Source organism: Trichechus manatus, unplaced genomic scaffold (assembly GCF_000243295.1).
Source record: "Trichechus manatus latirostris isolate Lorelei unplaced genomic scaffold, TriManLat1.0 scaffold00001, whole genome shotgun sequence".
Taxonomy (NCBI): domain Eukaryota; kingdom Metazoa; phylum Chordata; class Mammalia; order Sirenia; family Trichechidae; genus Trichechus; species Trichechus manatus.
The window spans coordinates 27457099-27595683 of record NW_004443937.1 but is presented as its reverse complement, the minus strand read 5'-3'; the positions used below and the strand labels follow the sequence as shown (position 1 = coordinate 27595683).

The window sequence follows — 138585 nt, the reverse complement described above, 5'->3', positions numbered from 1 at the left end:
ACCAGTTGAGGCTAGAGGATTCCCTGAGACTATTGCCCTGAGACAGTCTTTAAACCTTGAACTGAAACTGTCCTCTGAAGTCACCTTTTAGTGAAACAACAGATTGGCACACAAAATAAAGGACATTACTCGTGAGTACGGTGCTCCATTAAAAAACCATCCATATGAGACCAAAAGGTCAACAATTACTCTAAAGCAAAGATGAGAGGATAAGAAGGTAGGGAAACTAGAGTACTGGAAAAGGAACAACCAGAACGCAATTAAAGAGAATGGTGACACATCATGAAAAATGTAACTGATGTCACTAAACAGTTTGTATAGAAATTGTCAAATGGGAACCTAATTTTGTTGTGTAAACTTTCACAGAAAACAACAAAATATTATTTTAAAAAAATGAAGCATAAGTATGAAAAAAATTAAACTGAACTAATGAAAAAATGTTGTTCTGAACATTTGAAAAAGGGACTTTCTAATAAAGAAGTAGCAGACAGAGAATGGTTGCAACTTGAATAATATAATCGATGTCACTGAATTGTATATGTAGCAATTGCTGAGATGGTGTATGTTTTGTTATACATATTTGCACCACAGTGAAAAATCAAAAACGTCTCCAAGGGAGGGGAGAAGTAGCAGGCAAAAATAATTCTCCCTGAAGAAGTTTCACCTAAAAGTCAATTTGCCCCACAGCCAAGATTAATTTGTTAATGATCCATTTTCATGGAATCAGGGTCACAGTATTCCACTCCTTGGAGGGATGCTCGCCCCTCTGGACTTGGAGGTTTCATGTGCCTTTCAGAAGTCTGGTGTTCACCATTTCAGACATTTCTCTCCCATTGGGATCTAGATAGAGCAGCTCTATTTTCATATTTCTGGAAAGCTCTTATCACTACTATGATATTCCACATGCTACACTCCAAGACATTTATTTTGTTTGACACTTGAACGTTTTCCATTCTGTCTCGTTCAAGGCATGCACTTGATCCCCTTACAAAGTAAATGAACACATCCAAATGTCTGTTCCTTTAAAGTGATGAATGAAAAAACCCCACCAAACCCACTACCATGGAGTCGATTCTGACTCTTAGCAACCCTATAGGCAGAGTACAACTGCCCCATAGGGTTTTATGTAAGCAGACTACCACATCTTTTCTCAGCAGCTGGTGGGTTCCAACCAGAGACCTTTTGGTTAGTGGCCAAACACTTTAACCACTGCGTCACAAGGACTCCTCAAGCAACGAATAATTGTGTTAAAAACACGTGTCACAGCCAAGATGCATCTAAGGAGACTTGACAATGAAATGTAGTATGTTATTCTGGATAGGATCCTGGAACAGAAAAAACACGTTAAATAAAAACTAAGGAAATCTGAATAAGCTATGGACTTTATTTAAAAATAATGTATCAGTACAGGTTCATTAATTGTCACAAATGTGCCATACTGATATAAACCCACTGCCAGTGAGTCAATTCCGGTTCATGGCGACCCCATGTGTCACAGAGTAGAAATGCTCCATAAAGTTTTCTTGGCTGTAATCTTTACAGGGAGAAAGATGTGGCAGCTGGCTTGTTTCCGCAAAGATCATACATAGCCTTGTAAACCCTATGGGGAAGTTCTACTCTGTCCTATAGGATCACCATGAGTTGGAATCCACTTAATAGCAATGGGTTTGGCTTTTTTTTTTTTTTTTTGCTTAATCTTTACAGAAGCAGATCGCCAGGGCTTTCTTCCCTGGCACCACTAGGTGGGTTTGAATCGCCAACGTTTAAGTTTGCGCCCCCCAGGGACCTATGCTAATATAAGATGGTTAATCATAGGGAAAGCTGTGGGGGGGGGGGACTCTCTGAGCTATCTACTCAATTTTCTGTTAATCTAAAACTATTGTGAAAAATAAAGTTAAAAAAAAAGGAAAGATGGACCGCTTAAATGGTTTTCTCTACCCCACTTTATTTTTCATGTCAAAATCATAACATAATTTAAGTTCACAAACTATTAATCAACACATGCATCTTTTGTCCATCTTTTTTGGGAGATCCCCAAAATAGATTAAAATTACATATACAGTACCTGTAAAAAGAAATAGAATTCAGAGGTATTCCTTGCCACTTCAAAAATAACACATTTTTTTGCAAAAATTAGCAATATACTAATAAACTTCCATGTCGACCGTCTGAATCTACTTCTTTCTTTTAAAGAGAAAACCGTGACTTTCAGCGGCTGCCTAACAGCTCCAGGACTCCCGCCGGTACTTTAGACCCCGGACTCGGACCCGCGGGCACTCTGTGGCTGCGACGCCGGCCTATCTCGCCCGCTCCGGCCACGCAAACAATCCGGGAGGCCGCGGTTCGTGAGAAACATCTCGCACTCTGCCTCCCACAGATGAGAGGAGTTGGACCGCGGGCGGGCCCGCGGCGGTCGATGTACAGGGGGGTGGACTAACTCATACAGGGACCCGACTCGCTGACGGACCAGCAGAACAGTCGCGGGTGGATACCCACAGCTTCCGCCAGAGGCCAGTCGAGCGCCGTATCAGCGGAACTGCGCCTGCGCTTCGGACGCCTCTGTTCCTGCTCCGCGCACGCGCGGCGCGGCTCGGCCCTGACGTGAGCAAGAAGATGGCAGCGTCCGCGGTCTGCCGGGCGGCTGGCGCCGGTGCGCGGGCCCTGTTGCACGCCCGTGGCTCGGTGAGGCTGTGGCCAGAGCGCGAGGATGCAGGACACGGGGATGCGGGGCGCGGGGTTTCAAAACACGGACGGGGATCTGCGGTTAGCGGCGGCAGATCGAGGTGGAGAGGTCGCGGGGTCAGGCCACGAGAAGGTCACCGCCGAGGGCGTGGACGGGGGTTTCGCGGCAGGCCTGGTGACGGGACGAGGGCCCTGTTGCGGGAGATGCCTGTCTGGGAGTTCCTCTGGGGAGCTTACCCTAGACTCGGCCTTCACTCGCGACCGCCCTCTTTCCACAGCCGGCCCTGCTGAGGGCGCCTGCCCTACGGGGCACGGCCACCTTCGCCCAGGCGCTCCAGAACGTGCCTGAGACGCAGGTCAGCCTGCTGGACAACGGGCTGCGCGTGGCTTCGGAGCAGTCTACCCAGCCCACCTGCACGGTGAGTGGGGGGCACTATCTGGGAGGGGTCCTCGGACTCCTCTTTGACTGGCGTTCTCCCGTCTGTGGTTTTGATTCAGACTCTGGCTTTCTCACCGCTGGATCGCCTCTTACAACCGAATCCCGAACCCAGCCATCCCTTAACTTCTTGGGGGCAATTCTAAGAACCACCGTTCATTTAACATATGATGCCTGCCAACCAGGAGACCAAGTTCTTTTCCAGCTTTTTCGTCACGATGGTCGTGTTTCTATTTTACAATAGGGAAAATGGGGATGAGAAAAGTTAAATGACTTTCAGGGGTCCAGGTCTCTCAACTTCACAGCCCGAGGTCATAAGCTCCAGGCTAGATCAGGAGCTTGCTGAAGAAATGCATTTGGAGATTCCAGTGAAATGGATGATTTTCCAAAAAATACAAATTCTTAAAATTGATTCAAGGATAGAAATCTTGAATAGATACTTGAATAGATGAGAAGTTCCCCAAGAATTAATCCTGGTCTCAAGAAGCTTCAGGGTCAGGTGGCTTCATTGGCAAAGTCTTTCAGTTTTCTAGGAACAAATAATGTGCTGCAATGTAAGTTACTGAACTATAGGACAAGATGGTAGACAACTTCCTTGTTATATGGCACCGTCATAAACCAATCCAAAGCCTGGTAAGAAGACTCAGTAGAGAATGCTACATCTCATGGAACCTAAGATGCTCTATATTATACCATTGTGCTCCAGTGCCAAAGAAACAAGGCTGCTAATTATAGTCAAAGGATACCATAGGTTGTAAAATGCATCTTTCTCTCCAAGATGTTAGGTGTGAAGTAAATGTACATCTAAGAATTTATGACATAAGATTTGTGTAGCAATATCTCTTAGGAAAGTAGATGTGAAAAACTTAAATCAGCTGTGTTGTTAGGTGCCACTGAGTCAGTCCGACTCATAGCGACCCTGTGTATAGCAGAACAAAACACTGCCTGGTCCTTCTCCATCCTCACAATCCTTGGTATGCCTGAGCCCATTGTTGCAGCCACTCTGTCAGTCCATCTTGTTGAGGGTCTTCCTCTTTTTCAGTGACCCTTTACCAACCATGATGTCCTTCTCCAGGGATTGGTCCCTCTTGATAACATGTCCAAAGTATGTGAGACATAGTCTTGCCATCCTTTTGAGGAGCATTCTGGCTGTATTTCCTCCAAGACAGATTTGTTTGTTCTTCTGGCAGTCCATGGTATGTTCAATATTGTTCACCAACACCATAATTCAAAGGCATCAGTTCTTCTTAGGTCTCCCTTATTCATTGTTCAGCTTTCACATGCATATGAGGCAATTGAAAACACCATGGCTTGGGTCGGGCAAACCTTAGTCTTCAAGGTGGCATCTTTGTTTTTTAACACTTTCAAGAGGTCTTTTGCAGCAGATTTGCCCATTGCAATGTGTCTTTTGATTTCTTGACTGCTCCTTCCATGGGTGTTGATTGTGGAACCGAGTAAAATGAAATCATTGACAACGTCGATCTTTTCTCCATTTATTGTAATGTTGCTTTTTATTTATCATAATGTCCAGTTGTGAACATTTTTGTTATCTTTATGTTGAGGTGTAATCTGTACTGAAGGCTGTAGTCTTTGATCTTTGTCAGTAAGTGCTTCCAAGTCCTCTTCACTTTCAGCAAGCAAGGTTGTGTCATCTGCATAACTCAGGGTGTTAATGAATCTTTCTCCAGTCCTGATGCTCTGTTCTTCTTCATATAGTCCAGCTTCTTGGATTATTTGCTCAGCATACAGATTGAATAAGTATGGTGAAAGGACACAACCCTGATGCAACCTTTCCTGACTTTAAACCATGCAGTATCCCTTGTTCTGTTCGAATGACTGCCTCTTGATCTATGTACAGGTTCCTCATGAGTACAATTAAGTGTTCTGGAATTCCCATTCTTTGCAGTGTTATCCATAATTTGTTATGATCCACACAGTTGAATGCCTTTGCATAGTCAATGAAACACAGGTACACATCTTTGTGGTATTCTCTGCTTTCAGCCAAGATCCATCTGACATCAGCAGTGATATCCCTCATTCCACATCCTCTTCTGAATCGGCTTGAATTTCTGGCAGTTCCCTCTCGATATACTGCTGCAGCTGCTTGTGAATGATCTTCAGCAAAATTTTACCTGCATGTGATATTCATGTTATTGTTTGATAATTTCCACATTTGGTTGGATCACCTTTCTTTGGAATAGGCACAAATGTGGATCTCTTCCTGTCAGTTGGCCAGGTAGCTGTCTTCCAAACTTCTTGGCATAGACAAATGAGCACTTCCAGCTCTGCATCCATTTGTTGAAATATCTCAATTGGTGTTCCGTCAATTCCTGGAGCCTTGTTTTTCCCCAGTGCCTTCACTGCAGCTTGGACGTCTTCCTTCCGTACCATCGGTTCCTGCTCATATGCTACTTTCTCAAATGGTTGAACGTCGACCGGTTCTTTTTGGTATAGTGAGTCTGTGTATTCCTTATCTTCTTTTGATGCTACCTGCATCTAATATTTTCCCCGTAGAGTCCTTCAATATTACAACTCAAGGCTTGAATTTTTTTCTTCAGTTCTTTCAGCTTGAGAAATGCTGGGTGTGTTTTTCCTTTTTGGTTTTCTAACTCCAGGGCTTTGCACATCTCATTATAATACTTTACTTTGTCTGCTCGAGCCACCCTTTGAAACCTTCTCTTCAGCCCTTTTACTTCATCATTTCTTTTGCTTTAGCTACCCGATGTTCAAGAGCAAGTTTCAGAGTCTCTTCTGACACCCATTTTGGTCTTTTCTTTCTTTCCTGTCTTTTTAATGACCTCTTGCTTGTTTCATGTATGATGTCCTTGATGTCATTTCACAACTCATCTGGTCTTCTATCATTAGTGTTCCATGTGTCAAATGTATTCTTGAGATGGTCTCCAAATTCAGGTGGGATGTACTCAAGGTCATACTTTGGCTCTTGTGGACTTCTAATTTTCTTTCAGCTTCAACTTGAAATTGCATATGAGCAATTGATGGTCTGTTCCACAGTCAGCCCCTGGCCTTGTTCTAGCTGATGATATTGAGTTTTTCCATCGTCTCTTTCCACAGATGTAGTCAGTTTGATTCCTGGGTATTCCATGTGGTGAGGTCTACATGTATAGTCACCGTTTATGTTGTCAAAAAAAGGTATTTGCAATGAAGAAGTCATAGGTCTTGCAAAATTCTATCATGTGATTTCTAGCATTGTTTCTGTCACCAAGGCCATATCTTCCAACTACTGATCCTCCTCCTTTGTTTCCAGCTTTCACATTCCAATCGCCAGTAATTATCAGTGCATCCTGATTGCATGTTTGGTCAATTTCAGACTGCAGAAGTTGGTAAAAATCATCAATTTCTTCATCTTTGGCCTTAGTGGTTGGTGCGTATATTAGAATAATAGTCATAGTAACTGGTCTTCCTTGTAGGCATGTGAATATTATCCTATCACTGACAGCGTTGTACTTCAGGATAGATCTTGAAATGTTCTTTTTGATCATGAATGCAACACCATTCCTCTTCGTCATTCCCAACATAGTACAGGTTCCTCATGAGTACAATTAAGTGTTCTGGAATTCCCATTCTTTGCAGTGTTATCCATAATTTGTTATGATCCACACAGTTGAATGCCTTTGCATAGTCAATGAAACACAGGTACACATCTTTGTGGTATTCTCTGCTTTCAGCCAAGATCCATCTGACATCAGCAGTGATATCCCTCATTCCACATCCTCTTCTTCACATAGACCATATGATTGTCTGATTCAGAAGGCCAATACCAGTCCATTTCAGCTCACTAACGCCTAGGATGTCAATGTTTATGTGTTCCATTTCATTTTAGATGATTTCCAGTTTTCCTAGATTCATACTTCATACATTCCACATTCCTATTAATGGATATTTGCAGCTGTTTCTTCTCATTTTGAGTCGTCCCAGATTAGCAAATGAAGGTCTTGAAAGTTTGACTCCATCCACATCATTAAGGTCGACTCTACTTTGAGGAGGCGACTCTTCCCCAGTTGTCTTTTGAGTGCTTCCAGTGTGAGGGGCTCATCTTCCAGCACTGTATCAGACAGTGTTCCGCTGCTATTCGTAAGGTTTTCACTGGCTAATTTTTTTCAGAAGTAGACCGCCAGGTCCTTCTTCCTAGTCTGTCTTAGTCTGGAAGCTCAGCTGAAACTTGTCCACCATGGGTGACCCTGCTGGTATTTGAATGCCAGTGGCATAGCTTCCACCATCACAGCAACATGCAAGCCCCCACAGTGCAACATACTGACGGACGTGTGGGGGAAATTAACTATGAACAAAGAGTAAATTAAAAGGCTAGATCATTGTGATCATGTGGGTCACAAGAATCTCACTGTGTGCCAAGTAGACATTTGGCAATATTCGGTGTTCAGATCTGATTAAAAACTTAAAAAAAAAAAAATGTGAATGGGATGTGACAAAATGTACAGCATCTAAATTAGTAGTCTCTTTTCTTATAAGTCAATCAACTTGATGGCAACGGGTTTGATTTTTTGGTGTTTTCTTAATGATAAAGGATAAAAACCAAAATAAAGGCAGGGTCTAAGTTTTGGAACGGAGAAAAATAAAATTTTTTTTTGTACAAATGATGTGTTGCATACCAAGAAAAGCCCAAAGAATCAACTGAAAGGAGGCTGAATCTAAGAATTTTGTATGGTGGTGGGACCAGGAGAGCATGCAAAGTTAGAGACTTCCCTGGATGTCCTCAGTAAATAGTCAGGGCAGGAGGGAGAGGTGATGCCATGTGACCAGTCACTCAGCTGGTGCCCAGTGCCCAGGGCGCTGCTGCCCCTCTGAGCTCAGAGGTCCTGCCTGAGCAGCCCTCCCTACCCCAACTCTGGGACCCATGATCTGGAACCCATGAGCCCCTACCTGGGGCTTGTGTTGAGGTAGTCAGGCTGAGGCGTAAGTGGAAGCTGGGTTGGTTGGTTTGTTACCTTTGTTGGTGGCTTCTTGTCTAGGTGGGAGTGTGGATTGATGCTGGCAGCCGGTACGAGACTGAGAAGAACAATGGGGCAGGCTACTTTGTGGAGCATCTGGCGTTCAAGGTGAGACTTTAGAAGCTCTGTGTCTTCCTTGGGCTTGGGATTGCCTGTTGTTCCTCTTGAGGGTGCAGGCCAGAAAAGTCAGCCCCTCAATTATGAATCTCAGCTGGGGAGAGAGAACTCTTACTGGCCTTTCTGGAAGGAGTCACACAGGCTCAGCCTCTCATGAGTACCTTTCTGGTGAGCCCCAGCACCAGGCCCCACAGCCCAGAGAGACCCAGGGAGCCACAGAAGCCTCACATTTCACAAGAGAGGCCAGGCCTGTGTGTGACATGTGTGCTTGTGAAATGTCTTGCTCCCTGGCCGTCTCTTGGTGATAGAAGTGAGCACTGAGCTTTCTTGAAGGTGATGACTGTCACCACTCTAGTATCTCAGCCAGCCCATGCTGGCACAGAGTAGAGACTGAGTATTTTAAACGAATGAAAAGGATGGAGGAAGGAGGTATGGGTTAGGGTTGCGAGGGTATAGGGCAGGAGCATTCTACCCAACCAGCTGCAGGATCACAGGTGTGAGTATCAATCTTAAGATGTGTCATGAGACAAAGCCACCCTGCCGCACACCCTGACATGGGGCTGTGATTGAGTCCCACAGAGGTGGCCACTAGCGCATACACACAGAGCCATGTGAATGACAGGGGTGGTGGGTAGAATCAGCTTACCTGACCATGGTTGTCAGTAAGGGGAGGGGCACCTGGCATAGCCAGACTGTTAGGGGAACACTGGACTTCTGGCAACACCTACTCTCACCATGGCCTTTTGTCCTGGCCCCTAGCTGTGTCCATCCTGTTGGCCCATGATGCCTCAGCCTCAGTCAGCCACCTTAGCACTTGGTGAGCACAGACTCTGGGCCTCACACCCCCAGAGCTCTTGTGGCTGAGGGAGGTAACTGTGGATCAGTGGTCCTTTTGGGACCTTATCCTGTGAGGACAGGGTGGGCTCGTACATAGCTCTTGATTGGTCCCGTTGATGTCTGGTTGCAGGGAACAAAGAATCGCCCTGGCAGTGCTCTGGAGAAGGAGGTGGAGAGCATGGGGGCCCACCTTAATGCCTACAGCACTCGGGAGCACACAGCTTACTACATCAAGGCGCTGTCCAAGGACCTGCCGAAAGGTAACAGCCTGGAGACTGGGGTGGGGGCAGGGAGGGGAAGGACTCCAGCAGAGCGGAGGATAGGCTCCCCAGAGCCCCTGGCCTGGCCGCGGAGTCAAGTTACCTGTAGGGTATGGCCTGTCAGTGCAAGAGGTGCCAGGCTGGGAGTTTTGTGCTGTCACTGGTCTCCAGGGCCTTCCCCTGGCCCACCTGGCACCCCAGACATGTCCCTGTTGTGTCTAGCTGTGGAGCTGCTGGCTGACATCGTGCAGAACTGTAGCCTGGAAGACTCGCAGATCGAGAAGGAGCGTGACGTGATCCTGCGGGAGCTGCAGGAGAACGATGCGTCCCAGCGGGATGTGGTCTTTGACTACTTGCATGCCACTGCGTTCCAGGGCACGCCCCTGGCCCAAGCTGTGGAGGGTCCCAGTGAGAACGTCAGGTGAGGGTCAGCTGGGCCTGTGGTGAATGTGTCCCTTCATGTAGGCCTGGGCCAGATCCCTTCCAGGCCATGTATGTCTATGTGAGTTTGTGTATGTTGGCTGGCTTGTACTGTCTATTTGGCTAATTCGCATTATTAGAGACTTTTTCTATGTTGTTGTGTGGTCTTTGTGAGTCTTTCAATGGGTGTGTGGTCTTCCCTCAAGTTTCAGGTTTATTGTAGGATATGTTTCCGTACGTGTTCTGACAACCTAAGAAAGGGGGGGTCTGGGTATCCTACTCATATGGCTTCTTGTCCCCTGGCAGTCGGTGGACTGTGAGTCCTCCTGAGAGGACTGTGAGCCTGTCCTGAGGTCGGGTGTGAGGCAGGGCTAGGTGAGGGTTGCCCTCTGGGCCCTGGAGAAGTGGGTAGCAGAGATGGGGGGAGGGGATTGAAGAGTGTGCCAGGGTATGGCCTGCTCTCCAGAGAAGCCATGCCTCTTCTCATCTGCTCCTCAACCCATTTTGTGCGACCCAACTTGCTCTGGTTTGAGAGAAATGTCGACCCGCTGGCATATGTCTTACAGGAAGCTGTCGCGTGCAGACCTGACAGAGTACCTCAGCAGGCATTACAAGGCCCCTCGAATGGTGCTGGCAGCAGCTGGAGGTAAAGCCCTGTGGTAATGGGCGGGTGGGCACAGGTCTTGGTTATCAGGGCCCAGGGCTCCTGGTTTTAACCCCCTTCCGCTCCTGGGGACCTCGTTTCCACCCTGCCCATGAGGGGAACACCTCTCCCACGTTCTCCGAGGCATGGTAGGGTTCTCTTCTGCCACCCCCACTGGGACCAGCCTCTTTAGCACTGGCCTCACTTGGGCCGCTGGCCCCTCCCTGGGCCTCAGGACCTTTCCAGCCCTGCCTGGTCCCAGGAGAGACTATACCCTGTATGTGGGCTAAGGGAGACAAGCCCCTAGGCTTGTTCCTCATGGCCTTGCCAGTGGGTGAGCCAGACATTGGATCTGTGATGATGCACACTTGATAACAAGCTGGGAAGTGCCCTGAAAGGGGACTCACTTAGAATCAGAGGTTGGGTTGAAGCATGTTTGAACAGAGGCCTAAAGGATGGTGTGTTAGTTAGCTGGGGCATGAGGGACCTACGCAGAGGGGAGGGGCAGTGCTATGGTCTGATGTGTCCTTTAAGGTTTGCTCTGCTGCCATGTGGGGACCAGAGTGGAGGCAGGCAGACCAAGGAAGGGCTGGGACAGATACCCGGTGGGGGACAGCAGGAGCAAGGGAGAGAAGTGGATGCACTCAAGATGGTTTTATAGATGGAAACTTGACAGGGGTCTGGACATGGTGGGGGGCGGAGGGAGCAGGGTCAAGGATGCTTCCTTGTTTATGGCCTTGGCGGCTGGGTGGGTGAAAAAGACTGATAGGAAGAGCATGACTGCGGGCCTTGGAGCTGGGGAACCTGGCAACTGAGAGCAGTTTGAGCTACTGACGTGTCAGACTTTATTGAGTCAGAGCAGGGCCTGAGCTTGGCAGGTGAAACTAGAAGGCCGAGACAGCTGGCAGGCTGTTGCTCCGGGGCCAGCTGCCTGCTGCCCCAGTGTTCCCCAGTCAGGGTGCTGGGGCAGCAGAGGCCGCCTCTTGTGGAGGTGAGGTCCTGCAAGGGGTCCTGAGGATGTGGGTTTGTAATGTGATTTGTTAAGTCCCCAGCTCTCAGGGGACCCCAGAGCTAATCACAGCCCTGCAGTGGCACCTCTTTGTGCCCTTGCACTCACTACCCCCCACCCCCACGGGCAGCAGCCAGGACCTACTTGGGAAGGGCTGGAGGGACAGGACAGGGCAGGTGGCCTTGTGCCAAGGGAGCACCGTCTCACCCTTGATGGAGATGAGATGCCTCTTCTAGGGTGAGAATCAGCACTGTGTCAGCTGGGAACCTGTTGTTGAAGCTCACCACACTGCTTCTCTCCTGTGGCTAAGGCAAGGAGAGCTGTTCAGCCCAGAGGTGCCTGCCTTGCCCACAGGGCAGGGTGTGTTGGTGGAGAATCCTCTTCCCTCGATCTGTCCTGATGTCCTGTCTTCCTTTTGGTGTCTCTCACTGAGACAGGACACGAGGGTCCTCTGCCTGTTCCATGGACCCTGGCCGACCAGTAACACCACTCTCTGTCTCGGCAGGGGTGGAGCACCGTCAGCTGCTTGACCTTGCCCAGAAGCACTTCAGCAGTGTTTCTGGGACGTACGCGGAGGACACCGTGCCCACTGTTGAGCCGTGCCGCTTCACTGGCAGTGAGGTGTGGTGTCTGATGGGTGGGGTAGTGCTCTCAGCCGGGGGCCTCTGGGAGGACCCTAGTGTGCATGGTTATCCACGTGACCTCCAGAGGTGCCTCAGGAGTTGGGAAGGGGCCTTGTGGCCACTGCCTCGAAAACATGCATGTTCACACATGCTTGCACATGCTCCACCCAGACTAGTGTGGTCACCTGGGCAGTGTGACTGTCCCCCAGCCTCACCATACATTGTTTCAGATCCGCCACCGCGATGATGCCCTGCCCCTGGCCCATGTGGCCATTGCAGTGGAGGGGCCTGGCTGGGCCAACCCGGACAACGTGGCCCTCCAAGTGGCCAATGCCATCATCGGCCACTATGATTGCACCTATGGTGGCGGCAAGGTGAGTGTTGGGGTGAGCCTGGGCCCTTGCCTTCAGAGAGGAGAGCGTGCTGAGCTCCTGTGCAGTGGGGCCGAGGTTGTGGGCCGCAGACAGGAGGTGGCTGCTGATCACCTTTGCCCCCTGGCAGCACCTGTCCAGCCCACTGGCTTCAGTTGCTGCGGCCAACAAGCTGTGCCAGAGCTTCCAGACCTTCAACATCTGCTACGCAGAAACGGGGCTGCTGGGTGCGCACTTTGTCTGCGACCGCATGACCATTGATGATATGATGTTCTTCCTGCAAGGCCAATGGTGAGTGCCAGCCCAGGACTGTGGGATGGGGGCCTGTGAGCAGGGTTGAGGGAGGCTAAGAGACACGCACAGTCTCTCAGAATTCACCCCCCGCCCCCGCCTTTAGGATGCGCCTATGTACCAGTGCCACAGAGAGTGAGGTGGCACGGGGCAAGAACATCCTCAGAAATGCGCTGGTATCTCATCTGGATGGTGAGCTCTGTAGTCTTACGGGGCAGGTGGGAGGGGTATGCTGGCGCTGACAGCCCCAGTATGGCCACATCCTAACCAAGGTTGGAAAGGAAAACACTGACCCTCCCCACGCCCCACCCCGCAAAGCTTGACCTCAGATGCACATGGGGGTGGGCCAGGTCAGCAGCCCATTGTTTCAATAACAGGTGGGTGCGAAGAGAGGGTTGTGGTGATTTGGGGTCAGAGCAGGATCCAGGGCTCAGCCTGGGGCTGGGGGTTCTGTGTGCACCCGCACTGGACTGGGTAGGCCCTGAGCCGCCTGCTGCCCCCGCAGGCACCACCCCTGTGTGTGAGGACATCGGACGCAGCCTTCTGACATACGGCCGCCGCATTCCCCTGTCTGAGTGGGAGAGCCGAATTTCGGTAACACAGGCCCCCTGGGAGAGGTTTTGGAGGCTTGGCCTGGCAGGCCCCTGCGGGGTGGGAAGTTGGGGCCTGACAAGGTAGAGACTGCTCCTGGAGGCATCCTTGGTGTCCTAGGCAGCCATCACCCCCAGGAGGGGCGTAGTTGGAGGGCGGGGTGGAGGTGCTGAAGACTGGGAATGGGTGGGGCCCTGGAACCCTACAGTAGGGAGAGCCCTGCTGCCTTTCCCCGTTTGGGTTGGGCAGCTCCCTGGTCTGGGTGGTAGGTAGATCTTGGTCAGCTGGGTGTTGGCTGGCTGAGGTGGTCCCCAGGTGCCTGTGGGTCAGCGTGCCCTCTGTTTTGTCATGCAGGAAGTGGATGCCAGGGTAGTACGTGACGTTTGCTCCAAGTACTTCTATGACCAGTGTCCAGCAGTGGCTGGATTTGGTGAGTGGCCTAAAGGGTCTGCTCTTTGTCCTCCTTGGGCTATTCTCTTGGCCTCTCGTTCCGCCTCTGCTCACCCTCCCCAGCCTGCACTGGGAACAGCAAATTGAAGCCTCCAAGAGGCTCTCCCCAGTAGCCTGGCTGCCAGGGAGTTCTTGCTCAGTAAATCTGTCCCGGCAGCTCCCTGACTCCTTGCCAAGGTGCTTCCATCAGTACTCCACACCCGCCTGGTAACGGGCACCTCTATGTGTGTGGGGTGGGGCTCTGAGGGCCAGAACGTGAAGGGACAGGCTCAGCACCCCTGGAGGAATGTTCTTTCCCTCTTTCCATTCAAAGCCTGTCCTGTGCTGCTCTGGGCAGCTCTGAGCTGGGTCTGGCACAGGGCCAGGTGTCCCTCTGCAAGCCAGACACCCCACCCTGATGCCCCACGCTCTCCCCACAGGCCCCATCGAGCAGCTCCCAGACTACAACCGGATCCGTAGTGGCATGTTCTGGCTGCGCTTCTAGGCAGGAAGCCTGTGCAGGCAAGAGGGCGGGGCCGAGGCGCATGGTCCCCCCCACCACACATGCCAGCCTGGCTCCTCATATCCTCACAAGAAGGGGGTGTGCTGCACGTTAGCACCAATAAAGTCCAGTGTTGAGAGCTGCGTTGTCCCTTTCTTGGCATTGGCATTGAGTCCATTTGGGAGCAGGGACTTCATCCGCGTTCTTCATCCCCTGAATCATTTTGCCTTTCCACAGGCTGATGTGTCCTCAGCCAGGGGCAAGCGTGGGGGCTACCGCATGGAGGCCGGAAGCCTTTGATGCCTGCTGGGAGCTGAGCCCAGATGTTCCCACTCAGCCACATGGGGGACTTTTCTCAGGCGGCCTGTCCCAAGAGGGACCGTGGGAGTCTAGGGGAACTGCAGACCCGGCCTTTGCTCTGGGAGGGGTCCCAGCCTGGAAACTCAGGGGGCTCATGTAGAAAGCTCCTCGCTGTGGAACCTGTAGAGTTGTTCTCTGGAGGTTGCCCGTTCCCTGGCATGGGCCAGGGGCTGTCTTTGAGGAAGCCTCTTCATTGTGTTTATTCTGGATTCTGGGAGGAAGATAGCCTGGGGCAGTGTTCCCATTTGCTTTCTAACTGCTGCCTGGACAGGCAGGGCAAGAATCTTTTGCCTCGATTTGCCACTGACTCAGGCTCCAAGAATAACCCTGAGCTCAGTGGGGCCCGAACCCCCTCCCTCAGCTAGGTCTGTCCCGGGCAAGTCCTGAGCTGCTGGCCCGATGATCCCCTACCCATCTCCCTGTGGTGGCCTGGACCTGGGAGCACACTCAGCTGTCTAGTCCCCCTGCCACCCCTTTGGTCCCTCGTCCCCAAGGCAGGTAGGCAGGTAGGCTCTTTTCCTATGCCCCCAGGTGCTTCCACAGTGAGGTTCTTTGGGAGCCCAGCGGGAGAGATGGGAGTGGCGGGGGGGCATTCTCTTGAGGAAGTTGCTGGCTGGCAAGGGGCCAAGAAAAGGATCCATTCAGAAGTCCCCCAAGCATCCCAGCCTGGAAGCAGCCAAAACAGCCCTGCTCACTCCTGGCCTGCTCCAGTGCCTTTTTTCACCCCCATTTGCTGTGGCTACCACCACCACCTGTTGCTGTGGAGTTGATCTGTGTCAGAGTAACTGTGGTCCATAGGGTTTTCAATGGCTGATTTTTTGAAGTATATTGCCAGGCCTTTCTGGGTGGACTCGAGCCTCCAACCTTTCAGTTAGCAGCTGAGTGTGTTAATCATTTGTACCACCCAAGGACTCCCATTTGCTGCCACAGATGTCAATCAGGAAACATTTGTCAAGTGGCTCTAGAGCCCAGAAACTGGCTGGCGGACTTGCTAGCTCATCTTTCTACTGTCTGACCAGCTGGAGAGAAGCTGCTGGACAGCGCAGAACCCTGACAGCCTGCCCCTGGGTACTTGTAGGTACATGGGAGGACAAGTAGATGCTGCACACCAGGCAGAGGGAACAGTAGGTGCCAAGTCTGCTGCCCCAAGTTTGAGTGCCCAGGTCTGACCCTCAAAGGCTACAGACATGCTGGGCACGTGAGAGAGCTCTGCCTGCTGGGCGTGATCTAGCCTCAACAGACCTTGAAAGCCAAGCCAGGTAGTTTGGTTTTACCCTGGAGGCACGTTGCGGGTGCGGCATCAGGTTACTAGGAACACGAGGGATGTGGTCACAACCGAGATTAGCGTGGGTGTCTGCGCCGGTGCTGGTGAGCCGCGCTGGCAGAGCAGAGGTCACTGGCGGAGGAGGAGAGCCAGAGGGGGACACAAGCAGGAGAGCACCCCCAGCAGAGCTAGGGAACTCTGGAGGAGGGGTAGGTTGTAGGAGGATGACCTGCCCAGCTTTGGCCACGGTTCTGGTGAGTTCAGGGGTGTCTGAGAGGCAGCAAAAATGTGTGGAAATGGAGTTCTGTAAAGCCCAGCTAGAGACAAATATGCCATCTTGCCCTGAAGCAAGGGAAGAGAATGTCTAGGGGAGTGTGGAGCATGCGGGGAGGACTGAGTTCTGGGAACTCGAAGGGAGCTAAGGGAGATGCTGACCTCTGGGGCTGTGCCCTAGGTTGTGTGCCTGCTGGGAGGCTGGAGCCAGTGGCCTTGGAGGGCCATGCCCTGCTCATATGCCTCACAGGGGCTCCAGGCTGGTACTTAACCCTAACCCTGTTCAACCTCCCAACAGCCTCCTCTCCCAGTGACACCCTCACAAAACCCCTTCTTTTCTTTTGTGGGTACCTCAGAGTTCTGTCTGAACACCCTCTCAGCTGAGCCTCTAGTCTCTCCCCCAAAGGCTGGACCCAACGTGCTGTCCACACAACAGCTCTGCCCTGCTCCCACCCACCCTTACTGTACCAGGGGCAGGGGCTGCCTCTGTAACAAGAGTATGTCTGGTTCCCTGACACCGTCTCCTGTGGGAGTCACAATAAGAGGGGCTGTCCCTGCAACTCTGGCCTTCCTGGGCAGCATGGATGGTCCTCACTGCCCTCAGCTCTGGCCATACCGGAGAGTCCTCAGGCCTGAGTTCAACAGGAACACTGTCCCTGTCTCTCCCCACTCAGCCTGTGGATCCCCATGTGGGAAGGGGCAGGTGGTAATGGTGAGTAGGTGTGCTTTCTGGCCTGCCCGGAATCACTCAGGACCAGTGGGAAAAGAAATGGGCAGGGCTGGTTGGGGACTTCCTCTTTTTAGGAATACCCCTCTGCCTTGGTGTCACCCCCCCCATGAAGGGACACATCCTCAGGATAGTGCCCCTGAACTAGACTAGAGAGGGAGGCATTGGGGAGACTGCAGTCACAGAAGCCAGTCAGGGAAGGGGAGATGGGAAGTCAGACTGGGTAAGGGGAGAGGGAGTGGGGCGGGGGGGGGTGGTTCTGAAACTACGGGTCTCATGACCATTAGCGTATGTGAAGTGAGGAAATGAGGGAGGGGCCCAGGGTGATCCCTCGGCCTGGTGGGGGTGATGAGTGGAAGGAGGTCTTCAAGAAGGGTTGACTGAAGGAGGGGAGTCTGACAAGCCAGAATGACAACGTGTAGCTCAGGGGGGGTAACCCAGCCTGGGGCTCAGACAGCCCACCAGTGGGTGTGGGCAGGAGAGCGTAGATTCCTGAGGGATGAGTTGTCTCCGGAAGTGGTCCCTCGCTCCGCATCTGGGCAGCCCCCTTCTCTGCAGGCACAGCTGGACGGCATGTGCCTGAGACTGGTTCAGGTCACGGTAGGGGGTGTGGGGCATTGGGATGAACACGTAGGCACAAGCATAACACAGGTTCTCTCTGCCTTCTGGCTCCCCCCTGCAAGTGGGGGTGGGGGGTGGGGCATTACCGAGACCCAGCCTAGTTGGGCCTGGGTTTCCCCGGGACGCTCTCAAACCGAAAACAAACAAACAAACGCGTTGCCATCAAGTCAATTCCAACCCACAGCAACCGTATAGGGCGGAGTAGAACTGCCCCGTAGGGTTTCCAAGGAGCGCTGATGGATTCGAACTGCCAGCCTTTTGGTTAGCATTCAAACGCTTAACCACTGCACCCCCAGAGCCCCGCAATTGCTGGGGCTGCTACAACCGGTAAGGGTATATGGGGTGAGCTGCAGGAGTTCTGATAGACAGACGGAGGGATGGCTGAATCACAGGATTGGCCGGCGGGACTCCTGGCCTGAGGGCTTGTCTGGGCCCCCTACAGGGTGGAGTGAGTCATCTCCAGCTGTTGCCGCCGCTATCCACCTCTGCTGCTGCCACTTCTGTTTACAGGAGTTAGTCTGCCTCCCAGTCTCCAGCAGTCGTTTCACCAGGCATTCTGTGATTGACCAAAAGCAGCCAAGTCCTCTAACCCTCCAGGGGTTGGGGAGGCTCCCTCAAGCATCGGTTCCGGTGGGAAACCTGTGGGGAATTCCCAGAGGCCACGGGAGGGGGCTTTACATTTAAGCAAAGTCAGATCATCTGCCTGGGCAGAGGTGGCAGGGGCTGGCGACCTGCGGGGCGGTGGGTGGGGGCGGGCCGCCTGGGTCCCCGCCCGCCGCTCCGCCCCCTGGGATCAGGGACTTTTCTCTGCCTTTGCGGCTGGACTGCGGCGGCGGCGGAGGCGGCAGCTGGTGCAGGCGGACGCGCAGGCAAGGCCGAGCCGGGCAGCTGGCTGGAGGAGGGTAGAGTGGTCGCTGGGCTCGGACCTTTTGAGGCTGCGGGGGGCGAGGGGCAGGGGCGAGGGTCCTGGCTAACCGTTTTCCTCACCCAGGATGAGGCTGCGACTCCTGGTGGCGGCTCTCTGCGCTGGGGTCCTGGCGGGGGCGCCCCGAGTGCGGGCCCAGCACGGGGAGAGAGGTGCGCGCGGCGCGGGAAGGGCCCTGTCCAGAGCATTGCACCCCGTCACCCGCAGCTCCACCCGGCCTCCATCCTGGTTCCCCCCCACCAACCCCACCTCCATGACCCGCGCGGATTCCTCCCAAGTGGTCCTGAACTCCCCAAGCCCCCCACAACCCGCACGGGGTCCCCCAAACCGCTAACCTCGTAAATCCCCAATTCTGGCTCCCCAAACGCGCTCTGAATGCCCTACCCTCCGCCACCCTGCTCCGGTCCCTCTTAGACCTGCACCCGTCCCCAGTGGTCGACCTCTGTCCCAGATTCACACCCGCGCCGACCGACCGCCCCTCCCCCACCCCGGCCTCGCAGGCCCCAACACTCCGCGACCGCGTCCGCTTCGGACCCGCCGCGGGTCCCTCCAAGCCTCCAGGGCCGGGTTTACATAAACAGATGAGGCCGCCCCCCAGTCCTCAAAGACCCCAGTGCTGGGAGGGGAGTAGTGGGTTCCCAGGAGAGGTTGTGACGCCTTCTCCCTGTCCCATCCCAGTGACCTGCACGCGTCTTTACGCGGCTGACATCGTGTTCCTACTCGACGGCTCCTCATCCATCGGCCGCAACAACTTTCGAGAAGTCCGCAGCTTCCTAGAAGGGCTGGTGCTGCCTTTCTCTGGGGCAGCGGGTGCTCAGGGCGTGCGCTTTTCAGTGGTGCAGTACAGCGACGACCCACGGTGAGTGGGGGCTGGCGACCCACAGACCCCACCACAATCCCTCCCCCAGACAGGGGCCAGAAGCCCAGAAACCCACAGGCCAGGCCACTCCAGAGATAGGCCTTGGGGAACCCAGAGACCTCCAGCCAGGACCCCCCTGTAGACAAAGGCAGAGGTTCTCGAGGTAGAGTCCTTGCCCCCTCAGACATCCCCCAGGCTAATGCCCTGCCAAAGACAGGGCTGTGTTTTCTGATCTGGAGGTGGAAACCCCCAGATGCCCCATGTCTGCTGGACACTCCATGTTCTAGCCCTCTGGCCCCTTCAGCCCCTCCATTCACCCAGAGAGCCTTCTTATCTGGCCACTGTCCACCACCCCACAGACTGGGCCCTTCCGTTGTAATTATTAAATTAACCAGACATCCGGCTTCTCCTCCCCTCAGGCTGTGAGCTCCAAGAGCTCCAGGCCTGCCCGGGCCCAGTGCCCAGCCACAGATGGGGACCAAAGGGATGCCTGTTAACTTGGGGGTTTCAGGAGGTGGGGAAAGGAACCATAGAACCAAGGGGACACTCAAGGGAGCCTGATACCCATGACCCTTGCCCTGGAGGCCTCCTGGAGGCCAGGGCCAGAAGAGGTCATGTCCCCTAAACTGTTGCCACCCCTTAACCCCACAGGACAGAGTTTGGCCTGGATGCACTTGGCTCAGGGGGCAATGTAATCCGTGCCATCCGTGAGCTCACCTACAAGGGGGGCAACACACGCACTGGAGCTGCGATTCTCCATGTGGCTGACCGCATCTTCCTGCCCCAGCTAGCCCGACCTGGCATCCCCAAGGTGATCCCTAATCTCACCATGCCTCCCAATGTGACCCAAATCAAGTGTCCCTGGCAGCCCTGACATGACCCCTGCGCCTGCCCCAGGTCTGCATCCTGATCACAGATGGGAAGTCCCAGGACATGGTGGACACAGCTGCCCAGAGGCTGAAGGGGCAGGGGGTGAAGCTCTTTGCTGTGGGTGAGTACCAACCCGGGCTGAGGGGTCACTTGGGGCAAGAACCAGTCAGAAGGCACATGGCAGCTGACCTCTGATTGGGCATCACTTCAGGGATCAAGAATGCTGACCCTGAGGAGCTGAAACGAGTTGCCTCACAGCCAACCAGTGATTTTTTCTTCTTCGTCAATGACTTCAGCATCTTAAGGACGCTACTACCCCTTGTTTCCCGCCAAGTGTGCACGATTGTGGGTGGTGTGCCTGTGACCCTGCCCCGTGAGTTCCTCCCCACACTGTGTGCCCTGATCTGGACCCTGACCCTGACCCTGACCTGGGAGTGCTTATTCCACCCCAGGTGCTCCTGGCCCTTGACTCCAAGCTGGGAGTGCCGCCCCCTGATCCTGACCTAGAGGTGCTGACCCCACACCATGTGCTCCTGACCTATGACCCTAACCCTGTCTCATGAGTACTGACCTTTGACTCTCCTGCCTTGGTGCCCCACAATTCCCTCCACTTCCAGCTGATGACGCGACCTCTGGCCCACGGGACTTGGTGTTGTCTAAGGCAGGCAGTCAATCCCTAAGAGTTCAATGGACAGCGGCCAGTGGCCCTGTGACTGGCTATAAAGTCCAGTACACTCCTCTGACAGGACTGGGGCAGCCGCTGCCGAACGAGCGGCGAGAGGTGAGGATGGCAGGAGTGGGAAGGAGGGGCTGGGGACTTGGCTGGACAAGGTGAGGTGACCTCTGACCCTGGGCAGGTGAGTGTTCCGGCTGGTGAGACCAGCATACGGCTGCAGGGCCTCCGGCCACTGACCGAGTACCAGGTGACTGTGGTTGCCCTCTACGCCAACAGCATCGGGGAGGCTGTGAGTGGGACAGCTCGGACCAGTAAGCAACGCTGCCCACCTCTGACCCCACTCACCTAACCACCCATCCCAATAACCCTTCCTACTCCTGACCCCCTAATCTCTGGTGGTCCCTTTCCCCAGCTGCCCTGGAGGGGCCAGAGCTGACCATCCAGAACACCACAACCCACAGCCTCCTGGTGGCCTGGCGGAGTGTGTCAGGTGCCACTGGCTACCGTGTGACATGGCGGGTCCTTAGTGGTGAGTGAGATGTGTAGGCTGGGGGGAGTCCCTGTGCCTCAGACAGAACTGTAGAGTCCTGAGTCTGCAAGGCCCACTAATCCTGCTCTGTCCCCTCACCCAGGTGGGGCTGCAGAGCAGCAGGAGCTGGGCGCTGGGCAGCGGTCAGTGTTGCTGCGTGGCCTGGAGCCTGGCACAGACTATGAGGTGACAGTGAGCACACTGCATGGCCATAGTGTGGGGCCTGCCACCACCCTGACTGCTCGTACCGGTGAGAAGCTGGGTACTTTCATTAGGCTGGGGTTGGGGGGTAGGCAGGGCAAGGTGACTGACACCCCATGTACCCTGGGCAGACACCTACATCGAGCAGACCCTGCGCCCAGTCATTCTGGGCCCCACATCCATTCTTCTGTCCTGGAACCTGGTGCCCAAGGCCCGAGGCTACCGACTGGAGTGGCGGCGTGAGAGTGGTCAGTGCAGGGGAGGTGGGCAGGCAGGGGGTGGCGCTGGGCCCCAGCTGGCCTGATCCCATCATCTTCCAGGCTTAGAGCCACCGAAGAAGGTGGAGCTTCCCTCTGATGTAATCCGCTACCAGTTGGAAGGGCTGCAGCCAGCCACTGAGTATCGTCTCACGCTCTACACCCTGCTGGAGGGCCGCGAGGTGGCCACGCCTGCAGCTGTGGTCCCCACTGGTAAGGGCTTTGTGGGCCTGGCCAGGTGACTGGGGAAGGTACAGGTGCTCCAGGCTGCCTCTCACGCTGTGCCCTCCAATAGGGCCAGAGCTGCCCGTGGGCCCTGTGATGGACCTGCAAGCGGTCGAGCTGCCTGGGCAGCGAGTGCGAGTGTCCTGGAGCCCAGTCCCCAGTGCCACTGAGTACCGTATCGCTGTGCGCAGCACCCAGGGTGAGGTGGACATGACCAGCACTGCCCCTTTCCATTAAAGGTCCAGCCCTCAGAGCCTGATTGCACCCTTGCCCCACCCCCTTCCACTCCCGGTCCCTACGACCTACTCCCATCTTCTTGTCCATCCACCTCCCAAGATGGCACTGAGCCCAGAACTGTCACGTGGCCTTCCTGTCCATGGTGGATCCTTGTCATCCGCACCCCAACCTGTCAACTCATGTTGCTGTCCACTGACCCGTGTCATCCAACATCTCATGTCTCTGTCCATTGACCCCTGCCATCCTGTGTCCCTATCCATCACTGAACCCTCTCATCCCCACACTCTGTCCATCACTAACCCCTATCATCCGTTCCTGCCCACCACTGACCTTTGTCATCCTGTTCCTGCCCATCACTGACCCCTTTCATCCCGTGTCCCCGTCTCTCATTCATTCATCTTGTGTCTCATTTCTCACTGACCCCCATCGTCCCCATATCCCCACCCCTCACTGGCCCTTTTCATCCCGCATCCCTGTCCATCACTGACCATCATCATCCCACATCCCTGTCTCTCACTGAGGCCTGTCATTCCATATCCCTGTCCATCACTGACCTCTGCCCGTCCACCCTCCCTTCTCCCTCAGGGGTCGAGAGGACCCTGGTGCTTCCCGGGAGTCAGACAACCTTCGACTTGGATGACATCCGGGCAGGGCTTAGCTACACTGTGCGGGTGTCTGCTCGAGTGGGCGCCCGAGAGGGTGATGCCAGCACCCTCACTGTCCGCCGTGGTGAGCACTGCAGGAGGGTTGTGGGGGGCAGCTGCCTGACACCTCTTGTCCTAGTCCTGACCCCTGACCTCCGTCTCTAAACCCCAGAGCTGGAAACTGCGCTTGACATCCCAGGGCTGCAGGTTGTGGCGTCAGATGCGACACGAGTGAGGGTGGCCTGGGGACCTGTTCCTGGAGCCAGTGGATTTCGAATCAGCTGGAGGACAGGCAGTGGTCAGTGTAGGGTGTGTGGGAGGGTTGCTGAGGGGAATCATCAGGGTGTAGGGACCGGGGGGGCAGGCAGGAGCCCAGGCCAACTCTTCCTTCTGACTGTAGGTCCAGAATCCAGCCAGACTTTGTCTCCAGACTCTACTGTCACAGACATCACGGGGCTGCAGCCTGGGACCGCCTACCAGGTGGCTGTGTCAGCACTGCGTGGAAGAGAGGAAGGTCCCCCTGTGGTCATTGCGGCTCGAACTGGTCAGGACCTGACCAAATGCCTTGGCTCTCTGCCTCCAGTGCCCCTTCAGACCCCATGCCTCCTGCTCAGACCTCTGCTTCTCTCCAGAACTCGAGTCTCCCCCTTCAGATTCCTACTGCCTCCTCCCTCAGAGCCCCTTTAATCCCCCTTGCCTCCTCTTAAGCCCCCTCTCTCTCCTTCAGATTCCCCTGCCTCTCTCCTAAGATCCCCACTATCTTTGCCCTCAGCATTCTACATCTCTCAGACCCCTACTACCTTTTCTGCTGGACCCCTGCCTCTCCTCTTAGACTTAAACTTTCTCCTTGGTCAGATGCCCTCACTGCCTCCTAATACTGCCATGAGATCCCCACTTACCTTCTCTGGCAGACCCTGTTGTCAGACCCCATCACCTGCCTCCTCAGATTCCCACTCCTTCCCTCATCTGAGCTCTTCACTATCAGATCCCTGCTTCCTGTTAGCCTCCTATAAACCCTTGTCAGACAGCCCCCACTACCTTCCCCTTCACACCCTCCCGCTTCCTCTCCCATTAGACCCCCCACTGCCTCTTCCATCAGACTCCTGCCTCCCCATTAGACCCCCACTGCCTCCCCCATTAGATCGCTTCTGCTTCCTCCGTCAGACCCCACTGTCAGGCTGTCACTGCCTCTCTCCCCAGACCCACTGGGCCCAGTGAGGAGAGTTGATGTGACTCAGTCTGGCAGCTCGTCTGTCACCATCACCTGGACCAGGGTTCCTGGAGCCACAGGATACAGAGTCTCCTGGCACTCAGGCCATGGTGGGGACTGTGGGCTCAGGGTGGGGGTGGGGGTCATGGGAGGCAGATCTGGCTGGAATGGGAACTGGGTGTCTCAGGGGTCCGGGTGGGACACTGGGAGCAGAGTCTGGCTGGTCCTGGAGCTGTCCCCATCCCTGCCCCCAGGCCCAGAGAAATCCCAGCTGGTCTCTGGGGAGGCCACAGTGGCCGAGCTGGATGGGCTGAAACCGGATACAGAGTACACAGTCCATGTGCGGGCCCATGCAGCTGGTACAGACGGGGCCCCCGCCTCTGTGGTTGTTAGGACCGGTGAGTAGATCCTGGCCAGCTGCTAGCCGTGCCTCATTGGTTACCCTGCCCTACTGTGTATATTCCTCACTGCTCCAGCTGCCCACTCCTGTGACTGCCCTGCCCACACTGACCCACCCCGCAATGACTAAATGTCCACTCACAATCACCTCCTGACTGCCCCACACTGCCCACTCCAAGGCGCTGACCCTCTCCCTCTCAGGGGCTGCCTACACTGACCTGTCCACACTAACCTCATGCTGACCTTCAGACAGCTCCTGGGTTGACCCGCCACACTGCCACCCTGTTCTCTTTCCGCCACCTAGTGGCCCCTGACCCCTTACCCTGCCTCTGCCTCCAGCCCCTGAGCTTGTGGGCAGAGTGTCAAAGCTGCAGATTCTCAACGCTTCCAGCGACGTTCTGCGAGTCACCTGGGTGGGCGTCGCTGGAGCCACGAACTACAGATTGTCCTGGGGCCGGAGAGAGGGTATGGCCCCCAGGTGCTGCCCTTGTCCTTCCAGGCCAGGATTGCCTCCTTCAGTCACCCACCCCCACCCCTGACTCTTGTCTTATGCTCGCCTGGCCAGGTGGCCCCACAAGAGACCAGATACTCCCAGGAAACACGGACTCCGCAGAGATCCGGGGCCTCGAAGGCGGTGTCAGCTACTCGGTGCGCGTGACTGCGCTTGTCGGAGATCGGGAGGGCGCGCCAGTCTCCATTGTCGTCACCACACGTAGGCGGAGTTTGGGCCAGGGCGAGCCTTGGATTGGTGGCCAGGACGGTTTGGGAACGGGGCTTATGTTTGGAATTAGAGGGATTGGTAGTAAACCTGTGGGGGCGGGGTCTGAGGAGGAGGGATGAAGCCTGGGATAGGCAGAGGGGCTGGTTGGGGGCGGGACGTGTGCCAGAATCTGTCTGGCATTGGCGCAGGGGCCAGTGAGGACAGAGCCTCTCTGATTCCCGCGTTTTCTCTTAAGCACCTGAGGCTCCGCCGTCCCTGAGGACCCTTCGAATAGCGCAACGCGGGGAGCACTCACTGAGGCTGCGCTGGGAGCCAGTGCCCGGGGCACACGGCTTCCATCTGCGCTGGCGACCCGAGGGTGAGAGGCGCCCCCGGTAGGGGATCAGGAACCAGTGGGGTCAGGGATGTGAGGGATCAGTCAGTGGGTGAGCGGGGTTGATGAAGTGATCAGGTCAATGAGGGTGGGCAGGGTCTGTCAGTGGAGGTCTGAGGGATCAGTGACGGTAGACAGGATCAGCAAGGTGGGTGGGATCAGTCAGTGAGGAGGGCAGGGTCAGTGAGGTGGGGAGGGTCACAGAGAATGGGCAGAATAGGTCAGGAGAGTGGACGGGGTGAGTAGGATCAGTCGATGAGGTGGGTGGGATCATTAGTGTGGTTGGTAGCATCTGTCCTCCCCTTGGCCTCACCCCCCTGCCCTTACTCTCACACCTGCCCCAGGTGGCCAGGAGCAGTTCCGGGAACTGGGCCCCGAAATCAGCAGCTACCACATGGATGGTTTGGAACCAGGGACCTTGTACCACGTGTGGCTGAGTGTCCTGGGTCCAGCTGGAGAAGGTCCCCCCACAGAGGTGACTGCGACCACTGGTGAGCAGACAGGGCCCATCCCCATCTTGGGGTGACCTCCCCTGCCTTGGAGTGACCTCCCCCACCTTGGGGTGGCCTCCTCAGCCTGGGTGTGACCTCCCCCACTGATGACCCACCCTGATTTTCTGGGCCCCATGACCCTGAGTGACTTCTGCTGTGCCCCCCTACCAACCCTGGTGCCAGGGTGACCCCAGCATGCCCTCCCATGACACTTCCTTCACTAAGACAATCCACCCCAGGTATCTCATCTCTCCAAATAACACCCAGGATATGGCCTCTGATCCCTGATCTTTGATTCTCCTTCAGAGTCATCTAGCGTCCCGAGCACTGACCTGCATGTGGTGGACACCTCGATAGACTCAGTGACTCTGGCCTGGACCCCAGTGTCTGGGGCATCTAGCTACATTTTGTCCTGGCGGCCACTCAGAGGTCCTGATCAGGGTGAGGAGGAGGCCAAGGTGAGGTGGGCTGGCATTTGGGGCCCCATGGAGGGCCTACTGTTTAACTGAGCTCTGTCCTCTGCAGAGCTACCTGGGACCCCACAGACACTTCCAGGGATCTCGAACTCCCAGCAGGTGACAGGGTTAGAGCCCGGTGTCTCTTACATCTTCTCCCTGATACCTGTCCAGGGAGGTGTGCGGGGCCCCGAGGCCTCTGTCACACAGAGCTCAGGTATGGTGGACATAGTGGGAGGGGCCTCAGCGGGTGGCTGGATGTGCTGACCACTTGAGTGACTCAGCCCCCTTCCTTCAGGGTGCCCCCATGGCCTGATAGATGTGGTGTTCCTGCTGCATGCCACTCGGGACAATGCTCACCGTTCGGAGGCCATGAGGAGGGTCCTCGAGCGTCTGGTGTCTGCACTTGGGCCCCTTGGGGCACAGGCAGTCCAGGTTTGGCCCCAGAGGCAGTCTAGACACCTGCCTGTCCCTGCTCAGACCCCACACCAGCTACCACCCTCCCATCCCGCCAGTGGTTCAGGCTTTCTCTCAGCTCTCCCCTAGACTCCAGATTTCACCTGCTGGTTGACTCCCTAGCTTACTGTCTTTACTGACCCCTAATAGTTGAGGTTTGCTCATACGCTCCCAGGCTCTGTGTCTCCGCTCCACCCTCCATGTTCCCCCACCCCTGCTCTATCATTCCTCTAGGCTCTGTGTCCCCCATCCCTGTTCTGTCATCCTTCCAGGCTGTGTGCCCCCACATCCCTGCTCTAACATCCCCCCAGGCTCTGTGTCCCCCATCCCTGCTCTATCATCCCCCAGGCTCTATGTCTCCCATCCCTGCTCTGTCACCACCCCCCCCCAAGGTTCTGTATCTCCCCCCTCCCCAGGTTGGCCTCCTATCCTACAGTCACCGGCCCTCCCCACTGTTCCCGCTGAATAGCTCCCATGACCTTGGCATCATCCTGCAGAAGATCCGTGACATCCCCTACACGGACCCAAGTGGGAACAACCTGGGTGAGGACTGCAGTAGGCATGAGCTCTTGGAACTTCCCCACTGGGAGCTCAATGCCCAGGGTTCTGACGTGTCCTTCCTCCCAGGCATCGCCGTGGTCACAACTCACAGGTACCTATTGGCGCCAGATGCTCCTGGGCGCCGCCAGCATGTCCCAGGTGTGATGGTTCTGTTCGTGGATGAGCCCTTGAGAGGTGACATCTTTGGCTCCATCCGCGAGGCCCAGGCTGCTGGTGAGGAGTGGGGGTGGTGGGAATAGGGTCTGGGGGTAGTGGTGGCCCCAGCGGAGTTATCATGCAGGCTGCTGGATCCCTTCCTTAGGGCTCAACGTGATGATATTGGGCCTGGCGGGAGCTGACCCAGAGCAGCTGCGTCGCTTGGTACCAGGCATGGACCCTGTCCAGACTTTCTTTGCCATGGATGATGGTCCAAGCCTGGACCGGGCAGTCACTGGTTTGGCAACAGCCTTGTGTCAGGCAGCCGCGGGCACCCAGGTTTGGAAGAGGCCTGTGGGGGGCTAGGTGGGGGAAAAGAAGGGGATCTGGGACCTCTTGGTAGAACTGTTTGGCCTCAATGAGACCCTATGTCCACAGCCACAGCCAGGGCCTTGCACAGTTCGTTGTCCAAAGGTAAGCGTCCAGGGCTGAGAGAGTGGGTGAGGGCCACACTGGGCCAGCCAGGTCTGACCCTCATCAACATGTCTTTCCTCAGGGCCAGAAGGGAGAACCTGGAGAGACGGTGAGTGGTCCTGGTGGGAGGTTAGAGAATGGGTTGGGGAGTCAATGGGGTTGGGGGAGATTTGCAGCACAGGGCTCATTGATCACTCTTCCTAGGGCCTAACAGGACAAGCTGGGCCCCCTGGGCCCCCCGGCCTCCCGGTAAGTGCCTCCCCACGCCTGTCCTCTGTGCCCTGACTGGCTTACTGCCTCGTCACCTGCTCTCTTCTCTCAGGGCAGGATCGGGGCTCCAGGCCCCCAAGGCCCCCCTGGAAGCACCATTGCAAAGGGCGAGAGGGTGAGTGTGGAGACCACTGAGGTTCCCCTACGGCCCTTTTCAAAGTTTTCTCAGAGTTTTTAGAAGAGGCAAGGGAAAAGCAGAGTTAGAATTATAGGGTATTCCCAGAAGCCTAAATGGAGATTATAAACCACATCAGACTTTAGGAGAGGCTCTGAAGTAGGGGGCCAGTGAGATTTTGTGGTGCCCTGGAGAGCCTGACTGGAAGTTCTAAGTCTCCGAGGAAGGGCAGGCTCTCTACCTCATCACTGTCCTTGTGCCTGGGATTGGGATCCATACAGTTCTGAAGGGCCACTTCTCTGCCCCACTATTTCACCCCTGACAATACTTGGGGGCCTGTGGGGTGAGGGATCCAGATGAAGAACCGCCTGGGCTTCCCCACCAAACCAGGGGCACTGTGGGAGGGTCCTTACTTGCCCTGACCTTTTTGCCTCCTTAGGGCTTCCCTGGAGCAGATGGGCCTCCAGGCAGCCCTGGCCGCCCCGGGACTTCTGGGAACCCTGGTCCAAAGGTGAGCAAGCCTTGCCCTTGTGGGTCACATGGTGGACTCATGACTTCATCCGAGGGACACTGTGCCTGAATAGGGTTGTGGGGGAAGAGGTGGTTCTAACTCTGACATCAATTTACAGGGCTCCCCAGGTTGGCCTGGCCCTCGTGGGGAAATGGTAAAGTGCTTTCCCCTCCTTGCTCTCCTGGTATCTCCCCAGGGTTCTTTCTGCAGGGTGGGGAGCCTCAGGGGTGGGGCATTATTGGCCCATTGGGGCTGCCCTGGGACTTCCCTGAGCCCAAGCACCACTCTCTGCTCTGTTTTGTCTCCAGGGAGAGCGAGGGCTTCGAGGTCCGAAAGGAGAGCCGGTAGGTGAAAGGGAAAGGGAGGGAAACCAGGGTGTTCTAGGGAGGCACAGGGCTGCCCCAGGCCAGACTCTGTGTGGCACCTAAGTCGTGATAAGGACCCAACCTCAATGCTCTTATGCCCTGAATCCTGCCCACTGCTCTCTGTCCCTGCAGGGAGAGCCTGGAAAAGTCATTGGAAGCGAGGTCCCAGGGCTTCCTGGACCGAAAGGAAACCCTGGGCCTTCGGTAAGTTCCAGGGTGTATAGTGGCGGGTGTTGTGTGGCTGGGGGAACCATCAGGATGAGGAAAGAGTGAAGCTCCCTGGGGTTGTATCTTATACCTTCTCTTTTCCATCAGGGCTCCCCTGGACCTCGTGGCCCCTTGGGGGACCCAGGACCCCGTGGTCCCCCAGGGCTTCCTGGGACATCCTTGAAGGTGACAGCATGACCCCTAGATGGTCTCATATCCTCCATGTGATCCAGTGACCAGACGACTCCATTGTAACCCCATACAAACCCTGCTGGTTGCTCTGAGCCCATGTAACCCTTTGACACCCCCCCCCCCCATGACTCCTCAGTTCTCTTAGGATATTGTAACCCAATTTGACCCTGTGACCTCTCATCCCTCCTGGTATCTTGGGGAGGTGTGATCCAGGATCACTGGGTCATGATCTGTCCTCCAGGGTGACAAAGGCGATCGTGGGGAACAGGTAAGTGGGACAAGGTAGGCTGGGGGTGGCTTGGGGTCTGATTCCCCTGTCAATCTCCTAATCTGGTATTCTCTTCCAGGGCCCCCCTGGACCAGGTTATGGTGGCACTATTACAGGGGAGCCAGGGCTGCCGGTGAGCGGGCCTTAAGTCTCTGCTGGGGAACCTGGGAGCTATGCTCAGGGGTGTGGGTAGAGAGGCTGGGGGCTTTGTCAGGGTGGTGGTTGGGTCCTGGGCCTCATAGTTCTGGGCTCACATTTTCACTCACTTCCTCTTAGGGCCTTCCTGGAAGCCCCGGACCTCAAGGCCCGGCTGGCCCCTCTGGAGAGAAAGGAGAGAAGGTAAAATGCCTGACCTCTTTGTGTTCCAGTACTGGGTTGGGGGGCTCTAGGTGCTGGAGGGCAGGACCTCCCCTGGGTCTTCCCACTCATATGTTTCTCCTTTAGGGTGACAGTCAGGATGGAGCCCCAGGCCTCCCAGGACTACCTGGGACCCCGGGTCAGCGGGTGAGTGTAGGGTCCAGGAGTTCTGAGTGTGATGGGCATAGCTCTAGCCCCTACCCTCAACTATCAACCCCCTACCCGATCTTTATGCCCAAACCCAACTCTGTGAACCCCCAAATTCATCCCTTGCAGGGCCTACGGGGACCTCCTGGAGATGTTGGCCCCAAAGTGAGTGCCAGTTGTGGGGGATCGGGCTTGGGGAGGCTGGAGGGTCAGGGTTTGGAGATGAGAGTTCTTTGCAGATCGAAGCTTGCAGTTTCAGAGTAGGGCGTGGTCAGAGTTTGAGACACTTTGTCTGGGGTTTGACCGTGTGACCCATCTCTCTTCAGGGTGACCGAGGGCTGCCAGGGAACATAGGTGAGCCTGCAGAAAAGGTGAGTGCAGCCCAGGGAGCCCTCAGGGACTTGGAGGGTCAGGACTGGACTCAGCTCTGACCCCTTTCGTTCCATTAGGGTGAACAGGGACCCCCTGGCCCAGCAGGGCCGCAGGTGAGTCCACTGACCCCAGTGTCAGCTTACCTGGGATCTGTGTCCCCTTCGGGTTCTGACTTCTTGCCTGTGACCCTCTCTGCCCCTGTGCTCCTCTGCCTCTCTTTACATGACTCCTGAACACTTCTGACCCTCAATCCCTGGGACCCAGCTTCTAACCTTCTGGCCCCTGCTCACCCAAGCCTGTTGAACGGACCTTGACTTCCACTGACCTGGTCTCTGTCCTACTGAGTTTGACGCCTGCTGACCTAAATTCTGATCTTCTGTGACCCCTCTCCAGCCCCACGCCCAACCTTCTGCTCATGTTTTCCCATAATCCCCCACCCCCACTCACCTGGATCAGCATTTTGGTTCCTCTTTCCCAGGGACTGCCAGGTGTTGCAGGGCGTCCTGGACTTGAGGGTCCTGAGGTGAGTCTGCAAATATGGTGGAACTAGGAGTGGGGCTTTCACGTATTCCTCCCCAACACTAACCCTTCTGGGCTTACCCTTTCTCCATGGGCAGGGGCCACCAGGACCCACTGGCCGCCGAGGAGAAAAGGTGGGTCATCATCTGGAGGGGTCAGTGCCCCTGGTGCCAGGGATGTGGCAGGTGGGACACTGGGTTCCTAGGTGGGTGTCTTAGTTATCTAGTGCTGCTATAACAGTAATACCACAAGTAGGTGGCTTTAATAAACAGAAATTTAGTTTAGGAGGCTAGAAGTCCAAATTTAGAACGCTGGCTCTCGGGGAAGGCTTTCTGTCTCTGTCAGCTCTGGAGGAAGGTTCTTGTCTCTTCTGAGCTTCTGTTCCTGGGCAGTCTTCATACGCCTGGCATCTCTATCCCCTATCTCTTCTTGCTAGCTTGCATTAAATCTTTTATAGATCAAAAGAGATTGACTTGAGATACATCCTTCACTAATCCTGCCTCATTAACATAACAGAGACAGCCCATTCCCAAATGGCATTATAACCACAGGCATAGAGGTTAGGATTTACAACACATATTTTTGGGAGACACAGTTTAATCCTTAACATTCCACCCTTTGACCCCCCAAAATTCATGTCCTTCCCACATGCAAACCACGTTCACCCCATCACATCAACCCAAAAGTCTTAAACCAACTCCAAGTCCAAAATCTCATCTTCTGAGTCTTCTAAATCAAATATGGGTGAGACTTTAGGCGTATTCCATCCGGGGGCAAAATCCCTCTTCATCTGCGAACCTGTGAAATCTAGACTACAAGTTATCTGTTTCCAAAATATGATGGTGGAATAGCACAAGGTAAACATTTCCATTACAAATGGGAGAAGTTGGAGGGAAAGAAGGGATAGTGGGCACCAAACAAGTCCACAACCCAGCAGAACAATTTACATTAGCTCTCAAGACCTGAACATAATCGTTTATTCTTTGGGGCCATCTGGACAATGCCCTCACCCTCCAGACTCTGGGTGTTGGTCATGTCCTCTGGATTCTGGGTGGAGGTCCCTCCACCCTGAGCTTCAGCTCCACCTTCCAGGCCTTCTGGGATGATAACTCTGCTCCCTTGGTTTTAGGCGGCCCCATTCTCCTAGTCCATCCGTGTGGTGACCTCACCCCCTCGGCCCTGGCAGGCCCCATTATTCTGCCCCTTTGTTATGGCAGCCCTGCCCCCTCAGCTTTGGGTGGTGGCCCCATCCCCATGGCACACCTTAATGGCAACCCCACACTCCGGAACTGAGTCAGGGAAGATCTGACTCTTCGAAACGCAGGAGGCCATGGCCCCACCCTTTGAAACCAAGATGACCCTGCTTCCTGTGCTCCTTCCAACAGTTTTGCTGATCTCCGAGCTGCTCCAGGGATGGTCCTTTTCTTTTCTTTTCTTTTTTTTTTTGGAAGACAACAGATGTAGCTCGTTTGGCCTGTTTTTTGCCTGTAGAATTCCAAGGAACAGACAGCAGTTCTTTCCTTTCATTCTTTCTCTGTTTCAGTCTAAGCTGATGGGTTTTCTGCTGTGGTAATTGGTTAGATCCATCAGTCACAGGCTTAATCTCTTTAATGAAAGATTGTATAGCCACATGCTTGGTGAACATTCTAGGACACATGTCCTTAGTTTGTACAACAGAATTTTCCAAATTTTTAAGTTCTGCTTTTATTTTGCGTAGTTCATTTCTAAGTCCGTCTCTTTCCTGTTGCATTTTACTGTAAGCTGAAAGGAGAAACCACACCGCCCCTTAAAAATCTTGCTTAGAAATCTCATCAGCCAGATATCCAAGTTCACTTACCTTCCAACAAACATTTGAACATAATTTGGATAAGTTCTTTGCCACTGCATAAAAATCATCACCCTTCCCCCATTGTCCAATCACATGTTGTCTTAGTTTCCTAGTGCTGCTGTAACAGAAATACCACAAGTGGGTGGCTTTAGCAAACAGAAGTTTATTCTCTCACAGTTTAGGAGGCTAGAAGTCCAAAATCAGTGTGCTAGCTCCAGGGGAAGGCTTTCTCTCTCTTGGCTCTGGGGGAAGGTCCTTGTCATCAATCTTCCGCTGGTCTAGGAACTTCTCAGCGCAGGCGCCCTGGGTTCAAAGGATGCGCTCTGCTCCTGGCTCTTCTTTCTTGGTGGTTTGAAGTCCCTCTCCTCTCTGCTCATGTCTCTTTTATGAGTATATCTCAAAAGAGATTGACTCAAGATAAACCTAATCCTGTAGATTGTGTCCTGCCTCATTAGCCTAACTGCCTCTAATCCTCTGTCATTAACATCATAGAGGTAAGGATTTACAACACATAGGATAATTACATCAGATCACAAAATGGAGGACAATCACACAACACTGGGAATTATGGCCTAGCCAAGTTGACACACATTTTGGGGGGAGACAATTCAATCCATTATACACGTTCATCATTTTCTTTTAAAGCCTCACTAGAAGCATATTTAATGTCTACCTTTCTAGCAACATTCTGTTGCTGGTGCCATATATATTCTCTAAGATAACAGAGATTTTCTCTGAGGCTCTCTTCACCTCCTTCTGAACCCTCGCCAGAATTGCCTTCGACATCCATGATTCTACCAACAATCTCTTCAAGGCAATCTAGACTTTTACTATTAGGTACCTTAAAACTCTTCCAGCCTCTACCCATTACCCAATTCCAAAACTGCTTCCACATTTTAGGTATCTGTTAGAGCAGCACCCCACTCTTCCAGTACCAAATTCTGTCTTAGTTATCTAGTGCTGCTATAACAGAAATACCACAAGTGGATGGCTTTAACAAACAAAATTCATTTTCCCACTGTTTAGGAGGCTAAAAGTCTGAATTCAGGGTGGCAGCTCTAGGGGAAGTTTTTCTTTCTCTGCTCTGGGGGAAGGTCCTTGTCTCTTCTGATCTTCTGCTCCTGGGCAATCTTCATGTGCTTGCATCTGTCTTCCCGTCTCTCCTTGCTAGCTTGCATTTAATCTCTTTTATACCTCAAAAGTGATTGACTCAAGATACACCCTACATTAATCCTGCCTCACTGACATAACAAGGACAACCCATTCCAAATGGGATCATAATCACAGGCATAGACGTTAGGATTTACAACACATTTTTTGGGGACACAATTCAATCCATAACAGTGGGTCTCCGACTCATCCCTTTCTCTTTGCTCTCTCCACAGGGGGAGCCTGGTCCCCCTGGGGACCCTGCAGTGGTGGTAGGTGAAGAGAGGATGGAACTCTGAGCACAGCACAGTCGCTTGAGCAGTGATGTACCTGTTAACGAGTTTCAGACTATGACCCCATAACCCTGAGGCCCTGGGCAGGCTCATAGCTCTGTGACTCTCCTTATGCTATAGCCTACCTCCCAACTCCTGCCTCTGATCCTGTGACCCCATGACCCCATACAGGGCATGAGCTCCATGTCAGCCCCATTTCCCATAACCCCTGCCTGCTCCCAGCTGTGACCCTGTGATCTCTGGGCAAGGGTTAAACTCTGTGACTCCTAGTTCTATATAACTCTTACTCCAATACAGGCTGTGGTCCTGTAGTCCCCAGACAGGACCAAGCTGTGTCTTTCTTGCTTGTTTTCAGGGGCCTATTGGTGCTGGGGCCAAAGGTGAGAAGGTAAGTCTGGTGTGAGGGGTGGGTGTTACAGGGTTAAGGTCTCTAGGCCTGCCCTGGAAGTCACAAGGGTTGTAGCATGATTGCTGGGCTATGGGAGTCTCTGGAGCCTGGGGCTGGTGCTGATGGTCCTTGTTACCTCCAGGGAGAAGTGGGGCCCCCTGGGCCCAGAGGAGCTGCCGGAGTCAAAGGGGAGCAGGTGAGTGAAGGGAAAGTGCTGAGGGGGTGAGGAGTGAAGGTTGTAGCCCTCCTGATGTCTGATCCTTTCGTCTGCAGGGACTACCTGGATTAGTTCTTCCTGGAGATCCTGGCCCCAAAGGAGATCCTGGAGACCGGGTGAGTAAAGGTGAGGGTGAGGGCAAGGCAGAGGGGAATGACATGGGAGCGTGGGCGCCCTGATTAACTCCTGTCCCCTTTACCACCCCCTGCAGGGTCCCATTGGCCTCACTGGGAGAGCAGGACCCCCGGTGAGAACCTGTGACTTTGTTTCTGGGATCTCAAGGGCTGGCTGCTGTGTGTATCCTGTGTCACCTCACTCCTGACTCCTCCACAGGGTGTCTTGGGACCTCCTGGAGAGAAGGGAGACCCTGGGCGGCCTGGACCCCCAGGACCTGTTGGCCCCCGAGGACGAGATGTAAGTAGACTGAGGTTGGGGGAGTCACGGGGGGTAGGGGAGTAGCTGGCATCACTGGGTTCTTGAGGCCAGGGCTGACTCTCATGTCTCACAGGGTGAAGTTGGAGAGAAAGGTGACGAGGGCCTTCCGGTGAGACTCCTCGCTACTGTGGTTTCTGGTCCTTTATCCTTCACTGTGATCCTGATGGGCTGGGGCTCCACCAGGTCATCTAGTCCATCCCCTGCCTCCTGTCCAGCCTGTGCTCAGCCCCTTCTCTGCCTCACTCCCTGAGTTAGTCTGGTCCTAAGTCCCTTGCACTCTCTCCATCACCAGGGTGACCCAGGTTTGCCTGGAAAAGCTGGCGAGCGTGGCCTTCGGGTGAGGCTTGTTGAGGGGAAGACAGGAGGGTGATGGGAGAACCTGTAGAAAGGGGGCACAAAGGTGATGGGAAACTCTGAGGGAAATGGGGGTGATGGGAGAGTATGGAGGGGCTGGGAGGTGATGGGAAACTCTGGCATGGATTGTGAGAGTTATGAGGAGCCTGGAGCAATATGGGAGCTTATGGGAGAGGCTGCAAAATGCTGGAGAGGTCTATCTCAGACAAGCCACTCTTCCCAGGGGACACCTGGAGCTCGGGGGCCTGTGGGGGAGAAGGGAGACCAGGGAGATCCTGGAGAGGATGGACGAAATGTGAGTCCCAACCTCTGACCCCCGACCCCAACTTCAACCCCTCAACCATCCATTTCCCAACCCTGTCCTGCCACCGGGCAATGCTAAACCTTTACAGTCCTCACTTCCTGTGACCCCTTCATCACAACACCTCAAAAGACCATCAGATCCCCGTGAGTCCTAATGGTGCTTCCAAAGCTTCCCCAAACTGCTGCGTACCCTGAATGACCCTGACCTTCTGCCTTTCTGCAGGGTAGCCCTGGACCCTCTGGACCCAAGGGTGAACGTGGGGAGCCGGTGAGTAGTGCCAGGCTCTGGGCTTGGGAGGGAGGGAGATTTCCCTGGTGCTGCTGCCAGTGCCCTGGTCCACACCTTACAAGGGACCTGGAAGTCAAGGTAGGGAGCACTGATGGCCACCCCAGGCCTGACTTGCCTCGGAGGGCTTGGCATTGGGGTGCTTCAGGGAATCTGGGGCCAGAGTGGAGCCTGGGGGCAAACCTGAGCCATGCTCTGCACCTGGGGGCCCTGTTGACCGTAATCATTTCCTTTCTCAGGGTCCTCCAGGACCCCCTGGACGGCTGGTAAGGGTTGAGCTGGGTTAGTCCTCTGTCAACCACTGTCATCTCCCTCACTTGCCCCTATTGGCTCCACACTGTGTCCCCTTGTTCCTTCCACTGACTCCCACTTCCCTTGCTGCCCCCTCTGATACCTCCACTGATCCCCGCAGCCTCTCACTGATCCCACCTCCCCACCCACCCTACCTCTCCTGGTGAACAATCCTTCTCACTGGTCATTCCTCCCGCAGGTGGACATGGGGCTTGGAGCCAGAGAGAAGGTATCAGGGTCAGCGGGTGGAGTATAGAAAAGGATCCCAGTGTCTCATCTCATGACAGGCTGTGCCTTGGCATGTCCTGTGGCCCAGTGCTAGTCCCTCAATAGGCTTGTCTCTGCTACAGGGAGAGCCTGGGGACCGTGGACAGGAGGGTCCTCGAGGACCCAAGGGTGACCCCGGCCCCCCTGGAGCCCCCGGGGAGAGGGTGAGTGTGGCTGGCCCTGGGGGAGGTGTGGGCCTGGAGAAGCTGCTTTAACTCCCTCCTCTCCCCATTCAGGGCATCGACGGACTACGGGGGCTCCCGGGCCCACAGGTAATTAATGCGTTTTGCCTTATCATCCTATAGTCCCCATCTTGCCCTTACCTCTCATCTGACCTTGTTCCCTCCAGGGGGATCCAGGTGTCCGAGGCCCAGCAGGAGAAAAGGTGAGAGGGTGTGAAGACTTTGGGAAGTGAGCCTGGGCTCTTAGTCTGTCGCAGCCTTCGAGGCCCCTCATCACTCTCTCCTCCTCAGGGGGACCGGGGCCCTCCTGGGCTGGATGGCCGGAATGGACTGGATGGGAAACCAGGAGCTACTGGCCCCCCCGGGCTGCAGGTGAGTGGTGGTGGTCACTGCCTGTTTGTGCCCCTCCCCTTACCCCTTCTCATGGGAACCCAGCCTCGTCTGGCTTCTCTTGGCCTTGATGAGCTCTGGGGCCACTTGAATTATCTGTGTCTTTTCCTAGAACCCTGCCTGGATGCGGCCTTGGGGTCACAGTAACTAACAGCCCTGTCAGAATCCCTGGGTGGTGTAAACGGTTAATGCACTCGGCTGCTAACCAAAAAGTTGTTGGTTCAAGTCCACCCAGAGGTTCATCAGAAGAAAGGCCTGGTGATCTACTTCCAAAAAATCAGCCACTGAATACCCTGTGGAGCACAGTTCTACTCTGACACACATGGGGTCACCATGAATAGGAGCTGACTCAAGGGCAACTGTTTTGTTTTGTTTTTTTAAATGGCCCTGTTGGTGGTCAGTGTCCTTGACCCCATGACCATAGTGAACTCCCTGACTTTGAGTTTCTCCTCAGGGCACTACGGGCAAAGCTGGGGACCCAGGGAGAGACGTAAGTAAGGGGAGATGCTGGGGTGGAGGGCGACTCAGGGGTCCAGATGTGAGCTCTGCGAGGTCATCATTGTCACAACAGCAGCAGGAGGAGGGGGAGTTGGTTCAGCCCTGTCTTTGGGAGGAGTCTCAGTCCCTGGCAGTGAGGTCCCCCTTTCTGACTTTCTCTGCCTTGGAGGTCCTAGCAGGACCTCCAAGTTCTGGGGTTTCTTCCCTTGGGAGTCTCTGCCTCTGGAGAGCTCAGTGGGACCTTCCCAATCCTCAGGGTCTCTGCACTGGAGGAGGGTCTTAGTGCACTCCTCCCAATCCATGGAATGTGCCCCAGGGGACATTTCAGTGGCCCTCTCAATCTTAGCAAAGACTTTTTCCAGGGGCTTCCAGGCCTCCGAGGAGAACAGGGCCCTCCTGGCCCCCCAGGACCTCCTGGAGCACTGGTGAGTCCAGGCTTGCATCTTACCTTCTTGCCCCATGATTACCTTTACGCCAGTCTGACCTCTGACCTCTGACCCGTTCCCACAGGGCAAGCCAGGCGAGGATGGCAAACCCGGCCTGAATGGGAAAAACGTGAGTGTGTGGGGCAGCCAGGGTGAAACTCACCGAGAAACACCACACATGTACACAGCCCAGATTGCAGATGACATGAGGCACATGTGCACACCTGTGGGCCCACACTGCGTGCCCAGCCCAGACGTACAGAGATGTCCTGAAACACACTTCCGGGTGCACACGCGTGCAGCCTTGCAGACAGACACGTGATGAATAAGGCGGACATGCTGGCTTGTGCCCGGATGGACCTACACAGGCTGAAATAAGCCACAGCCACAGGTACAGGCTAAGGGCCACAGATGCAGTCGACACATACGGGCACTGGCGTGAAGATCCATTCGGGGACACTTGGAGACACACTGACACTCAGACATCTCCGCCTAGACTCACGGATATGTGCTAAGACACAGACTCAGAGCCACATACGGACCTGGGCAGGACCACATCCATGGCCCTGGCATGTGACACGTGCTGGGACATGTGGACACATGCATTTATACCCACATACACATGCCATACACATAGACTTGCAGACAGATGCCCAGACACACAGACAGCTCTCCAGGCACCAGGGACATACAGACACATGTCCAGCCCATGGATACACACATAAGCCTGTGCCAAGACGTGCAGACAGGTTGAGACGCCGTCGCCCACCAGGATAACAGACCCATGTGTACACGTGCTAAGACACACACACCCAGCACACGCAGACACTCACCCGCCCAGAAGTACATAGATGTGTAGTTCTATCCAGAAGCCCAGAAGCCGGAGGCCATGTGCAGTGACTTGCTGAGGAGAGCAGACACACCCTTAGACGTGAACCAGCTCACTCAGACGGTCGCAGGCCACACTCTAAGACACGCAGAGGCATGGAGCAATGGGCACAGACAGACAGTCATCTGAGATCTGCCAAGACAGAGTCTTGTAGCCAGACACTGGGAAATGTTTGGGCTGATGTGAGTCCTCTGCCCACAGGGAGAAGCCGGGGAGCCCGGAGAAGACGGGAGGAAGGTAAAGACCTTCTGCCTCGGGTCTGCTCTGACCTTAGATTGTGGCCATGTCTGAAGCACTCTTGTCTTCCTTAGGGAGAGAAGGGAGATTCGGGTGCCCCTGGGAGAAATGTAAGTGCTGACTCTCCTGCGCCCTCTGACCCCCGACCCTAACTCCGAGAGATATGGCTCCACCCTTTCTTGGAATCAGGGTCCTGATGCTGGCTGCATGCTCCACAGGGTTATGATGGCCCCAAGGGTGAGCGTGGAGCTCCTGGTAGCCCCGGACTCCAGGGCCCCCCAGGCCTCCCAGGGCAGATAGGCCCCTCTGGCCAGGTAAGTGTCCAGGGTAGTTCTGGGACTTGGGAGCAACAGGGGCCACTGCGATTTCATGTGTGACTCCTTTGTCTTCTGTCATGTCTCAGGGTTTTCCTGGTGTCCCAGGAAATGTGGGCCCCAAGGTGAGTGTGCATATGTTGGGTAGGGGTGTGGTGAGGGGCTGACCAGAGTTGGGGGGCATTTCTCCCACCTGGCTGATTATTCTCTGTTCTCAGGGTGACCGTGGGGAGACTGGATCCAAAGGAGAACCGGTGAGGCCCCCACCTTTTTCACCTTCCCAGGTGGCCACAGCTCCCGTATATGTGCACACACACGCCCCACAAGCTGGTCCTAGTGACTTGTCTCTTGGTCTCTCCAGGGCCTCCCTGGAGACCGTGGCCTGAGAGGAGAACCTGGGAGCATTGCGGTGAGTGAACCTTGGGACCCGACTCTTGACTCTTATCTGCATACCCATACGGGCCTCCTCTCCATCCCCTTGCCCTTGCCGTGAGGCCCCTGGTCCTGTCTTGTGTGCTCAGCCCCCTGCCCCACTGGGGATCCTGTAGCCTACACCCAGAAGAATCTGGGCAATAGGGACAGGCCAGTAAGGGGCTCCCAGCTTACAGTGGTCCTGAGCCAGGCCTCAACCAAGAGGTAAAGGGTATTCTGGGCACGAGGCCTGGGGAGGTGGGCATGCAGTCTGTATCTGGGGGCAGTGTGGGGCAGGAGGCAGGGACTTCTTCTCCGTGGGCAGCTTCTCAGCCAGCCTGTGTCCTCAGAATGTGGAGCGGTCACTGGAAGCTGTTGGCATCAAGGTAAGCTGTTTGGGGACTGGGGGTGGGCGCAAGTGGGGGCCCCATGGGGCAAGTAGTGCCCACAGGACCCAGGGGGTGGGTGCTTGCAGTTTCGAACCCTGCTTCTCTGACTCTTCGCCATCTCTCAGATGTCTGCTCTGCGGGAGATTGTGGAGACCTGGGATGAGAGCTCCGGCAGCTTCCTGCCTGTGCCTGAACGGCTTCGTGGCCCCAAGGGGGAGCCAGGAGAGCGGGGACCCTTGGGCAAGGAGGTAACTGGTGGCCATTCAGTGGGATGTGCCCCATGGAGGGTGTGCTTGTATGGCCACCAGCATTCACTCTTCTGCTCCTCCAGGGCCCCATTGGTTTTCCTGGAGAACGCGGGCTGAAAGGAGATCATGGAGACCCTGGTCCTCAGGGCCCGCCGGGCCTGGCCCTTGGGGAGAGGGGCCCCCCTGGGCCTCCTGGCCTTGCTGGGGAGCCTGGAAAGCCTGGTATTCCTGGACTCCCAGGTCGGGCTGGGAGTGTGGGAGAAGCAGGAAGGCCAGGAGAGAGGGTGAGCTGGGACTGGCCCGGGGAGGGCCGGGGAAGCAGGGTCAGGAAGGGTTGGACTCCCCATGGATGTAGCCTACACCCTGCTATTTACATTCCAGGGAGAACGGGGAGAGAAGGGAGAGCGTGGAGAACAGGTGAGTTGGGATGGGGCTTCTTGGGGCAGGGGCTATCTGGAGGCTGTGCTGAGGCAGCCACCCCGTTTCCTTCTTTTTTGCAGGGCAGAGATGGCCCTCCTGGCCTTCCTGGACCCCCAGGCCCCCCTGGCCCCAAGGTGATCACCCCAGCCCTGCCCTGGGTCTGTGTCTGCTATCACCAGGAGGCCACCCTTGGCCTGGGCCCCAGAAGCCTCCATGTGTCTCTGGCCCCAGAACTCTCTGCAACCCTGTGATCTGCGATGACCCCTTGAAGTCTCTGTGACCTTGACTTTGTGCTTGTAGGTGTCCGTGGATGAGCCAGGTCCTGGACTCTCTGGAAAACAAGGACCCCCTGGACTCAAGGGCGCTAAGGTCAGTGTGTGGGATCAACCCGTGGGTCCCCTTGTCATGGCACCAGGGCCTGACTTGATACCTCATCCCCACAGGGGGAGCCAGGCAGCGATGGCGACCGAGGCCCCAAAGGAGACAGGGTGAGGCCTCCCACCCACCATGTGTTTCCCCTCCTCTACGGGTGGGTACGTACATGGGTGCATGGAAGGAACAGGGGCTTCAGGAACGACACTCCATTTGCAGGGCGTGCCAGGCATCAAGGGAGACCGGGGAGAGTCTGGAGAGAGGGGTCTTGCTGGCATCCGGGTGAGTCCTTGCCCACAGGTCACACGTGTACAGGAACACGGCTGTCCTATGTGCAGGGCAGGGTCTGCGCTGCCTGGGATTGTCGAGGGGGATGGTGGGTGGAGGAGAAGCTGGAGCTAGGGGGCAGGGGCAGCGTGGCCTTAAACCTATTCTCTCCAGGGTCTACCAGGAGAGCAGGGCGTGGCTGGGCCTGAAGGGAAGCCGGTGAGTGGTAGGAGGGGTGGCCTGGCCCAGGCTCTGGGGAATGGCAGCCTTCAGGAACCAAAGCCTCTCCCGCCCCCTGCTGCGCGCGCGTGCGTGTGTGCGTGTGTCTGTGTCTGTGTGTGTGTCTCTGTGTGTGTGTGAGAGAGGTGGGCTGTGCCCGCGTGTGTGCAGATGTATGATGTCTGAGAGAGGAGGGCCGTCTGTGTGCGCAGACCACCGTGTTACCATGTCCACGGGTGCCTGGTGATCTCAGCAGTGGCCAGCATGGTGAAGGGCTGTGCCTGGGAGGGGTGGGGACCTGGAAGTGAGCCCTCCAGGCCAGGGCTCCCTGAGGGTGGAGACAGGCTCAAGGGAGGCCCAGATTGAGGCTCAGCAGCCCCCTTCTCTATCTAGGGCCTGCAGGGTGAGAGAGGAGCCCCTGGCCCCATGGTGAGTACCCCAGAACCCTCGCCCTTCTTGCTCCCATCCTGTGCCCAGCCTCTACAATGCACAGTGTTGCCTCAGTTTCCCTGGTGGGGTGGAACTGACTCTTCTCAGACTCTTCAGTCTTCTTCAAACTCTTTCTCTCCCCAACAGGGTGGCCGTGGAGACCCCGGACCGCCAGGTGCCCCGGTGAGTGACAGAGAGAGGACTGCCTGGTGGGGGTCAGGGAGGGATGGGACGGACATTAGTCCCCGTGAGCCAGGCCTGGTTTACGTCAATCCCTGAGCCCAGATCCAGAACTCTGACCCCTGCCTCCTGTCCTTGACACTTTTCTCCAGGGTCTTGCTGGCCCCTCTGGCCCCCAGGGACCTTCCGGCCTGAAGGTGAGTGCGGGCGCGTGCAGGTATGTGGATGGGAGGAGGCTCCATTGAGCCGTGTCTGCAACTCAGACATCTGCCATCCTCCTGGGGTGTCACTGCCTTGGAGTGAGGCTGAACGCCAAGCTGCCCCCCAACCCTGTGCACGTGGGGTGGGAGTGGACTTGGCGGTGGGGAGCCTCTTGTCCATCTATGGGATCATGTAGTCTCTGGGCCTTTGCAGGGGGAGCCTGGAGAGACAGGACCACCAGGACGGGTGAGTGGCCCAACTCATGGGTTAGGATCACAGCAGGATGGGTCGGGTGGGGTTGGGGCTGCCCTAAAGTTTTTCTCCCCACAGGGCTTGCCTGGACCTACTGGGGCTGTGGGATTGCCTGGTCCCCCGGGCCCTTCAGGCCTTGTGGTAAGTGAGTTCCCTGTGGTCCCTGCAGGGACACCATGTCCCTGCCCCCTGGGTCCCATGTTCTCCCATGTCCTCCTTTGTCCCTTGCCCCATGTCCCCTGTCACATCTGACTTGTTCCTCCTCAGGGTCCGCAGGGGGCACCAGGTTTGCCTGGACAAGTGGTGAGTCCTGGGTGCTAGTGGCTGGGCTCCAGGGTTTAAGGGTCAGCGGACAGGCTCCTGACAGAGCTCCTCCCTCTCAGGGGGAGACGGGGAAGCCCGGAGCCCCAGGTCGCGATGGTGCCAGTGGAAGAGATGGAGACAGAGGAGCCCCTGGTGTGCCGGTGTGTTTAAGGGGGAGTGTGCTGCAGGCCCGTCATGGGGCCCAGTGCCCAGCTGTGTGCCTGGAGGAGGAGGGGGTGCGGCAGCAGGGGCAGGGTACCAGAGAGGCACGCCTTCTTCACACTGCTTTGCCATAGGGGCCACCAGGTCTGCCCGGCCCTGTCGGACCCAAAGGAGAGCCTGGACCCATGGGGGCCCCTGGACAGGTGATCTTTGGCCCTGACTCCCACCTCAGCCCCAGCTCCTCTTCCCACTCCTTGTTTCCTCTTCCCCTCTGGAGACTGCAGGGCAGGGGTGGGAGAAGGGAGGGGGCTGGGAACTTCACTAGGCATTTCCCCCCCAGGCTGTGGTCGGGCCCCCTGGAGCAAAGGGAGAGAAGGTGAGTGAGTGGGGGACCTAGACGGGGAGGGGGCCAAGTGGTGGGAGCCAGGGAGCCCCCTGACCCCTCTCCCTTATCAGGGAGCCCCTGGAGGCCTTGCTGGAGACCTGGTGGGCGAGCCGGTGAGTGTGGAACCTCTGACAGCAGATGACCTTTGACCCGTAGTTTACCCACCCCTCATGACCCCTTAATCTCCATAATCTGCCCCACATCTGACCCCTGGCCTCATGCTTCCCTCCTTGAGTCTCATCTACCTGTAGCCCTGATGCTTTCCTTGCCTCCTGACCCCCATCTCTACAGGGAGCCAAAGGTGACCGAGGACTGCCAGGGCTGCGGGGAGAGAAGGTGAGGTGGGCCTGGCTCAGGGCCTGTGTGCTGGGCAGAGAGGGATGAGACTGGGCGGCCAGACCCCCTCACCATCCCTTCTGTGCAGGGTGATGCCGGCCATGCAGGGGAGCCTGGAGACCCTGGGGAAGATGTGAGTGTGGGATCTGGGCCAGTCTGAGCCCAGGTGGAGGAGTGGGATGGTGGACATGAGGGGCCATTATGGGGGCTGTGCACATACATGTCTGAACCCCTAAAGCTGGCAGCATCTTCCAGTATTCGGGACCCTGCTCCTTAGGGCATACAGGAGTCATGCGTCCTTGGTTTCCACTCTGCCAGAGGTTGGGAACCCTATCTTTGCTTCCATGTGTCTGTCTTTTGTCCACGTTCCTCATCAGGTCTGAGCACGTGTGTGTGCTCCTGTCTGATCTCCTGAGTCTCAGGACACATCTGAGTTCTTTGAGGCTGATCCTAGGCTATGTGTTTATAATCCTCCCCTCCCCCATCTGTTCCCATGTATCTGAGTTCATGGTCACATCTAAGCTCCCTGTGAGGGGACACATCTGGGCCTGTCTGCATTAGTGTACTCCTGTCTGAACGCCCACGTATCCGTGTTCACATCGGTGGTCCCGTATGTCTGTGCTCATGTGTGAGGGCCACGGGTCTGTAGTCTTGCCTGGACTCCCACGGCCCTGTGGTCACGTCCAAGCCTCTGTGAGCCAATCCTTGGTCACGTGTCTGTGCTCCCATGTGTCTGTGATCACATCCAAGCTCCCGTGGGAATATTTGGGCCACGTCTCGGGTCTGTGGTCATGTTCCTGCCCTCTGAACTGCTGTTTACTTTCTTTTTAGGGTCAGAAAGGGGGTCCAGGACTGAAGGGCCAAAAGGTACATGTACTCTAAAGAGTCCCTGCTGGGGGTCATGGCCTTCAGACTCCCTGAGCCTGATCTCATCCTGCTTGCACTCGCAGGGTGACCCAGGAGTCGGGATCCAGGGCCCCCCTGGGCCAGCTGGTCCTCCAGGTATGAAGGTGAGTCAATGTCCATCACCAGTGGTGCGGGCAGGGGGCAGAGAGGCCCCTGGAGATGGAGGAAGAGGGGGTTCTGGGTCAGTCCTGGGGGGCAGTCTGCAGGGACCACTCCTCCCTTTGCTGTCTGTGTTTCAGGGAGACTTGGGCCTCCCCGGGCCCCCCGGCGCTCCTGGTGTCGTCGGATTCCCTGGTCAGACAGGCCCTCGAGGAGAGATGGGTCAGCCCGGCCCCAGCGGAGAGCGGGTGAGGGGCTGCGAGCAGCATGGGGGGACTTGGGACTGGCTTCAGGACCTCTGAATCCAGGGGCGGGTGAGGAGGAGGAAGGGACCCAGGACCTGTCTTGGGGACTGTCAGTCTTGGGGGATGCAGGAGAAGGAGGGGTCCCAGGTTACTTTCTGCATCTCTTGCCCCATTTTTCCGGTAGGGTCTGGCAGGCCTCCCAGGGAGAGAAGGAGCCCCAGGCCCTTTGGGGCCACCTGGACCCCCAGGGTTAGTGGTGAGTAGAAGTACCCCAAGGTCCCACGTGTCTGATTCCCCGCGTGTTGGAGTCTTCTCTGTGAGGGCTTATGCCAGGGACGCTGCCACAGTACACAGCTCGGCATGTGTGTGTGGGCTCTGAGGGGCAGCAGGACCCTCCCCTCACTTACTCTGACCCACAGGGAGTGTCTGGGGCCCCTGGACTCAAAGGAGACAAGGTAGGTGGGGCAATGCTGCCGGCTCTTCCTTATGCCTCTGCTGCCTCCCTCTGACTTCTGCTGGCCCCTGCTACTCCCCGACCTGTGTAACCTCCTTTGACCCCCCAAAACCCTCCATCCCCCACTAATTTTCCCTGACCCTCACTGACTTTCCATGACCTCACTGACCATAATGACGTTTGCACTGAACCCCAATTTCCCTTCATCCCCCTCACTCATCCTGGTGTCCTGCTGATGATCTCCAGGGAGACCCTGGAGCAGGTCTGCCCGGAGCCCGAGGCGAGCGTGGGGAGCCAGGTGTCCGGGTATGTACGTCTTGCTCTGGCAGAGCCCACTGCTAGGGAGCACGCTGGGGCTCCCTTCACTATTCTTGCCTCTGATTCCCAACCTCTGAGTCAATGAACCTGATGTCACCATCCAGGGTGAAGACGGCCGGCCCGGCCAGGAGGGACCCCGAGGACTCATGGTGGGTCCTCTTGGGGAGAGCACCATGCAGTGTGACTCCAGTCCCCTGCTCATGCCCTCTGTGCTCTCAGGGCACCCTCAGCACCTGTCCCCCACATCCTGCTAGTCCCCCCTGACCTTACTCCCTGGGTCACTCTCTGTAGTTCTTCCCCAGTCCCCCGACCCCGGTCCTCCTTGTCTACCCTCTAGTTGTCTTTGTCTCCCTCATTCCCCCAGCCCCCACTAAGCCTCCCCTGCCTCCTGAGTTGTCTCTCCGCTAGTCCTGCCACATTCCCTCAGCTCACAGTCTTCTTCACTCACACAGGGGCCCCCAGGCAGCCGCGGGGAGCATGGGGAGAAGGTGAGAGTGTGGAGAGAAGGTCCCAGGGGATGAATGGGTGTGGAGATGGATCTTGTATTTCAGGGCTGGGGGCTTCCCAGTTTGGGTAGGACTCACATTCTTCCACCCAATAGGGTGACACTGGAACTGCAGGGCTAAAGGGTGACAAGGTGAGTGTGGGCATGGGGGAGGGCGTGGCGGGGAGACTACGGGTGTCCCTGCTTCCTCTGACTGCCCCTTGCTCACCAGGGTGACTCAGCCGTGATTTTGGGGCCTCCGGGGCCACGAGGTGCCAAGGGGGACACGGTGAGTTGGCCTGGTCCATGTGGAAACTGGGTCTCCCTAGGGTTTGGGAGGGTTCCTGTGGAGCTGGGCCCAGGGATCTGAGAGCACAAACCCTCGAAGAGTGAGGGAGCCCCAGCTCCTGACCCTGACTTCTGACCCCAACCCAGGGTGAACGAGGGCCTCGGGGCATAGATGGTGACAAAGGACCTCGGGGAGACACTGGGATCCCTGGAGAGAAGGTATGAGGAAGAGGGGAAGAGGTGGAATGCTCTATATTGGGTCAGGAGGGGGCATCCTGTGGGTTGTGGGGGCTTTCTGGGGGGTCTTTAAGGGCAGGAGAGGGGCTTCTGTGGACTGTAGAAACTCTGTGGGGTGCTCTGAGGATGGAGGCTCTAAAGGGGGCTCAAGGGCTTGGATAAGAGGTAAGGAGGGGAGCTCTGTGGGCTATGGGGCTCTGTGAAGGGCCCTGTGGGAACAGAAGGGGCCTCCTTGGGTGTTAGGGGTGTTCCACGTGGAGTTAGGGGGCCGGTGGTATGGGGAAGGGCAGGAGCTGAGGGTCCTGGGGCGATAAATGAGCCACTCCATGGGCAGGAAGGGATGGGGAGTGGGACGGTCGTGGGAATGACACTGGAGTGCCCTGCCCCCGTTGGTGGGTTCCAGCCTTACTCCCGGCCTCCAGTGTGCTCTAGTCCTGACTGTGTCCTTCTCCTGTTCGCTCCACAGGGTGTCAAGGGGGAGCCTGGCGACAAAGGCTCAGCGGGGTCGCTGGGAGTGCGTGGACTCACGGGACCCAAGGCAAGCCCTTCCCCCAGGCACAGGCCCAGAGCCACGTGCCACACACACTTGTCCCATGTGTGTCCTCTGAGCGTTGAGGGTTTCCAACCTCCCTCGCTGTTGACCACGTGTGTGTTCCCACGTGATCTGTATATGTGGCCTGGGCCCTGACTGCAGAGTCTCCTGGTGGCTGTATGTGCAGCAGGTATGCCAGCACACAGGAGCTCTCGCATTGAAGGGCTGCCCCCAGCCCCCTCTGACTGTGTTTCCCACAGGGCGAGCCTGGTGTTGCAGGGATCCCTGGTGACCTGGTAAGATGACCCTGCTCTGGCAGGGAACCCTCTGTCGCTACCGGGCCCCATTCCCATGGTGGTTGCTGCCCGTGTGCTGGCTTCTAACCTTACAGTGGCCCACTGCTCTCACAGTGTCCTCATGTTACCCAGGGACCCCACCTCCACAGTAGCCATCTGAGGTTCTACCCACGTGGTGACCTCCTGCCCATGATGCCTCTCGTCCCCATGGAAAACACTGTTCTTCCCGTGGCCCTGGCCTCTGATGTAACTCCTGCCCCTCACTAAATCCAAGGTGATTCTCTTTGGTCCCTCACTGACCTTCCCTGGCCCCTCATTGAATCCTCTCCCCTCAGGGACCTCCAGGGAAGGATGGAGCCCCTGGTGTCCGAGGAGACAAAGGAGATGTTGGCTTCATGGGTCCCCGGGGCCTCAAGGTAAGAAGAGAAATTGATTTATTTGTTTTTTTCCTGTTGGAGGGCCTGATGTTGGACGGTGAAGTATCTGGAGTCAGAGGTCAGGGATCTGGGTTCAGATGTTGGGGTATCCAGGGTTGAATGTAGGGTGTTGGGTCAGAGGTTGGAGTGTCTGGGGCCACTTTGGAGATTTGGGTTAAGGGTCAAGGAGTCATAGGATGAGATATCTGGAAGTTGATTTTTCACCTGCTTTCCCCCCTCAGGGCGAACGGGGAGTGAAGGGCGCCTGTGGCCTGGATGGAGAGAAGGGAGACAAGGTACAGAGGTGATGGGGGATGTGGGGAGCCACGGGGCCTGGGGCCTAAGTCTGACCCTTCCACCTGGCACCTGCAGGGAGAAACTGGTTCCCCGGGCCGCCCTGGGCTAGCAGGACGCAAAGGAGAGATGGTGAGTGTGGGGCTCACCCAGAATAGGGAAGGGGTGTGTGGGCCGGGGCCCAGCTCATGTCGCCTCTTCTCCAGGGGGAGCCAGGTGTGCCCGGCCAGTTGGGGACCCCCGGAAGGGAGGGCCTGATCGGTCCCAAGGTACTGGGTCTCTGGACAGTGGATATCATGGGAAGTCATGGTGGGGCATAGGAGGTCATGGTGGGGTCATGGGGGTTTGGGGCCAAGGAAGCTTGTGGGGGTTGGGGGACAGTTGGGGGGTAGAGTGGGGCTGGTCTTGAGGTTTCAGGGTGGGTTGGGGTCATCGGGACAGGAGTCATGGAGACTTAGGGTTAAAGGATAGAATGTGGGGCAGTGGGAGCATGTGGATCCGTATGGGGGAGGCTAGAGTGTCGGTTTAAGGGAAACAGGTAGTCAGGGCAGTAGGTGTTACAGTGGGGTGTTGGGGATCATGGCAGATGGAGGGTCCCATGTTGGTGGGGTCACAGGCGGTTGGGTTGAGGAAGTTGGGGACATTGAACACCCTGAGGGTTGAGCTGAGGGAGGTCTGGGCAAAGGGTCTCTCACACTGCTTCTGTCTCTAGGGCGACCGAGGCTTTGATGGGCAGCCAGGACCCAAGGGTGACCAGGGCGAGAAAGGGGAGCGGGTGAGTTATAGCCAAGGTCATGGTGAATTGAGGGGAGCGTGCTTCCTGGGAGTGGGCCCATCTTTGGGTGCTCTGATCATTTACCTTGACCTATCTCTCCCCAGGGGCCCCCAGGAATTGGAGGCTTCCCAGGCCCCAAGGGCAATGATGGCTCCAGTGGTCCACCTGGACCACCTGGCAGTGTTGGTCCCAAAGGTCCCGAAGGACTTCAGGGCCAGAAGGTAAGAGGCCCCACCTCTGACCCCTGATCCCTGAACCACCCTGACCCTTATAACCTTGCTGACCCCTCACCCTGCAACTCATCCCCCAATCTCCCTGACCCAACTTCTGAACCCATGATCCCCAACTTTCCTAACTTCTGACCCCCACTGCCTCTGACCCTGCTTACTTGGTTCTTGTGTCTGACAGGGTGAGCGGGGACCCCCTGGAGAGAGTGTGGTGGGGGCCCCTGGAGCCCCTGGGACCCCTGGCGAGAGGGGGGAGCAGGTGAGTGGGGATTCTTGGGCTTGGGGTTGGGAATTGGAGTGACCTCTGGTGTCCCGAGATCAGAGGTCACAGCCCGGTCCCTGTCACATGTAGGGGCGGCCGGGGCCCGCTGGTCCCCGTGGTGAGAAAGGAGAAGCTGCACTGACGGTGAGTGTGGGCGGGGCGGGTAGAGCGCGGCCTCCTGCACCCAACACCCTGACCCCTGGGCTCTGGGCCCCTGACTTGCTGCTCTCCCTCTGCGATCCCTGCATAACGTGCCCCATGTCTTCCTGTGAGCCTTGGGTTCTTCATGTTGCATGTGGTCTTGTCTCCCAGGAGGATGACATTCGGGGCTTTGTGCGTCAGGAGATGAGTCAGCATTGTGGTGAGTGGAGCTAAGCCCCGAGTCTCCTGGGACCCATTCCCACCCATCCTAGCATGCCTAGACAGGGCAGACAGGGTGCCCAGGCACAGGCAGCAAGCAGCCAAGGAGATGGGCGGACACGGATGGCTATTCAGGACACACTTGCTAAAGGGCAGACGTACTGACAGAACACCGCCAGCCAGACACACACTAATGGACAGACATGCAGGTGGACACACGTACGGACAGACATGCTGACAGACCTTTCCTCAAACGAAGACACACGGGCAGATGTGGATGGACACATAGGACACTTCCTGGTGCCTGCAGTAATGGGTAGACACCCAAGGGGACATGGGCCTGACAGACTCACAGGTGGCGTCCATGCTGCTGGAGTGGGGACAGTGAACACACAGGCAGAGCCCACAGACAGACGGATACACAGGAAGTCACATGCCCTGATAGATGGCCACACCCAGCAGGCAGACAGTCCGAGAGGTGGGCACATGGGCTGCTGGGCCTCCTTTTTCCTGGATGCCCAGTGTGGGTATGGTGTGGTAGGGAGAAGCATGGGGGTGGGAGCAGAGCTGGTCCCTCTGGGCCTGACATGGAGCCAGGCGGGGCGGTGATGGCCCTGAGAGGCATCAGAAAGTGAAGCTCCTCTCTTCCCATCTCTCTCTACCTGTGACTGCTTTCACTCTCTCTGATCCTGGCTCTTGTCCCCCCCACCCGCCATCTTGTTTCTGACTCTCTCTTTCTGTGTCTCTTGCCATTTGTTGGTCTCTTCCCAACGTCTCTGTTCTTTGTCTCTCTGTTTATTCTTCCTGTGTCTTTCTTCTTCTCTTTCTCCCTCTGTCTCTGCTTCCGACCCTTTCTCTTCTCCTTTCTCCTATCTCTCTCCTGCTGTCTCTCTGTTCCTCTCTACTTCCTTCTGTCATTCTCGCTTTCTCTATATCTCTCTGCTTTTCTCCGTCTTTCTCTCTCTGTCTCTTGGTCTCTGTCATTGTCTCTCTCTGCCCCCTCCAGCTTGCCAGGGCCAGTTCATCACGTCTGGATCATGTGAGTAGTTTTCTGGAGTCCCTTCTTCCAGGTTTTCCTCACCTTAGGCCCTGTCCTGCCCATCACCTGGGTGCTCTCAGCAGGGGCTTGGCTGGGGGGTTGCCATACTGACTCCAGGGCCCTGCGGCCCTCGCTCTTTGCTCCAGGGCCCCTGCCTAGTTATGCTGCAGACACTGCCGGCCCACAGCTCCACCGTGTGCCCGTGCTCCGAGTGTCTCATGCAGAGGAGGAAGGTGAGGATGGCTGGGCCCATGGTGCATGTGCAGGTGGGGTACAGACACACACACACGTGGGTGCTCATGTGTGCAAGCAGGGCACGTGCCCTGTACACAGGTCCACATGCAGGGCACATGCATGAACACTCTTGTGCACACATGTGGGGAGATGGGTGTGCCCGCCCTGCCCTGAGCACCAGGGTTGGGTGGCACGAACCTGGCCCAGCAGCAGCCCCACTCACAGCACACCCACCCTGCACCCAGGCCAGCTGCCCCCCGAGGATGACGAGTTCTCGGAGTACTCTGAGTATTCTGTGGATGAATACAAGAACCTTGAGGCTCCCTGGAAAGGTGAGGGTGAGGATGGGGGCACTGAGCCCAGGGAGGTCTGAGTAGGGGCAGATAGCCATCTCTGCTTCCATCTCCTCTCTGCTGACCTCTCACTGACCCTCCATCCCTCTCTGACCCCATTCTACTTCCTGCCGCCCCTGCTGACCTCTGACCCTCACTGGCCCCAGATCCTTGCTTGCTGCCACTGGACGAGGGCTCCTGTACTGCCTACACCCTGCGCTGGTATCACCGGGCTGTGGCAGGTGGCACAGGAGCCTGTCGCCCCTTCGTCTATGGCGGCTGTGGAGGCAATGACAACCGTTTCGAGACCCATGAGGCTTGTGAGCGCCGCTGCCCGCCCCGGGTGGTCCAGAGCCAGGGCACAGGTATGGCCCTACCCCTGCTGCAGTTGGGGACTGGGCACCGGGCCTACCCAGATCAGCTCCCGGGTGAGGAGCCCCCAGACCAGAGTCCTGGGTGAGATCCTGGATCCTCTCCGACTGGGGGACCTGGAACAGACCACCAGATCAGAGAACTGAACACAGAAGCCCAGCTGTGGAGTCCCCAGTGTGGTCCCCCTCCGTGCTCTCTCCTTTAAAGACCTGAATGTGGAGCCCCTCTGAGACCAGAGCCCCACTCCCTGTTGTCGCCTCAGCTCTGTGCCACATTGATGCCTTGCCCATGTGTTTCTGGGACCTATATGTTGGGTGAGAAGGTCAGATGACTAAAGGCCGTTCCCATCCACCCCACCCAGGTGCTGCCCAGAGCTGAGGCCCAGATAATGAGCTGAAGTTCGGCGTCCCCTGGAGGAGTCTGGGTCCCGGCAAGACCCTGCGGTCCCTCCCCTTGGTGCTAGAGGCCTGTACGCACGTGAGCGTGCATGAGCGTGTCCGTTATTTCAGTGACTTGGTCCCGTGGGTCTGGCCTTGCCCCCTGTGGACAAACCCCCATTGTGGCTCCTGCCTCCCTGGCAGCTGACTCACTGTGGGGGTGGCTGTGGGCAGTGAGAGGATGTGACTGGCGTCTGACCTGCCCTTTGACCCAAGCCTGTGATGACATGGTGCTGATTCTGGGGGGCATTAAAGCTGCTGTTTTCAAAGACCCCTGTTGTGATTCTTTGGGGAGATGTTTGGACAGGGCTTCCCCCGGAGGGGGGGTCAGAACTGTCCTGTGTGGGTGCCGAGCCCCCCTGCCCAACCTTGATCCCTGTAACCCTTAGTCCTCAACTTGTCTCCAGAAAGTAATAGATTGGGTGGGGGCTGAGGATGTGTCCTGGCTGCCCCCCAGAGGGGATGAGTCACAGGTGGGGGGCTGCCTCAGGCCAGGAAACATGGCCCAGTCCCCAACCCAGGGGGCAGAGGGAGATAAATGGGCCCTGAGGTGGGGCAGAGGGTCAGACCACAGAACAGCATTGCTTGGCCCCAGTCCCAGGCAGACCCAGAGGCCCCAACTTACCCCCGAGGAGGTCGAGGTAGGACTGGTGTCTGATTGGGATGAGCAGGGTCTTGGGGATTGAGCGAACCTGGGGGTTGGGTTAGTGGAGGTCTCTGAGCCTGGGGATGACGGTCTGGGATCTCTGACTGTCTCTCTTCCTCAAGGGCTCCTGGTCCTGCCCTTCTCTGAACTGGATCTCCTGCAAGCTCTCTTGTTCAGAACCACGGTCTCTTGTCCCTCTGTGCTTCTCTCTGTTTCTTTGAATCTCTTTATTTCCATCATTCTGCATGTCTCTGGAATGGCTCCTGTCTCTTTCTCTTTCTCCTCCAGTCTCCCTGACTTTCCCCTGTCCCCGTCTCTTTCCTCTCATTCCCTTTTCTCTCTCTCTCTGTCTCTCTATTTTTATCTCTGTCACCCTCTGTCTCTGTGCTTCTATCTCTCCGTCTCTTATTCTTCTTCTCACTCTGTCTCTCCGGCCCCTTTCTCTGTTTGGATTTTCTCTGTCTCACACTGTCTCTGTCTCTCTTTGTCCCCAGCCTGGCCTCTCTAATCTCGCTCTTGGCCTCTCCCTCTTATTCTCGCCGTCCCCCTCTCCCCCTCTGCCTCTCTGTTCCCATTACCTGTCTCTGTCTACGGCTCATAGCTGACTGGAGGAGCCTTGGCCTCAGCCTGTTTTCTCTTCACAGCCTGACCACGCAATGACAAGGTGGGCTCTGCTGGTGCTGATGGCCCTGATGCTAGCGCAGACCACCCTGGCTAGAGATGGGAGGTGGGACTGACTTTCTGTCCAGTGTGGACAGGCTTGCCTGGGGAGGAGGCAGAAGCTCTGGGCAGTGTACACAACACAACCCCAGCTGCGGATGAGGGCAGACACGGGCAGTGTGGACAGCTCTGGCTGGAGAGAGAGGCCGTGCTGGGGGGAGCGGGACTGCCCGTGATGGGGGCCCTGACATTGGCCGCCGCATGGGTAGAGGCTGCGGAGCTGCCCTGGAGAGCGGGCCTAGGGCGGGGCTGGGAGAGGCGGGGCCACAGGGCAGCCTGCGACTGTCTTCCTAGCAGCCGGCGGGCGGGGTTGCCCAGACTCCGAAGTCAGGGGGGTAGCTCTGGCCAGTTCGCTCGCAGGGTGGACAGAGGCACGGAACAAGGCAGCTCCATGACGGACCCGGAGCCAGGGAACCGCGGGCGGGGTAGGCGCGGGGAGGCGTGGGGAGGGTGGGGGGATTGGGAAGAGACCTGGGTGAAGTATGGGTGGTGGTGGAGGGGGCGCTAGGACACTGGGGATCTCTCCCGTTTTGGGGGTGCTCTGAGGGGACGTCAGTCTGTCAGTGGCAGGGAGCAGGGGGAACACTTGCCTTTCGGGGGAAAGGGGGCTGGGCCCGGGGAGCTATAAATAGCGTCTTCCTCCAGCTCAGGGGAAGGGCCAGCCAGCTGAAGCTGCCTCAGGCCCTCCGACTTTGCCCATTGCTGGCTTCCGAGGGGTCACGTCGGTCCAGGACCCTCCCAGGGGTCACACCAGTTTAGGGAGGTTCAGAGGCTCGTTTGGGAAGTTTTTGATATGATGTGGCTTTGGCCCTTAAACCAGCATTTCTCGGGTGCTTACTGTGTGTCCTGGGCCAGTCTTGAGCTGCTCTGAGCACCTACTGTGTGCTCTGTCCTGGTCATGAGTCTCTCTGAGCGCTTATTCTGTGATCACACCGGTCCTAATTCACTCTGAACATCTACTGTGAGCCCTTGCTGATCCCGAGCCGTTTTGAGCACCTACTGTGTGCCCTGTGCCAGGCCTGAATCAGGAGGTGCAGTCTAGGGTTCACAAGCCTGCTTGGTCACATGGCTCTATAACCCCAAGTTGGAACCTCACACCCCCTTGTGACCTCTGGGTCCAGGTAGGTGCCTGGTGTGATCTTTGGGTGGAAACGGCCAGAGGAGGCTGGAACTCTTGGAACCTCCCAGTGACGGCAGAGGAGAGAGGAGACCGGGACTCAGAGCAGAGGGAGGCAGCGGAGAGCAGCCACCGCCTCTGTACACGTGCCTGGGTGCAGGGCTTGTTTGTGTATGGCCTTCTGTGTGTGCATCTCTCTGCGTACACGTGTCTGTGTGCACCTGCACGCTCGTGTGCACCAGTGTGGGAGTCTGTGTGGCATGCACTGAGGGCTGGGTCTGTATGCTGCAAAGGGTGCTTTGGGGCTTCTGCCAGGACTGCCTGTTAGATACAGGGGCCAAAGGGAGTCTGAGCAACGACAACTGAGGATTGAGCACTCTGGCCACCCCACAGCTCGTAGGCTGGGACACTGGAGGTGGCACAAGTCAGTGCAGAGGGCACCACGGGAGACTCTCAGGGACAGGCTGGGCAGGTTCCTGGTGGGGAGAGGCTGAGCAGGACATGTTTACACATAAGTGCACACTGACATCTGGGCACACTCACCTACCCCTCGGGCAGGATAGCTGGCTCACTTTGGGATACTCCCGAGGACGGAAAAGCCAGGACAGCCAGTTATTCTTTTGGGTGTCTACTGATGCAAAGAAAGCATTTCGATGGCGAGAAGGAGCAGGAGCCCAGGTGTAGAGATGGGAAATGCAGCGATAGTGCAAGGTGTGGGAGGGGAGATTCTGAAGGACTGGAAGTTAAGCTGAGTCCATCGCACACTGTGGGCTGACTCTGTGACTCTGGGCTTTTCTCTCCTTCCTGATCCTCAGTTTCCTGCCCCAAAAATGGGGCCATGGGAGGGGCCATGGAGAACATCTTCACAGAAGATGCAGACTCGGGCCTTGGGGAGGTGCCCTAGGCTTCTCTGGCCCTTGACTTGTTGCCTCTTAAGTAGATACACAGACTTGAGAGGGTGTGTCAGGGTCAGCCCAGGGTCCGACTTTCTGGGGAAGGGTGGGAGTTGCAGAGCAGATGCTTTACTTTGTAAGCCAGACTCAGACTGCCTGGGTGGGGGGATGGCTGCCCAGAGATGACCATGGTCCCCTGCCCCATCCTGGATGCCACCTACCCTCAGCCCTTGACTAACATTCCAGGAGGGCTGGGAAAGGAGAGATGGGCAGCCTGGACAGGTGCTGGGGTCTTTGGATGTTAGAGGAGGGAGCCTTTGCTATGATTGCTGTGCTGGGCATTGGACAGGGTGTGGGCGCGTGGCAATGAGGTCTCCGAGGCCAGGTTGGCCCCAGGATAGCCTTGGCAGTGGCCAGGAGCCAGGAGGGCATGACTGTATCAGGAACAGAATGAGCAGCTTTGGGGAAGTAGGGAGCAGACGGGTGGTCACAAGGGGCACCCTGCTCAGCAGGGGCTGCCCGTGGGTGTGCTCAGAGCTGCTGGGCATGAGGTGGGGGGTGGGGCCTACAGAAGGACAAGGAAGGAGGAAGTGGTTGACCCTGCCTGGTGCAGGGCACTCCCCAGTTAGAATTGGTTTTAGGCAGGGTCCAGTCCAGGTGGGCTTCCAGCACATGGACCTGCTGAACCTTTGTTTCTTGTGAAGTAGGTGAAACATCTATGTCAGAGTCATCTTAAGGGTCTGTGCCAGGCTCTCGAGGGCTAGATCGTGGCCTGGAGGACTGACCCAAGGCAGGGTGGGATAGGAGGGCAAAGGGAGGAGGCACTGCACCTCCAGCACATGGGGTCAGCCCTGTTCTACTGCCCCTGGCTCCTGGCTGGGCATGCCAGGAACTGTGCAGAGAGCTGGAGGATGAAGCGACCCTGCCAGGGATGTGGTGAAGAACATCGCTAGAGGGCAGTGTGACTCAGGTTAGAGCAGGGTCGGGGGCCACGGCAGAAAGTGGGCTGGGGAGGGACACAGAGAAGAGGTAGGAGTCTGCAGGGGTTGGATGGGGACCTAACGAGTGAGCCAGGGATTCCTGAGCTTCTGGTTCCCTCCCTTGCCCCCTGCTCCTACTGCATTTTCAGAGACAAGAGGTATATAAATTGTATAATAAATAATAACACTGACATGGATTCCCTGGGTGGTGCAAACAGTTAATGGGCTCAACTGCTAAAAGGCTGGAGGTTCAAGTCCACCCAGAGGCACCTCTGAAGAAAGGCCTGGCAATCCACTTCTGAAAAAAAACAGCCATTGAAAACCCTATGGAGCACAGTTCTACTTTGACATCGTGTCGCCACGAGCTGGGGTTGATTCCACAGCAACTGGTAACACTAGCATGCTTTAAGAAAGGATTTTCCGAGATTGACCCATTTAATTTATACCAGATCTTGTAAGATTAATGACTTGTGCATCCCATTTTCCTGATAAAAAGACTGAAACTCATTAAAAAAAAATGTGAAAGCTCACGATTAACAATGTAATTGGTAAAAATGAAATCCTGGAAGGAGACGATACCGCCAGGACTTGGCGGGTATACAGAGTGTGGTTACCAGGTCTCCCGCACCAGTTCCAGGTGGGCCGGGGTTTAGCAGGCGGTCCTCAGAAGACAAGGCAAAGACGGAAACCACGATCAGTTTTGAGATCCGTCCTGTATTCCTGCTCATGAGATAAAGGAGCTTTTCCAGCATGGCTGAGCAGGCCGCTTCTGTAGGCGGGGGAGGGGCGCGGGGCGCGGAGCAGACGGGGGCGGGGGTCCCGGTGCAAGGCCGGCAAGGCGCAGCGACGTTGACTATCAGAATAGGTCCTGACCAACTCGGCTCCGCGGGTCACGCTGGCGCCGCCCCACTGCACGCAAACCCCTCCTTCCTGCGGGTCCCTGGGGCCACCCGTAGCTGGGAGCGGCGGGCCTAGGGGGCGGAGCTGCAGTTCCTGGGGCGGTACCCGTGGGTGAGGCGTATGCAAATCAGCGCGGTCGGGTTGGTTATGCTGGGTTCGTTCACCCAGGGCGAGGCTTGCACAAGCCGGGTCTTGAGGGCGTGAGGAGTTGGACATGCGCGTTCTCGATCCTGACCTGAGGGGCGGAACCTGCTTGGTCCCTAACGGGCCCATAGGCGAATTGGGCCTGCGTGGTCTATAGCCAGACCTCTTCAGTTAGGGTGGAGTCTAGTCGTTCTGGGGCGGGGCCTGCAGGGAGTTGGAACTGCGTCTTCGCGGCTTGGGAAGGGGCGGGGCCCGAGGGGCGGGGCCTCGATGGCCTGGGAGCTGGGTCGACAACCGAGCAGTCCGGCTCAGCCCGGCGCCGGGATGGCGTCCCCACGGGAGCTGACCCAGAACCCCTTGAAGAAGATCTGGATGCCGTACAGCAATGGGCGGCCAGTCCTGCACGCCTGCCAGCGCGGTGGTGAGGCGGGGTCCGTCGGGAGGGGAGAAGGAGGTGAACGGGGTTGGTGGGTAGGACCGCCTGGGCGGTGGTCTTGCGTGGAGAGAGGGCCGGGGACAGGTGAGGCGGCGGTAATGGTGGAGGACCAGGGACAGGCATCGCAAAGCAGGGGAGCTGGGATAGATGTGTGGTGGCGTCTCGGCTCGGCGGGGGCTTGTCTGGCCGTCATCACCCTGGGGAGGGCGCCAATCCACCCACACCCTACCACCGGCCAAGCGAGGACTCGAACCTACCGTGGTCACGGCCCAGTCCTTCCCTCTCTTTGGGCTAGAGACAGTTGGCCGGGTCTGAGCTGTGTGGCCGTAGGTCAGTCTCTTGGCCTCTCTGAGCGAAGACTTTTCAAAGGCCTGAGGGTGAGCTAGTCCTCCAGTGGGAGGAAGGGCACCCCTTGGCCTTCTGCACTCACCCCTGGGCCTAAAACTGAGTTTTGGGAGGGATTTCAGGGATGTGCCAATGTGCTCAGGATAGGGACAGCAAGAACACTGTGCCATGTGGGCCTGTCTTTGTGTCCATGGGTGTGTAAGTATCCACGTGGGGTCGTCTGTGCATAGTAAAACTAGGGGGTGAAGCTTGGAGGAGACTCGTGGCATTGTTAAGAGGCTCACCTCTCCTGGACTCTTAGGTATTTAATCCCCTTCCTTGATTTTCTGTCTATTCTTAAATGAGTCTGCAGAGTTTTTATTACCAGGAAAATAAATATTTGTTTTAGGAGTAACTGCAACATTGTAATGGAATTGCAAGTTGGCAAGGACCTCAGAGAACATCTAGTTCAACTCAGGGCACGATATGGCAGTGGAAATGGAAATTTGGAGATTTTGTGATGTGCCAGGGTCTCCCTGCACTCCTGGCCTGGCTTGGACCATGATGTGAATCCTGTGGGAGGAGGGTGTGTCTCTGATCGTGAGCTAGGTCCTGGTTGGGGGCCAAGGCTGTGACCATTCTCTTAGCCCTGGGGCTGTGACCACTGTCCATGTGCTGAATCCTGAGGGTCTCTGGTCACAGGACTCCTTTGACACTTTTCTGGAGGTGGGAGACAAAGGCCCCTCTCTCTTGTGCTGCCAGCCAGTCTGTTAGGGCGATGTGTTCATAACTAGGGGGATGCTGCTGTTGCTATGTAAAGAGGAAGAAGTGAGAACCTAGACTTTGGAGGCAGGAACACTACGTGACCTTGGCCAGGAGCCGGCCCTCCAAGTGTCTGATTTCTCATCAGTGGGATGGGAACTGTCATCCCTGCTGTGTGATGCTGCTGTGAGCCTCAGTCGAGCAGGTGCTTGATAAGTGGTAGCAAGTAATTTCATCATCACCACCATCCTTTCTTTGCTTCTTGCTACTGCAGTCAGGGATCAAAGCATCAGCTCTGAGCAAACCCCCCATTTTGGGAAGGGAGCTGAGGCCCAACGGGGAGGGGACCTGCCCAGGTCTCACAGCCCCCAGGGCCACAAAGGGAGCCCTGCCTGGGGCAGGGCCTGTGTTTCCCCAAGCTCCAAATATGGGATTAAAACATGGCTCTACGTCAGAAGGTCTCAAGGTGTCGGAGTGGGTGGGGCTGTGGGCTAGCCCAGCACAGGTAACTCGATGCCACGTCTGGCTGTGGCCTATAGCCCCTGAAAGCCTCTCCTACTATCCATGCCTGCATGGGACAAGTGGCCACATGTTCTGGGGCTCCTTGATAAGGACAAGTGCATGGGGGGTTATGGAACCTGGGGGCCTGGAGGAGCACTGGCCTGGGAGTCAGAGAGCTGGGCTCCTACCCCAGCCCTACCAAACCTGCTCTGCCATTTTGGCCACATTCCATCTTAGCTCTGGGCCCGGTATCCTGTGCTCTAGATGGTGTTTGACCATCCCTGCATTCCCAGATGTCTTAATACCCTGGACCTTCTTTGTGTTATTTCCCCCAATCAAACCCCATGTTCTGAAAAATTATCTCCCAAATTACACTGGCTTAGGAGCAACTCATTTCCCCCATTTTCTTCATCAGTGACGTAAGCGCCAGTCTGAGCTTCTGGTTGGAAAGATGGGTGGAATAGCCAGCTCAGAGCAGGGGCAAAGCTGGGGCTGTGGGCAGGGTTGTGATGGTGGCTCCTGGGGCCTCCCTGCATTTGGGGGTCCTTGGCCATCTCATCTCTCAAATGTGAGGCACCTAAGATTGGGGCTTAAAATACCTTTTCTGGCCTTAGAACACCCCGTCAGAGGTTATCTTCTCACATTTCCCTGGCTCATCCTTCATGTAACCTGTCACCCTCTCTCTAGCTGTGCTGAAGGGACGTTCTTGGCTGAAGGTTTTCCGAGCTTTGTCTGCCTGATGCAGACTTGCTCAGATGGCTTGGTTCTGGCTGAGTTCGCGACTTCCGTCCCGGTCTGTACCCTCACAGAGATCACAGTCTGGTTGGAGAGACAGGTGGACTGATAATGACCAGGAGACTACAGTGCAGGCTGTGATGAGAGAAATCACCTGGGCCTTGGAGGGGGCCCGAGAAGGGCTTCCTGGAGGAGGAGGAGGAGACACCCCAGAGGCCAAGGATAAGACCTGCAGTTTGGGCGGGGTTTGGGCTCCCGGCTAGGGTCCCCAGAGTTCACAGCAAGGAGTAAGTAAGCAGTGAATGAACGTGGACCCTTCCGTGCAGTGCCTCCAGCCCTAACCTTGAGGGTGGGAGGGTTGTATGGGTGGAAATTGGCTTGATCACAGGGCCTTGTGGGGAGGAGAAAGCAGGGCCCAGGACTGGTCTGTGCTGACTAGTGGGGGTGGGAAGTCAGCTGGGGGTGTGCCTAGACCCTCACACCTGCACCTCAGGGCACTAGGGGCTGGTTGACAGAGGAATGTTCTGGGCCTCCTCCACCGGCACTCTCCATTAGCATTTTTTCCCCCACTTGATGAAATCCAGGCCATACCTGAGGGCCAGGAAGCTGCCACCTTCTCCATCACTGGCCCCTCAGGTCAGACCTGGAGGAGCTCTGGGGGTAGGCAGGGCAGGGGATGAAGAGGAGACCCAGGGAGCACGGGAGAAAGGCCAGTGTTTGTCCGGTGGCTTTTCTCAGCCAAAAGGTGGCGAGATTCTTCCTGGGTGAGGACACGATTGGTGTGTGCACAGGAGAACAGGAGAGGACTTTCTGTCCCCTCTGACAGGGACCATGATGCCAAGTTGGCTCATTTTAAAAAACTCTTCCTTCCCCAGCCCAGAGAGGTGGGAGCAGGCACAGTTCAGTAATCAGTTCTGGAACCCACTCCAGGGACTTGTGGCTGGCTCCTGTGGTGCCTCCAGGAAGTAGGCTTTGTCCAGCGCCAGGCATGTCCCAGGTCTCTTGGCTTCTAGGATTCCTCTGGCCTGGAGCAGATTTACTGGAAAAGGAACTAGCAAGGGCAGCCGAGTTGACATGTCTTCAGATTTCCTTCTGCACACGCTTTGTGTTGAAAGCTGCGTTCTGCTGCCCCATTTGCTTGGTGCCGGGTCCTGGCAGGCTCAGGGCTGCACTTCCAGTGGCCTGCCCTTCCCCAGCCCACTTGGTCCACGCGCTGTGCATTCCCTCCTTGTGTGCTTCAGTCGGCAATTTCTCGTCTGCTGGGATTGTCCCAGTGTTTTGCTGTGGTAAACAGAGCTGTTGTGAACGTACTTGAACTTTGGTCTTTCTTGTGGGTCGTTCCTTGGGAGCTTATCTCTGAGGAGCGGAGGTAAGGGGTCATTTATTGTCCTTGTTTTGCACCCAGCCTATTTGCTGCCCTTCCCACTGTGGACTGTGTGTTTGGGTGGGGCTGGGGGAAGGGGCACGCTGTACCAAATGCTGTGGGAGGAGGCCAGGGGCATCTCTGGGAAGACAGATGTGAGGAGGGGGTACGGAACCCCAGTCTGAGGGCGTGGGTGTGCCTGTGAGGGAGTAGTGGGTAGGGGTGGTCTTGTGATAGGGAGCAGGGTGGGTGAGTCCCTGCATTAGGGGCTGATGCACTGCCCTTCTGTTGCTGAGAGCCCTGGCCAGCTGGCTGGTAATTGTGCAAGCCATACAGGCCCCAGCTGCCCGCTGGCCCTCGGAACATCGGACCTTGCCTAACTTGTTTTTCTCTCTTCAGCCAGTACTGAGGTTTTTTGCAAGCTTCCTCTCTCTTGCTCACTGCCAGCCTGTGTTCTGTATTCTGTTGGGTCCCCTCCCCGCTCCCTTGGGACTCACAGTTTGGGTCACATCTGCCCCAAAGGTCGTGCTTTGGGAATGATGGATCCCCGGCTGGCAAGCAGGACCCTTTGCTTTTCTGCAGGGCCTGCCTGGGGACGGACAGGTGCCTCCATGCCCAAGTCCCAAGTCCAGTCAGTGGTGAGGTGCAGCTGCCTCCTCAGGCAGATGTGCCGCCAGGGCAGGGCACAGCCTCCTAGAGGTGCTTGTGCTTCTACACAGAGGTGGTGCTAGACCTCTCTGAGGGATTGTCAACCCATTTTACAGGTGAGGACACTGAAGTCCTGAAGCCTGGAGTTGTCAGTAGGTGTCAGAGTCAGGATTGGAAGCTAGGCCTGTCTGACCCCTGACCCCCAGGCAGGGCTGCCCCTGGGGCCTCTGCCCGACAGTGAGGGAGCCAGATTGAGGGATGGGGCCCACAGACTACCGGGTGAAGGCATTTACAGAACAGGTGGTGGTGGAAGGGAGCAGTGACAGGTCCCCGCATCTGTCCATCTGTCTGCTATCGTTTGACCTGACGCAGGCCCTGAGGCTCTCTGAGGCTTCTGAGGCAAGGTCACAGTGAAAGCTGTGTCACGTGAGGCTGGCAGTTCTGCCGCCTGGGTGTCTTTCCTGACTGGCAGGGGATGGAGGGGATGGAGGGGCTGTGGTTAGACCCATCCTCTCCTCCAGCCTTGGCAGCTTCTCTGACTGGCACGCTGACCTGGCGGTACATGTGATAGTGGTGGGTGGTCTACCAGAAGCCTTTGTGGCCCTCGCTCTAGTGGGCTTCTAAGTGCCCCCCTTCCCCGTCCTGCCCGTAATTCCTGAACACCAACTCTGTGTCAGGCCCCAGGACCCCGAGTTGAATGGTTCAGACACTGCAGGGCTGCTTCTGCTCCACAGAATCAGTCTGGGGGAGCAGACGTATGGGTGAGATGACCGGGATTGAGGGTGAAGGTATACCAGGTGGGCATGGAGGCGCCTTGGAAAAGGGACTCATGGAAGAAGCAGCTTCTGAGCTGGGCTTTGTCGGATGAAGAGAAGTTCACCACAGGGAGGGAAGCAGTGGACTATGTGTGCCGGGAACATTGAGTGATTATTGGGCAGTGCGTGTGTGTGAGGTTAGGGTTTGGATTCCTGGATGACAAGGCTTTTGTCCTGTATGCGTTGGGGAACTCCCCAGCGGTGTTTGGCCAGGGGTGTGGCAGGTCCAGCTTTATATCTGGTGGTACGTGTCAAGATGAGACAGGCTAGGGAGACCCCACTGCATCTGCGAGAGTCCAGAGAGGCCTAGGAAAGGAGGGCGTGCTAGTGGTGGCTTGAGCCTAGGGCCTGGGGACCCTCAGGGAGCTGTCTCAGGGGAGGAGGCCAGGAAGGCACGTCTGATGCCCAACCCTGTGCCCTGAGGCTAAGGACAGAGAGGAGGTGCTCACTGGGAGGGGTCCTGGCCCTCGTCCGAATCCATGTGTTCCTTTGCCTTTCAGTTTGCATGACCAACTGCCCCACGCTCATTGTCATGGTGGGCCTGCCTGCACGGGGCAAGACCTACATCTCCAAGAAGCTGACTCGCTACCTGAACTGGATTGGTGTGCCCACACGGGGTGAGGCTCAGCCTGGCTGTCCAAGGGCCTGTTGGGGCTTTCTGGGAGACGGGGAGAAGAGAGAAGGCTGGAGTGTGGGCAGGGCCTGGGGTTGGGGAGGCGGGTAGGGGTCAGGAGTTGACAGGAGCTGCTGTGGCTGTGAAAAGCTGAACCTCTCTTTCCCCCCAGAATTCAACGTTGGCCAGTATCGTCGAGATATGGTCAAGACATACAAATCTTTTGAGTTTTTCCTCCCAGACAATGAAGAAGGCCTGAAAATCAGGAAGTAAGTGTATGTGTGTGTATGTGGGCTGTCAGAAAGGCTAACAAATCACTGCCGTTCACTGAGCCCTGGAGCTAAGTTGCTGGTGAATGACTGAGTTACTATGGAGCCCTGCCTTCCTGCCCTGGCAGCTGTGTGGCAGGATTGGTCTCTTGACATCTTGGGCCGTTGGGTAGGGATGTCATAAGGCCAAGGATGAGGGGATCATGAGTGTGAGCCTCCTGGTGGCTGGCCCTGACCTGCCACTGAGTTGTAGAGAGCAGCATCTTTGGGAGGGGAGGACAGAGCTTCAGGGAGATGAGAGGGGCTTGGGCAAAAGCCCAGCTTAGCCAGGGCAGGCCAGGGGCTGGCTGTGTGGAGACCACTCACTCACTGCACGACAACTGGCAACTGGTGGGGAGGAGAACCCAAGTGGGTGCAGGGGATACAAGCCTCAGGGATGGGACAGGGTGGGAGCAGGGTTACCCTCTGGTACCTTCTCACAAAGCCAGAAGTATCAGCTTAAGCCCACTCTTGTGTATTTGGTTAAGCACTCAGCTGCTAAACGAAAGGTCTACAGTTTGAACCCACGAGCCGCTCCGTGGGAGAAAGGCGTAGCAGTATTTCCATAAAGATTACAGCCTTGGAAACCCTATGGGGTAGTTCTACCCTGTCCTGTAGGGTCGCTATGAGTCGGAATTGACTCGAAGGCAGTCGGTTTGGGTTTTGGGTTGGGTTTGTGTGTTTGGAGTGTGCTTCCCATGTACTTGGCACGTTCTTGGTATGTGCAGGGTAGGCCTCGGCTTGGCTTTGAAGTGGCCTCTACGCTGCTGGGTGAGCAGTTGACATTTATGCTCTCTTTGATGAGAAGGTAATTTGCACGTGATAAACTCCGACTTAGACTTACGCAGAGGAACTGAGCGCCGGCTTGTATCTGAGGAGCCAGGAGCTATGCTCTTCTTGCAAATGTCAAGTGGGGGATCAAGTAACTCCTTGCCAACCCAGGGTGCACGAGGCAAGAGGCCACCAGACTGCCGCCAAGTCTGGATATTAGGCTGCTTGTTCCCTCTCTGGTCACCAGGGGCAGGAGCTCTCCACTGTGGGGCTTCGCCCCTCAGGCTACTTATTCTCTTGTGTCAGTGAGACAATGAGACTGGACAGGCTGCTGCACCAAGAAGGGGAGATTGACATTCAGGCCTGTGTGGCCAAATTGTAGGTTAAACTCGAGACTAGACTATCTGTAGGTTAAACTGAGCCAGACAAAAGGGAGGGGACGGATAGTTGAACTCCTACAGTGTGCTGGGTGCTTGACACCTGTTGTTACCCTTCCCTCCCGTTATTTTATAGATGAGGAAACTGAGGTTCTGAGAGGCCAAGAGGCTCCCAGGATAACAGTGAGCTACTCTGTAGAGCTCAGACTTGAATCCAGGCCCATCTGCCACTAAAAACTCTCTGTCCATCACTGCAGTATTACCTAGTGCATGGGTCAAAAGACACATCGAATGCAAATTCTAAAACAACCCCAAGTTGTGGGCACTGCTAGACTAGCTTGTTTGATCTTCCCTATAGCCTCTGTGGTGGATGATGGTGTCTACTCTCCCGGATGCTGAGACTGAGGTCACAAAGTGATGGCATTGTCTAGGTCATTCAGGGTTTGGTTTTGAACCCAGGCCTGACTGAATCCAAATTGTTTATGGGAAGAACAAGGGAGTTGGTCTTGCCAGGGCCTGCTGGCCGTTCTGCTCCGGCCACCCCTGAAAGGTAGAAATACTGAGATTCATTTAGATGGGGAAACTCAGGCTCCCAGAGAGGTTGTGAAGCTGGTCCAGGGTCGTCCAGCTGGAGCGGAGGACTCAGCAGTAGAAGCTGGGGGCCTGGCTTTCTACAAGCACACTCTCTGCTCCTAGAAACCCTCCTGCTTGCATCCAAAGCCAGAGTCTGACCACTGGGCTACAGAGCCATTTCTCATAAACCAGCCCAAAATTTCCCATAAATAATTGACAAAACGAAAGGATCAAAATTTTTTAAACAGGAAACCAGGGAGAGAGGGCTGACTGCATCTTCCAGAGGCCCTGTTGCTCACACAATGTTGAGGTCAGTCCCTGATACTGGACACCGTGGAAGGTCTAGAAAAGGACACGCACAGTCACGTATGCACGTGCAAGGGCACGTGTCCAGTATACCATCAGGCATATAGATACTTGTGCACACAGTCCCATACCACATATGAGGGCATGTTCGCATAGTTGTATACCCCATGTACACATGTGGGCACACATGCACCCCATTTACACACTTGGGTGTGTGCACACATGCTCTCACACCCCATGTGCACACACAGTAACACTACACACGAAGGTGCATGCACACACACAGTCCGTGTGCACACATGTTGGCACCTACATACTCATACACGTGCAGTCAGTCACAGTCACACCCTCAACACAAGGGCAAGTGTACACACTTGGATACACCATACGTGCACACATGGGCACAAACGTGCTCACCCTCTAGGCACACATATACACTTGAGCACACTCACGCATGTTGTGTTGAGGATCCCCAAGACCACCTTCAGGTTCAGTGAGTGGATAGGAAGATTCACAGGACTTAGTGTCAAGTGGGATTCACTGCTTAGATTTATTATAGCAAAAGGAAACAAAGCAAAATCAACAAAGGGAAACGGTGCATGGGGGGAAGAAGTCCAGAGAAAACCAGGCACAAATGTCCAAGAGTTCTCTCCCCATAGAGTCACACAGGACTCCGTTCCTCCAGCGCCGGATTTTGACAACACATGTGAAGTGTTGTCTACTAGGGAAGCTCCCTAGAGACTCTGTGCCCAACGTTTTTACTGGGGACTGATCACATAGGCACCCTCTGCCTAGCATGTACCAAAATTCCAGACTCTCAGAAGGAAATCAGCATAAACTACGTTGTTTGTGCACACATCCAGACACACTGAGCCACTCTTTTGTTTAGGGAGAGTTTTATATCAGTGTAGGGAACTGTTTACCATTCAAGTTTCCAGATGTCAGTTAAGAGAAAGGAGAGAAGGGGACCCAGGAGCTGTCCCCTTTCCTGTCTAGAGTAGAATGTGTCCCTGACCCACTGACCTACAGTCAGGGTCGGGTGCCAGGCTGACCCTGTGTTTTCTCTCCTGAAGGCAGTGTGCCCTGGCAGCCCTCTGTGACGTCCGCCGGTTCCTTAGTGAGGAGGGGGGACATGTGGCGGTGAGTGTGACATCCTGGTGACATCTGGGACTGACCCATGGAGCCCACACACATCTGCCCCTTTGCTCATCAGGCATCTGGAGGACAAGGCAGAGTGTGTGTGTGTGCCCCCGGATGCCCCAGGTACCAGCCCTTGGGCAAAAGTCCACAGCAGCTATGTAGGAAGAAGCCAGAGGCTGAGTCTGGGCCAGGAGTTTCCCTTTGGGCTTATAGTTGCATTTGACCCCACAGGACTTCCCTCTGAATACTCACATTGTTGGCCACCCCAGAAGTCAGGGCTATTGTGTTACCGAAGTCTGTGGCAAATGTGATTTCTCCTGGTGTGGGGAGAACCCTGCCCAGCATTTACTGACTGTTCTAGGAATCGGCTAACTCCTGGATAAGGGAATTCCACCTGTGTGTCAGCCCCTCCAGTCGGCTGGAAGGGTGGGACAAGGCTGGGGCATGGGTCCCTGCAGGCAGGGGCCCTACCCCAACCCTATACATTCAAACACAGAAGTTGTTCTTTCCTTTCCTTTTTCCTCTTGGAGTTGTGGCTCCTGGGGCTCTCACGCCCCCCAGCTCCAGTCTGTATTTGTCACCCTTTAGGTCTGCAGCATAGCCATCACCCTGAACTTTCCCTTCTCCTCCCTCCCCAGTTGAGTGCCCTGTTCCTGATCCCATGTCTTCCTCTTCCTTGATGAACTGACTTGTTTTGGTGGAGCGCATCCTCTAGTAGCTTTCTGAGGAAGATGTGTGGGAGATAAATTGCATGAGACCTTGGATGTCTGGAAATTTTTTTTTTTTTTTTTTAAATCCTCACATTTGATGGTTGGGTATAGAATTCTTGGTTGGAAGTACATCTTCCTCAAAATTTCCATGACATTGCTGTTGTATTCTGGCACGAGTGTAGTTGTGGAGAAGTCTGATGTTATTCTAATTTTGCTGGTCTTCCTGAAACCTTCCTCGGGATGGAGGGGCCTCCTCCTGTCCCTGTCTCTGGGGAGGCCTTTAGGGTCTTCAGAGTGACCCTGAAGGACCCATGCTGAGTCCTGGGTGGGCTCTTTTTACCGGGGAATGCTTGTCCTTCAGAACATGGAAATTGTCATGTATTATTCTTTGATCCACCTCCCCCCCACTTTTTTCTGATAATTAATCCCCCATTCCACTCCCATTTTCTGAGCTTCTTTTTCTAGAATTCCTGGTGGTGAAAGCCAATTAATCCCTAATTTTATCTCCCCACCCCCCTTATTTTCTATCCCTTTTATCTTTTTTTTGTTCTACTTTCAGGGAGACTTCCTCAATATTATTTTGCCAGTATTTGGTTAAATTAAAAAGAAAAATTTCTATGGTCACATTTTAATTTCCAAAAGTTTGTTTGTTCTCTGAGTTTATAACTCTTGTTTCATGGATATGTATCCTTTTGTATTTCTCTCTGGATATTAACTGTAAGTTTTTTGACCTTTTTTTTTACTGTTCTATTTCCTGTCTCCATTTTCCCCAAGTTCCTTTTTTGTGTTTGATTGATCTCATGTCTGTTTTTCACATTAGAAGTTTTTCTGGAGTGTTGGGTGAGCCCTGGCTGGATACCCTTTCTTAAAAGTGACATTTTAAGAGCTGCTAGGTTCTGTACGGGATCCGGTTGACAACAGCAACTCAAAAGATTAGATAGGAACCTTAGGGGCAATGAGTTTATGTTAATGAGGGAGGAACAACTCAGAAAAGCAGAGTGAGAATGGTTGCACAACTCAAAGAATGTAATCAATGTCACTAAATTGTACGTGTAGAAACTGTTGGATTGGTATACACCAATTTTTGTTACGTATATTCCCAACAACAGCAACAAAATAAATAAAATTTAAGGAAAAAACAAAAACAGAGCTGCTAGGTCATGCTGATGGTGGGCTCACTGCACTGTAGGGTGCTTGGGAAGGCCCCAGGTCCTTCATAAGGAGCCTCAGGTCGGTCAGTGCCTGGCTGGCTGGGGTGAGGAGTGCCCAGGGCTCCTGCTGCTCTTTGTCAGCCATCCAGCCAGTCCTCTCATTTCCTTTGCACCCTTGTCTCTTTTTTCAGTGGTGCCGGTGCCTCCATTCCTGAGTTTTCTGGTTCTGCGCAAGCAGATGTGCTCTGGTTGGCCTCTTCCCCTCTGTGAGCTCTTGCGTTTTCGCTTCCTCTGTCTCTCCGAGTCAGTCAGCACACGTCTATCTTGCGAAATTCCACTGACATCTCCCATCTGCTGCCCTCTCCTCTCCTGTTCTCTTCATCTTTATGAGTTTATACTGTTTCTGTCTCCATTCTGCTGGGGCCTCAGAATGGAATGGAACTAAACGTGGGTTCATTTCACTGTGTTTAGCTGGTTTAACTGGAAGTCCTGGTGCTCAAGTCCGAGCTGAGTGCCTGCTGTGTGCAGAGCAGTGCTGAGTGCGTTCCTCTGTGCCAAGGGTGTGCTCCCGCCAGGAGCACAGGCATCCATTCCTTCCAGCTTCCTTGAGACATCCTCATTCTCAAGCCTAGCTCTTGCAGGTGTGAAGGTGGGTGGCCCCGGCAGCAGCTGGTTCTGGCCAGACAGCCAGTCCCCAGAGATGTCTGTGTTTAGCCCTCCAGTGGCCTCCTACCTTCCTGAGGGCCAGAGGCCTAGTTAACCCCAGTTTGGTCCTAGGTTTTTGATGCAACAAATACCACCCGAGAACGGAGAGAGACCATCTTTAATTTTGGGGAACAGAATGGCTACAAGGTGAGACCTCCCCCGTTCTCCACCTTGTTTGGGCTGTGGTCCTGTTGGGCCCTCTGGGGCTCCTTCCATGGGCTCCTGACATGAACAGGGCATCTGGTTGATGTGGTTTCTGTGTGTGGTTTTGGACAAGAAGCGCTGCTCTTTTCTCTTCACCTGTGGTTGTTTGTGTGTTTTTTGTTTTTCGGGGGTTTTTTAGGGTTGGAGGGAGTCTTGAGGGGAGAGTCCTGGATGAGTGGCACCTGCTTTTTAGCTCCATGCTCCTCAACCTGGTGCCCCCAGAAGAAGGGCCTCCAGGGGCCTGGGCTGCTGGTCAGTATGGCCCTCAGTGGGGTGGGGAGCTCTGTGGAGCCAGGTCCAGAGCCCTAAATATATCTGTGATTCCTTCCCTCCTGCCCATCTCGCTGCCTCTGGGTGGACAGACCTTTTTTGTCGAGTCCATCTGTGTGGATCCTGAGGTCATAGCTGCCAACATCGTGGTGAGTGGAGTGTCTGATCTTATTGGGGGTGGTAATCAAACTGAAGTTGGCACGTGACAGCGAGGTCCCTCTCCAGGTTGGGGCTGGGGTATTGGTTGGCCTTCATTTGGCCTTCTTGAGCCTAGAGGGTGGGGAAGCAGTGTAACTTCAAACGCTGGGCCAGGTGAGTCTAGTTGTTCCCAAGGACCACTTGTGTTGAGTGTAGTGTGGCGATGGTTGCCCTCTGTCTTCTTCTTTGCCCGCCCCCACCCATGTAATTCCTGGGCAACGGGAAAGGAGTGTCAGCTCTGTGGTGGGGTAGTATTTATGTTTTGAGAGAGACTTGAGCATGCCACACCCTCTGTTCCCCCTTACCCCAGCATTTATCCAAGGAACACACATCTGGGTTTGGAGAGACAGTTGAAGGTGGAGAGGGGCTTCCAGGCCCCTTGCCTTTCCAGCCTCACCTCCTCCTGTACCACAAACACAAGGGGCTCCAATCTCAGGGGCTCAGTAATACCCTCATGATACTAGTATGAAAACTTGGACCAGGGAGCCACCGGACTCTTCTGAATGGACTAGGCCCCCTAGGGTTTGCTTCCTTTGGCCTCCAAGGTCCCAGACTGGCTTCCAGACTAACCCAGCCTTCAGCCCCTGGCTGATCAGGAGACCCCACCTGGCTTAGGGCCCCACTCCTGGCCTGGCCTCCTGCCCAACTTCCACACCGTCCGCTCCTACCTGGTTCTCTGCGGCCCCTGGTCCTGCCTGGCCTCCAGCTCTGAAGTGTCCTTGCTCTGTGTCTGGCTCTGACAGCAGGTGAAACTGGGAAGCCCTGACTATGTCAACCGTGATAGCGACGAGGCCACGGAGGATTTTTTGCGGCGCATCGAGTGCTATGAGAACTCATATGAGTCGCTGGATGAGGAGCTGGACAGGTGAGTGAGGAGAGTACCGTGTCCTGCAGCTGTGATGGGCAGCTGTGAGGTGGAGGGGGTCCCACTTGGCTGCCTCCTTTGGCTTCCCAGGCTTGCCCTGCTCAATGTGGCATCCCTAGGGCTGGTCAGATCAGAGGCCCTGAAGCTCTGAAAGTCCTCAGTGAGGTTTTAGCACCTGCCTTGATGCAGCTTGTGGTGGCAACTGGGGGGGTCACTCCAAAAGGTGGAGATGGTCCGGCGTGTTTTGTTGATTTCCTTGGAGCAGAAATTGTGGGCCAGCAGTGACTTGCAGAACCCCTGCTGCCTCATCTGGAACTGTGAGTCAGGATTTTCTACTATTTCATCATAAAATCAAGCCCAGTTTCTACACGGAGGATCTTCCCACAAGGCATTTGCAAACGTTCTATGCTCTTCTTTAAATGTGCACCCTGCTTTTTGCGAAGTGGTGCTCAGATCTTGCCTCTGAGCAGCTGGCACTGGTCCTTGGTTGTTAGTTCCATCTGTCCCCTGTGGGTGGAGGATCAAGCAAGAGGGAGGTTGGGGAGGTTCTTTAGGCCCAGAGTTGAGGGTCTTACAGCAGGGACTGGCAAACTTTTTCTCTGAAGGGTCAGGTAGCAAATATTTAAGGCAACCATAGGGTCTTGGTTGCAACTACTCAACTCTGCCAATTTAGAGCCAAATAGACATTTTGTAAATAAATGGGCATGACTGTGTTCCAAAAAACCTATTTATAAAAACAGACTGTGGGCTGAATTTGACTGGTGGGCCCCAGTTTGCCAGTTTGTATTTTACAAAATAAATAGGCCAGTGGTTAAGTAAGTAATAGTGTGGCCCCTTGGTACAATATTACATAGTTTGTTATAAATTGTCATTACGGAGAGATATGAGAAAACGTTATGTTATATAACATTAAGTGAAAAGGCTGGAATATAAACTCGTGCTTGGGTCATTTGTAATTACGTAAAATTATATAATGCGTATGAACCATGGAAAACAAGCGATTATCGGAGGGATGGTTTTTTGGGGTGTTTACAGAATAGTCCCTGAACTGGCCGTAAGCCTCCCTCCAGCTGGACTCTGGAGCCAGCCCAGGCCGGGCCGGAGCCAGACCGCACTTGCTGCCTCGGCCTCCCTGTGGCTCTCGGTGTTTCCCCTAGTCTCCCCCGCACAGAGTTTCTCCTCCTAGTTCCATGATGTGACTGCATTAACCAAAGCCCAGACTCATTGCCTTCGAGTCAATTCTGACTCCTGGCGACCCCGTGTGTTAGGAGAGGTTATCTGGAGTGGCTTCTGTTGGCCGTCGTAAATATCGCTCCTGCTTTATTGGTGGGTGATGACCAGAGCCCTAATCCAAGGTCCGGCAGTCCAGACGGTGAGAATGCAGATGACGATATCCTGAGGGCTCCAAGACTGAGCCAGAGCATGATGCCTGAGAAACCCACCTTTTCCTCCAGCTCCCCTAAAATATAAACAGATAAGTGTTCTCTAAGCTGCAGCGTGGCACGTGTCCAAAGTGGAACGCAGTGGCTGAGCTGCCTTTATAGGCTGCTGTCACCAGCACCATCCTTCTGTGCTTCTTATCTTGCCCACCTGTCACTTGGTGTGGGGTGTGGTAGTTGCTCCGCACACACAGATGACCTGGACTGGATTCTAGGGAGAGGGTCACTGGGGGAAGGGCGGGTCAGATCCCTGGACAACTGACCAGGTAGGGTGGGGGGTGGAGCGTTCGTCAATTCTGTAGAAAACTGTCTCTCGGTTCAACTTACAGACAGTGCGTTGAGAGCTCACAAGTAGGTGAGAAGGGGCCTGGGGACTGCATGAGCAGTGGGAAAGTGATGATGTGGTCCGACTAACCCACCACTGTGGATGTTACCTTCTGGAAGCATGATCATGATGAATGGTAATGCTTGAGCACCTCTCATAGGGTTTGTCTGTGTGTGTCACACGTGATGTGTTGGTCCTGCCTCATCCCCCCCCCCCCCCCTCACTCTCTCTCTCTGTCTCTCACACGCACGCACACACACACACACACACACACACACACACACACACACCAGCTGATGGGCCTGTGTGCTGTCATCTCAAGCCTGATGGTCCGAGATGCAGGTTCTACAGGCATGGAAGTGTGTGTGCACAGAGCACCCTGGTTCCTGGGGCTAGACGGATGTACCCTCTGCGGGGTCCTGGTCACACTCACAGGCCTCTCTCTACCTTCTCTCTGCAAAGGGATCTGTCCTACATCAAGATCATGGACGTGGGGCTGAGCTATGTGGTGAACCGTGTGGCTGACCACATCCAGAGCCGCATTGTATATTACCTCATGAACATCCATGTGACACCCCGCTCCATCTATCTCTGCCGGCATGGGGAGAGTGAGCTCAACCTCAAGGGCAGGATTGGTGGGGACACGGGACTATCGCCCCGGGGCAGAGAGGTCAGTGCACGTGGAGCACGGAGGGCACATTGGTATCTCTGGGTGGCTGTGTGTTTGTCTATGTCTGTGTGTGTGTACGTACCCTGGGCTCCAGCTCTCATAGCTAATTTGCAACCCCACAATGCTACATGACCAGGTAGATGATCTTCATTCAGTTTAGAATGTTCCCATCGCACAGGGAGGTAGTCACCAAACACCAGGCAAATGCCTGGACCTCTGGCCTCCAGGTGAGCTGTCGCTGACCAATCCCCTCTTCCTGGAGAGGCTTGCCACCCCAGGAGTGACCTAAGTCCCCACAGGACAGATGGTGGTTGTGCCACAGCCAGGGAGATACTGAGATCTCAGTGAGGAGGTCATGCAGCCTAGGGTGCGTGGCTCAATGTGGGTAGGGGACATGATGAGCCATGGAGAAGAGTCTGGGGAGGATGCACAGTACAGTACTTGTGGGGGTTTGTGTCATTAAGAGGTTAGTTCATGTTTTTCACCAAACCTGTGTTCTCTGAGACTGGTATGACCTGTGGATCCCATAGCTGCGGGGTCCTTTGAGGGCAGCCCAGGACCAATGGGTCTGAATTTGTTTGCGGTATGTTTCAGTTTGCCAAGAGTCTGGCCAAGTTCATCAGTGACCAGAACATCAAGGACCTGAAGGTCTGGACAAGCCAGATGAAAAGGACAATCCAGACAGCTGAGGCGCTGGGTGTGCCCTATGAGCAGTGGAAGGTCCTCAACGAGATAGATGCGGTAACTGCTGTCCCTCCTGTCTTTTCTTTTGCGTTTAACTCTAGACCAACAAATTTATTTTGATGTTCTGACATAAGCTTTAAATCTAATCTTTTCCCAGTTAACTCATTTTCTTATAACCATTTATCCATCCTTTCCTTGTTGATTTATCTTCTTATATTAAGTTCTTACTTATAATTTATGTATCTGGTTATATCCCAGTATCACGTTATTTTAATTATGGCAGTTTTTTACTATGTTTATTGGCCATTTGGATATCTTTTGTGAGTCCTTTTGCTCTCTCTCTTTTTTTTTTTAATTGAATTGTCTGGCTTTCCTTATTGATTTTTAGGAGTTCTTCATATGTTCTGGGTAAGATGCACACCTGGTAATTTTTTGTTTAGTGCTGGACATTTTGTATGGATAATTGTAGACCTAATTTGATGCTCTGGTTAACATTATCTTCCTCCAGAGAGGATTGACTTTCTGTCCTAGAGAGTCGGAATCGAGTCAACGGCACACAACAACGATAACAAGTATTACTCTTGTATCCTACAACCTGAAAACCCTGGTGGCATAGTGGTTAAGAGTTTGGCTGCTAACCAAAAGGTCCGCAGTTTGAATCTACCAGGTGCTCCATGACCTGTTCTACTCTGTCCTATAGGGTCACTATGAGTTGTGATCAACTCAATGGCAACGGGTTTGTACTACAACCTTGCTGAACTTGTTTATTCTAATAATTTTTTAATGGATTTCTCAGGATTTTCCATATACAAGATCATGTCAGCTGCAATAGTTTTGTTTCTTCCTTTATAATCTGGATAACTTTTATTTTATTTTCTTGTCTAATTTCCCTTGCTAAAACCTCCAGTATAGTGTTCAGTAGAAGTGGCAAGAGTAGACATCCTTGTTTTTGTTCCTTAGGGAGAAATAATTCAGTCTTTCAACATTAAGTATGATGTAAGCTTTGTGTTGTTTTTTTAATGCCCATTTTCAGGTTGATGAAGTTCCCTAGTTAGTTGAGTGTTTTTATCATTAAGGTTTGTTGAATTTGTCAGTGCTTCTTCTACATGTCTTGAAATAATCGTGTGGTTTTTGTCCTTTATTTTATTGATATGATGTATTACATTAATTGATTTTTAGATGTTAAGCCAATCACTGCATTCCTTGGATGGTTCCCCCTTGGTGTATACTCCTTTTTATATATTGCTGGATTTGGTTTGCTAATATTGAGGATTTTAAATTCATAAGAGATATTGGTCTATAGTTTTCTTTTCTTGTGACATGTGAATGATTTTGGTATCAGGGTAATACTGGCTTCATAGAGTGAGCTGGAAAGTGTTCGTTCTTCTATGTTTTGAAAGAATTTGTGAAGAATTGATATTAATTCTTCTTTAAATGTTCCGTAGAATTTACTAGTGGAGCCATTTGGGCCTGGGCTTTTCTTTGTAGGTAGTGGTGTTATTTTTTGTTTGTTTGTTTTACTAATACAATCTCCTTACTTGTTATAGTTCTATTCCAATTTTCTTTTTCTTCTTGAGTCAGTTTTGGTAGTTTGTATCTTTCTAGTAGTTTGTCCATTTCATCTAAGTTATCTAATTTGTTGGCATATAGTTGTTCATAGTGTTCCCTTATAATCCTTTTTATTTCTGTGAGACTGCTAGTAATGTCCCCTCTGTCATTCCTGATTTTAGTAATTTGAGTCTTCTCTCTTTTTTTCTTGGGCAGTCTTGCAGAAGATTTGTCAATATTGTTGATTTTTTTCAAAGAACCAAGTTTTGGTTTCATTGATTTTCTCTGTTGTTTTCTATTCTTAATTTCATTAATTTCCACTCTAATCATTATTATTTTCTTCCTTCTGCTTGCCTTGGGTTTAGTTCTTCTTTCTTCCGTTATCTTAAGGTGGAAGGTTAGGTTATTGATTTGAGATCTTTCTTCTTTTTTACAGCTATAAATTTTCTTCTTTATCTTTCCTTTTCAACAGACACCTTTGCACCAAGGCTTTGTAGAAAAAAATCCTAGAACAAAGGCAGAGATCAGCAGCTTTTTATTAAGGGAATTTTATTGCTTCTTCCTCTCCTGGACATGTTCTCTCTGCTGGCTCTTGGTTTGAGCCAGGAAATATGGACACTGGTCAGTTCGGATATCTTTCAGGGCTCCTTGGCAGAGGATTGGATTGGGGGAGTGGTTGTCACTCCTCACAGGCTCTTGGGAAGTGGTCGGTCCATCTTGCCACTCATAAGGTGGGCTCAGTTAGGGGTGGTCATGGCTAATAGAATGATGGCCCAGCTTGCTCTGGGCGTCTCTGGGCCCTTAAATGACACTTAGTGTTTTTAACCAGCATTCTTCTCTACTCTTTTATAATGGCATTTGAAGAAGGGAATCTATGTTCTATGTATGTATATATTCCAAATGACACAGTGATGTCTTCTTGCTTTATAGTTTGTATAACAGTCCATGCTCAGAAGTAGTATTTCCACAGCGCGGAAAAGAAAAGACACATAGTTAACATTTCTGTGTTTATCTTTGTGGATAAATGAAATGCATGGATGAACGGCTAGATGGATAGATGAATGGGTAGGCAAAACTGTTCTGCTAGCTTTTTACAAATGATGGGGCTACTCCCTGCCCAATGTTCCCAGAAGGTCTGCTTTCCCCAGACAGGTCCTAAGCTCACAGGGCTGGTCCCTCTGGCCTGGGAAGTGTGATGAATTGGTGTCTCCCCAGGGCGTCTGTGAGGAAATGACCTATGAGGAGATTCAGGATCATTATCCACTGGAGTTTGCCCTGCGGGACCAGGACAAGTACCGGTACCGGTACCCCAAGGGGGAGGTAAGTGGGGTTCTGGGACTTATGCCCAGTTGCCTGTTGCCTGCCCGGAAGTGCTGCCTGAGGCTCAGAGCCCTGTGGGGCTCTGCAGGGGCTGTGTGGGCGGCACAAGGAGCCTGGCCTCAGAGGCAGGCCAGCCTGGGTGTGTGTTTCTGCTCCACCATACCAGCTGTGTGACCCAGGCCTCAGGCCTCTCCTTGGGTGGTGAGTGTACTCTGTTGCATAGGACTCCCGACACTGAGACTCATTGGATCCCTGCTCCTCATCAGTGTCTTCCCCCTTCCCAAGAGTGGAAATTTGGGAAGGGCAGGGCCTGAGCTAAGTGGTCCTGGCTCTGCGTGGCTCAGCTTTCCTAGGACCCCCATAGATGGCTCATGGCCCTTGGGCACCCCCAGGCCACCTCCTTTCCTAAGGAGTTCTCAGCCCTTCATGGGGTGGTCAAGTGGTCAGGGAGTCGGGACAGCATGCCCAGTCTGAGGCTTGGGTCTTGCCTCACCCACGTCCTTGTCCTAGGCTTTTGACTTCTCCTGATGCCACATCTTGTCACAGGGTGATCCTGTCCTCCCTGTGCCTCCAGGAACTACCCCCAACCCTGAGTCCAGACCCAAGGAGACCTTCCCCAGATGAGTCATGGCCACCACAAGCCACCCATACTTGTCACCTTCCCTCAGGTTCCCTCGTCAGCCTAGGCCCCAGATCAGAAACTAGGGGCCACCTTTGACTCCTGCATCTCCCCCTACTCCAGGAGGTAGCCTGGGGAATTGGCCAAATAAAAGTACCCACCACAGACACATGTGTGCACACACACATACACACATAGACGTACTCCAGCACAGATGCCAGGCTCACAGGCGCCTTTTCTACACTCTCCCCAGCAGCGAATAGCCCTGGGTAACATTGATTATTCCCCCACGTCAAGCTGTGAGGTAAACAGAGTTCAGATTTAGAACTAACCCAAATAATAGGAAAAAGAAACAAAGCAGCTGGCTGTTCAAACTTGAGGATACAAGGGAAAAAATTGGCAGGGAAGTTACAGTTACAAGAAGAATTGATCTAGGATTTTTCCAGAAATACCAGGGGTCAGCACAAATCTACCTGTAGGTATTGCTCCATAATCAAAGCATGGGACAAATCCAGTTCCAACTGCTCAGCCTTTATTTGAAGGAACGCTCATTGTGTGCAAGGAACTATGGGTGCAGAGAGGGATGAAACTTGACTCAGAGCTTAGGTTCCATCTCCTGGTGAAAACTCCACACTGCGGTTTGGCCCAAGGACAGGCAGAGGTCCAAGGTCTGTCCCTCACTGGCTACATCACTTGGGAGAGGTACAGGGCAGCAGACTGACATCGGATGCTTCTGAAGGTTGAACTCTGGAAAGTTCCAGGGGCCCTTGCTCTGTCTCCACCGTTTTTCCTGCCTACTCTCTCTGCTGTGGGCTGGAAGGTAGCAGTGTCTTTTCCATACATCATCAGTTGCCTGCATGTGAATTCCAGATGCTGAGGGTGGGTGGGTTCAGAGTAGGGCCACATGGGTGGGGCACGGAGGTGACCCCTCAGGATTGAGGCCTGAAGCAACCTAGCCTCACCCTCAGAGTCCTACAAGGACCTGGCCCTAGGATGGGGGAGGTGGCCCCTTTCCTAGGCCACCCACTGCCCCCCACTCCCTCCCAAGCTGTATGCAGTCTCCTGGGCTGTGCAATGAGCTGCCGGCCCCTACTCCCATAAGAGCCAGGCCTGAGGAGACTTAGCCACAACCTCCGGTGAGGAGATCCAGGAGTGAGGAGGTGGCTCATTACCCAAATGTCTCCATCCCTACCCCCTGGGGAGACACCGTGGCCATCACAGGTCCCACATCAGGCCCGAGAGACCAGCCCTGTGCTGGGGGAGGGGGGAGAGAGGGCTTTAGGCATAAGGGACCAGATTTAGGGGGGCACTCCTGGGCCTGAGGGACCCTCCCCTGCTCGCCCTTGCAGTCCTACGAGGATCTGGTCCAACGACTGGAGCCTGTCATCATGGAGCTGGAGAGGCAGGAGAACGTGCTGGTCATCTGCCACCAGGCTGTGATGCGCTGCCTCCTGGCCTACTTCCTCGATAAGATGGCAGGTGCGCACCCTGTCCCCAGGGAGGAGGGTGTGTGTGTGAGAGAGAGAGGGGGACTGTCTCTGACATGCCAGCTCTCCCTGTCTATGTCCACAGAACAGCTGCCCTACCTCAAGTGTCCACTGCACACGGTCCTGAAGCTGACCCCCATGGCTTATGGTAAGGAAGCATCCTGCACTTTGACCTTGGTTCTCTGTAGGGTTCCATGGTTTTCTGCAAATCCCTTAAAAATTCACGTAGCCAACTCCTCCTCCCCCAACCCTACTGCCTTTAAGGCTGTGCCCTTTAAAAGATGCCTGTGGGACCTGTATGTGGTCACAGAAGCCTCCCCAGTGACCTTCCACCCTCCCGCCCACGTGAAGGGCTTTTCCTCTGGTTTCTCTGAAGCCCCCCAGCCCCCCAGCCCCCAGGGCCCAGACCTTAAGATACTCTGGCTGCACCTATGCCCTCACTCACTCAGTACACTTGCTAACCCCTGGGTCTTGGCCTCCTTGTCTTTAACACAGTCCACCAGCCCCTGCTCAGGTGGTCCTGCTGTGGCTCTGGGGGAGGATAGAGCTCAGTGGTAGCTGGCGTCTTTCCAGTCTGTGATAACCCTCCTGCCTCCCATGGCACCGAGCGCCTGCTATGAGGTTTTAGCAGTTCGTTTGGCCTTGTGTGGCAGAGTTGGGGTGTGGATGGTTTGGGGGCTCTGCAGATTGTGAGAGTAAGTGGCCCCATGTGGAGCTTAGGCCCGTTACACCTCAGACTGCCCTCAGTCCAGGGCAGGGTGGCAACTGGGAGCTTCCCTGTGGCCATGTCTGGGGGTTGGCTCCATGCCAAGGCTGCACCGGGCAGTCACGTGTGGATAAGCACAGGCTTGACTGGGCTGCCTTCCTCGCTGGGTGCCCCATGCTGACTCAGGTGGGGGGACTTGGGTGAGGCTGAGATGGCTGTTCTATTCCGCGCTGCCCAAGCTACCTCCTGGAAGAAGTCTCTACCCTCTGGCTCCCGCTGCCTTTCTGGAGGTGGAATGGGTTTGCATCTTCCCTTTGGCAGGTTGTAAAGTGGAGTCCATATTCCTGAATGTGGAGGCTGTGAACACACACCGGGATAGGCCTCAGGTAGCAATGGGGTCACTGCTGGGGTGGTGGACATATTCCTGGGGGTACCCAGACATAGCGTCACCCAGGGCCAGGCCTAGCTGGGGTGCCTGCCAGAGTGAGCTGGAGTTATCTGCCAGGGCTGTTCTCTGCCAAGGCTATTCTACTGTCAGTGGGACCGTGGCCCTGGGGGTGACCCTAAGGTGGGCACTTCCCCAAGGCCTGCTGCTCTGGGGTTGGGGAGATCCTTGGAGGTGGGGAGATCCTCAGGATGCACCTGAGCCTGGGTGTGGTTGTTCCTGGAACATGAGGGGCTCCCCAGTTGCCCCCTGTGAGATCTGAGTCAAGGAGTGAGGTCCCCGCTGGGGAAGTGGCTGAGAGCCTACAAGGGCACAGATGGACATTCTCCCATACCTCCTCCCCCAGGCCTTATGAGCACTTTTTCCAACTCATGCACCCTTAAAAATTACAACAGTGATGTGCTTTGTTGGGGTCAGGGCCATGCAGTCTCTGAGAGCCGTTCATCGCCCTGTGTTCCCCAGGTGCCTTGTTTAAGGTAGAAGTTCCTCCAGGTATTTCCCAGACCACTGTTACTGCCCATATGGCATCCTGCCTCCATGCTGGCTACCCCTCCCACTGAGGCCGAGGGCAGGACTGCCTCTTCTGGGACCCCAGTCCCAGTTTCCGGAGTCCGCTGCACAGAGAAGGCTCCTGGGGCCTCAGTCCTGACTGTTGCCATCCACAGTGGGGCCTGCTTGGACCCTGGGTTCCTGACCAGGGTACAGGCCTTGGGCTGGACCAGGACATCCTGCCTGCCTACCAGGTGCCCCTGCTCACCTGCAGCCCCTTGGCCTTAATCCCTGCGGGCAGAGACGTGGGTATGTCCTGTTCCTTCCAAGGCTGCTGCCCCTAGCTAGGGCCAGTCACTGTGCTGGACTTCCCCATTTGCCTTGAGAGTTTGGTCTTGTCCACGCCTTGGCCAAGTCTGATCCAGGCCCAGTCAGGCACCCCAGGTCACAGGGGAAGGCATGTCCTAACAGGCATCCTTTGGGCCGAGGAAAGCCCAGACAGTGTTGGCCCCAACACCAACCGGGTGATGGCGAGAGAGGCTGCTCCTCAGGGTAGCAGCTGACAGCCACTCTGCCCACCTCTGTGTGGTCCCTCGGAGAGGCACACTTCTGCTGGCCACAGTGTTTCCAGATGGTTTCCTTGCAGGTGGACAGAATCCCATAGTCTCCTGGCTCATTCGTGGGGGCAGGCTGTGGTGGGAAAGAGGGTTCTCAGGAAGCCGGTCTCCCCTAGTGAGAATTGCACCTGTCCCTGCTGCAATTCTGGTGTCGGCCCTGTGGACCTGGCTGTGGGCCACAGGGCCCAGGCCGCCCTGCCTGCAGATCTGGCATGTCATGCTGCACGGGGCTACCGCCCAGGTCATCAGTGATCTGCTCCTGCAGGTGTTGGCTGTGAGGGCCCCCAGTCAGGAGGATGGGCCACCAGGACTGGGGTCACCAGCTCATAGAAGCTGAGGGAAGTCTCAGACCCCCTGTTCCTCAGGCCTGAGAAGTCCTGAGCTCAAGCAGGCTTTAGACGGTTCTGGGCTCTGCGGCTTGGTGGGGCCAACTGTAGCCGAGGGCCTTGGGGGTGGAGGGCTGTGCCCTGGCCCTGAGGGGACAGCCAGGCTGCAGACTAGGAGATGTCCACATGCTGCCAGGGCTACATCTGACACTTGTCCACTGACAGCCAGAGCCAGGAGGGCGGCACCCCCAGGAGATGGTCCTCCCTTTCTTGCCCTCACTGATGAGGAAGTAAGCTCCAAACCAGGTGTTCCCTCCCAGGTGACCAAGACCCTGAGGCAGAAGGTGGGAGCGGCCTCGCTCTGGTTAACGCCTGAGCTGTCTGCAGTGGAGGACACGACACGTGTCTGTTTCTCCCTGGCCCGGTGGTGCCGACTTCTGCTGAGGACAGGGCGCGAGCCAGTATAGCCTCCACCCTCCCTTTGTTCGTTTGCCCATCCCCTGTGTGTTGAGAGGCCCTTGACCCAGCGCTCTTGGGGAAGGTGGGGGTCTCGGGGTGAGAATGTGAGCCCAGACAGTCACAGGGATGAGGAGCACAGGCAGCGGTCGGCCCGTCTGTTCTGCTGCAGGGTGATGTTCTGTGTTTCCATGTTGTGCAGAATGTAGACATCTCAAGGCCACCAGAGGAAGCCCTTGTCACAGTCCCTGCTCACCAGTGATCGTGTCTCATCCACTGCAACCGTGGGCAGGCGTTGCTCTCTGCAGACGAGTCATTCCAGGCCCCCTGGTCCATGTGACAGTCATCATGCAGGAGCGCCCTTGAAGCTATGTGTGCTGGCGGTGCCCAGAGCCCCCGCCCCAGCCCACCCGCCTCCTTGGTGACAGTCAGTGACCGGGCTGTACGTGGTTCCCGACCTGCTGCTAAGAATCCCTCAGCCAGACTGCGTCTGCGCGGCCTAGCGAGAGACTTCTGTTGCGGCTTTTAGGTGTTCTCTCTCACCAGGTCGGGCTGGCTTTGCCAAGTGTGAACCCCTGAAATGTGAAATGGAAAGTGCTTTACTGTCGTGCTGTTCCCACTGTGGCCGACCTGCCGGGGTGGCCCTGGCAACCCCTTACAGGGGCCTTGCTGTCCTCCCTGTGGCCGCTTCCTGAGCCAGAGGCAAGGGCTTCACAGGATTCTGAGCTTCTGCCACCTCATCCTTCCCCAGCGGGAACTGAAGAGTTTCAGCCCGGGCAGCTGCCTCCTAGGGCAGCCGCGGCCGGGCCTCATGTCTGCATCACTGGCATTTGTGGGCCTTCATGAAAGCAACGTGCTTTCAGTACTTGAGATGCACAGAAACACTGCGGGAGGGGCGCGCTGTGGTCACCCCTTCCCAGTTGGGCTTACGCTGAAGTACTGTGGGCACTGGCGGCCAAGGCCGCCCTTCCTAACTGCTGTCGTGGTGAAGCCACTTCAAGACGGGCAGTTGTCCGAGTTCCCTTCCCTGTGCTCACACTGAAGTGCTCAGGAAGAGAACGCCATCCCCTGTCCCTTCCCCGCTGTTCGTGCTGAGAGCTGGGAGGAGGTGGCCCTCGCCTGCAGCTGTGTCCACACTGGAGCATACACTGGGGGCAGACACAGGTGTTTGCCCTGCATTCTTCAGAAAAGCTAGTCCTGGGCCTGTCCAGCCTGTCCTGGTATTTGCTGACCTCTACCTCTGAGACTGGGGAGGGGAAGGGACAGAGCCTGGAGGTAGTCCCAAGCACGCTGCAGCTTTTGTTTCCTATGCCTCTGAGCCCATGAGGCCCTGTGTCTGTCGTGCCCCTGTGTTCTTTTGGGCACAGAGAGGCAGGCTGGGCAGCGGGGTCCAGCTCCGTTATACAGCTGGGCAAACAGATCCAGCGACTTGCCGGCCAGCAGGGTATGGGGCTGGGTCAGAAGGTGGCTGGACTTGTAGTCGGGTGCCTGGCTGTCTGCAGGTAGACCTTGGTGAAGCCAGGCCCCAGGATCTTGAAGCCTACTTTGTCCCTGGAACCTTTCCCGGGCTATTTCTGACAGTGCAGCCCACCCTTCCCAGCCCCCCAGGGCTCTGCAGCCTGCAGGTGCCAGCGCTCCTGAGAGGAGTCAGGGTCCCCGGCCCAGGCTGGTGGTCTCTCTGCCTCGTGTGCAGCAGCAGCTGTGGACAAACACGGGTGGAGAGATGCCCGGGGCCAGGGCAAGGCCGTCCTTTAGGCCTCCTCTTAGAGCCCCAAGCCCCTCTCAGCATGGAGGGGGCAGCACTCCGTGTCTCTGAGGGTCCCTTGCTTACACCTGGGCCAGAGAACCATGCCCCTGCCTTTGGGACGTGGGAACTGTGGCCTCTGCTTCTGTGCCCCCTGGATTTTGGTGACTTTTGGTCAGCTGGACATGCTCACTTGTGAGCCACAGCCTGTCCCTTCAGTCAGTGGCAGGGCGTATGCATCTGCATGTCACCACCTCTCACAGGACCTCCAGCTGGCTGAGGCGAGACCACCAAGGCCTTCCCTCTGTGCACACAGATGGTATCTGGGGGGTCAGGGGTCACAGCATGGACGGGGCAGCCCCTCTCCCTGGCCTTTGCCCTGGAGTGGGCTCTGCATGGGCCGCACCATGCTGGCTCAGCGGGTGCCATGTTGTGGCCGTGACGGTTGAGGTGTTCATGTTGCAGATGTTTTCCTACGTTCCCTGGAATGGATGGCATCGAACCTCAGCCCACATCACACTGTGTCCAGCATTCCTTGCAATAAATACTTTTTAAAAACACACAAGAGTTTAAGGTTGTATCCTGTAACCAGCTCTCCATTTGTGAAGTGTTCTTTCTGGCCAGCTCTGTAGACTCACCAGGTTGTGATCTTTCTCCTAGGTGTGTCGGGGGTCCTTGGTTTAGCTCCCACCCCTGTGCTTATCCCTTTCTGGCAAGGATATTGTCTTGCCCTGAAATAAGCCCTGGGCCTGGCACATATGGGCAGGTCTCAAGTGTTTTCTGGGCTGTCTAGGGTGCTGGGCCCTCACCCCTGAGCAAGAGGCATATTTGTGGGGGGATCCACTACCAGAATTTTTCTTCAGGTCCAATGTCGTAACACAACCTAGAAAGGGCATTATATTATTGTCATGTTGAGAAATTCTGTGGTATTGTGGGTTGCAAGGAAACAATAGCCATCAGATAGGATTGGGGATATTTGGATAGACTGGAATATGTTGCAAAGACATAGGTTTCAACAACACTTGACTTGCATTGTAATGGATTTGGATACCACCCTTAAACCACTCACTAGCACAGGGAGTGTTGTCACGTTTGGTTTAGACCAATCATTAGTTATCTCCTGGGGGTGGGCACATTATTGTTTGAGCAAAATTATTAAAAGGGAAAAATGGCTTTGTGGTAGACCAGAAATAGTGTCTGGCACACCGTGGTGAATGGCTGCAGGTCTCAGGAGCGTCATAAGGAAAGTACCAGCATGAACCTGTGCCATTTTCACAGGGCCCTTCTTGAAGGGGAAACCCTGGTGGCGTAATGGTTAAGAGCTACAGCTATTAACCAAAAGATCAGCAGTTCTAATCCTCCAGGTGCTCCTTGGAAACCTGGAAACCAAATGGGGCAGTTCTACTTTGTCCTATAGGGTCGACTCGAAGGCAGTGGGTTTTTTTTCTTCTTAAAGGGCACCCATCCCACTTCCTTCAGGGGCCTCTGAGTGTGTGAACTAATCTTCTCTGGAAAATTGGTGCATGGTCCTCTCTGTTTTGGTCAGGTCCCTGCTGGTTGGGCCTCGAGTTCTTTTGATATGTACATCAAATAGAACTCTGTCCTTTCTATTTTAGACTTTTGGACGTAGGGGCCTGGTGATCAGGGACCTACTGCCAAAGATCCCTGTAGGTCTGACCATTCCGATTACCTGTAAGTCCTACTGGCACATCACAGTCGCCACACCTGCCTCTCCTCTGACAGCTCAGCACTGCTACTTGGCTCCTGTCGCCTCAGGGTTCTAGTATCAAGGGGCTATTTTCAACTGTAGTGCCTTCCACTAGAATCCCTGACCCACAGAGAACAGGGACTCAGTGCTTTTCAAAGACGCTCCCCTCACCAATGAACTTCCTGCCAAGGCCTTTGGTGAAGAGAATATCTTCTGGGCCCCCTCCAGGAACTCAGTTTGGGAAAGGGTGATTTGTCTATGAAAAATTCAGTCCAACATTTATCTTGAATGAATGAATGAATCTTCCTAAGCCGTTGGATTCTTTACACCACGGCACTTTTGGCATCTCAGCTTCATTTAGTGAGACTCAGCTTCCATTCAGCCAACCAACGAAAATTAGAATAACCGCCAACAGCTTGAGCCAGCACAATTAATCCAAAGTCTTGGCTAAGTGCACCTGTAAATTCCATCCAACCGGAATTTACATTCTTATCTCCTTGGTCTAGGGGTCTATTCCCAAACATATTCTCCATATTTTGGCCAACATAAACTAACAAAGTTTTATGATTCTCTTGATACATAAGTCCTCCCTTCTGGGCTTGACTTTGTAATAGAGTCCTCCAACATGCTGGAATCCACCTCTAAGGCACTGGAGATATTAAGTTGGGGAGGGGGCCATGAGAAACGTTGACTTTCTCTTACAAGTTAATTCCTAAAGCCTCATGAAGTTTTTAGGGGGAGGACACTTTGCTTCAGTGGGCAAGGGAGGTGCAGAAGAGGCTGGGGTTGGTAGTCATCTGATTCCTCTGAATTCTTTCATATATCTTTGTTCCAGTTAATTCATTCATTTAACACGTTTATTAAGTGCTTACACAGTGGCTGCAACAATGGGCTCAAACATACCTGCTATTATGAGGATGTCGAAGGGCAACGTTTCATTTTATTATACGTAGGGTTGGTAAGAGTCGGAGCCAACTTGATGGCACCTAACAACACCACCATGTGCTAAGCAGTGGGAAACAGCAGTAAGCACAATGGGCAAAACACCCTGCCATCACAGAGCTGACATTCTAGTGACAGGAGACACAGTAAACAAGTGAAATAAGTGTATCAGAATGTGCTGGAACAAAGGGGAGGGGGTGTGGGAGGAGGCTGGAAGAAGGCCTCACTGAGAAGATGACAATGACATTGACCAAAGGCCTGGAGGGGACTTAGGGGACGCTAAGCTTCTATTAAGGGTAATAGAAAAATTCAGGAACAGTTAATGGTGGTGGTTGAACAACATGATGAACATAATGTCACCAAACTGTAAGTAGGAAGATTGTAAAAATGGCCAGTGATTTGTTACCTATGTACTTACCACAATAATAATAATAATAATAAAAACATTACAAGAAAAAAAGGCCTGCAAGGCTCCAAGGGCAGGACTATGCCTAGTGAGCCAAGAAGGTGGTTGGAGAGGAGGGAGTGAGGAGGAGGAAGATCAGGTCAGAGAGGTCATGGGGTGCAGATGATGTGGGATCTTGGAAATGGGGATCCCGTAAATGGCTTTGAACAGAGGAGTTACTTGATCTGACAAATGTCACAAATGTTTTAAAAGGATTCTTCTGGCTGCTGCTGAATGGAGGCTAGATTAATAGGGCAGATCAGATGGAAGTCAGGAGACCTGTCTGAGGCTGCTGCAGTAATCCAGGTGAGAGGCAATGATGCTTGTGATGGAGCTTCCAAGAAGTGGTCAGATTCTGCTTATATTTAGGAGGTAGAGTCAAGGTTGACTAATGATTTGGATGAGAGGATGTGAGACAGATGATGCCAAGGGACAGAGTTACCACTTACGTATGTGGTATGGAAGCCCAAGGGGAAGCTGGTGGGCGGTGAGGGTCAGCAGTTCAGTTGAGGGTGTGTTAAGTTGGAATGCCAGTTGGACATACAAATGGAGATGTTGACAGGATAGTTGCATCTGTGAGTGTGGAGGTGAGGGAAGAGGCCTGGGCTGGAGAGAAGACGTGGTATCCTCAGTGTGTAGATGGTATTTGAAGCCATGAGTCTCCAAGGGGAATGTAAATAGAGAAGAAATGAGGCCAAGGACCAAGCGAGCTCTGGGCACTGAACATCAAGAGATGGAGATGAGGAAGAGCCTGCAAAGGAACCCAAGAAGGAGCGGTCAGTGAAGTAGAAGAACTAGGAGAGTGTGGGGACCTGGGTGTGAGTGTGGTGAATGTGTGAAGGAGGAGGGTGTGGCCAGCTGTGTCAGTAGAGCTGACGGGCAGTGACGGTGAGGACTGGGATCAACCCCTGAATGCTGGCATGTGGAGTGGTCCAGTTTCCTGGTCCCGCTCTTTCCTGATCAGTGCCTAACTTTCACGTACAAGACTTAGTGAGGCTGTGAATGCAACCAGTATTTTAATCTGGAACCCACAGAGCCAGCCTTTGGGCTTGATGATGGACTATCTCAGCCCTGTGGTTCCAAGAGAAAAGAGACTCCTAGCCCTGGTGGCACAGCGGTTAAGAGCTCAGCTGCTAACCAAAAGGTTGGCAGTTTGAATCCACCAGTCACTCCTTGGAAACCCTAGGTGGGGCAGTTCTACCCTGTTCTATGTGGTCGCTATGAATCAGAATCGACTCGGTGGCAATGGGTTTGGTTTTTGTTTTTTTTTTGGTTTAGCGAAGTTGAGAAAGTTTGCAATTTGTGCCTTGACACAAAGACAGGTAGGAATATGACCTTGTTCTTTTCCTTTAAGCTGTTTGGTGGCATTAGAAGCAACCACCTAATAGGCAAATGTATAGAGACCAAAGTTTTTAGTGATTACCAGGGGCGCGTGGGAGGAGAAAAGGGGGACTTATTGCTTAAGGGGTCCTGAGTTTCTGTTAAGGGTGATGAGAAAATAGTGATGGTTGCACAACATGGTGAACATAATGTCACTAAATTGTACACATGAAAATGGTTGAAATGGCAAATGTTTTGTTATATATATTTTACTGCAATAAAATTTTTAAAAGAAAAAGAAAAAGAAGCAACCACCTAACATCACAGCCCATGGATTCCTTGCCCCTTCATGCTATTCTAAGGCAGACGCCCTGGGTCTCTCAAAGTCTTGTCTTCAATGAGCTCACTACCTGAGTGACCAGCTGGTGACTTTACTAGTTCTGTCTCCCCTGTCTGCCCCGGAATGTCAGAGCCTTTCCCTTCATCCCAGCTGGATTCTCACTGCCTTCAGCTCCAACCAGTCCAGACATGACCCCATTTCCCTGGGGGCCTATCTCCTGCTCCCATTTCTGGTGACAACTTCTCTATCAGTTGGAGGAAACTGACTCTGCCCAACTTAAACAGAAACTGGATTTACATAAAGGACTTTGTGTACTTTGCAGAGCTACTCTGAGGGCTGTAGGTCAAGCAGAGTCTTCAGCCCACATTGCAGTTATGCTTTGACTCGGTGAGTTTACCACTGCCCTGCCAGCAGGGGCAAGCAGGGGGATGTCACAACTCTGCTGACCCTCACCATAGGCACAGCCAAGTCTGCCGCTGCCCTCCACCACAGCAGTCTCTGCAGTCCAGCTGGTCACTGCTCTGGGTCAAACTCCAGGCAAGGTACATTTGATTGGCTGGGCCTAAGACATAAGCCTTTGCCCTGGGTCAAAGGAAGCTGGGAAAATGGGTGTCTGGCATTTCTGGCTTTTGAAATGGAGGAAAGGGGCCAGGTGCTGGGTAAAAAGGAAGGGCCAGAGTCCTTGAGCAGCGCTCTGCTTTAGCACTCACCATTTCCAGCCCAGCAGGTGGGTAGTTCTGGGCTGCATCCACACCCCCATCACCCACACCCTGTGGGGCACTGGGTGGCCTTGGCATCACTGGGTGTTTCTTCAACCCCAGCCCCAGACAGAGCTTCTGTCTGCAGCTTGGCCATGCCCAGTGCTTCAGGGTCTCAGCAGAAAACAGTTATTCTTATCAAGGAACAGGTTTTCCGGGGTTTTTATAATCTGCCCACCAGAGGAAAAAAACAAAACGCAAAAAACCAAACCTACTGCCGTCAAGTTGATTCTGACTATAACAACCCTATAGGACAGAGTAGAACTGCCCTGTAGAGTTTCTAAGGAGCATCTGGTGGATTCAAACTGCCAATCTCTTGGTTAGCAACTGTAGCTCTTAACCACTACACCACCAGAGGGATCTCCCTAAATCTAAATCAGTGGCTCCCTTTAGCCCTCAATATAAACCCACTGCCGTCGAGTAGATTCTGACTCACAGCAACCATGTAGGACAGAGTAGAACTGCCCCATAGGGTTTCCAAGGTTGTAAATCTTTCGGAAGCAGACTCCTGCATCTTTCTCCCTCGGACAGGGCTGGTGGGTTCGAACTGCTGAGCTTTCGGTTAGCAGCTGAGCTCAACTATTGTGCCACCAGACCTCCTTAGATAAAGTCCTGATTTCTCATCATTAAGGCTCTGGATGCTCCCCAATGAGAGCTGTAGACCAATGGTGTCTGCCTTAGAATAGCATGAAGGGCCAAGGAATCCACGGATTGTAGTGTTAGGTGGTTGCTGCTGCTTCTTTCTTTATTTTTTAAAAATTTTATTGTGGTAAAATGCATATAACGAAACATTGGCCATTTCAACCATTTTCACATGGACAATTCAGTGACATTAATTATATTCACTGTGTTCTGCAACCATTACCACCATCTGGTTCTAAATTTTTCCATCACCCTTAACAGAAACTCAGTACCCTTAAGCAATAACTTCCCCTTTTCTCCTCTCATCCACCCCTGGTAACAACTTGGTGCAGTACCCAGGGTGGTGTCACCAGAGAGCCGTTTCCACTTGTAGGCCAGTAGGGGCAAGGCAGGGAACGGTTGTTGGAACCTGGTGGCACCACCACCTCCAGTCCCCTAGTGGCCCTCCCACCTCCAGTTTCAGTTTCTATAATCTGTCCACCAGAGGGATCCTCCTAAATCCAGGTCAGTGGCTCCCTGTAGCCTTCAAGATAAAGTCCTAATTTCTCAGCATTAAGGCTCTGGCTGCATCCAGTGAGAGCTGTAGCTCGTGGCGGGGGGGGGGGGGGGGGGGGGGGGGGGGGCGGGGTGACTGTCCACAGGGAAGAAGTGGGTAACAACCTCCCACCATATGCATTCTCCGCCTACCCTCTGGCCTTCTGCCACTGCCTCGTATTGGCTGTGCCCAACAAGAAGCAGAGGACAGCAAGGGAGCCTCTAGAACAGAGATGGGTGGAGGATGGACCAGGAGGGGAAAGTGGAAGACAACTCGAGACAGGCCCCTACGATGTGCCAGGCTCTGAGTGGATACAAGGGCTCCTGACTAAAGTTGCTGCAGTTCTTAGGGAGGCAGATTCACAAACAGCTACAATCTATCATGTTGAGTACTAGGGGTAGGGTAGGGTTGGGCAGGGCACAGGGAGCTGGGGCACTGAGAGCAGCCCATCCCCTGGGGGCGTGATCTGGGATAAGTGGCTGGTGGGCTGAAGAAAAAAAATAACCAAAACTAAACCCATTGCCATTGAGTCAATTCCAACTCATAGTGACCCCATAGGACAGGGTAGAACTGCCCCATATAGTATCGAAGGAGTGCCTGGTGGATTCAAACTGCTGACCTTTTTGGTTAGCAGCCATAGCACTTAACCACTACACCACCAGGGTTTCCAGGTGGGCTGAAGGGGACTCTTTATTCACTGTTCCAATTGTTCTCAAGCAGCTACTGTGAGCACAGCCCCAGGCTGGATACAGGAAAAAGACATTTCCCAGCCTGACTGAGCTCCAACGTAACAGAAGACACCCACATGGTCCAGGGGTTGATACAGGCTGGGGGAGCACAGGGGCTCTGAGAACATGGAGGGGAGCCCTAACCTAGACTTGGTATCTTGGGAGATTTCCTGGAGCAGGTGATGTTTAAGCTGAGACCTGAAAGGATGAGCCAGAGAACATGGGAGAATGTAAGAGTGATGGCTATTGAGGGCAGACAAGCACAAGGAGGTGTCTTGTTCCCCCGCTACCATAAATTTTAACATCACCTCTAGGGGAGCCATACATGTGAGGCTATGGCATACTCCTGAGATACTGACTCAACCCCAGATCCCATGTTTCAATCTGTCTCAAATTAGAGATTGGGAAGCAGCCTGTTTAGCTGCTCTATCAGCTAAGTCATTTCTTTTAATAATTTCCTGTTCATGGAACCCCTTTGGGTTGATGGGCCTGGATTTTAATTACAGCAATCTCACAAGGTAGCAAAAGGGCTTCCAGGAAGTCTGCTACTAAAAACCTATTTTTAACATAAGTCCTAGAAGAAGTTAGGAACTCTCTTTATTTCCATAACACGCCAAAATCATGAGTAATTAAAAAATCATACCTCAAATCTGTGTAAACAATTACTGATCATCCAGAAGCCAGTTTGCAAGCTGTCATGACTGTGATCAGTTCAGCTTGCTGAGCTGAAGTGACATCAGAAAGGGTGGCACTTTCGAGGACCTCAGTGGAAGTGTCCATGGCATATCGTCCCTAGTAATGAGAGCTGGTAGGTTTAGCCTTTAAATATGACCCATCAACAAATAGGATTAAAGCAGGATTTGATAACGGGGTTCCTTGTAAATCTTGCCTAGGAGACAAAAGCTGTTTAGTAGGATTTAAGCATCATTACGTAAAGGTAACCACGTAGCTGGATTCAGAGAGGTTAAAATGTGTAACCAAATATTAGAAGCTGCCAAAAGGAGAACTTCATAAGAAGTCAGCCTGCTGGCTGAAAGACGTTGAGTTAATGTTGAATGTAGAATGGCTGACACTGTCTGAGGAACATAAACGTTACTAAAATTACTCAAAACTGTATCTGCTGTGATCTTAATTAGTCTAGCAGTTGTAGTAACTGCTCTAGGGCAAGGGGGTAAGCCCCTTGCTATATGGGGTTCATCTAGATACTATAATAACCAATGAGTTTCTACTGTCCTCTGTGTTTTTGAATGAGGACTCCTTGAGTATTTTTAGAAGTCCTGTGGAAAAAAAGTGAAAAGTCTGAATTATAATCAGGAAACCCTAGAGTAGAAGTGTTAATTAATACTCCTTTTAGTTGAGTGATGGCTTTTTGGCCATCCTCAGAGAGTTGAAAGGGATCAGGCTTTTAACTCTTAAGACAATGGTAAAGAGGTTGGGCCACTAAAGAAAAATTTGATACCTAAGTTCTGTAGTAACAGCAGAATTCTAACAATCCTTTTAATTTTTTTTTTTTTTTTGGTAGTTGGGACAGGATAAGCTAAGATAGTTGCTTTTTATATTTTGGGGTTTACAGTGTCTCCCTTTGCTGAGATTATATGTCTCAAGTACTTAACAGAAGATTAGGCTAACTGTAATTTTTCTTTGGAGGCCTTGTGACCATCTCTGTCCAAATGTTGTAAGAACAGGACACTATTGGTAAGACATGCCTGTTGAGAGTTAGAACAACCCAGTAAATTATTAACTTATTGCAACAACGTAGACCCTTTGTATGTTCAGAGATTCAACTAGACAGAAGGAAGAACCAGCTTTTTACTTTGTTGCTCAAGGGTTATAAAGGCTGTGTGGGATAATGGGTTTGGTCTAGTCCTTTAAATCCCAGGCCTCAGTGTCAGATGGGTGTCTTCCACCATGCATCAGCCCTAAAGTTCCTTGCATCCTGCCAGGAGCAGACTCTGGGAGGGTGTGAGCTTCCGCAATTACAGCTGGGGGTTCGGGAACAATGCAGGGTTCCCAGGCATCCATCATCTGGCCTGGGAAGTGGGGAGGGGAAGCTGTTCACTGCCCGTGCTAGGCAACAAAATGTGCCGCATGGCTAGAGCTGGGCACCCGGGGATTGTGGAAAAAACTTTCCGAGGGGCCAGCGTGGTGGAATGAGGGTCTGGCTGCCCTCCCACTGCACTGCTTGGCACAATAGCCGGGCCGAGTGCAGGAAGACTGAGCTGCCATGTTCCCATCCTGATCCCTGCCCCAGCCTGGGCGCCATACCTGGTGGGTTTTTCTTTTTTTTTCCCTCTTTCTGCCTGCAGCCACTGCCAACCTGCCTGAGCCACTTGTTATGTTTACATGCAGGAAGTGAGCGAATGGACTCTGCAGCGTCCACATCTTCTGTGCCAGCCACAAAGATGCCAGGCTCAGACACAGCCAGCCTGTGAACAGTTTTATCAAGGCCACGGCAGCTAGTGCTAGGAGAAGTAAGTGCTGTTGCCTCCAGCCATTGCTGCCACTGGTGCTTGAGCCATCATACTTAACTTGGCTATCCAGCCCTGCTAGGGATAAGACGGGGAATAGGAGAAGCAACCAGTACACAGCTTTCCTACTGCCTCCTTCCCTTATGCCTGTGGAACACTGCTGCTCATGGCAGCAGTTTCCACCTGGAGCACATCAGAGCTGCTGAGGCGTGTTCTTTCTGGGTCATTCTCTCTTAGTGTAATCAGCAGTCCTGTTGGGAGGTGGGACAAAGGGAGCATGCATTCATTTGGTCTGATTAACATATTTTATTAAATTACATAAAAGTCTGCCAGGCAAGGTTTATAAGTTTCAGTTAAAATTTTAAATTCCTGGGTTAACTTGTGGGGATTTTTGTGTGGATTGGGAAACTTCTTTACAATGGTGCGAAGTTCTGCTTTAGACCATGGGGTAAATGTAGCATGAGGAGGTTCTTCAGCCTCTTCTGGATATTTCATTTTAAAAGGCACTTCAGAAATAGGTTTTTCTTCTTCTAAAGGTTCTTTAGGGTAGTGTGAGAGTTCAGATAAGGTATTTTTTGGGGGGTAGGACAGCAAATGTGAGTAAAGAGGAGTGGCTGCTGAAGGGGTGGAGAGAGGGGAAGGAAGCCAGATGTCTGAGGCTAGGGGTGGATTATAGGTGCCGGGGATTCTGCCCATTTGGGAAAAGGAGGGGTAGGGGCTGTTGCCAGGTAGGTATCTGGCTAGGTTACAGAGCTTTGACACTGTAACTTTTAATTTGTTTAACTTGTTTTGAAATGGTCTCCTATAAGGAGGCAAATTTAATATTTTGATTTCTTTTGGAAGCTTCCAAGTACTAATAAATTAGAAAATGCCTCCCATAAGTTTTGTTTGATATGGGAGCCTTTAGCTACTAATCTACTGCACAGATTTAGTTTAATTAAATGACTCCTACAATGACCATTGGTCTTTTAACTTTCCCTCAGCAAGTGCATGCCATCAGCCTGAATACAAGACTGAACCTGGGCCAGGAGGAGCTGCAAGAGTCCCATTAGGGGGTCCTGCCCTAGTTTTGGATGTGGCAGTCCCAATCTTACTGAGAAACTTGCAAGTATTAAAGACATAAATGTGTGTGAAAACTTTATGGTGCACCAAACAGAAAGAAAGAGGGTTCAATAATGAACCCAGTGAGACGCTCAGGAGATGAGCAGAAAATTAAGGTATAGAGAAAAGATAGACAATAAGTCTCTCAAAGAGCCATCTTCACAATAAGCAGAGGCTTTGGTCTAAGAGGCTTACCTCCAGTGGGCCCCGAGAATTTGAGGAGATGGTTCTGGGCACAAAGGGCCCTTGCTGATACCAGAGCAAGCCGGCTCCACAACTTCTCAGGAACACTAAAGATAAATATTCCTTCAGAATCCTGCCGACTATGCCCACTGAAATGTTGTAGAGTAACTGTCTGTACACAGGTTACTGTAAAACTGAGAGATTTGTTGTAAGTAAAAAATACAGCTCAAGCCGGATATAGACTGAATTCCATGTGGTGGAACCCAGTAATCCAATATGGTGACTCAGCAGTGACATTTTGTAAGGGGGGAACAAAGGACATGAAGTACAGTACTTGACTGATACTTATAAACTGAGATCATTGGAAGACATTACTTGATTGGTAATTACAGGCTTAGATCATCAAAAGATATTACTCGATTGGTAGTAGATCTTTTTTTTGTTGTCGTTTATTGTTGTAGTTTAAATGAAGTTTACATTTGAAGTTAGTCTCCCATACAAAAATTTATACATATTTATGTGAACTTAATTGCTCTCCCCATACTATGACAGCACACTCCTCCTTTCAGCCCGATTCCCCATGTCCATTCAACCAGCTCCTAACCCTCTCCGCCTTCTCATCTCGCCTCTGGACAGAAGCTGCCCGTTTAGTCTCTTGTACCTACTTGAGCTAAGAGGCACACTACTCACGAGTATCACTTTATGTCCCACAGTCCAGTCCAATCCCTGTCTGAAGAGTTGGCCTCGGAAATTGTTTTATTTCTGGGCTGATAGAGAATCTGGGGGCCATGCTTTCCGGAGTTCCTACAGTCTCATTCAGACCATTAAGTCTAGTCTTCTTACTAGAATTTGAGTTCTGCACCCCACCTTTCTCCTGCTCCATCAGGGACTCTCTGTTGTGTTTCCTCTCAAGATGGTCCTTGGTGGTAGCTGGGCACCATCTAGTTCTTCTCATCTCAGGCTGATGAAGTCTCTGGTTTATGTGGCCCTTTCTGTCTCTTGGGCTAATACTTTCCTTGTGTCTTTGGTGTCCTTCATTCTCCTTTACTCCAGGTGGTTGGGACCAATTGGTGCATCTTAGATGGCCGCTTGCTAGCTTTTAAGACCCCAGATGCCACTCACCAAAGTGGGATGCAGAACATTTTCTTAATAAGCTTTGTTATGCCAATTGACCTAGACGTCACCTGAAAGCATAGTCCCCAAACCCCTACCCCTGCTACTCTGTCCCTCAAAGTGTTTGATTGTATTCAGGAAACTTCTGAGCTTTGGTTTAGTCCAGTTGTGCTGACTTCCCCTGTAGTGTGTGCTGTCCTTCCCTTCACCTAAGATAATTCTTATCTGCTATCTAGTTAGTGAATAACCCTCACCCTCCCTCCCCACCCTCGTAACCATCAAAGAATGTTTTCTTCTGTGTTTAAACCTTTTCTTGAGTTCTAATAATAGTGGTCTTATACAATATTTGTCTTCTGTGACTAAAATCACTCAGCATAATGCCCTCCAGATTCCTCTATGTTCTGTTTCATGGCTTCATCGTTGTTCTTTATCGTTGCGTACTATTCCATTGTGTGGATATACCATAATTTGTTTATCCATTTGTCCGCTGATGGGCACCTAGGTTATTTTCATCTTTTTGCTATTGTGAACAGTGCTGCAATGAACATGGGTGTGCATATATCTATTTGTGTGACGGCTCTTATTTCTCTAGGATCTATTCCAAGGTAGTAGATCATTTTAAGGCAAGACTTCCTGTGGCAGAAGCTCATAAGGTGATTAGCTTAAAAGAATATAAGTGTCTTTCTTAGATTGGTTACAATGTGGCAATCATAAGGGTATGTGACTGTAGGGGTAGATCGCAGGGTAGTTACACGATCATTACTGGACATTCCTCTCTCAGGGGAGTTGCAGTGTAGTTATATCATCATTGCTGGACATTTCTTAGTTTCATGATTATGTCTGCATGGAAAATGGCTGTTGCTAGGGTGGAAACAGAACTAGCCACAGAGGAGACACACTCAAACCTCAAGTCAGCCACTTCAGATCTTCTCAGGTACCTCAAATTTTAAAATTGCCTTACAGAGGGGGCAGGGGCTGAGGTGTGGGTGAGAGGCAATGGAGGCGACAAACAGATGGTGTAGGATTCCAGCAGGCAGTACAAGGCTAAAACGTAGAGAGAGAGGATGGGGATATAAAGGAGGGCCCCGGGGTACCATTAGCCTCAAACAATGGGTGCAGGAGGCTGTGCTATGACATGAGGTATGAGCTGTTTCAGGTAGGCCTGGTGGGGAAGGGCAGAATTTAAGGTAGGGTTGATCTCCTCCAAGCAGAAGGGGGCATACCTGCTGAAAGGAGAAGGCAGTTGGGGAGAGGCCTGGTAAAAAAAGACTGAGGGTGCAGGGCCCATGTCCCAGTCCCCAGCTGCCTCTGTCCTCTCCATCCTGCACCTGTGGCCTGACATTTTTTTCGCTGGCCTGGGCCAGCTAGTCTGGGTCCTTACATCATGTGTCCTTGCCTGGATTTGTATCTGTTCAGTCTTGTCGAGACCCCCCCCCCGCCCCCACATTTGACACAGAGAGTGTGGTTTCTGCCTTGGAGTGGCCATTTGGGGAAGACCTGGCCCACAGGGAACACCCACACACATGCATGGACTGTGATTTCCAATACACTGCTGTGTTCTTGGCCTCCACCTCCTCCGCCCATGCACAGCCCTGGGTGGGGTCTTGAGCCCCCTTCATGCTTGATCTTAAAGGTTTTCACAGGGTCTTGTCTGTGAGGTGTAATAAGGGATAAAAATCAAAACAGAGGCACGTGACCTATTTGTAAAATGACTGAGCTAACTCTAAGAGCTCAATGTAACCTTTCTCCTAGACTTTACCTTTGTTGCCTAGAATCCAGCCCCTATTATTGTTAAGGAAATAAGTAATCTTTGAGGTCAGTTTAAAGAATGTGATAACTCATGGAAACTCATTTGTTCCCTGATGGAAACTCTTTGTTCCCAGTCTCTTTTGGGACAAGATCACTATTTTTCTTTTTATTGTTGTGCTTTAAGTGAAAGTTTACAATTCAAGTTAGTCTCTCATACAAAACTTTATACATATATTGTTTTGTGACCCTAGTTGCTCTCCCTATACTGTGACAGCACACTCCTCCTTTCCACCCTGGATTTCCTGTGTCCGTTCAACCAGCTGCTCCTGACCTTCTTTGCCTTCTCATCTCGCCTCTGGACAGGAGCTGCCCATTTAGTCTCATGTATCTACTTGAGCTAAGAAGCACACTCTTCACGAGTATCATTTTCTGTCCCATAGTCCAGTCTAATCTTGGGACAAGATAACTTTTAACAGACCACTCCTGAAAATTTCTGTCATGTCATTGACTGTAACCAACATGAAGCCCTCACCCCCGCTTCACCGCATGTCTTTCAATTATGTCTGTTAGCCAACCGATGTATTCACATAGCCAATACTGTCAAAGATTATGCTTTACTTTGTCTCACCTTTGACTGACCTCAATCACTGTAAACCAATCAGAATGTTTTATACTTGCTCCTCCAGCCCTATAACTGTGTGCCCCCATTTGCTGCCTGTTACGGATTGAATTGTATCCCCCAAAAATGTGTATCAGTTTGGCTAGGCTATGATTCCCAGTATGGTGTGATTTCCACCATTTTATCATCTGATGTGATTTTCCTAGGTGTGGTATATCCTATCTCCACAATGTTAATGAGGCAGGATTAGAGGCAGTTATGTTAATGAGTCAGGACTCAATCTACAAGATTAGGTTGTATCTTGAGTCAATCTCTTGAAAGATAAAAGAGAGAAGTGAGCAGAGATACCAAGTGACCTCATTACCACCAAGCAAGGACAGCCAGAAGCACACACATCCTTTGGCCCCAGGGTCCCTGTGCTGAGAAGATCCTAGACCAGGGGAAGATTGATGACAAGGACCTTCCCCCAGAGCTGACAGAGAAAGAAAGCCTTCCCCTGGAGGTGGCACCCTGGATTTGGACTTCTAGCCTCCTAGACTGTGAGAGAATAAATTTCTGTTTGTTAAAGCCATCTACTTGTGGTATTTCTGTTAGAGCAGCACTAGGTAACTAAGACACTCCCCCTTGAATTCATGTGTTCCATTTTCTGGGACTCCACATTACCCCACTGCAATGTTCTTTTGTGCTGCAGCTGTCTCTATTCCCTCAATAAAATTCTTTACTTTCAGTTTTAACCAGGCTTCATGATTTTGCTCTGTGACAAGTACAGGCAGATGAGGGGATGTGGGGGAACCCTATACTGAAAATGTCAGGGAGGATGCGGGTGAGGGCATCAGAGCAGAGAGGCTAAAGGCAGGTGATGGGAAGTGAGAAAGGCCAACTGTTAGGAACTTGACGGGGGTGGGGGTGGGGATGGGGGTGGAGGGACTTGATTAGGAAGCAAAACCAAGTTTGTGGGCAGGGGTGCCAAATGCAGTGAGCAATCACTAGGGTGGGCACCTGGGGCCTGGAACAGGGATCAGAGGCTGGCTGGAGAAGCAAGAGGAGCATATGGTGGCCATTCTTCATGGGGCAGGGGGCCTGGGTTGTGTACAGCTGTAGAGAGTGGCGCTGAGGCAGCTTGGCTGGGGGAGGCTAGGCTGTCAGGGAGTTTGTGGGTTAGGTCCCTCACTGTGATCCTCCTACCAGACCCTCACCCCACCCCATGTCAGGGACTGCATAGAGGGCACCCCGACTGGGGACAGTCACCCCCAACCTTGACTTAGGAGTTAACATTGGAACAAGTATGCCCTGTCCTTGAATATAAAGAATGTGACCCAGCTGAAGCAAAAGAACTCACAAGGACACATAAACTGGGTTCTGAGGTATAAAACAATAGCTAGGACGATCTTGGAAAACATCTTTTAGAAAATCTTTCAGGTATACATAGAGCACTGTCTTATTTATCTAGTGCTGCTATAATAGAAATACCACAGATGGATAGCTTTAGCAAACAGAAATTTGTTCTTCCACAGTCTAGAAGGATAGAAGTCTGAATTCAGGGTGCCAGCTCCAGCGGAAGGCTTTCTCTCTCTGTCAGCTCTGGGGGAAGGTCCTTATCATCAATCTTCCCTTGGTCTAGGAACTTCTCAGCACAGGGATGCCGGGTCCAAAGGATGCCCTCCCCACCATGCTTCTTCATTTTTGGTAGTAGAAGGTCCTCCTCTTCTCTGTTCTCTTCTTCCCTCTTTTATATCTTGAAAGAGATTGACTCAAAATACACCTTAATCTTGTAGATTGAGTCCTGACTCATTAACATAATTGCCTCTAATCCTGCCTCATTAACATCATAGAAGTTAGGAAATACAACACCTAGGTAAATCACACAATACTGGAATCATGACCTAGCCAAGCTGACACACATTTTTGGGGGACACAATTCAATCCATAAGAAGCACAAAAGACCCACATATTTTCTACTCCTATCTCTTTCTGTTGTTGTTTTCGTGTGCTGTCGAGTGGATTCCGACTCAATTTTTCTATTAGCATTTAGTAAATAGTAAGATTTATTGGACCAATGAAGACCCTCCTGACTGTCGTTATTAAAACTTGTACCAATGATTATTAAGAAAGACAATTCAAAAAGTAGAATCATGGTGATTCAGCAGTTTTTAGCCAATGTGTGAAAAGACTAAGCTTTAATGATTTTATATATATATATATATATATATATATATATATATATATACATACCCGTTGCATCGGGTCCCATTTGTAATGTATACACATACTGATGATTCTGTTACTTTCCTCGGACTCAGACAGACATAGCTCTGACAGCATGCTTGCCCGTTTCCCACTTTTGCCTCTTGGAACATGGGCCGAATAAAATCTTTCTTCTTGCTTTACTGTAACTTTGTGGTGATTTTACCGTAGGACACCCCCCATGTCTGTGCCCAGTATAGTGAGACGTAAGTCCTGCCCCACCAGGTGGTGATGGAAGCTTATGGGAGACTCAGCCCCTCTTCTTCCTGTTCTCACACCCCGGAGTTCAGGAACCTGCCCTGGGCACATCCTAGGTTGCTCTCTGAGGTCTGCTTCTTTGTCCACGGTGATGTCCCTGCCCTCAGGTGAGAGTCATGTGGTGGCACAAGGGGTGTAAATCCCAGCTCAGTTTCCCTGCTAGTGTGACGTTTCATGTTTCAAGTGCAAGGTGGGCAGCATGCCAGGAACCCTGGGCAGGAAGGGAAGATTGCCCCAGTTCCCTTTCCCTGGTTGTGCCCAGACCCCTGCCCTCTTGGCTGGCCTGTTCACCATTGCCCCATCTCAGAGTCTCTTGTGAGAGCACATGCTCCCCCCACAGACAAGCATGAAGACCAGCCCTGCTCCCCTGCGCCAGGAGGTGGCCCAGTGTGTGCCTTGGGAGTTGCCAGTTCCTATCCTCAGACCAGGTCACCTGACCCAGGTGCGCCCATCACCATGGGGTGGAGGTGTTGCCCCAGGGGACTGGGACGATGGGATGTCCTCAGAGCCAGTCCTGGGCAGCCTCCGTAATGGGCTTCCAGAAGGGAACTGGCACTTGTTGGGCACCTACCATCAATGAAGAAAATCTTGTACTCTGTAAGGAGTAAAAGAAGGGAATTTTATTGAGGAATAGAACAGCTATAGCTGGACTGCACTAGGTAAAAATACAAAGTGCTCCATCCTTCAAGAGGAGAAACCGAAAACCCAAACCTGCTGCTGATTGAGTCGATTCCGACTCATAGTGACCCTTTAGGGTTACCAAGGAGCAGCTGGTGGATTCGAACTGCCAACCTTTTGGTCAGCAGCAGAACGTTTAACCACTGTACCACCAGGGCTCGGGGGGGGGGGGTCTCTATACACTGAGAACTAAGGAAGGGTAGGGGGTTAATGGTGGATTATAGATGAGATCAGCTTCAGCTTGAAGTCCTTTGAAATGTAAAGTTCAACCTTTTGGCTAGCGAGCAGGTTTGGCTATCTAAATCCACACCTTTTGTTTCCTAGAAATGCACGTTGATCCCGCCATTCCTGTCCTAAGGTGACTGTCTCCAAGTTTAAAAATTTCCGTCTGCACTAATGTATGCCACGGTCTTCTCTGGGCACTGTTTCCGCGCCACCTCACCTGGTCCTCAGGTAGCTCTCGGGCGAGTGAGGACCTACTGGGCAGGTGAGGAAAATGAGGCGCGGGAAGACGCTGTGGTCGGCACTCTGCTGCATACAGCAGGGACTCAAGTGTTAAGATGCAGATTCCCGCGGGAGGCCCCCTCAGAGCCCCGAAGGTTGGGGACTCAGGAGTCTTCCAGCAAGTATCCGGTGAGCAGAGAGCAACTTTGGTCTGCCGCCGCCGCCTCCCCGCGTCCCGGAAACGGGTCCGAGCGTTCGCGTAAGCGCCGGGCGTGGAACCTGCCTGTAGGCGGGGAGGGGCGTCAGCTTCCCCTCCCTCCCCCTCCTCGGCCTCCCGGGCGAGAGTTCCGGGAACCCGCCGGGCGGGGCGAAGAAGCGGGTGGGTTGGGTGGGTTGCTGAGGCCGCGGCACCGCCGCGACCCTGGTCTGTCTGTCCGTCCGCCCGTCCGCCTCGCAATGGCTGCGCCGTTCCCCGCGCCGCGAGTCCTGCTGCTGTTGTTGCTGCTCCGGCCTCCTCCTGGTGGTGAGCCTGTGGGGGGGAGGGCGTGTCCCGGCCAAGTTTGGAGGGGGGCAGAGCCAGGCCCCCAGTGTCCGCCACCGACTCCTAATAACCCCGAGGCCGTCAGCGAACCCCCACGACTGACCTCTCCTCCACCCCAGCACCCTTTTGTGCCTGAACTGACACTACCCAAACTCCAGGAGCTGCCACCTTTGTTCTGACCTGGGATGCTGGGGAGAGGTTTGCGTTTTCTCTGATATTCCAGGGGAGTGTACCCCCAGAATCTTGGGGCTCTACTGGTAGGATTTCCTGCCTTCATGGCCCTTGTGTTGATGGAGATGCTGGGCACTGAGGATGGAGTCCTGGGTTGGAGGAGACGCAACTGTGGTAGTTGACTATAGCCTGATGATTCACAGACGGGGGAGCGCTGGCTGCGGGCCTGTCAGGGGTGGGAATTGGAACAGCCCCCAGCCTCAGCCATGGCAAGACGAAGAACCCTCCAGGGTGGGTGGCCTCCTGAAGTCTTCGGGTGGGTGGCTTTGTTCCTGGGGGCTGGAGCGGATCTGGAGTACCTGGGGGTGGGGGAGTGAGAATGGGGAGTCCTAGGATCAGAATCAGCAGACCCCTTGAGTGAGCCAGTAGGAGGGTCCCTGGGCTGGTGACATCTGGGGAGGCTTGTTTAGAGCATCTGGGGAGCAGAAGAAGAGCTTTTGTGCCATGGTCTCTTGGCCCAAACGGACTCACCGGTGTGTGTCTTCAGCCCCAACCCAGAGCCTCCAGCTGGCCTGTGGCTGTTCCTGTAAGGATCCTGCTGGAAGTAGGTTTATGTGGGCTTTATGGATAGTGTGGGCCACGCTGATGATACCTGTTGGCAGGTGGTCAGCTGGCTGGTCTGGGCCTGTTAGTGGTTCCATCCTCTGTCCCACAGCTTTGCTCAGAGCAGGGATCTGTCAGGACCTGCCACTTTGGGCCTTGATCTACTCATGTCTCCAGGGTGCATGATACTCTGACAAGGCTGGGTCTCCAGACACTGAATGCTGTCAGAGCCTGGCCAGGCTGAGTCTCCAGAGTCTGTGTACTGTGCCAGGACAGTTTCCAGGACGATGCACCCCCATCTCAGGGGTTATCATCAGACCCATTCCCAGCCTGCCATAGTGATTTATACTCTGTTGGCCTGGGTGTTCCATGTGGGGTCTGCCTAGGCAGAGGCCCAGTGACTATCCTGTCCCCCCTTGTGGGCACTAGATCTCTGCTAATGTAACTTAATGATGAATGGGGACATTTGGCTATAGTGTCTTCCTGTGAGGTTTGTAAACCTTGTGGTCACCCAAAGCCCTGAGTCATTTTTCACACTTGTCAGCTGGATCCCCCCAGCATGACCTTGTACATTGGGGCTCTGTCCTCATCCCTGCCTATAAGGGTGTCCCTAGATCCCAACTTCATGGCTACGAACCTCGCGATGGCTCTGGGGGTCGTGCCACTGCCTTCAGATGGTGCAGCTGCTTCAGAGCCCTGGCCACTGAGGACACAGACATTTTCTGGGCACCTGCTGCTGGCCCGGTCTGGGGTTAAGCTCTTTCTGGACACTTGCATGTTGTAGGGAGTGTCTATGCATGTGTCGAGTGTGACTGTGGCTGACAGTGAACTGCTAAGGAGACAGCCTGTGTAGGGGAGGGGGTGTCCTGTAAGGGTCGAGTCCCTGAAGTTGTAATGTCCAGCACGGGCTGAGGATGCTGTGGCTGGTTGATGTGCGGACGGAATGAGGATTAAGAGCTAGAAAGTCCTTGCCTGGCCCCCAGCAGCTGGTTGGGGGTGATACTCTTCAGCCATATGACTGCTGGGCTCAGGCAGCTTCTATAGGAGGTAGCCTTTGAGTAAGGCCTTGAAAGATGAGTAGGAAGTGGGGGAAGGGAACAGGCAAGAATATGGGCAGAATGTGGATGGGCTGGAAAATTGGTGTGACCTGCAAGGCCCTTTGTAGTCTAGACCCTGCTTCGTGGACTTTACCAGGGAAAAGCAGACTCACATTTAGAAAGTTTGTTCTCCCATAAGATGGCAAGCAGACTGCTGAGGGAGAGAGGGAGCCCATTTAGGGGCCTCTGCTGTGGTCCGGGGGAGAGAAAACTATGGGTAGGATGGCTTAGAGAGGGCCCAGCATGCTGGTGCCTGCTGCTGTGCTGGCTGGGGCATGGCTGAGGTCAACAGGTGTGTTTCTCTGCTCCAGCCCATGGTGAGCTGTGCGCACACAGCCTCTTTCTTGAGTCCTGTCCTATGTTCTGCTGTGGTACCTGTTACGACCAGTACTGCTGCAGTGATGTGCTGAAGAAATTCGTGTGGAACGAGGAAGAGTGTCCCATGCCTGAGGACAGGTGGGTGCACCAGTGGGTCACAGGGTGAGCAGCCTGACTCTGTCCCCAGCAGGAGAGCATGTGGACGAGAAATAGCTCTGCACCTCTGTAATCTCAGTCCTCTCAAGATGGTGACCTGGAGCATTGGACCAGGAGGGGTTGGGGAACCTCCGTTCTGCACTGGACTCCCCTGGCCCTGTTCAATTAGGCCCTGACCCCTGTCTCCCCCAATCCCAGGAGCTCACCCCTGGGTGTATACTTGTACCAGCATGTCCTCAGGGTGGGTGTCTTGGTGTGAGTGTACTCTACAGTATGTGCATGCACCTGGGCGGGGGTGTGGGTAACTTGCATATGTACCAGTTTTGGGCCCTGGAGGGCGCGGTGCATGGGCATGTGCCCCGGTGTGAGCCATGCCTGTGTCCTCTTGATGTGGCCCATGGATTTGCACTGTGGCTTGGGGGAGTGGACTGTCCCATGCACGTGTCTACTTTGCCACACTGTGTTTCTTTTATGTTTGGCCTCAGCTGCAGAGGGTTGAGATGGTCATATTCCTCAGCTCATGGTAAGTGATCATCACTAGTCCAGATAAGACTACCTCCCCTCCATCTTATGTATTTACTTGAATCTCCTGTATCCACTCCCATTCCCCTCCCGCCCTGTAAGCAACCAGTCTACCATGTTTAAGCTGTATGCTTTGGATTGATTGTGTTCTTGCAAAGTCTGTCTTGTTTAGTGGGCACATTTTAGGGTACATCGAACCCCCTCACTTTTTGTGTTCAGTGTAATGTTTGTAAGACCCATCCACATTATACATCTGACTTATGCCCACCACTGCTGTGTCATTCTCCATGGTGTGAGTCCAAACTCTTGCCACATAGATAACCGCAGTGGGCATCTTTGTATACTTTTTCCTACCTCCTTTTATGGCGCCCTGTGAAAAGTTCTTGAAAGTATCCCTATAAGTGGAATTTCCAGTCATAGAGATGCAAGAAGGAGCCCTGGTGGCGCAGATGGTTAAGTGCTCGGCTGCTAACTGAAAGGTTGGTGGTTTGAACGTACCTAGTGGCTCTGTGAGAGAAGGACCTGACAATCTGCTTTTGTAAAGATCCCAAAACCTAAAACTATATCCATTGCCATCAAGTCGATTCTGACTCATAGCGATCCTATAGGACAGAGTAGAACTGCCTCACAGGGTTTCCAAGGCTGAAATCTTTACAAAAGCAGACTGCCACATCACATCTTTCTTCCGCGCAGCGGCTGGTGGGTTCGAACTACCGATCTTTCAGATACCACTGTGCCACCAGGGCTCCTCCGTAAAAGTTTACAGCCTAGAAAACTCTATGGGGCGTTTCTACTCTGTCACATGGGGTCAGTATGAGTTGAAATAAATTCCCTGGCACTTAACAACAATGGAGATGCACGTAGTTACTGACTAAGGACTTTCCAAAGTCTCTTGGGAATGGTTGCACAGCCCACACACCTGCTGGCCATGCCTGAGGGCTCCTGATGGATCATATTCCATCCTTTTACTTTCAACCTTTTGGTATTCTTAAACGGTTTAGATGTGTCTTTTTTTTTTTTAATTTAATTTTTGTTTTTTTAATCCATTCTGCTGATTTTTTTTTAAACAGGAGCATTTATTAAATTTCTATTCAATATAATTATTGATATATATTTGCAATAATTAAATTAATAATTAAATAGAAATGGAATAAATGCTTCTATTTAAAAAAAATTAGTGATATGTGTATTTGCCACCATTCGTCTGCCAGTTTGTCATACTGTGGTGGCTTGTGTGTTACTGTGATGCTGGAAGCTATGCCACTGCTATTTCAAATACCAGCAGGCTTGCCCATGGTGGACAGGTTTCAGCTGAGCTTCCAGATTAAGACTAGGAAGAAGGACCTGGCAATCTACTTCTACAAAAATCAGCCAGTGAAAATCTTATGAATAGCAGAGGAACACTGTCTGATGTAGTGCCAGAAGATGAGCCCCTCAGGTTGGAAGGCACTCAGAGTACAACTGGGGAAGAGCTGCCTCCTCAAAGTAGGGTCTGACCTTAATAATGTGGATGGAGTGAAGCTTTTGAGACCTTCGTTTGCTGATGTGGAATGACTCAAAATGAGAAGAAAAAGCTACAAACATCCATTAATTATTGGAACATGGAATGTGCAAAGTATGAATCTAGGAAAATTGGAAGTTGTCAAAAATGAAATGGAACACTTAAACATAGATATCCTTGGCATAAGTGAGCTGAAATGGACTGGTATTGGCCATTTTGAATTGGACAATCATATGGTCTTTGCCAGGAATGACAAATTGAAGAGGAACAGTGTTGCATTCATCATCAAAAAGAACATTTCAGGATCTATCCTGAAGTACAACACTGTCAGTGATAGCATAATATCCATATGCCTACAAGGAAGAGCAGTTAATACAACTATTATTCAAATTTATGCACCAACCACTAATGCCAAAGCTGAAGAAATTGAAGATTTTTACAACTTCTGCAATCTGAAATTGATCAAACATGCAGTCAAGATGCATTGATATATACTGGGGATTGGAATGTGAAAGTTGGAAACAAAGGATCAGTAGTTGGAAAATGTGGTCTTGGTGATAGAAACGACGCTGGAGATTGCATGATAGAATTTTGCAAGACCAATGACCTATTCATTGCAAATACCTTTTCTCAACAACATAAATGGCGACTGTACACGTGGACCTTGCTAGATGGAATACATAGGAATCAAATAGACTACATCTGTGGAAAGAGACAATGGAGCAGCTCAATATCATCAGTCAGAACAAGGCTGGGGGCTGACTATGGAACAGATCATCAATTGCTCACATACAGCTGAAGAAAATTAAAACAAGTCCACGAGAGCCAAAGTACGATCTTGAGTATATCCCACCTGAATTTAGAGACTATCTCAAGAATAGAGTTGACACATTGAACACTAAAGATTGAAGACCAGACAAATTGTGGGATGACATCAAGAACATCATACATGAAGAAGGCAAGAGGTCATTAAAAAGACAGGAAGGAAAGAAAAGACCAAAATGGATGTCAAACTTGCGTTTGATTGTAGAGTAGCTAAAGCAAAACGAAGAAAATGATGAAGTAAAAGAGCTGAACAGAAGATTTTAAAGGGCAGCTCAAGAAGACAGAGTAAAGTATTATAATGACATGTGCCAAGACTTGGAGTTAGAAAACCAAAAGGGAAGGACACACTCAGCATTTTTCAAGTTGAAAGAACTGAAGAAAATATTCAAGCCTCAAGTTGCAGTATTGAAGGATTCTATGGGCAGAATTTTGAACGACACAGGAAGCATCACAAGAAGATGGAAAGAATATACAGAATCACTGTACCAAAAATAATTGGTTGATGTTCAACAATTTCAAGAGGTAGCATATGATCAAGAATCGATGGTATTGAAGGAAGAAAGCCAAGCTGTACTGAAGGCATTGGTGAAAAACAAGGCCCCAGGAATTGACAGAATATCAGTTGAGATGTTTCCACAAACAGATGCAATGCTGGAGGCACTTGCTCATCTATGCCAAGAAGTTTGGAAGACAACTACCTAGCCAGTTGACTGGAGGAGATATTTATTTGTGCCTATTTCAAAGACAGGTGATCCAACAGAATGCGGAAATTATCAAACGGTGTCATTAATATCACATGCAAGCAAAATTTTGCTGAAGAAAGTGCAAAAATGGTTGAAGCAGTACATCGACAGGGAACTTCCAGAAATTCAAGCCAGATTCAGAAGAGCATGTGGTACCAGGGATATCATTGCTGATGTCAGCTGGAGGATCTTGGCTGAAAGCAGAAAATACCAGAAATATGTTTTCTTGTGTTTCATTGACTATGCAAAGGCATTGGACTCTGTGGATCATAACAAATTATGGATAACATTGCAGACAATGGGAATTCCAGAATGTACATAGATCAAGAGGCAGTCCTTCGAACAGAACAAGGGGATACTGCGTGGTTTAAAATCCGGAAAGGTGTGCATCAGGGTTGTATCCTTTCACCATATGTATTCAATCTGTATGTTCAGCAAATAATCCGAGAAACTGGACTATGGAAAGAAGAACATGGCATCAGGATTGGAGGAAGGCTCGTTAACAGCTTGTGATATGCAGATGACACAGCCTTGCTTGCTGAAAGTGTTGAAGACTTGAAGCACTTACTGATGAAGATCAAAGACTCCAGCCTTCTGTATGGATTACACCTCAACATAAGGAAAACAGAAATCCTCACAATTGGACCAATAAGCAACATCATGATAAACAGAGAAAATATTGAAGTTGTCAAAGATTTCATTTTACTTGGATCCACAATGAATGTCCATGGAAGCAGCAGTCAAGAAATCAAACGACGTATTGCACTGGGCAGATCTGCTGCAAAAGACCTCTTTAAATTGCTAAAAAGCAAAGATGACACTTTGAGGACTTAGGTGCACCTGACCCAAGCCATGGTATTTTCAGTTGCCTCATATGCATGCAAAAGCTGGTCAAGGAATAAGGAAGACCATAGAAGTGATGCATTTGAATTATAGTGTTGGTAAAGAATATTGGATATACCATGGACTTCCAGAAGAACAAACAAATCTGTCTTGGAAGAAGTACAGCCAGAATGCTCCTTAGAATTGAGGCTAGCAAGACTTTTGTCTTTGAACAACAACATATATATTTGCCATCTTGTTTTGTGCTTTCTATTTGTCTCACCTGATCTGTATTTCTTTTTCGTTTCCTGTATTGTTTTGGATTGTTTTTACTTCACTTTTCATCTACTGTATACTTCTTTTCCAATCTATATGCCTTTTATTTCTTTTTCTTGCCTATTGCACTGTCCAGAACCTCCAGTACAGTGTTGAATCGAAGTGGTTAGAGCTGACATGCTTGTACAGTACCCAGATTTAGGTGAAAGGAATCCAGTCTTTCACCATTAAGTATGATGTTAGCTGTAGGCTTTTCACAGATGTCCTTTTTCAGATTGAAGAAGTTCTCTCAATCCCTAGTTCACTCAGAATTTTTAACCATGAAGGGTGTTGAATTTTGTCAAATGCTTCTCTGCATCTGTTGTGTTGATCATATGTTTCTGTTTTTATTCTGTTAATACGGTGAATTATGTTGATTTCTGTCTTCAAGAATGTCTTAGTTAAGCATAGACCTTAGGTTAATGATTATTTTCTCTTAGCGTATTGAAGGTTCCATTCCATTATTTCTGCTCAGAAGTCAGTTGTCAATTTGTTCCTCATTTGAAAGAAATCTCCTTTTTCCCCCTAATTGCTTTTTAAGATTTTTTCTTGGCTTGGGTGTTCTCCGGTTGCACTATGCTGTATCTAGGTATGGATTTTTTTCTTTCTTTTTAAATTTTTTGTGGTAAAATACATACAGCAAAACATTTTCCATTTCAATCATTTTTATGTGTACAATTCAGTGCCATTAATTAAATTCACCATGTTGTGCAACCATCGCCGCTATTCATTTCTGATTTGTTTTCATCACTCTTAACAGAAACTCAGTACATCTTAAGCAATAACCCCCATTTCCCTTTTCCAGCCGTCCTTGGTAACCACTAATAAACTTTGGTCTCTATACATTTGACTATTCTAGTTATTTCATATAAGTAGGATCATACAATACTTGTCCTTTTGTGACTGACTTCCTTCACTTAGCATATTTTCAAGGTTCATTCATGTCGTGGCACATATCAGAACTTCATTTTTCTTTATGACTGAATAATATTCCATTGCATGTATATAGCATATTTTGTTTCTCCATCAGTCTGTTGATGGACATTTGGGTTGTTTTCACCTTTTGGCTATTGTGAATAATACTGCAGTGAACATTGGTGTACAGCTATCTGATTGAGTCCCTGCTTTCAGTTCTTTTGGGTATGTATCTAGGAGTGGAATTGTTAGGTCATGTGGTAATTCAATGTTTTAACTTCTCAGGAACTTTTTGAGGAACTTTTGAGGAACTGTTTTGCACCATTTTGTCTTCCTACCAGCAATGGATGAGAGTTCCAATTTTTCCACATTCTCACCAACGCTTGTTGTTTTTCATTTTTTCTGATACTAGTCATCCCTCCTAGTGGATGTGAAGTGGTATCTCATTGTGGTTTTGATTTTCATTTCCCTAATGACTAATGCTGTGGAGCATATTTTCATGTGTTTATTGGCCATTTGTGTATCTTCTTTGGTAAAATGCCTTTTCAGGTCCTTTGCCCATTTTTTGATTGGGTTGTTTGTCAGCTGATCTTCTTTCTAGATATTCTGTCCATTGTTGAAAGTGGTGTATTGAAGTCTCTAGCTATTACTTTAGAACTTCCTAATTCTCACTTCAGTTCTGTCAATTTTTGCTTCATGTATTTTGGGGCTCTGATATGAGGTGTCTGTATACTTACTATTGTCATATCTTCTTGATGAATTAATCCTTTTTCATTCTATAGTGCCCTTCTTTGTCTCTTGTAACAGATTTTGATTTAAAATCTACTTTGTCTGATATGGAAACCCTGATGTCATAGTGGTTAAGAGCTGTGGCTGCTAACCAAAAAGTCGGCAGTTTGAATCCACCAGGTACTCTTTGGAAACCCTATGAGGCAGTTTTACTCTATCGTATAGGGTCGCTATGAGTCACAATTGATTCGACAGTAAGGGGTTTGGTTTTTGGTTTGTCTGATATTAAAATCATTACCCAGCTCTCTTTTGGTTACTATTTGCATGGAATATTTCTTTCTGTCCTTTTACTTTCAACTGATTTGTGTCTTTGGGTCTCTTGTAGACAGTATATAAAGGGATTATTATTATTTTTTTTAATGCATTCTGCCACCCTCTGCCTTTTGACTGGAGAGTTTAATCTATTTACACGTAATTTGCCAATATGGAAGGACTTCTGCCATTTGCTATTTGTTTTTTTGTATTGTACCTTTTTTGTTTCTCGTTTCCTCCAATACTGCCATCATTTGTGTTTAGTTTTTTGTAGCAAATTATTTTGATTTCTGTCTCCTTTCCTTTTGTGTATGTTTTTTAAAATATTTTCTTTTTTGATTACCATGAGGATTACATTTAACATCTTAACAACCTAGTTTGAATTGATTACCAACTTAAGTTTAGTAACATATAAAAACTCTATTCCTATACTGCTTCTCCCTTCCTTTATGTTGTTGCTATCAAAAATTACCTCTTTATACATCATGTGCTCAGTAACATGAATTTATTATATTTTATGCATTAATCTTTTTGAATAATGTAGGATATAACTACTAGAGTTAAAAACCAAAAATACTAAAATGATACAGCACTTCCTTAGAAGGCTAGAAATAGAAATACTGTACAATCTGGCAATCCCACTCCTAGGAATATATCCTAGAGAAATAAGAGTTGTCACTCGAATAGACATATGCACACCCATGTTCATGGCAGCATTGTTTACAATAGCAAAAAGATGGAAACAACCTAGATGCCCATCAACAGATGAATGGATAAACACACTATGGTACGTACACACAGTGGAGTACTATGCAACGAAAAAGAACAATGATGAATCTGTGAAGTATCTCTTAACATGGATGAAACTGGAGGACATTATGCTGAGTGAAATAAGTCAATCACAAAAGGACAAATATTATATGAGACCTGTACTGTAAAAACTCATGAAAAAGTTTACACACAAAAAGTAACAATCTTTGTTGGTTACAAGGGATGGGAGAGGTGGGGGGGAAATACTAAATAGGCAATAGATAAGTGGTATCTTTGGTGAAGGGTGAGAGAGTACAGAATACTGGGGAAGCCAGCACAACTTGTACAAGGAAAGCTCATGGAAGCTCCATAGACACATCCAAACTCCCTGAGGGACTAAACTGCTGGGCAGAGGGCTGTGGGGACCATGGTCTTGGGGACCATCTAGCTCAATTGGCATGACACAGTTTATGAAGACAATGTTCTACATTCTACCTTGGTGAGTAGTGTCTGGGGTCTTAAAAGCCTGTGAGCAGCCATCTAAGATACTCCACTGGTCTCATCCCTTCGGGAGCAAGGAAGAATGAAGAGAACAGGATACAAGGGAAAGATTAGTCCGAAGGACTAATGGACCACAGCTACCAAGGCCTCCACCAGACTGAGTCCGGTACAGCTAGATGGTGCCCGGCTACCACCACTGACTGCTCTGACCAGGAGCACAACAGAGGGTTCTGGACAGAGCTGGAGAAGGGTGTAGAACAAAATTCTAACTCACACAAAAAAAACAAACCCAGATTTACTGGCCTAAAGGAGACGGGAGAAACCCCAGGAGTATGGCCCCCAGATACCCTTTTAGCTCAGTGGTGAAGTCATCTCTGAGGTTCACTGTTCAGCCTGGGAGTGGACAGCCCCATAAAACCAAATGCTACTAATGAGGTACAGCAGTCCAGGGACAAGGGCTAGAAGGCAGAAGAGGACAAGGAAGCTGGTGATGGGGAACCCAAGGTTGAGTAAGGATACTGTTGATGTGTTGTGAGGTTGTTAACCATTGTCATAGGGCAACATGTGTACTAACTGTTAAATGAGAAATTATTTGGTTCTGTAAGCCTTCATCTAAAGTGAGAATAGCAGCACAATTGGAAGAGCGTAGTCGATGTCACTGAACTGTGCATGTAGAAATTTTTGAAATGGTGTATCTTTGGCTATGTATATTTTCACCAAAAAAAAAAAAAAAGGTTGAGAAGGGAGAGGATTGACATGTCGTGGGGTTGTTAACCAATGTCATAAAACAATATGTGTACTACCGTTTCATGAGAAACTATTTGTTCTGTAAACCTTCACCTGAAGTACAGTAAAAAAAAATAAATAAAAAATTAAAAAATAAATAAATAAAAATACATTTCCATATTTAAAAATAAATAAATAAAAAGGAGCCCTAGTATTACGGCTCTTTTAGAATTTGTCTAGCAGGTTTTCTGATTTTTTTCAGAAGACCCCCCCCACCCATAAAGAAATAAATAAGTAAAAATAAAAAGGAGCCCTGGTAGCAAATGGTTAAGCACTGGGTTGCTAACTGAAAGGGTTGGTGGTTCAAACCCACCGGGTGTTCCATGGGAGAAAAGACCTGGTGATCTACTCCCATAATGATTGTTGTTGTTTTTAGGTGTCATCCAGTAGGTTCCGACTCACAGTGACCCATGTACAACAAAAGGAAACACTACCTGGTCCTGCGCCATCCTCACAATCATTGTTATGCTTGAGCCCATTGTTGCAGCCACTGTGTAAGTCCATCTCCTTGAGGGTCTTCCTCTTTGCTGACCCTCTACTTTACCAAGCGTGATGTCCTTCTCCAGGGACTGATCCCTCCTGATAACATGTCCAAAGTATGTGAGATGTAGTCTTGCCATCCTTGCTTCTAAGGAGCATTCTGGCTGTCGTTCTTCCAAGACAGATTTGTTCATTTGTTTGCCAGTCCATGGTGTATTCAATATTCTTTGCCAGCACCATAATTCAAAGGAGTCAATTTTTCTTTGGTCTTCCTTATTCATTATCCAGCTTTCGTATGCATATGAGGCGATTGAAAACGCCATGGCTTGGGTCAGGAGCACCTTAGTCTTCAAGGTGACATCTTCGCTTTTTAACACTTTAAAGAGGTCTTTTGCAGCAGATTTGCCCAATGCAGTGCAACATTTGATTTATTGACTGCTGCTTCCCAGGGTGTTGATTGTGGATCCAAGTAAAATGAAATCCTTGAAAACTTCAATCTTTTCTCCATTTATCATGATGTTGTTTATTGGTCCGGTTGTGAGGATTTTTGTTTTCTTTATGTTGAGTTGTAATCCATAAAGATTACAGCCTAGGAAACTCTATAGGACAGTTGTACTCTGTCTTGTAGGGTTGCTATGAGTTGGAATCGACTCGTTGGCACACAACAACAACAAATGATTTAAAAGTCACTTTTTTCTTGTTTCAGCACACTTAGTTGCTGCAACCCTCTGCTTGCTTGTCAGCATTCTTACAGAGTTGAGTTTACAGATTTCTAGTTACTTTCCTTGTTGGTTGTGGGTGGGGGGTTGGGTTCGTGGACCTGCTCATGCCGCTATATTTCTGTAAGTCTCTTGACGCTCCTGAGTTTCTTTTCATTTATGCTGAAATAGATTCGTTGAGCTTCTTGAATCTGTGTCTTAGTGTTTCTTATGAGTTCTGGAAAATTCCCAGGTATTACCTCTTTAAATATTGCCTCTTCCGCATTCTCCTCCTTTCCTTCTGAAACTCCGATTGGACATGTGCTACATCTTCTTACTCAAGTGTTAATGCCTCTTAGCTTGTCACATATTTTCAACTCTGTGCTGCATTCTGAATAATATCTTCTAACCTCTCAGTTCACTTTATTCTTTCTTACAGCTGTGTCTAATTTCTGTTAAACCCATCCTCTGAGGTTGTTATTTTTACTGTTATATTGTGAAATATAACTCACATACAAAAAGTGCACAAAAATATGTGCAAAACTGAGTAGTTTTTCACAAAGCAGATACTTGCATAACCACCACCGAAATCTAGACATAGAACATTACTAGCACCTCAGAAGCTCCCTGGAGCCCACTTCCCATCACTGCCCCTTCTCCTGTCCCTCAAAAAAGGTAATTATTATTCTAACTTTTATATAATCTTGCTTTTCTTTAGAGTTGTAATACTAAACCATACATCCCTAAACACTATATTTTAGTTTTGTCTTTTTTGGCTTTTTAAAAAGCTTTCTTAAGTTGATATGTATCATATATACATAAAAGTACACAGATTTTAGGAGTATAATTCAATGAATTATCACAAAGTAAACACACCTAAGTAAACACTACCCACTCAGGTCAAGAAATAGAACATCAGCAGCACCCCAGAAGCCCCTTTATGTCCCCTCCCAATAAGCACTCTGTTACCCCCAAAAGTAACCATTACTGACTATACCTTCACTTTTTGTATATATGCCTGTTGTTTTTTTATCTAGCTTCTTTCACTCAACATTTATGAGATTCATCCATATTGTATGTAGCAATTGTTCACTTTCCTTTTTAAAGGGTAGTTTCCCTGGTTATAGATTTGTAGGTTGGCAGTTATTAACTTCTTTTAAAGCTTTCATTCCATTACGTGGCACCCATTGTTTCTGCTGAGAAATAAACTGACAGTCTTATTATTGTTCCTTTGAAAGTAACGGGAACCCTGCTGGCGCTGTGGTTAAGTGCTTGTTTGCTAACCAAAAGGTTGGCGGTTCGAACCCACTAGTTGTTCCATGGGAAAAAGAAGTAGCACTCTGTTTCTGTAAAGATTACAGCTTTGGAAACCCTATGGGGCAGTCGTGCTCTGTCCTGTAGGGTCACTATAAGTTGGAATTGACATGACGGCAAAGTAACATGTCTTTTCACTGATCACTTTTTTTTGGTAATTGTGCTTTAAGTGAAAGTTTACAATTCAAGTTAGTCTCACATACAAAAATTTATACATACATTGTTTTGTGACCCTAGTTGCTCTCCCTATACTGTGACAGCACACTCTTTCCACCCCGAATTTCCCATGTCCATTCAGCCAGCTCCTGACCCTTTCTGCCTTCTCATCTGGCCTCTGGACAGGAGCTCCTCATTTAGTCTCATGTATCTACTTGAGCTAAGACGCACACTCTGCACGAGTATCATTTTATGTCCCATAGTCCAGTCTAATCTTTGTCTGAAGAGTTGGCCTTGGGAATGGTTTTAGTTTTGGGCTAGTAGAGACTCCAGGGGCCATATCTTCTGGGGTCCCTCCAGTCTCAATCAAACCATTAAGTCTGGTCTTTTTACTAGAATTTGAGTCTGCACCGGACTTTTCTCCTGTTCTGTCAGGGACTTTCTATTGTGTTCCCTGTCAGGGTGGTCATTGGTGATAGCCAGGCACCATCTAGTTCTTCTGGTCTCAGGCTGGTAAAGTCTGATTTATGTGGCCCTTTCTGTCTCTTGGGCTAATACTTTCCTTGTGTCCATGTTTTCTTCATTCTCCTTTACTCCAGGTGGGTTGGGACCAATTGATGCATCTTAGATAGATGCTCACTAGCTTTTAAGGCCCCAGATGCCACTCACCAAAGTGGGATGCAGAACATTTTAAAAAACTTTGTTACGCCAGTTGACCTAGATGTCCCCTGAAACCATGGTCCCCAGACCCCCGCCCCTGCTACTCTGTCCCTTGAAGTGTTTGGTTATATTCAGGAAACTTCTTTGCTTTGGTTTAGTCCAGTTGTGCTGACTTCCCCTGTAGTGTGTGCTGTCCTTCCCTTCACCTAAGATAATTCTTGTCTACTTTCTAGTTAGCGAATACCCCTCTCCCTCCCTACTCTCGTAACCATCAAAGAATGTTTTCTTCCGTGTTTAAACCTTTTCTTGAGTTCTTATAATAGTGGTCTTATACAGTATTTGTCCTTCTGTGACTGACTAAATTCACTCAGCATAATAAATTCCAGATTCCACCATGTTATACAATGTTTCACAGCTTCATCATTGTTCTTTATCGTTGCATAATATTCCACTGTGTGGATATACCATAGTTTGTTTATCCATTCATCTGTTGATGGGCAGCTAGGTTGCTTCGATCTTTTTGCTACTGTGAATAGTGCTGCAATGAGAATGGGTGTGCATATATCTATTCGTGTGACGGCTCTTGTTTCTTTAGGATATATTCCAAGGAGCAAGATAGCTGGATTGTTTGGTAGTTCTATTTCTAGCTTTTTAAGGAAGCACCAAATTGATTTCTAAAGTGGTTGTACCATTTTACATTCCCACCAACAGTGTATAAGTGTTCCAGTCTCTCCACAACCTCTCCAGCGTTTGTTATTTTGTGTTTTTCGGATCCTGATGATTTTGTTTGTGTGTCTGTGTGTCTGTGTGCAGAGACACATAAGAGAAAACTTGCTATTTTAACCATTTAAAGTGCACTAAATTCAGTGGCATTAAGTACATTGACAGTGTTGTCAACCATCACCACTATCCGGTTTCAGAACTTTATCACCCCAGAAAGAAATCTTGTACCCATTAAGCTGTCACTTCACATTCACCCCTTGCCCCTCTCCCAGCCCCTGGCAACCACTGATCTGCTTTCCGTCTCTATAGGTTGGCCTGTTCTGGATATTTCATATAAATGGAATTATGCAATATGTGGCTTTTTGTGTCTGGCTTCTTTTACTTAGCATCATGTTTTCAAGGTCCATCCATGTTGTAGCATATATCAGTACTTCATTCCTTTTTTTTGTTGTGTTGTAGTAACATATACATAATATAAAGTTCACCATTTTAACTATTTCTAAGTGTTCAATTCAGTGGCATTAAGTGCTTTCACAATATTGTGTAACCATCACTAATACCAGTTTCATATCTTTTTTTTATCATCCCAAAGAGACACTCTCTTCCCATTAAACACTGACTCCCTGTAACCCCTTTCTCCAGCCACTATTCTATTTTCTGTCTCTATGAATTTGCCTATTCTGGGTACCTCACTGTTACGGATTGAATTGTGTCCCCCCAAAATTTGTTTTGTAAATTCTTTGTTATGTTAATGAGGCCACATCAGTGTAGTGTGTGTCTTAAGCCAATCACTTTTGAGATACAAAAGGAGCAGAGTAGGCACAGAAGCAAGTAAGCAGGAATGGGGAAAAGATAGATGTCACTTGTTTTTGTTGTTGTTGAGAACATACACAGCAAAACATACACCAATTAACAGTTTCTACATGTACAATTCAGTGACATTGATTACATTCTCTGAGTTGTGCAACCGTTCTCACCCTCCTTTCTGAGTTGTTCCTCCCTCATTAACATAAGCTCACTGTCCCCCAAGGTTCCTATCTAATCTTTCAAACTACTGTTATCAATTTGATCCCATATAGTTAGTTCTTAAAAGACCATAATGCTCAAGGCAGAACTTTTTTTACTAGTTAAGCTAAACTATTGTTCAGTTTTAAGAAGCCTTCTGGGAGTATTTTTGGTTTAAGGTTTAAAGATTGTCTCAGGGCAATAGTTTCAGGGGCTCATCCAGCCTCCATGGCTCCAGAAAGTCTAGAGTTCATGAGAATTTGAAATTTCGTTCTACATTTTCCCCCTTTTGATCTATGGAGTCTTTGATCAAAATGTTCAGTAATGGTAGCTGGGCATCATCCAGTTCTTCTGTTCTCATGGCAAAAGGGGCAGTTGTTCATGGAGGCAATTAGCCACACATTGCATATCCTCCTCCTGTTCCTGACTGTCCTTCCTCTGTTGCTCCAGGTGAATAGAGACCAATTGTTGTGCCTTGGATGGCTGCTTGCAAGCTTTTAACATCCCAGACACTACACAATGAAGTAGGTGGTAGAACAGAAGCACTAAACACAGTTATCAGGCCAATTAACTGGGATGTCCCATGAAATCATGACCCTAAACCTCCAAACCAAGTAACCAAATTCTATGAGGTGTGTGCTTGTCCATAAGCCCCCTCAGCAGCTACGCTTCATTTATTTATTTATTTATTTATTGTTGTTGTAAATATATCTATCACACAGCTTTTGCCAGTTCAGCTTTTTATAGGTGTGTAACTTATGGACAGCACTTAGAATAACTGGGTGTGCAACTCTACCCTTTATCAATGTGATTTTTCCTTCACTGTTAACTCCATTTTCCCCCTCCTTCCCGCCCCTGGTAACCGCTAATAAACTTTGGTCTCCATACATTTGCCTTTTCTTGTCTTTTTATATAAGTCCCATCATAAAATATTTGTCCTTCTGTGATTTGCTTATTTCACTCAGCATAATGTCTTCCAGCTCCATCCATACTGTAGCATGTATCAAGACTTCATTTCTCCCACTGGCTGAGTAGTATTCCATTGTATGTATGTACCACATTTTGTTTATCCATTCATCTGCTGATGCATATTTAGGTTGTTTCTACCTTTTGGCTGTTGTGAGTAGTGCTGCAGTGAACATTAGTGTACAAGTCTCTTTCTGAGTCTCTGTTTTCAAGTCTTTTGAGTATATATCTAGGCATGAAATTGCTGGGTCATATGGTAGTTCTATTTTTAGTTTTTTGAGGAACTGCCGTACTTTTTCACAATGTCTGTGCCATTTTGCATTCCCACCAGCAATGGATAAGGGTTGCAATTTCCCCACATCCTTGCTATCTTAGTTACCTAGTGCTGCTATAACAGAAATAACACAAGTGGATGGCTTTAACAAACAGAAATTTATTCTCTCACAGTCTAGGAAGCTAGAAATCTGAATTTAGGGTACCAGCTCCAGCGGAAGGCTTCCTCTCTCTGTTGGCTCTGGGGGAGGGTCCTTGTCATCAGTCTTCCCCTGGGTCTAGGAGCTTCTCAGCACAGGGACCGTGGGTCCAAAGGATGCACTCCACTCTTGGTTCTTCTTTCTTGGTGGTAATGAGGTCCCTCTCCTCTCTGTTCACTTCTCTCTTTTTATATCTCAAAAGAGATTGACTCAAGATACAACCTAATCCTGTAGATTGTGTCCTGTGTCATTAACATAACTGCCTCTAATCCTGCCTCATTAACATCATAGAGGTTAGGATTTATAATACATAGGATAACTGTGTCAGATCACAAAATGGCAGACAACCACACATACTGGGAGTCATAGCCTAGCCAAGCTGACACACATTTTTGGGAGTCACAATTCAATCCATAACACTCGTCAACATTTGTTATTTTCTTTTCCTTTTAGCCATCTTAGTGGGAGTTAAATGGTGTCTCATTGTGGATTTGATTTGCATTTCTCTGATACATAATGACGTTGAGCATCATTTCATATGGTTGGTGGCCTTTTGAATGTCCTCTTTGGTGAAACATCTATTCAAGTCCTTTGCCCATTTTATGATTGGGTTATCTTTTTGTTGTTAAGTTGTCAAAGCTTTACATCTATTTTGGTGATTAGATTCTTGTCAGATATATGATTTCCGAAGATACTCTCCCAGTCAGTAGCTTGTCTTTTCAGTTTTTTGGTAAAGTCTTTTGATGAACAAAAATTTTTAATTTTTGTGAGGTCCCATTTATTATTTTGTCTTTTTCTATTCGTGCTCTTGTTATTATATTAGATAATCCATTGTTGAAATCTAGGCCTGACAGTGTTGCCCCTGCCTGTTCTTCTAAGAATTTCATGGTTTTAGTTTGCACATTTAGGTCCTTAATCTTTTTTTTTTTTTTTATTGTACTTTAGGTGAAGGTTTACAGAACAAATATTTTCTCATTAAACAGTCAGTACACATATTGTTTTATGACATTGGTTAATAACCTCAGGACATGTCAACCCTCTCCCTTCTTGGCCTTGGAGGACCTTTTTTTTTGGTGAACATATACATAGCCAAAGATACACCATTTCAAAAATTTCTGCATGTACAAGTCAGTGACATCGATTACGTTCTTCCAGTTGTGCTGCTATTCTCACTTTAGATGAAGGTTTACAGAACAAAATAGTTTCTCGTTAAACAGTTAGTACACATATTGCCCTATGACAATGGTTAAGAACCCCACTACCTGTCAACACTGTCCTTACTCAGCCTTGGGTTCCCTATCACCAGCTTTCCTGTCCCCTTCTGCCTTCTAGTCCTTGTCCCTGGACTGCTGTGCCTCATTAGTCCCGTTTTATTTTATGAGGCTTTCCAATCCTCAGCTGAACAGTGAACCTCGGGAGTGACTTCACCACTGAGCTAAAAGCGTGTCCGGGGGCCATACGCTCAGGGTTTCTCCAGTCTGTGTCAGGCCAGTAAATCTGGTCTTTTTTTGTGTGTTAGAATTTTGTTCTACATTTTTCTCCAGCTCTGTCCAGAACCCTCTGTTGTGATCCTGGTCAGAGCAGTCTGGTGGTAGCCAGGTATCATCTAGCTGTGCTGGACTCAGTCTGGTGGAGGTCTTCCTTAATCCATTTTGAATTTGTTTTTGCATATGGTGTGAGGCATGGATCCTGTTTCATTTTTCTTCGTGTGGAAATCCAATTTTCCCAACAGTGCTTATTGAAGACACTCTTCTTTCCCCATCAAATGGACTTAGCACCTTTGTCAAGAATCAGTTGGCCATAGATGTGTGGGTTTATTTCTGGACTCTAAATTTTATTCCATAGGTCTGTGTATCTACTGTTATACCAGTACCAGGCTGTTTTGATTACTGTAGCTGTATAGTATGTTTTCAAATCAAGAAGTGAGAGTCTTCCTACTTTGTTCTTCTCTTTCAGCATTGTTTTAGCTACTCGGGGTCTCTTTGCCTTTTCATGTAAAGTTGAGGATTGGTTTTTCTATTTCTGTAAAGAAGGCTATTGGAATTTTGATCGGGATTGCGGTGAATCTGTAGATCACTTTGGGTAGTATTGACATCTTAGCAATATTAAGTCTTCCAATTCATGAACATGGAACATCTTTCCATTTATTTAAGTCTTCTTTAATCTCTTTCAGCAGTGTTTTATAGTTTTCATCATATAAATCCTTCACGTCCTGGTTAGATTTATTCCTAGGTATTTTATTTTTTTAGATGCTATAGTAAATGGAATTGTTCCCCTAATTTCCCTTTCGTATTTCTCATTGCTGGTGTATAGAAACCCAGCTGATTTTGTTTGTTGATCTTGTACCTTGCAACTTTGCTAATTTCCTCTATTAGCTCTAGAAGTTTTCTTGTGGACTCTGTGATTTTGTATGTATAGGATTATATCATCCTTGAATAGAGATAATTCTTCTTTCCCAATCTGGATACCTTTTATTTTGCATTTTTTAAAATTATGGTCATCCTAGTGGATGTGAAGTAGTATCTCATTGTGGTTTCCTGATGATTTTTGATAGTATGCCTGACAGTTCATTTGCAAAACTGTTTGTAGGAATAATTTGGAGCTCAGCACTTCCCTACAGGGAGAATTTATGTTGGGTCTGACAGGGACATTAACACTGTAAGATCAGTTTGGCCTAATTGCAGAGACTGGGTTGATCAGAAACTCATCTGTCTACTCAGGTTCTCACTTCCTTTTGGGGTGCAGCTTTTCAGATTGGAGTCCAAGTGAGTGGGAGTCATCAGGGCCTCCCCACCTGGTTGGCTCTGGATCTGATCCCTGTCACCTTGGCCTCTTGAGGCTGCAGAATGCTGTTCCAGGCCCCACTCCAATGACTCTGCACTAATGACTCTCAGCTACCCCTCTGAAATTGACTATTACCTCCAGGAGAAAAAGAGCCTTGAATGCCTGGCTCATCTCCCAGGATCTTTGTTCACAGACCCACCTGCACTGCACCCTAACCCCATGTTCTTCACTATGTTATGGTTCTCGAAAGCCTTCCCACTGATTTTTTTCTTTTTTTCATATTTTCTCCTCAGCTTTACTGGTTGTCCTTCAAACTTATTAGGGTATGCTTGTTCCTAATACTTTTTAATTTTATTGTGTTTTACATTTTATTTTGGAAAATTTCTAATAAATACAAAAGCACAGAGAATAATCTAGAAACTCCATGTGCCTATCCCCTGCTTCCACAGTTCCCAACACTCTGATTTGGTTGTTCATAGCCCTCTCACCACTTTTTTTTCCTAGATTATTTAAAGCAAATCCCAGACATTATAAAAATTTCCCCTGAAATATGTTAGTTTTTAATCACTAAAAATGAGGTCTCTTTCCTTTTTTATGTAGCCACTATATCAATAACACATCTGGCACAGTTAACAGTAATTCATTACTAGCTTTCAATACTAGTCCACTTGTTTCAAAACTGCCTTTTCATGGTTGGTTTGTTCAAATCAGAATCCAAACAAGGTTCTTCTTCTTTTTAATTGTGCTTTAAGCGAAAGTTGACAATTCGTTAGTCTCTTATACAAAAATTTATACATTGTTATGGGACCCTAGTTGCTCTCCCTGTACTGTGACAGCACACTCCTCGTTTCTACCCCGGATTTCCTGTGTCCATTCAATCAGCTCCTGACCCTCTCTGCCTTCTCATCTTGCCTCCCTACAGGAGCAGCCCATTTAGTCTCATGCATCTACTTGAGCTAAGAAGCACACTCTTCACGAGTATCATTTTATGTCCCATAGTCCAGTCTAATCTGTCTGAAGAGTTGGCCTCGGGAATGGTTTTAGTTTTGGGCTAACAGAGAGTCTGGGGGCCATGTCTTCCGGGGTCCCTCCAGTCTCAATAAAACCATTAAGTCTGGTCTTTTTACTAGAATTTGAGTTCTGCACCCCACTTTTCTCCTGCTCCATCAGGGACTCTCTGTTGTGTTCCCTGTCAGGGTGGTCATTGGTGGTAGCCAGGCACCATCTAGTTCTTCTGGTCTCAGGCTGATGGAGTCTCTGGTTTATGTGGCCCTTTCTGTCTCTTGGGCTAATACTTTCCTTGTTTCTTTGGTGTTATTTATTCTCCTTTGCTCCAGAGGGGTTGGGACCAATTGATGCATCTTAGATGGCCACTCGCTAGCTTTTAAGACCCCAGACACCACTCACCAAAGTGGGATGTAGAACATTTTCTTAAACTTTGTTATGCCAATTGATCTAGCGTCCCCTGAAAGCATGGTCCCCAGACCCCTGCCCCTGCTACTCTGTCCCTTGAAGTGTTTGGTTGTATTCAGGAAACTTCTTAGCCTTGGTTTTGTATTGCTGACTTGCCCTGTCGTGTGTGTTGTCATTATTCTTTAGATCTATTGTTCCTGTAGTTATTTCCCCTTTTTCATTTTGTATCGTTTTCTTCTTTTTTTAATTAGTCTTGCCAAAGGACAACCAGTTTTGGTTTTATTAATCTCTGTTGTTTGCTGTCACTGTTGTTCTGTTTTAGTCTTGTACTTACCTTTGTTTATTTAAACTTGATTGTGCTTTAGATAAAAGTTTACAGCCCAAATTAATTTCTCATTCCAAAATTTATACACAAATTTTTTGTGACATTGGTTGCAATCCCCACAATGTGTCAGCGCTCTCCCCCTTTCCACCCTAGGTTCCACGTGTCCATTTGTCCAGTTTTCCTGTCCCTTCCTGCCTTCTTGTCTTGCCTTTGGGCAGGAGTTGCCCATTTGGCCTCGTATACTTGACTGAACTAAAAAAAGCAGGTTCTTCAGCATGTGTTGTTTTATAGGCCCGTCTAATCTTTGGCTGAAAAGTGGGCTTCGGGAGGGTCTTCAGTTCTGAGTTAGCAGTGTGTCTGGGGACCTTAGTGTCGGGGGTTCCTCTAGTCTCTGTCAGAGCAGTAAGTCTGGTCTTTTTTTGTGAATTTGAATTTTGGTCTACATTTATCTCCCGTTCTGTCCAAGTACCCTCTGTTGTGATCCCTGTCAGAGCTGTCAGTGGTGGCAGCCGGACACCATCTAGTTCTTCTGGGCTCAGGGTGGTGTGTGCTGTGGTTCATGTGGTCCTTTAATCCTTTGGGCTAATATTTTCCTTTGCCTCTGGTTTTCTTCATTCTCCTCTGTTAAAATGGATGGGATCGGACCAATAGATGTATCTTAGATGGCTGCTTGTAAGCTTTTAAGACCCCAGACACTACTCACCCAGGTAGGGCATAGAACGGTTTTTTATGAACTGTGTTATGCCAGTTGACCTGGATGTCTTCCAAGACCATGGTCCCCAGTCCTGAGGCCCAGTAAACACTTATCTTTCTTAATCCCTTCCTTGTTTTTTGGGTCTGCTCTATGACTTATTTCCATCTTTTTGAGTTTAATACTATTGCATTTAGTTTTTCTTCCTTATTTTCTGATACATTTATCTAAATAAATATACTATAATTTATTTACCGTAATGTACTAAAGATACAAAATTCCCTCTAAGAACTACTTCAGCTGTGTTTTACAAATTTTGACCTCTAGTATTTTTGTCATCATTAAGTTCTACATATTTCTTTTTTTAAGAATGAGAACCTTTTATTTGATTGATTTACTTTGGTCACAGAGAAGAGAAACTGCAGGTTATTAGTCGAATTCATAATTACCTCCTAGATTATATTCAGATACATAAAAATATTTGTTGTGTTGACCTAAATATTTGTTGTCTCAGTACTGTATTTTTATGCAGATAACGTGCACGGTATACATTTTTTGCCAGCCACGCAACCCCTCACACATTTTCTTAGGTGCGCTACGCACATTGTGGGTGTGGATGCGCTATTTGCAAACATACGGTAACCCTATGATTAGACCAAGAATGTATCATTAGAGTTTCTCAGATAAATTCTTTTATTTATTTATTGTACTTTAGATGAAGGTTTACAGAACAAATAGTTTCTCATTAAACAGTACACATATTGTTTTATGACAATGGTTAACAACCCCATGACATGTCAACACTCTCCCTTCTCGACCTTGGGTTCCTTATTACCAGCTTTCCTGTCCCCTCCTGCCTTCTAGTCCTTGTCCCTGGACTGTTGTGCCCCACTAGTCTCGTTTTGTTTATGGGGCTGTCTAATCTTATGGGGCTGTCTAATCTTTGGCTGAACGGTGAACCTTGGGAGTGACTTCATTACTGAGCTAAAAGGGTGTCCGGGGGCCATACTCTCAGGGTTTCTCCAGTCTCTGTCAGGCCAGTAAGTCTGGTCTTTTTTTGTGAGTTAGAATTTTGTTCTACATTTTTTCCAGCTCTGTCCGGTACCCTCTGTTGTGATCCCTGTCAGTGATGGTAGCCGGGCACCATCTAGTTGTACTGGTGTTATGGTTTGAATTATGACCTTCCGCCGGAGCTGACAGAGAGAGAAAGCCTCCCCCTGGAGCTGACGCCCTCAGTTTGGACTTCTAGCCTACTAGACTGTGAGAAAATAAATTCTCTTTGTGAAAGCCATCCACTGATGGTATTTCTGTTAGAGCAGCACTAGATGACCAAGACAGAATTTGGTACTGAGACAGTGGGGTGCTGCTCTAACAGATACCTAAAATGTGTAAGTGGTTTTGAAACTGTAAATGGATAGAGGAGCGGCAGTGGCAGAGGACCAGTAACAGCAGAGAACCTGCAGCAGCAGAGAAGCAGCAGCGGAAGAGAACCAACAAACAGCAGCAGAACCAGAAGACCAGCGCGAGATGGTGCTGGAGCTGACCCATGGAGCGAGAGAGCTGAGTGAGTGCCTGTGCGCAGGAGGCTTCCTGGCAGAGTGGGGTGCCTCCGGGCACTTACCGGTGGAGCTACAGAGATTTGGAACACTTGCCCCAGCAGGGCAGATGCGGGCGTTAAGGCCGGAGGGCCAAGAGGCCACAGGAAACAGAAGCAGAAGCTGAAGAGACAAGGGACACAAGAAGCTGAGCTGCCTCAGTCTCAAAAGGTATGGCCATGACCTCAGGGGTTTCTAAGGGTGGAGCCATGGCCTCAGGGGTTTCTAAGGGTGGAGTTGCCACTCAGATGGAGTAGGAGAATGGTGTGCCTAAAGCCAAGGGAGCGGAGTTGCTGTCCCAGTGGGGCTGGAAGGCGGAGCTGAAGCCCAGGGCCGAGGGGCCTCCACTCAGAATCTAAAGAGTGTGGCCAATACCTAGAGTCTGGAGGGCAGGGCCATTGTGCAAATTGCCTCAGAGAACAGATTATTTTCAAAGTCTTGAGGGCTAATGTAATGTGGTGTTCTGACTTGCTTGGTGCCTGTTATCCCTTCTTTTCCTCTAGTTTCTCCCATTTGTAATGGGAATGTCTAGCTTGTGCCTGTTCTGCCGTTGTACCTTTGGAAGCAGATACCTTGTATTTTAGATTTCACAGATGAAGAGGAATTTTTAGATTTTGGACTTGGAGTTAAGACTTTTGCTATGATATGATGGGGTAAATATGTTTTCCATGTTGTGAGGATGTGATTTTTGGGGGGCCAAAGGGTGGAATGTTATGGTTTGAATTATGTCCCCCCAAAAATGTGTGTATCAATTTGGCTAGGCCATGATTCCCAGGGTTGTGTGGTTGGCCTCCATTTTGTGATTATGATTTTATGTTAAAGAGGATTAGGGTGGGATTGTAACACCACCCTTACCCAGGTCACATCCCTGATCCAATGTAAAGGGAGTTTCCCTAGGATGTGGTCTGCACCACCTTTTTCCTTACAAGAGATAAAAGGAAAAGGAAGCAAGCAGAGAATTGGGGGACCTCATACCACCGAGAAAGGAGCACCAGGAGCAGAGCGCATCCTTTGGACCTGAGGTTCCTGCGCAGAGAAGCTCCTAGTCCGGGGGAAGACTGATGATGATGAGGACCTTCCTCCAGAGCTGACAGAGAGAGAAAGTCTTCCCCTGGAGCTGACGCCCTGAATTTGGACTTCTAGCCTACTAGACTGTGAGAAAATAAATTTCTCTTTGTGAAAGCCATCACTCATGGTATTTCTGTTAGAGCAGCACTAGATGACTAAGACAGCTGGACTCAGTCTGGTAGAGGCTGTGGTAGTTGTGGTCCATTAGTCCTCTGGACTAATCTTTCCCTCATATCTTGTTCTCTTCATTCTCCCTTGCTCCCGAAGGGGTGAGACCAGTGGAGTATCTTAGATGGCTGCTCACAGGCTTTTAAGACCCCAGACACTACTCACCAAGGTAGAATGTGGAATATTTTCTTTATAAACCGTGTTGTGCCAATTGAGCTAGATGTTCCCCGAGACTATGGTCCCCACAGCCCTCCGCCCAGCAGTTCAGTCCCTCAGGGAGTTTGGATGTCTTTGGAGCTTCCATGACCTTTCCTTGTACAAGTTGTGCTGGCTTCCCCAGTATTGTGTACTGTCTCACCCTTCACCAAAGTTACTACTTTTCTGTTGTCTACTTAGTTCCCCCCACCATCCCTCGTAAACAACAAAGATTGTTTCTTTTTGTGTGTAAACTTTTTCATGAGTTTTTACAGTAGAGGTCTCATACAATATTTGTCCTTTTGTGATTGACTTATTTCACTCAGCATAATGTCCTCCAGTTTCATCCAAAGTTCTACATATTTCTTAATTTCCTTTATGATTTCTTATGTAATGCACAAGTTTTTGTTTTTTGTTCATTTGTTTTTTGTAACATGTCAATTAGCTTTCCACAATATGAGATTTTTTCTAGTGCTTACTTTTTTTTTTGTCTTTTTTAAAAGAACAATTTATTTTATTTTTGTTGTTGTTGAGAATATACATAGCAGAACATACACCAATGCAAGTTGCTACATGTACAATTCAGTGACATTGGTTTCATTCTTCAAGTTGTGTAACCTTTCTCACCCTCCTTTTTCAAGTTGTTCCTCCTCCATTAAGATAAACTCACTGTCTCCTAAAGTTCCTATCTAATCTTTCCAGTTGCTGTTGTCAAATTTAATCTTATATATATAGATCTTAAAAAGAGCCTATGTAGATAGATTTTAAAACAGCACAGTGCTCAAGGCATACATTCTTTACTAGTTAAGCTACACTATTGTTTGGTTTTAAGAAGACTTCAGGGATATTTTTGGTTTAAGGTTTAAAGATTATCTCAAGGCAGTAGTTTCAGGGGTTCATCTAGCCTCTGTGGCTCCAGAAAGTCTGGAGTCCATGAGAATTTGAAATTGTGTTCTTCATTTCCCCCCTTTTGATTAGGATTCTTCTATAGACTCTTTGATTAAAATGTTCAGTAACGGTAGCTGGGCACCATCCAGTTCTGATCTTTTAACTTTGCGGCATTGTGGTCTGAGATCCTGTTCTGTGATCTCCATTCTCAGAAGGTCTCTGAGGCAGCTGTGTGGCCCATTAGGAGGTCTGTTTTTGGGCATGCTGTCTGTGTGCCCTAAGGCAGTGTTTGGGATTTCTGGTGTGCTGGGTGGGGCTTGAATGTGCTCATCATGGGTTTCCCTTTTTGCAGTGTGGACAGCAGCATCAAGAGAATTAAAGAGCTGGCCTCATCGATGAGGATTCCCTCCGACTTTGACAGTGACCCCATGTCAGGGTAAATAAGGCCTGTAGGCTGGGTACACCTTCCTGACAGAGGTGACAAGGGGACCAGGGGGGTGGAGGGAGGGCTCTGGATGGTGAAGAGTCATCGGAGTGGGGTCCTGGAGAAACTGTCACCATGTTTGACTACCAGGACCCTTGACTCTTATGTTGGGAGACTGTGTCTTCATCCGTGTGCTGGGGTGGCAGTGATGGGGTGACTGTGGTTAGGGTTGAAAATCAAAGGGTCTAGGGTGGGGGTCCATATTGATCTAGGTGATGGTATAGGCAGCAGGTGACTGATGGGTGAAGGTGATAGGGTAGGAGATGACAGTGATGGGGGTGATGATGGTGAAAAGTGATGGTGATAGGACAGTGGTGGCAAGGATGAGGTGATGGGTTGATGGTGACGGTGATGGGGCAGTGGTGATGGTGATCGGGAAACAATGGAGTGATGGTGGCAGAGATGAAGTGACAATAGGTATTGGTGGGTGCATGGTGATGGGGCAGTGGTGATGAGGGTGATGGTAAGGGCAGCAGTGGCAGATATATGGTGATGAGGTGATGGTGGTGGGTGTGTGGTGATGCGGTGATAGTGGCAAGGGTGACAGTGATGGGATGATGGTGGTGGAGGGTGCTGGTGGTGGGCAGTGAGGGCAGGTCATGGTGATATGGTGACAGTGGTGGGCAAAGGTGCTGGGACAACTGATGATACCATGGTCTCTGTGCCAAGGTTTGTGGGTTGTGATTACTGTGTCAGGGCCCTCAGATTGGGGCCAGGAAACAACTCAGCCCCCTAAGCTCCAATCCCCTTGGCCAGGTTCCTGCTGTCTTGTTGCCACCATGGGAGGTTTCAGCCACATTTCATGTGGATGACATGGGCATACAGCCACACACACTGGTGCGTCATGGCTGGTGTCTGCTCCATGTGCTGTCTACCCCCTATCCTGGTGGATTTAGAAGCCCTCTTGATAGAAGGCCCACCCAGGCCTGACTGCCCCTTGGGGGAAGAGACTTGGGGATTCTGGCCTGTGTGGTGGGTTTGAGTTCCTGTCCTGCATCATGCCACCCTGTGTACCTGGGTGGCCTCACTGGCAACAGTGAAATCAGAGCAGGGCTGCTGGAGTGGAGGGATAGAAGTGTAGCCTGTGGCCCCCCCCAGCACCCCGCGTCCCCTCCAGTACCCTATGCCTCCTCCTCAGTACCCTGCGTCTGGGCCCCCTCCCTCTGCTCTGCTGGCTGTTCCTGCTCCTGGGCTGATCTAAGGCTGCAGCGTGCCCCTCCCCCACATGCAGGGAGCACCCGTCCTGTGCTAAGGCCCAGAGATGTGGCTTTCAGACAGCCCCACAGGAGATTCTGACCCCAACCAGGCTCAGGATCCAGGAATGGATGGTTGGCACCACGGGGGTGGGTGGGCTCTGGGCAGTGCTGAGGTGTTTTAGGAAGCTCACTCTGGCTGCTGCGAGGGAGATGGAAAGAGCCAGCAGGTGGGAGAGGGCAGCCAGCAGGTAGGCCGAGTGGCTTCCTGGTCAGAGGAGTTGAGGCAGAGGGAGACTGGGCCTGAAGGGGAGAGGGGGGATGGAGACTGGACACTGAGCACTGCCTGCTAGGAAGGGGGCTGGGGTGGGGACAAGGGCGGGGGTGCCCTAGTTTCTGCTTCCGAGATCTAGCCCTGCACAGCGGTGCAGGACGTGAGGCAGGTTTGGGGTGAAGGGCTTTGTTTGGGTGAGATGAGAGTGCGGGGACTGACTGAGGATCAGCAACATTTGAGGAGCAGCAGCAGGAGGAGATGAGAGGAGGGTTTGGTTCAGAGAGGTGGGAGGAAACAGAAAGAGCCCAGTCTGCAGAGCTTTGAGGAATCACGCTGGCTTCACACCAGGGGCATCGGGCGCTTGGCCAGAGCTGCTCAGGGGAGCTGTGTGGAAGTGAGTGCAGTGAGTGCAGACAGCTCTGTGCAGAGGTCTGGCTATGGATGGATGAGCAAGCATGTGGGAGGTGGAGGAAGAATCAGTGTGAATAAGGGATTTGTTTTTTTGCAATAATGGAGCCTTGAGCTGGGACAGTGGAGAGGGGGCAGTGCCGAGCCAGGTCCCTGGGGGCAGAGGAGGAGGAGAGACTTCCCTTGGCCGGTGGCATGGGGAGGGCCGGGCCAGCTCCAGAGCACCTCTCCCCCAGGGGTGTTTGTTCTCACAGCCAACCAGGTCAGCCCCACTGCACACCATGGCCCGCAGGGCTGCGCATCTGTGTTCTCTGTACTTGGAGCTTGGTGAGAGGTGCCCTCACACCTCCCCCAGGGCATTTTGCCCGCTCGCTGGGAAGTGCAGATGACTGGATCAATTTTGTCGCCCCATCGCCCCCCTCTTCCACCCTCCTACCCCTGCTCTCTTCTTCTCTCTGCTTTGTTCTTCTGAGCCCCCAGTGCCTAGCACAGGACTTAGCATGTAAAGGCTTAGGGGATAAGCAGCAGGCACTGGGAGGGTAGGGGGACCGGGTCTTCAGCGAACTACTCCTGTGACCACCCTCAGGTGGCCACCTGTCTGGGCCCCAAGGAGGTGTCCCTTGGTTGGACATCTGTGCTCAGCCCCCTTGGCCAAGGGCGCTGTTGTTTGTCCACAGAGAGTTGGTTCTTTGGCGAGGGTCCAGTCTCTGTTGCCCAGTGACAGCTGGGAGCCTGGGGGGAATCCCTGACAGAAGAACAGGCCTGCCCCAGCTCTGCCCTCCCCTCCCCGTTCCTCATTTCTAGATCCTGGCCCTCAGCTCTATCTCCCTCCGGACTACATAGTATGGCCATGTTGTCTGCGGGGTTGGCCTACGTCTTTTGCCCACACCCCCCCAGGCTTTGGCAGGTGAATCCTGTCCTGCCATCTCACATGGTCTTTGGCCTCATGTCCCTTCTCGGCTTGTTCCCGATTCCAGAGCTTTCTTGGTCCCCCATCATGGTTCTTTCGGATCTCCATTTCATTGTCCCCTCCCAGCTCTTTGCCATTCACAGGGCTGCCAGGCAGGACTGGTGTGTTTTTAAGCAGTGGTAGAAGCTCTGACTACAGACCCCCTAGACAGGCCACTGCTGACGCTCTGCCCTGACCCCATGTGACAGTGCAGGGAGAAGGCAGGGAGGTGAACCCGGGCTGGCTCCCAGCCCCCTCAGCATCCTCTCTGCGGCCTTCAGACTGGCTGTATTGTGGTCGACCTCGTGCCTCCCCAGTGTTGTGAGTGTGCTGGTGTCCCAGTTCCAGAAACAGCCGAGTCTTTGGCCTCCTGGAGGCGTCCTGTTCTCCCCAGGCCATACAGTCCCGCCACAAGCTCCTGTCCTGGGCTATTGCACCCCTGGGCTTTTGCCCCCTCCGTCAGGCTGATCCTACCTTCTGAGCTTAGCCTTCCAACTCCTTGACACAGGAGGCACCCCTAGCCTTGGGAGGCCCCATTTCTGCCTCAGTCTTAGTCTTTGGGAGGCATGGTTCCATTTACACTGTGGCTTCGGATGGTTTCATGCCCCACCCTGAGACCAGCCCTCAACTGTTGTGTGTTCTTAGAGCCTCATGCCTGCTTGTGCTACTGGGTGCTGCCCGTGGGGATCCCTGAGTGAATTTACTCATTCATTCGTCAGATATTTATCGAGCACCTACTGTATACCAGGTGCTGGAGATACAGTGATGGCCCAAAGTAGGCACAGGCTGTGCCCCCAGGAAATCCATAGCCAGAGGGGAAATGCCCGTTAGTCAAATGCTCACACAAAGAAGCGTGTTTGTAAACTGAGAAAGGAATTGGATTCTGAAAAGAAGTCAGGCTCCTCCTCTTCGGGGTCAGGAAGGTGTCTGAGAGGAAGTGATGCTTTGAGCTGAAGTCTGAGGGTGAGCAGGAGTTAATTAGGCGGAGGGGTGGGTGAGGAGGGAGAGAAGGGTCAGCCAGGCACAAAGAAGCACTGTGCAAAGGCCCTGAGGCAGGACGGAATCTTTGCTTTTGAAAGCTGAAAGGAAGGAAAGCCTTGTGGCTGAAGGCTGAGGAGGCATGCAGGGCCTGGTGGGTCTGTGAGGAATTTTATTTCATTTATTTTTAATTAAAGACTAAATTTTACTTTATTATAAACTTTTCTGTCTGGTGAGGCATGTCCCAGATCTTTTTTCTGCTTTTGTTGTAACTATAGCTTACATAAAGGACAGAAAGATACACACACGTCTTTAAGAGGATGGTGCTGGGGCCACATGTGTCTGGCCTTCCTGCTGTGACGTCAGGGATCAGGAGGAGGAGCTAGGAGGCTTACTTTCCTTTTCCTGAAAGGGGAGGGGATTGAGGCTGAGTGGCCCGTGATGGAAAGAAGGGAAGTCCAGGGCAGGAGGCCCCTGGGTGAAGGCAGAGGCTAACATGGGGTGAGCTTGGGTGCCATGTGGTGTGTGTGTGTGTGTGTGTGTGTGTGTGAGAGAGAGTGTGTGAGAGAGTGTGAGAGAGAAAGAGAGAGACGTGTTTGGCAGACAGAGGAATTGGTGTCTTTCATTGTGCTTCTCTAGCAGAGGACCTCGGAAGAGCTTGTGGGGAGGAGAAGCCGGTGAGGGATTGCCTGCGGTTGGGCAGAACGGTGCCTTTCTGCCCCCTCTGGCCTGTCCTGGGCCTCACAGCGGCCGATGGCCCCCGTTTTGCAAACGTGGTTAGGCGCTCTTGAATCTGGGGCGTGGAGCGTCTGTCCCTAGGCTGTGGGTGGGCCCTGCTGAGGTTGTGCTGCCTCTGTGGGCTGGTGAGTGGAAACCCCTGGTCCCAGGCCTGGTAGGGTGGGGCCCACACCCTCCCCAGAAGCCTCAGGGAGGCCACCGTCCTGCAGCTGACAAAGCATCTTCAATGTTTGAATCCGTGTGGTGCACTTACCCAGCATTTGCCTTTTAATAGAAGAAAGTTTGGCCTCACTCTGGGAGCTTGGGAGGAGTGTGAGGCGCTGTCTGCCTTTGAAAGTCAGTGTTGGTGAACTTCCCAGCCTGGGACCAGCTTTCTCAGGGGGAAGGCCCTCCACTCTGCCAGGGTCCTTGCTGGTGGGCCTGGGTCGGGCTGGGAGGCCAGGTTCTTCTTCCAGAAAGCACGGCCCCCTCCGTATCATCCCCTTAGCTCTCAGTTTTCTCACCTGTAGGGTAGCCATGCTGACTAGACTGTGAGGAGCCCCGGGAAGGGGGTGTGGACACCTGGCAGGGTGCTTGGCATACAGCAGATCTGCAGTGAGTGACAGCTGTCATTATCACTCTCGGGGCGGCAGCCTGCCCTGGGGCTGTGTGCCCTGCACGCCTTGCCCCCTGCTCTGGCCACACTGGCCCCCGCGCTCCTCGAACTTCTCCCCCTCTCTGTCCCCTGTGCTTCCTGAGTCATTTTGAGTTAACAGCTGCTCCTTCACTGGACTGTGGGCTCCCAGATGCCAGGGGCTGGTCTGTCTCATCCACTGTTGAGTTTTGGGCTCAGATCGCACAGTACCTGTCTTGTAGCACGTGCTCAATGATCGCCTGTTGATCGGTAGATGGCGGTGGACAAGCTGTGTGTATGGGTGGGGGAGATGCTGGGAGATGCTTGAAGACCTCTCTCCCATGCACCTGAGTGTGGGGACAAGGGAGGCTAGACCCTGGGTGACGTGCTTTACATATGCTCACAAAGAACCCCATTTTACACATGAGGAAATGGGGGCTAAAAAGAGGTTCAGGCTGCACCCTGGATATTGCTGTATCTATTGTCTAGAGCCTCTTCCAGCAAGTGGGGGCCCCTGGGAATGGGTAAGGTGTGGACTGCTGGTCCTGGGGAGAGGCGAGATGCCCCTGGTCATGACTGGCCCTTTGGCAGGTTCGGGGCGACCGTGGCCATTGGCCTGACCATCTTTGTGTTCTCCGTTGTCACCATCATCATCTGCTTCACCTGCTCCTGCTGCTGTTTGTACAAGATGTGCCGCCGACCCCGTCGTAAGCATGCCCATCTCACCCGCCCTACAGCGAGCCCCCATGTGCAGTGCAGACCCCTGTGTGGGCAGGAGGGGCTGACCAGGGCCCTGCTTTGGCTAAGCTGGAGGGAGGGGCGGCAGGCCTGGCCCTCAAGGTCTGGGGAGATGGAGGGTCCTGACTGAGATTCTCTTTCCAGCGGTCGTGACCACCACCACATCCACCACCGTGGTGCACACCCCTTACTCTCAGCCTCCAAGCATGCCGCCCAGCTACCCCGGACCAACGTACCAGGGTTACCACCCCATGCCCCCTCAGCCAGGGATGCCGGCAGCACCCTACCCGACGCAGTACCCACCACCCTACCCAGCCCAGCCCATGGGCCCACCTGCCTACCATGAGACATTTGCTGGTGAGTACCACGGCTGCCTCTGTGGCCCTGCCTGGCCCCCAGACCTGGGGCTCCCACCTCTGCTCGTTCCCAGGGTATCAATCCCAGAGTACATCACTGAACAGGCCCTCCGCCCCTTCCTGCCCACAGCCAGCTGTGTCCTCTCTCTTTTCAGGAGGTGCAGCCATGCCCTACCCTGCCAGCCAACCTCCTTACAACCCGGCCTACATGGATTCCCCAAAGGCAGCCCCCTGAGCATGCCCCTGCCTCTCTGGCTGCCACTGTCATTATGCCGTGTATATATGAATGGTTATGCTGACACAGTTCTTTTCTACCCCATGGTGTGTGTGTGTGTGCGTGTGTGTGTGCGCGTGCACGCGCACGCACACCCTCTCTGTACATGTGGCTTCCTCTGATGCCGACGAGGTGGGGAACAACCCTTGCCAGAGTGGGCTGGGACCAAACTCTGTCCTCTTCCTCACTTGAGATTGAAATTATGGTTTCGGAAATCTTAAGCAAACTTCAAAGAATGGGGAGCAGGAGTTCTTTCGAGAACACCTTGGGGAAGTTGGATGGGGTTTGCCACACTAGGATAGCACAGCATTCTGTTGGCAAGAATTTCAGCAGAGTGTGTCCAGTATTCTGTGTCCTGGTTTCGGCAGAGTGGCCAGCTACTGCTCGAGGCCCCGGCTTCCAGGGCATGGGGTGCCCTTCTCAGAGCCAGACACACGCTGCAGGCAAGTGGGTGAAATTGGGATCTTGCTCAGTTGGGTTTTGATCCTTTGGGCGGAGGTCCCACAGCTCCCTGGAGCCTCTGCCATGCCCACTGGGGGTTGGTGATATCAAAACACCTCAGGCACAGCCCCACCCACCTCACGGACTGTTCTCAGGGCCAGTTTCAGCACCTGACAGCTGTCTCCCTGCACTGTCTCTGCACCCTCCCTGGGACCACCTGGAGGGCCAGGGCCG

General features: G+C 51.7%; 4 protein-coding genes and 1 non-coding gene across 13 annotated transcripts; all 5 read left to right on the top strand.

Moving 5' to 3' along the window:
• The first annotated feature begins 2593 nt into the window (after positions 1-2593).
• Positions 2594-14317, top strand: LOC101350351 (cytochrome b-c1 complex subunit 1, mitochondrial). Its single transcript, XM_004368499.2, has 13 exons — positions 2594-2682; positions 2961-3101; positions 8107-8193; positions 9170-9299; positions 9522-9720; positions 10286-10365; positions 11877-11992; positions 12225-12368; positions 12496-12656; positions 12763-12848; positions 13162-13250; positions 13602-13677; positions 14117-14317. Exons 1-13 carry the CDS (start codon positions 2614-2616, stop codon positions 14179-14181), a joined length of 1443 nt encoding a protein of 480 aa, XP_004368556.1. The 5' UTR covers positions 2594-2613; the 3' UTR covers positions 14182-14317.
• Positions 14318-18415: 4098 nt separating this feature from the next.
• Positions 18416-53022, top strand: COL7A1 (collagen type VII alpha 1 chain). Its single transcript, XM_004368722.1, has 117 exons — positions 18416-18500; positions 19027-19207; positions 19859-20018; positions 20105-20198; positions 20289-20450; positions 20695-20858; positions 20935-21064; positions 21166-21282; positions 21386-21532; positions 21615-21731; positions 21804-21953; positions 22036-22164; positions 22788-22931; positions 23019-23144; positions 23247-23390; positions 24047-24166; positions 24311-24454; positions 24795-24920; positions 25021-25167; positions 25412-25534; positions 25894-26040; positions 26347-26481; positions 26566-26712; positions 26794-26930; positions 27368-27494; positions 27579-27725; positions 27814-27986; positions 28086-28121; positions 28204-28230; positions 28326-28370; positions 28444-28506; positions 28946-29017; positions 29136-29171; positions 29326-29361; positions 29515-29586; positions 29698-29775; positions 30023-30049; positions 30129-30182; positions 30326-30388; positions 30494-30553; positions 30683-30718; positions 30880-30924; positions 31003-31038; positions 31404-31448; positions 31543-31578; positions 34658-34693; positions 35070-35102; positions 35245-35298; positions 35376-35435; positions 35531-35566; positions 35653-35733; positions 35828-35863; positions 36047-36091; positions 36332-36403; positions 36635-36679; positions 36937-36963; positions 37188-37217; positions 37339-37419; positions 37492-37527; positions 37605-37640; positions 37729-37809; positions 38282-38317; positions 38688-38750; positions 38836-38880; positions 39841-39876; positions 39951-39986; positions 40095-40190; positions 40280-40315; positions 40409-40444; positions 40552-40599; positions 40952-40987; positions 41116-41238; positions 41322-41522; positions 41620-41655; positions 41739-41792; positions 41959-42027; positions 42102-42146; positions 42250-42312; positions 42472-42516; positions 42910-42945; positions 43093-43128; positions 43278-43322; positions 43540-43572; positions 43657-43719; positions 43846-43881; positions 43962-44042; positions 44178-44246; positions 44384-44419; positions 44500-44541; positions 44720-44764; positions 44853-44897; positions 45596-45631; positions 45715-45774; positions 45910-46017; positions 46199-46270; positions 46434-46469; positions 46715-46774; positions 46891-46935; positions 47239-47274; positions 47388-47423; positions 47503-47559; positions 47706-47777; positions 48262-48333; positions 48588-48623; positions 48959-49039; positions 49282-49335; positions 49412-49465; positions 49540-49602; positions 50046-50108; positions 50213-50329; positions 50517-50594; positions 50688-50741; positions 50910-50958; positions 51964-51996; positions 52143-52229; positions 52476-52568; positions 52730-53022. Exons 1-117 carry the CDS (start codon positions 18416-18418, stop codon positions 53020-53022), a joined length of 8895 nt encoding a protein of 2964 aa, XP_004368779.1.
• Positions 53023-55046: 2024 nt separating this feature from the next.
• PFKFB4 (6-phosphofructo-2-kinase/fructose-2,6-biphosphatase 4) lies at positions 55047-86763 on the top strand. Of its 8 annotated transcripts, none has more exons than XM_004368498.3 (14): positions 55047-55162; positions 64856-64972; positions 65141-65237; positions 68377-68443; positions 71082-71156; positions 71576-71632; positions 72425-72546; positions 74773-74980; positions 75575-75721; positions 78428-78532; positions 80501-80630; positions 80724-80786; positions 81666-81730; positions 83880-86763. In XM_004368498.3, exons 1-14 carry the CDS (start codon positions 55129-55131, stop codon positions 83937-83939), a joined length of 1347 nt encoding a protein of 448 aa, XP_004368555.1. In that variant the 5' UTR covers positions 55047-55128; the 3' UTR covers positions 83940-86763. The 8 variants fall into 8 exon arrangements, with proteins under 8 accessions (XP_004368555.1, XP_023582438.1, XP_004368553.2 ...); XM_004368496.2 differs by lacking the exon at positions 55047-55162 and adding an exon at positions 58969-59192; XM_023726670.1 differs by lacking the exon at positions 68377-68443 and having other exon boundaries at positions 55088-55162; positions 71353-71632.
• A 17323-nt stretch (positions 86764-104086) lies between these two features.
• On the top strand, positions 104087-138349 carry SHISA5 (shisa family member 5). Of its 2 annotated transcripts, XM_004368493.2 has the most exons (6): positions 104087-104219; positions 106420-106564; positions 131258-131341; positions 137134-137249; positions 137425-137637; positions 137792-138349. In XM_004368493.2, exons 1-6 carry the CDS (start codon positions 104153-104155, stop codon positions 137869-137871), a joined length of 705 nt encoding a protein of 234 aa, XP_004368550.1. In that variant the 5' UTR covers positions 104087-104152; the 3' UTR covers positions 137872-138349. The 2 variants fall into 2 exon arrangements, with proteins under 2 accessions (XP_004368550.1, XP_023582425.1); XM_023726657.1 differs by lacking the exons at positions 104087-104219; positions 106420-106564; positions 131258-131341 and adding an exon at positions 134259-135692 and having other exon boundaries at positions 137792-137971.
• On the top strand, positions 115453-115514 carry LOC111819799 (U7 small nuclear RNA). The gene has a single exon (XR_002823378.1). It is a non-coding gene; the product is annotated as a U7 small nuclear RNA (small nuclear RNA).
• Positions 138350-138585: the final 236 nt, after the last annotated feature.

Bases quoted from the DNA above. Each gene is read 5' to 3' on its own strand.
- COL7A1 (XM_004368722.1), top strand. From the start codon at position 18,416: ATGAGGCTGCGACTCCTGGTGGCGGCTCTCTGCGCTGGGGTCCTGGCG. The intron at 19,208-19,858 runs GTGAGTGGGGGC...TTAACCCCACAG, and splicing joins CAGTACAGCGACGACCCACG to GACAGAGTTTGGCCTGGATG. The intron at 44,247-44,383 runs GTGATCTTTGGC...TTTCCCCCCCAG, and splicing joins CCATGGGGGCCCCTGGACAG to GCTGTGGTCGGGCCCCCTGG.
- LOC101350351 (XM_004368499.2), top strand. From the start codon at position 2,614: ATGGCAGCGTCCGCGGTCTGCCGGGCGGCTGGCGCCGGTGCGCGGGCC. The intron at 12,657-12,762 runs GTGAGTGCCAGC...CCCCGCCTTTAG, and splicing joins TTCTTCCTGCAAGGCCAATG to GATGCGCCTATGTACCAGTG. The intron at 13,251-13,601 runs GTAACACAGGCC...TTTGTCATGCAG, and splicing joins AGTGGGAGAGCCGAATTTCG to GAAGTGGATGCCAGGGTAGT.
- PFKFB4 (XM_023726665.1), top strand. From the start codon at position 59,096: ATGGCGTCCCCACGGGAGCTGACCCAGAACCCCTTGAAGAAGATCTGG. The intron at 65,238-71,081 runs GTAAGTGTATGT...GTTTGGTCCTAG, and splicing joins GAAGGCCTGAAAATCAGGAA to GTTTTTGATGCAACAAATAC. The intron at 81,731-83,879 runs GTAGCAATGGGG...CATGTTGTGCAG, and splicing joins CACACCGGGATAGGCCTCAG to AATGTAGACATCTCAAGGCC.
- SHISA5 (XM_004368493.2), top strand. From the start codon at position 104,153: ATGGCTGCGCCGTTCCCCGCGCCGCGAGTCCTGCTGCTGTTGTTGCTG. The intron at 104,220-106,419 runs GTGAGCCTGTGG...TCTCTGCTCCAG, and splicing joins GCTCCGGCCTCCTCCTGGTG to CCCATGGTGAGCTGTGCGCA. The intron at 131,342-137,133 runs GTAAATAAGGCC...GCCCTTTGGCAG, and splicing joins GACAGTGACCCCATGTCAGG to GTTCGGGGCGACCGTGGCCA.